Source organism: Chelon labrosus (genome assembly GCF_963514085.1).
Source record: "Chelon labrosus genome assembly, chromosome: 7".
Classification (NCBI taxonomy): Eukaryota; Metazoa; Chordata; class Actinopteri; order Mugiliformes; family Mugilidae; genus Chelon; species Chelon labrosus.
The window spans coordinates 15,390,297-15,534,475 of record NC_140343.1 but is presented as its reverse complement, the minus strand read 5'-3'; the positions used below and the strand labels follow the sequence as shown (position 1 = coordinate 15,534,475).

Sequence of the window (144,179 nt, the reverse complement as noted above, 5' to 3'; positions counted from 1 at the left end):
ATTCTTATACGGTCTTCTAGATATGAGAGAACAAGTGGACCTGACCTTGGCTTCACACCTTTAATGTGCAATAAGCTTGCAATATTCTTTTATAGTGCATTTGAATTTTGGGTATCATTGCACATTTATTACATCATCATCATGAGAGAGAAGAACCTACGCTGCGGCTCTATGATGTCCAGAAGAGGTTTGGACCCTGTGGTGGCAGCTGCACCCAGCGTCCGGACACCGCTCTCCGCTGCATCCATCACTCCTTTCAGCAAGGGCACGCTGTCTTTGGTGCTGCTGTAGGCACTGGAAACCGCCTCGCAGGCTGAACTGACCAGGGGCAAGTTGCTCACTCGTGAAACAACAGTCTAGGACAAAATTGCAACTACCACCGTCAGTGAAAAGGAATTAACGGGCAAAATCTATCACGTCATTTTTCTGAGTTGTGTTTACTTCATTCGTTTTATACAGTTGCTTTTCAAAAATGGGGAAATTCCAGGTGTCAAATGAGTTCATAATATGCTCAGGTTTTGTAATCGGTGGCATTTCGGGTCACAGTGCTCCCCACCTGCTGATCTCCATTAGCTGGTTCTGGTGCTGCAGCTCCAGTCTCATTAGTCTTCCCGCTGTCTGCCATTGTGACTCCTGGATTCAATCTCTGACATGGAATATAGAGTGTCAGAAATAGATTCGCCTCACTTTGCTTGGTATTCATGATGAAATACAGCTTCCTCTCTGATACTCTTTGAGTGGCTGATACACTTTATCTTGTACAAATCGCTGTCCTGTCTCATGGTTTAATGCACACAGAAAGGCAAGTCAGCCATGTTAAATTCATTTGTCAACACTATGATGCAACAAGGATGAAATGGCACTTAGAAAATTCAGCCAAGCAAACATTTCAAGTCTCATACATTAAGTCAGCGCTGCAAGTCAAAAAATGAATACAGATATACATTTTCTTTTCGACCTCCCACAGCTAAGTTTTTTAACTTTTAGTACTTACATTATATTGTTAAAACATAGATTCACGAGTATCCTAAAGTACTTATCCTACTTATTTCTACTTGTTTCTTTTGTTTAAAAAAACAACCCATCTGAAGTTCCCTTTTGTTCAAGAAAGCGAAACATAAAATCAGACCAGGCTACTGACTGTACTTGAAGTGGTTTAAAATGCAATTCCACTAACAGTTGCTAGGTGCTACCTCCAAAAAACCCATTCCACTTAAACGTGTCTCATAACATATTAAGTCAGTACATCTCTTTGCTGCATTCATTATCTCATTGGCTAAGTTTCCATCTTTGGTTCACTGTGTTGGTGGTCATTCTAAACAATACACTAATAAGTAGATAGTGGCTTGCCTGTCTTTACAGACGAGTGTGGTCTGAAGCACAGATTGTAAAGATGTTGAAATAAAGCCAGTTAAACTTATGCTACAAGGTTACAGTTTGCTACCAAAATTACTCTAACACTCTTAGATTACTCTAAGCTTTTTAAGTTTACATTTAGGATGCTAACTATTGGCAGTGAGCTTGGGCAGTGTAGCCAGGACCTAGATCGGCATAAGAGGGCGTCCTATGGTATATTTGGATGGGTAAGGGCTAGGGAGGAGTAAGAATACTCCTCCCTAGCCCTTACCCATCCAAATATAATCACTTCTGGCTCCACACCAACGGGTGTTGTCACTGTAGCTCCGTCCATCTCTGTAAACAGTCTAGGATCCAGACCCATTTCTTTCATTTAAATTCCACGCTCAAACTTTTAAATGTGAATACAAACCCTGAAATAATGGCGGATAGCCGTGGCTATGCCTTTCTTGTCCTCTTATTAAAAACTTCAACAAAAAATTAAAACAGAGATGATGAATCGTGTAAAAGAACACTGTAGCTACACATGTTGGTTTAATTTCAAATTATAACTTAGGGTCTGAGGGAAACCAGGAATAATGGTTGGAATCGAGCACCCGCAGGGCACTGCGGCTGGAGACTGATTTTCGCAAGCTCTCATGAAGGCGAGCAGGCAAACTGGACGTCTAACATTATTCATCTGAAGTGAAACATTGAGCAATACTGCACTTCCACTGATGTAAAATACTGCTTTAAATGAAAACCAGGCCCAAAGAATAACTCAAGTGAAATACGGCGGTAAATGAAATCTAGCCTGTTACATAAATGCAATAAAATACTCTCTTAAATGAAGATAAAATGTAATACTTAATGGGGCCACGGGAATAGGAAAAAGTCATACTTGTGATTTAATCAATCAGCTGTCCAATAACATATATACACAGTGAGAATATTTCTTGAAATGAGGAGGATAAACTGTATGGTATTTTCTAAGTGGCACAGGTTCTTCAAACCAGAGAAATCAGGTGAAAAAGTGTTCACCCCATGTCTGACTGTGACGTCTATGTGTGTGGATATATGAGTGGATATGGATAATATGGATAAAAGCCTCTATCATGCCTCCTTGTGCATAATACTCTTTGCTGGAGATCAAACCACAGTCGTCTGAGTTATACAGTACGCACCCTAACTAGGGGCATTGATGAAAAATGTACTTGACTTTGACTACCTCAGTGAATTACAAAAAAATATAAAACAGCATCACATGGCTGTGAATTGTGGGTGCAGTCAGAGGTTGCTAGCAGTCTGTGTCACCCACTCATCTCAGCTCCACTCGTGCTCCAGCTCTTTGCCTATTTTCGAGTCAGAAAATGCCAAGATGGCGACGACGAGAGACGACAAACTGGGGTTCAACACCACTCCTCAGGAAACCTATGGGTGACGTCACTGAGGGTCCCTCCATTTATATAACCTGATATGTAAAAGGGACGACTCCAACGCTGTGATAAATCTTTGACAGCAGGCCAATTTATCATAAGATACTGCGTATCTTCCCGTAACACGCTGCGGGTTTCCTCTAAATCATATTAGACTGAGTGAGTATATTAATCTAGTCTCTCTGCTCCACCTCTTTGTGTTGTAAGCGTAGAGCTAAGACACAGCGAAGAGATGCAAGTCAGGGAAAGAAAGAGGTGTGTTCACTCATTGGAAAAAAAACCTCCGCAGCAAGATCTCTCCGCTGGTGCTCACAACATGTGGACAACATCTGTTTCTATTCTTCCAGATGGTGCACGGAGACATGCATCAGCACCACCAGTCTTAACTGGAGCATTGTTACCAAGTGTCTGACAAGCTTGACCCTGTGTCTCCGCAGATGAGTCAAAGAAGGATATGACCCCTGTGATCATAGCGCGAGGAGTGCAGCCCACCTGCTGCAACCTGTTGCCAGCCTGAAGGAAAAGACAGATTAGGCTGCTCCCGACATACGAGCCTCATATCTAACGAATTATGTTGAAGCCAAGCACTTTGAGTAACATTTACACAGAGCTTCTTTTTAATCATGTCACGCATTTTAGCTGTCAAAGCGAGTAAAACACTTTCTCTGATGTTTCCCTGAGCTCTGGCGTTGCACATTATCTCTCTGGGCTCCGCGTGATTGCATTTTGTTGCAACAGCTTGGTTGAGCAACATGCTTTTTCTAAGTGGCAGTTGATGAGATCTTCACGGGCTTTATTACAAAGCAAAGTCTGACACTAAGCACCCTGATATCAACCGTGAGATGAACCTGTGATAATTTTCACAGGGACAGTACATGTCACGAAGAAGGCATTTGCGCAACACTATCTTGACTCTTTAACACTTTCAGAAATAGTCATCTAATTGACAACTGACTGTGATATCTAGCCCCTTCCTTTTATAAGAATATCTACGTCGTGCTCACAGTGTGTAACCACATCACACACTCTCGCGTAAGAGAAAGATACTGCGTTCTCTTTGGAGATAAAACTCTACGTGATCTTTAATGTTAACGCTGATATAGCTTCAGACGACTGTTAATAGACTTAGGAGGAGAAAGAAAAAGAAACAGCAGATAAAACCTGATAGTGTCTCTGGTTATTTGAATCCTTCTAAGTAGGGTATTTATCCAAATCAGTGACATTATTATGGAAATCATTTAGATAGACCCCTATGGTTCGAAGGTAATAATGAGGTTTCACAAGAAACTAAAACGATAGGACAAGAAATAAATGTACAATAAATTCCATACCCACTGAACTTGCCAGTTCATTAGGTACATAAATGAAAACATTACAGTCCTGCAGTAAATCTTCATGAAGCTTAAGGTATTTAGTATTAGTTTAAAATAGTTTGTTTTCATTTTAGAGGTTTGTAGTACTATTGAACTGCACTGTGTTGTACGAATGTGTGTTTCTTTTATTTTCATAATCCCATTTTAACCAGTGGCCCACGCAAAATAACAGAAACATCATACATTGTGGAGGATGTAGTTAAATCACCACCCTTCTTACACAGTCTCAACATAAACTAAACATTATAACAGCCATGATTTGCATTAAAATGCATTTGTTTTCACCGGTGTACCCAATGAACCGGCCAGCGAGTGCATCTAGATGTTTTTCTCTCCTAAAATACCGGTTTATTTTATTTACTCCACTGAAATCCCCCAAATAAATTAAACTGAGAGGTGGGAGAACACATCGTTGCTCAAGGCTCATCATGTCCACACTCTTGGGCCACAGCCTCAGATGAAAGGTCACAAGAAGAGATTGCTTCATTTTCAAAGAAAAAAAGGGAGAAAAGTTGAAAAGAAACACTGCCTGACACAATATTACTTTTAAGGGCACACGCTCAGTGTAATAATAATGATCTCCAGCCCTGTTCCTCGCACACACAGAGAGATGTCCTTCTAGCTAGGTTTCATTATGAAGCAGAGCTCAGTGACATTTCTTCCACTTCACTCTTGGGTGAACTTTACCCCAGATGAGCTACTCCATCAGACAACAGCCCTCCTGTAATCGCTTCCCTCTTATTAATCATATCTTCTGGTGAGACGTGGCTCTCTTCGGGCCGTGACAGGGAAAAGGTAAACACAGTTGTTTCCCTCAACTTAGAAAGAGGAAGCAACGGTTAAGTTGACTGGCTAGATGAAAGGCGCTAATGTTAGCTTAGCGACGCGTTCAGGAGCAGTTTCACTTCTGCTTCACAATCAAAAACCGAGCTGTCAAATCGGCCACTGACCTCTCAGGCAGCCTCTCCGGTCCTGTGTCCCGCTGTGACCTAACCGTGTTAATGCTGGTCAATGAACTGGTCCAGCCCAGAAGACAAGACGCTGGTGTCCTCAGAGGGCAGTGCAACACATGCCGGAAAGGCGGAGTGAGGGACTGTCTTATGAACTTTTAGCCAATTAAATCACAGCACGGAAGCGACGGTCCTCTGGAAGCTGCACTTGTTGGCTTCAGATGTGAATAAATATGTTTTACTGATGCACTCCTTCAGTGGACGTTGCTGCTGATTCACAGACTTTACATGAATGCCCCTTGTTTGTTAATGCGCATTTTTAATCTGTAGGCCTGCAGCTTACTATTTATATTGTTTGTGTACTTCTTGTATTGTTGTAATGTTTATTGTGCTAACCACCACAACAAATTCCTTGTATGTGTGAATGTACACAATCAGGCGGTTGTGACTCATCAGAGAATGGACATGGGCCTTCTGAGGGTGTCCTGTGTTGCCTTTGGGTCCTATGTTTTGAGGGGAGGGGTCTCTGTGGATCATCCCACAGATACTTGATCAGTTTGGGATCTTGTGAATCTTGGAGCCTTGTAGCCTACTGTTTTTCATGTTTTTTTTTAGATGCTCCTAAATCGTTTTTGTGTGTGTGTCTGTGTCAGGCTGCATCCTGCTGGAGATGACTGCTGCCATCCAGGAGTTTCATCGCTATGGGGCGGGGGTGCCTGGTCAGGTCTAGGTGGGTGGTACATGTCTAAGTAACATCCACATGAATGCCAGGTCCAGAAGTTTCCCAGAGCAACATTGGATTGTCACAAGGTGGTCAATGAAATTTACTTCTCCTGTCAGTGGTTTTAATGTTGTGGCTGATTGGTGGATATTCGTCACTTCAGAACCTTCCGTTACTGCATGTTGATAACTGACCAATTTCTATTCAGCTGTCACACACATGGCAATTAATCCCATTCTGATTCTGATTAGTCTCTGTTTTATTCACAGTTTATATTGTCTGATATACTCATGAAGAATGTAATGACTCTATAGACTGCACATAAATATGAATGATATGCCTTTCTACAGCCATTGTACAGTGTTTTCATATTTTTTTTTTCATATACAGACTGCATACGGTCATATTTATTGGGTACCCCCTTTTCTGCACATGTACATGTAGACTTATCCATGAATTTTACTTACTTGCATTATTTCCATCATAACTGATATTTTCTGATAAACACAGACTTCTTTTCTTATCTTCTGTTTTTCTTTTTAAAGCTACTGTGTCACCCTAATGGTAAACATGTTAAAGAATCTCAAGCAAGCCAAAATGACACTTCTGTGAGATGACGAGTCAATATGGCAATATCGATCTATGCACAGTTCATCTGTTTAAAGCTTTCGTCTCAGACCATGCTGCTAGGAACAATCATCTAAACTCATTTTGCCGCTCCTGCACCTAATTGATAAATAGTGGAATGGCCCTTGGATGCCTGTGTTAAAATGTGCACGTTAATGGTCGCATGCCATGTCTAACAATTACAGTCTTTTACAGAAAATGTGAGCGCTACTTCAAAAGCTTCAGCTCTTGTTTCTGGTGGTGGTCATTTTGATTTTTCAGGTTGTTTTTTTTGTATCATTCTGATGCAGAAGGCAGACTTTTTGCAGTTTAATTTGCTCAACACAACACATTTGCATTAGGATAATATTTAGTGGAATTGATTCTCTGTTTGTGCAGTGCTTCCTGTGTCAACGGCTGGCACATTATAAACCACGAAGCTGAATATTCCGACCTACATGCAAACAGTTCTTTTTTATCAGACACACCTGTGTTGCTTGTGGCCAAAGAGCTCAAGTTTCAAAATCCGTGTTTGTAAACTTGAATTGCTGACCTTTGTGGTGAAGTCTCGGGAAAGGTTTTCTTCTGATGGCTCCTCCGTGAGGATTCTGTTTGTGCATCAAAGTTGCGCAGTGAAACGTTGCTCCTCCATCAGCTAAACCCTCCTGCAGCTCATTTGCAGTCATATGCGGCGGTTTGGCTTTGCCTTTCTGCCCAGCGGACATGCAGCTTTTTATGGAGATTTTCTTGCTCTTCCAGATCTTTCCAATTCCTCCAGTAAAGTGACATTTCAGAGCCCTTCCCTGATTTGTTGCCCTCATTATCGTCACCCCAGTCACATTCCCTCCCTTGACGAAGGTCACAAGATGGGGCTTAAAGCTACTGAAATCTCACAGTAAGGTACTATTATAATAGTATAATGCTGCAGTTCATAACAAATGATGTCTCATGTTAATATAGAACACAAAGTGTTTATCAAATAAAATACATTATAGTCATCTATTGCATGTGTTAAAGATTTGAGAAGGAATCTAGAAAGTGGACTCTGAGTCTGAGACTTTTACTGATCTGATTTACAAAGACCTTTAAGGCCACATATGAATGATTCATACATGTTCAAGATTCAAGATTCCTTTTACTGTCACTGCACTGTTCATACAATGAAATTCAGGAGCACTACCTAAAATGGTGCTAAAGTACAAAAAGAATAAAAGAAAAGGCATGGCATGCACTTGTACCCAACGGAAGTGTCAAGAATAATTTTAATGAATAATATTACACAGGTTGAAATAATAAGGCAGTGGTAATGATATATAACCCAGCAGAGTCTATAAAGTGTGAATTGATAATAAATGTAATCTGATTTATTCATGTATGTAATAGTATATGATCTTTTTGATTTAAGCTGTATTAACTGTGTTATGGGTGTGTCACTGGAGAAGTTGATGATTACATCTGCATTTTCATGTGCACATGCTTATCAGTAATTAAATACATACCGGTGTGATATCTTAGGTCAATGTAGACCTTTATCTGCTGTATGTCGTGTCTACAGCCAATTGAGTGAGCCGTACTTAAAGTCAGGCAACCATGTTAACTGCAGTTGATGCTGTAAACCCTGAGAGGGCAGTCTTTATCCATTTAGGTCAACTTTTTTTTCTGGAGCCTCACCCATACAGAGCAAGATACGTTCACATTTGCATCCTCAAGATCTGTTTTTTTTTTTTTTTTTTTTTTTTCCTGCAGATGCACTGCAAAGCAGAGAGTGCATTTCACACAACATATTAAAGAATAAAATATTTAGTATCTGCTGGGAAAATTGGGTTATGGATGGTAAAGGAGGACATGTCGTAACAACACTTGCATTTGTGTAATGAGCTTACTGCATCGTCTGGGGTGTAATTTTCACGTAACTTGGCCCCTTAAATTGGAATTCACACAATGCACTTTGTCACTGTAAAGCTAGTACAGTGACTTCCTCCGCTGGATGCCGTGCATCATCATCACAAGAACTCTATTAACTTGCCCTTTTCATTTAGAGAGGATTTTCATTATTCAAGCCATTACAGTTTTCATTATGGGTCCCTTTGTATTTTGCCAAATGCCTCCACCAGGCTCCAGAGAAAGGGAACTGATTACCTCTAATGTCCCCATCACACATTCACTGAATGGGACCTGTTGTAACTTTGTTTTGGTCAGGTTCATTATTCAGGCTGCACTGGTGGCAGTTACAACATGAGTAGATATGTCAAAGTGACAGAAAACAGCAGGAAGTAGGAAACATGAATGTGTTATCTTGACCCCAGTTGTGTTACTGCTTTGTCTCTCATTGTTTGGTATGTTTTGTCAGTGACCATGCCATTTCAGACTCTGCATTGTGTGCCTTTAAAGAAGGCACATCCATACACACCAGTTCCGCCACGCTCCCCGTCGAGAGAGTGAGCAACATGTGCCTTGTAGGCTCTCATCTGTTCCCGCTTAACTCTCCACTCTGCTTCACTGGATCAGTTGATTGAGGCCAAAATGGTTCTGGATATTGCGTAATTGAAGATTAGAAGATAACGGGAAAAATCACTCATCCCTCAGAGTAAAATGATCACTCCCTTTTCGCTTTCTTTTTCCTGAAGCCATTCTATCAAGATTAAAGCAATAAATTGGCAAATTGACCAGATTTCCATGGATTTGAGAACAGAACCTGAAAATCTTATCTGTACAGATTTAATCTCAAGATAGGTCTTTGTTTTTTGCCGCGGTAAATAGAAATGCCAACTTTATCTTTTGTTTGGGCAGAGCTGTAATGCAACGCAGTATAAGCATACAGATTCGTGGCTCATTTATCGAATACCTACGGAAATGTTTTATACCCTGCAATTAACTGGAGAAAACATCAAACCTGCAACAAATTATGGCAAAAAAAGCGAAACCAAAAGCATTATGATGTTCAACTCCCAGGTGCGTTTGGGTCTTTGAAGCACTTTGAAAGGATGATTGTTTCAATACCAGATATCATCACCATCAAATCACACTCGAGTAGCTGTATGGTATGCAATGAAAGAAGCGGTACAATTATACTGTAATGAAATCCATTCGCTCCGGATCGTGTTTACTATCAAACCACATGTCTCAGGTGTACTGGGAAGAGATCAAAACACAAATATTTCTTCGGCTCAACATTAGTTTTCCCTCCTGTTTCACCCTCTGCTCCTCCTCGTCAGCGGCCCCAGAAACTGTAGAAATTATCCTCCATCCATTAATAGCTGACCGACTCTGCTCGCTTTCATCTGCACCACACCATTGATGGGAATCTTATTTCCAACATCCTGCAACAAATTTCCGGAGGCTTGAAACACAAGGTATCAGTAACATACAACACAGCGACAAATCATCTGCAGGTTGAAAGTTGATACGGACCTTTGCCCTTTCTACATTCTGCCCAATAGCATATTAATAAGGCCGGGGCCACGCGTCGGTTGTGTGTGAGAACTTCTCCATATTAAAGTGATAAAGAGATGAGAGGTTGACCTTGAGTCACTTTCTGGTAGGTACAGTATTTTTTTTTAGTCTATTAGCATTTTCTTTCAGGGTGTATTGATCAGAGTATCATTACCTGAAACTTTCAGTTCCCCTCAGTGAAGTTTCCTTCTTTCCAAGAGTTGGATGAGAAGATACAACGCTCATAAATGTGTAGCTTGAGCTGACAGTTACTGACAGCTACTTTGGCTACTGTATGTTAATCCATACAACCAAACTGCAATAAATACAATTTGCGGTTTTTTCAGGAGTTTTGTTTGGGCAGAAGAAGATGTTAGGAAGTATAAAAGAAACTCCCAAAAGTTAGCCATCGGTTTTAGCCAAGAAGTACTGGTAGGTTAATCATATAACCTCATAAGAAAAATAGTATTTTCACACTTCCAGATAAAATTAGATGTTATTTAGTGAGCTTTAAATAAATTGATTTTGTCACTTCAGGACAGAGCCATACTAGCTTCTTGCTTCCAGTCCTTATGCCAAGCTAAGCCAGCTAGCTCTCGGCCCCATTACCATGCATTTGTCAGTCTTCCCTACTCACTGTCTGTCCATGTGATGTTGAAATTATTAGAAGAAATTGCTCTCTTCTTGGAAAATTCACTGGCCGGTCCCCCAAGCTCGAACAACAACTCTGAAAAGTTTGCTACATGACTTGCCAAATTGTTGATGTCATATGCATAGAAATGGCAAATGTAAGTAACCGAAACCCAAACTTGGTGAATGTTTTTTTGGTTTTGTTTTTTCACTTGGAAACTGCATATCCATGTCTAATAAGCACATGATGCTATGCTTTTGAGTAGATACAGATGCTTTTATGATTAACATGCATAGGTTTGAAATTAATAATATGTCACGGTTCACATCAGGTTTACTTGCTGCGTGTTGTCACACAAATACTGGAAACAACTATCGCCCTGTTGCTTTAACTCTTGGAGCATAAAATGCATCTTATTTGTAGTGTCCATGTTTTTTTCATTCTGACTTTATAACACATAAACACATATTCAGAAAAATGACTTCCAAGCTCTACAAGTGATCCAGTGAGTATGCTATAACTTTCTAACGTAAGAGAGGAAATGAGGATTTCCCAACAAGTTAAACTATTCCTTTTAAGACAAAAACTTACTTTAGACACGTGTTATATTTACATAACAACACACATGGAGGTTTTCTTCTAATTGTCCTTCACATTTTTCCAATTAATAAATATCTATATCAGTTCGTTTAGTAATATTAGATAATACCTTTATAATTTGCTCTAATTAGTTCTAGCTTGAATTTTAGGTCTTATCTGGTCATGAAATATACTAACTTAATTAATTATATTGCACCAGAATGGACAACAACGTAGGTCCATCAAAGTAAAACCTCAAAACCAAACCTTTAATTTTGTGCATTAAACTTTTTTTCTTGCAAGAGTAACAGTCTTTAATCTTTAGAGTAAAATTGCCCTGCGAGAACACTTTAACTGGCTACAGACGTTTTATGACTGTTGTGCCTTCAGCTTAAAGGATATTGGACAAGTGATTTGTAGGGAACCTCTAGCAGACCTCAAAACACATAATCTAGAAGATTTGTAGCCGCAGTGAGACAACATGGGGAATGCCAGTTCACTGCATGCAACATATGAAATGAAAAGCAACAACAGAAAAAAATATATAAAAAAATCTTGCCATGTCCAACGGGTCGTCTCACAGACAATGCACAATTTCCTCATACTGTGTTTTTCTGACTGTTGCTTTGTGGATACAATTTTGTCTTTTTTATTTCACTGGGTTTCTCCTTGTTTATTTTGGAGGGCTGATTTCACCCCAGAGCCCCGGCAGCGGGTCAGCTACCACGGCGGACGTGGAAAAGAAACATCGAAAGAGCCACCTGGCCCTGAAATATTTATGGTTCCTTAGTGTTGAGATTGTATGAGTTTTGACAGTGATGGCACATTACTCTGACCCTTCCCCAAACGATGTGTTGCTATCTGTTTTGACTTGGAGAGGTGAGGCAAAGTGCATGATTCCACCATGCACCCACTCTCCAAGCTTCACTTTTTTCCCGATCAGAGAATAAAAGATATCTCAGTGCGCATTAGTATTGATCTCCTCTCACTCTCCTCATGTATTTTTCTGTCTTTTATCCTTTTCCACTTTTTTCTTCAACATTACTTTCTTCAAATAGCTTCACAGCAATACATGCTTGCCCTCACTCCTCTCTCTGGCTTCATATCCCCTCTCATTTCCTCTACCCTGTCATCTCTGCACTTCATTCATAGTTACAGATTGATGGCTGCCTCTGCAGTACCACGCTATAATAATAAAGTCATCTAGATTGGTCCCATCTAATTTACAACAAGATGATCAGGTTTGTTTACACAGTGTGCGTAAATTATCAAACTATTAAAAACGTATATGTAATCAGCACACAAGTTTTAGTTGCACTCATTATTACACTCAGTGCCGACCTCTGCACAGATGGAATGAGCTGGATAAACATGAATAAAATATAAAACTGAGGTTGCTTGTTTTGCCTAGATTCATAAGCTGAGCAAACATCCATCATTTATGAAAGAAGTCTTATTGTTGCTCTCAACAAAGGTTTGTTATTCAGACCTTTTTGCTTCGCTGTTTACGTGTCATTCTGAGTAGAAGAACAATTTAAAACCGAGCTCACAGCCTTGACGTTTTGTACGAATATAGCTGGAGCAGAGCTTCACACTGCGACTGTCACTATCAAGGTCATTTTCTGTATTTTCACACAATACTAAAACTCACATTAAATGAAATAATGTTATAAAAGTGGAAAAAGAAATCCAGTCTTTGTCATTTTTCTTAACAGCAATACCAGTGAGCTGTATTTAGCTTCAATTCTGAGTTAGATTGTGTCACATGAAACTTTTTCATTTCACACAGTAAATCAGCTATATTAGCTAAGTTTGGTGAACGTCAAGCTTGAGTTGTCAGCATCACACAAATTTGATTTCACGTTGTTTGAGCAGTCGTTTACAATTTATAATGCTCGGTTGTGCCGCCAATTAACATCTCAAACTTCCACCATTACTCAGACATGTCCAATATCCCAGTTGTTTTTATCTATTTCAAACAGATTTGTTCAGTGCTGTAAATGTTTCATGGCTTATCTTAATATTAATGACTTTGTCACAATCTTAAATCATGAAATGTGAAACCCCCTACGTTAGATGGCTGGGCTCCAGTTGAGTAGTCTGAATGATTACTGAGCCAGTGAAGTCTGATCACATGAGCTCTCCGTGCAGTCTGACTGTCTTTGTTCGCAGCTTGGTGAACCATGTGACCACTTTGGTGAGACTGAAAATGGTCGCATCGGAGACCGAGGAATCTTTATTTTTGCATTAATGCTTCTGTCGAAATAGAAGTTCGCAGACAAAAGCTCTTGCTGCAAAGAGTTTGTCTAACTCTGGCATCAGCGTGTGCTGCTGCCTAACACACACTAGCACACCCAAGGGGAGGACTTCCCCTTTACCCTATGCTGTTGAAAGATTAAAAAGGCCATTCTCCATCAAAGTTGTGTTTTTTTGTTTGTTTGTGTTTTTTTCTACTAAGCTTTCTTAGTTTTTTCATGGCAGCTTTCCTCCTTTTTATCATGCTCAGGTCTACTGCCTGCCTGCTCTGACACATTGAGTGGGATGAAAGAAAAAGGATGAACAAAAACGAATATTTCTTTATTTATTTATTGTCAGCACACAAACTTTGACAGGAGATAAAACCGTATAAATTCTTTTGTTGAACTCAAACTTTTGCTGTCCTGAATCATTTCTATGCAAAGTAGCTGGAACCAGAATAATGAAGCTAATCTAGGGATATTAAATAATAATAATAATAAAAATACTTTTGGGGAGCTTTTTAATATTAGAATAATACAACAGTGCTGTCAGCAGTAGCTACAGAACATACACTGAGAGTTGTTATGGATGTCTTTCCTTAGCCCCAGTATTTGTTAGTAACACTACAGGGTTTACTATAATATGTTTTGGCCATATGGCAGTTGTTTTGGGCCATATGGCAAATATGAGTCCAAATTTCACTGACCTTTTGACTCTGATTTTGGTCTCTTTTCAATAAAAGCTGTGTCTGAAAACAACATCACTACTGAAACAGAACCAAACCAATATTGACACAAGCAGGAAAACCAAAACAATTTGCTTAAAGTTACTAAAAAACTTCCTGGAGCTGCAAAGTCAGGTTCATCGATAAGATAAAATTACGGATGTTTGAACTGAATGTTATGTGAAGTGACTATATACCTGTAAAGTGATTATATAGAGAGTCTTTCCTTCTTAAACCTCAAGAAGCACGAAATGGAAATGGTCGGGAAAGTATACATACTAAAAAAATACACCTAAAGGTAAAGTATGCATCCTAACTTCTGAAAGAGGAAGAAAGACTTCTAAAATGTGTAATTCATAAGCAATTTAATGCATATTTGCCTAGTCTCCACCTAGCGAAGTCCTATTCGATTCTGGATATTTCCATATTTTCTGTAGAAAAAGAAGCAGGGGAAGCAGTCCCACCTCTGAAAAACCCAGTGTGCTCATAGCTGCTCAGCTCAAATGGCCTCAGCCAGCATGGCCTTGCATGTTTGAGCAGAAAGCTGCCTGCAAAGATGGACACGAAAATTTGAGAAGGAATTTAATTGGACAGACAAGATAGAACCCTTATACAGATAGATACACCCCTGAGTGCAGGATGAGTCATCACTAAATTGCCTAATAGGAAATTGAAGCCGCTAAGATACCATTAAAAACCTACAAAATTACTTTTTGTCAATGTTTGGCTGGATACTGCCGTGTGTGATGAATAATGGAAGACGCTACCATATTAAGACGCTTTAACATCACATTTTATTTCAAGGGAACTTTAATACTCTTATTCGTCTGGTGTGAAGAGTGCTTAATTTAGTTAGCGAATTTTAGATCAATATTGCTATGTTTATGGATGCTACTAGGCCGTGTTTTTGTAACTTTTCTCTGCCTGTGCGACTGTTCGATAAATGCACCATTATTACGTGACTGTCCCTTGTGACCTCCCAGTGGCCGCATGGTGCTTTAACAACAGTATTTGGCTTTCCAACACTAATTTGTTGCAGAAAAACAGAGCAATCCATCAGCAGAGACAAAACACATAAAAAGTGTGAGTTCTCATGCTTTAAATACACACACACGAGTCCGGCCACACACACACATACACACACACGCACAATGTGCTCTCTGAGGTGTGTGCGCAGGGAAACTCCTCCGGCATTTCATCTAAATCCTACTGAAAAAGGAGATTTTCCCCATGTTTCACGGTGTGAACTGATTGGCTCACTCATCGCAGGCACTCAAAGATGCTGTGCCCTGACTGCATGTTAGGAAAAAGACAGAACACCTTGATTTAGATTCTTATAGACACACGGTTCGCAAGTGGGAGCAACAGAGGGACAGAATTCAAGTGAGCGAGGAGAACTCATCATTATTCCACTGCTGGTGAAACTATGTCTGCCTGAATAATGATACTGCTGTCAGAGAGGTGCCCTCAGTTGTAACCACGGCCTTTCAGCAGGTCCCTTCTGGAAAAAGGAAGAAACTTTATTTTCTAAGTTTTAATTGTGAAAGCTACAAAGTCACAGGCAGCGTGGGATGATAAGGTAAGCGGGATGAATAATGTTAATAAGTATTACAGTGCTGGGGCAGGCAATTTTTTTTGCTGTGTAAATGAAAGATAAGACAAAAACAAAACAGTAAATAACAAGCAGAGCAGTGTCCTACAGTATTATGAATGTCAGACAAGACTAGGCCACATTAAGCTCCACAGAAAGTCAGTGTATTAAAAAAAGGAATTTGTTTAACAGTAATCATGTCACACCAAAATAAAGCCTTTCGGTGCATTGTGGCATTTCTTTCATAAACATCACAACACCCCAAATGACAGATGACGCTGAAAAGCTTTGCTCGTGTAATGAACCCGAAGCCATGGATCTTTTCCAGATTTAATAAAACGAATAAATCTTCTTGGGCTAAACTATATTCAGCTTTTCGGCACGCATCCCCCAAATCAGACGCTGAGCCATCTGATTTGCTGCAGCTGACTGGCAGCTTGCGTGAATGCTGTCGGCTGCTCAGGGTGGATTTATTAAGATGGTAACGAGAGTGAGCTACACTCACGAGCCTTGAAGCCTGTAGAAGTCATTATTTCAGCAATTAATTATTCATGAATCAAAGCTTAAAAGTGGCTTCGGCTCCTAGCTGTTTAATGGCAAGGTCCAGCAGGTTTAAACTCCTTTAACACACAGGACGCAGGCGCCAGCGTTGTCCTCTCACACTTGGCTTCTCCATGAAGTCCTCCCTGCCAGCATGAACCATGCTCATAGCAGTGTCACTGAAAACACAGCTGATTGCGCATTAATTTCAAACACAACCCCCAAATTGTAAGTGCAACAATTAGGTTTGAAAGGAGGCTTATTGAGGTTTAATGAGACCAAATTATTCCTCTGTTGTGTTAATTTAGGCTCAATGAGACGATGCAAATGCACCGGGACCTTAAACTAAGGCATGGAACGTGTGTTGTTGTTTTTGATTTTTTAAGTTTACTGAATCATTTGATGGAATTACAGCTAATAGGACTTTAAGGAATTGTAATTAAAGCTAACTGTTTCTACTTAAGTGTGTCCCATAAAGAAATATTCATGCTGAAGAATATGGCATCACTAGTGATGATTTACTTCCCCTTGGGCTGAGATGTGGTTAATGTTTTAATGGGGGCTTAATTAACTTTTGGATGAAAGGCTTTTTTAAAAACATGAATTAATTGTGTTATTGTCCGCGCTGAAGCTGAAAAGCTGTTGTGAATGGGCCCCATGAAAAAAAACAAAAACAAAACATGGGTTGAGTTTGATGAAAGTGCTTCGTCTTTTCGGCTCATTTGGATCCAGCGTCTGACCCCAGAACCCCATTAGTCATTAATCAATTCCATTCCAGTCGCTGCATAATTCTGCTTCAGGTTTTGGCACTGCCAGGCTTCAGGAGTCTCTGGTGGGTGACAGCGGCGCTGGAGATAGATGCTGTAGCTCCTACCACCGCTAGAAGACAAACGCCGTGGTCCTCCCACTTCACCAGAAGTGACTGAAGCTCAGGAACGGGAACTATCTTTTTATTTATTTTTTTAATAAACCGATGAATGGGACTTTGCCTCGCGCCGGACCCCGAGCCTGGCTCTGCGTGGAAGTGGGGCGCACAAGCACACAGAGGAACAGTCTTTTCTTTCATTGAGACCCGAGGTGGAAAAAGACGCAGCAATGACAGAGCAGCAGTCGTGCGCAGCGGCAAAATAGACCAAGTATTGTGAGGAGGGAAGACTGATAACACAACTGGGCGAGCAACGAGGGCGGCAGATGTAATTTTCCAAACGTTGCAGCTGTTTTTTTTTTTGTGCCAGTGGTGTCCTGGATGGGTCATTATTGCGTTCTCCTTTTCATCATTCACTACTGCCAGCGTTTCCAGATTACTTTGGATCTCGGACGGCTGTCTTTGAGGGAGTATTGCTGCAGAGACTAACAGGGGTATGCCATGTGTCGTTGCGCGACATAGGCGCTCTTTGTGGGCTGTTTTGCACCGGGGACAGGTGGTGCCGTGTGTGCGTGTATGTGTGCGTGTGTTGAGACTAGCGGGGGGTACGGACACACAACCCCTGAGACAGTTGTCTTAGGGATGTCAGGCCGGCGTACGGGATCAGTTTTTGCCAGAGACAGGTGCGACAGGGAGGAGTAGTTTACAAAGCCCCACACAGGATTTGGTAACGCACTAACGAGCCTGCTCTCTCCTCTGATCACTCTCGGATTTTTTTTTTCTCTTGCACCCAGCGGGACACACAATTGACTCGCACGTTTGTTATTTCGGCGGCACCTTTTCCAAGATTATCAGAGGTAAGTGACCCGAGTTGTCCGGTGTGGAGGTTGGGTGGTGGTGTGGTGCGCTCTGTGGCTCTGTCGCGCCTTGACGCGTTGGGTAAATTAATTACATGAAGGAATTTAGTTATCGGGAGTGGTTTACATGATCTAAACAAACCGTTCAGTGCCGTTCTCCTCGCCTCGTTGTGCCCTCGTAGCTCTACAATAGATTTCACAGTGTAATTCTCAATTTCATACTGCGTAGCTTCCAGCCACGCACAAAACAAGCGTGCTGTCCGGAGCCTAAAGAGGCGCTTCATCATCCATCTATTGATTCGATATTGGCACTTCTCACATAGATTTTGAGGCTGACACTGTCTGACAGTTATGCATTGACTAAGATCATTAGTTGCTTTTAGGATGTGGTGCCACTCATCCAGGCTTTCCTTAAGAAACGGGTTCATTGTAAAATTCTCTTTCCTTGCTGTGACAAAGGAGAATTATTTTTTCCCCTTTTCATGGTTTACATAGTTGCAAACCTCATTTTAAAATCCAGTGAATAGCAAAAACTGTGGAAGCAGGTTGGTCAAAACATGTCCTTGTCTTTCCTGCTGCAACAGTGTGTTTGTATACAGTGTGATTATATCTGCAAGGTTGTGTCTGTTCTAGACATGTACCCGCTGGGCTCCCAATGCCCACTATTCCTGCCTTCAGGCTCTGCCATCTCTCCCTCACTCTCCCTCTGCAGTAGCTGCTGTCTTTACAGTTGAGCTAGTTGGCTGGATAGTGTCAGAATCACATCTTTGCGTCTTCTCTTTTGTGCGAGGACCGCTAACTCTCAGTAGCTGGCTCCAAGTCTCCTAAAGCTTCCCCATTTGGGAGCTGCGTGCTTTTTGTTGTGGCCCCTGTTTCAAATTCAAATTGCTTTTCAGCTGCCTTTTGTCCGCTGCTGAGGTTTGTGGACTGGAAAGAGAGAGACAGAGAAGTAAGTGAAGTCCCAGAGGGTTGGGGCATTCCTGTAACGAGCCCTAGTGTGTGTGAGAGGAGAGAAGAGTAGGTGGGGAGACATCTAAAGAAAGTGAGACGGTGCTCGTTGTCCGGCATGGGGGGGAAGGCACAGCCAAGGGAATACCGGCACCTCCGCTAACCTTTCTGTCGCTCTAACTGTGTCAATCAGTCTTGGAGGACAAGGGCCTCTTTAATTCCTCTTCCTCCGGGCTGTCACCAACTCCGACAGCCAGGTCCCAGGGGTGCTGCCGCAGGTTACTCGTCAATCCTTCCTCCCTGCTACTCAGACATCCGGGGGTGATACTGCACCATACTCTTGCCTGAGACTTGAACAATGACGGAAGGGAGAGACGTGGAGGGGCTGAAAGTTAGGATGAAAGATGAGGCACATTAAGAGGAAATGATCATAAACTAGATATTATCTAATCATCGGTGTGTCGCTGCTTCTCGGACATGACCGGAGGAGGAGTTTTGCCCTTGATCTCTGATCGGCTGACATCCTTTTGCAGGCCAATCACACCTGCAGTAATTACAATTAAAATGCTATCACGGAGCGTGAATTAATGGGCAGCAGAGGAAATACCTGTTTTATGTGATCTCTGGTCTCGTGCTACCACGTCCAGTTTTCATTTGTTTTGAAGGCAAGGACAAAACACTTTGTGGGGAGTTGAGAATAGAAGCACGAGCATACGTGCTTCTAGTCATCCGTAGAAAGGTTTAAGGGAACACAAGGTTGTGAATAGGATCAGGGAACCAGAATGATCAAGAAAGAGATCTCGGAGCCGCTGACAGGTAATTTAATCAGAGCCTCTATTAAAATATGAGCCCTGTGTCAAGATATGGTTTTTCTAATAGTTTGAAGAATTTATTATAAGCTTCCTCAAAAGAGTTTAATTTCTGTCTGCAGGCATCGGAGCGGCGATGGATGTTTTCTCCTCGGCTGGCATATAAATAACCAGACTGTAGGAAGCATTACTCCTTCCAAAAGAAATGACTCAGTAGGGGGCAAGACTGCACAGAGAATTACGTAAGGCAAACATAAGGAAAGCAATATAAGAAAACAATGCACCTGATGTCAGAGCTGATGTCCTGAATAGTGATTACCGGAGAAACCCCCCAACGCAAACAAAAGCAATAGTTCCAAATGAAAGCCTAATGTAGGAGCTGTGTTTTGTGTCACTGGAGAACACAGATAACAAGGCTAAATGTGTGCGCAGGCAGAAACCGGGCAGGAGTTTATATCGTTCCAAGGTCCCTGTGCTGATGTCAGTTTTTGGCTGAGTTTTCTTCATCCCCTGTTCCTCCTCCTCGCAGCTTAACAGACTGCTCACTGGAGCTTGGCTAATCCTTGGCTAGCAGTGCCCAGTGATTTATTATAAAGTTAGCTAATTTGGGGAGATCGGCAACATCCAACCGCACACACATGCTCTTGACAGATCCCCGGCTGTCCTTACTGTCGAGTCTGAATTGCCAATTAGCTCGAGGAATCATTTGCGTGTGTGAGTTTGTCTCTCAGAGAGAAACATAAGGGGCAGTGTTTATCACATCATGTCTGTTTGCCTTCCTGTCTTGCATGGACCTTGTGTGTGTGTGTGTGTGTGCATGTGCGTGAGACAGTCTGTCTGTGCCCTATGCAAGTGTGACTCAACCCCGTCCAGCCTTGGTTGAATGCGTACCCTGTTTGTGCCCCACTTGTGACACCAACAGCCGCTCTGCAACCCTTGCTTCGGAGCAAGTGTCGCACCCTATGTGCTTAAGTAACAGGTGCCTGCTACACAGTGTTTTACTCCCATTTCCAGACCTCTCCACTGCACCCTGTAGGGGGGACGGGGTCACATCACCTGCGGGCCTTGGGCAGTTCCAGCACAGACATAAAAATCACAGACGGTGAATTAAACCTTATTCGCCAGATACCTTCTGGGCAATTTCAGGACATGAAGTCTTATCATTGCTATCTTTTTTTTTTTTTTTTCTCAGTTCACAAAATCTGAGACGCTGACTGCAGAACATAATAATAAAAGCCTATGTGTAAAAAGTGGAATTAACATCTGGAATTAGATTCTTTCTATCTGAACCTCTCCTGACGAGAAATAGGCAGCCAAGCACAACTACAGAACAAAGTTGTGTTATGTTTTCCGCGGCTCCGATGTGAGCGTTCCTTTTCTTTTTTTTGAAGAAGAAGAAATAACACTGATTTTGTCATCAGTGTCCAGGCTGTCATGTTTTTCGCTGGGTTTTAGAGAACTGGCAGATGCATTAAAAGTGTCCTCTGTGGGAGCAGAGCTGTCGTCACCTCCATCAGTCTAGTCTAGAGATTGACAGATGGGTACGAAATACTATTGAGCTGCAGAGTCTGGGGGTTCGTGTTAAATCCGGCACCTCAGCCTCCCTTTTCTCCGTCATTCTTCCCCCGACTTGTTTTCCTTCACACATTCTGCCTCCGAACCACCGCTCCCCGTAGTACCTCTCTTCTTCTGTTTCTCCCTCCCTCCTCCCTTTCCTCTCCCGTGCCCCTTCCTCCTCCCCGTCTAAGTCCCCTGGACCTTGATGTCAAGGCCTCTCAGGCGGTGTGGTCTCTGTCTGCGGGCTGTCAGGGCAGGGACACTGCCCACTGGGACCCTGAATGGGACAAATTGACCGTAACAATGTCCCCACTTAGCATGTGGAGCTGGGAGAAAGAGAAGGTGAAAAGGAGGGACTGATGATTGAGGGGCAGGCCAGCCGCACTGGGGGGGGAGACGGGAAGAGAGAGAGGGGGGGAGAGCAGGACAGCTCTTTGAAATGTATGAATTACACTGAAACTTGCCCTAAATCACGCAGCTCAGATTTTAAAATCCTTCACATACTCCATCTCTCCTGCGCACAGACGTGCACCCGCACACACACACCCATCCAGCTTTATGGCTTTGCTTGTTGTTATTTGCCCAAGGCTACTGCCAGGGTTGCCATAGCAGCAGCATAAACATGTTTCCTGTGACCCTGTGAGCCCTCACACACAGCACACCTCATTCTCAATGCCCAGATGCCTTTCACAGGGGGGGGGCTTGTGTAGGCTGGCAGTTTGATCTGCACTGAGGTGCTACCACGGCCTCACAAAGGGTCAAGGATCATCCTGCCCCCCATTAAAATGCAATAAGGGCTATAGCCCAATGGGACCACCTCCATCATTTAATCACACACCGCTGCTCCCTCATCAACTGCTCTCTCTCCCTTTTATCTTTTAATCACTTGTTTTCCCAGCTCTGTCTTCCTTTCGCTCTCATCTCTCCGTCTTCATGGCTCATATGTACAGCCAGCGCAAAGCCAAGGCGGCCAGAATAGATGGGAGTTCAAAGAAGCTAGACACTTGATATAGTCAATAATCTGCACTCTTTCATTTCTCTTTGAAAAGTCTCCCTCGCATAGTTGCTCTCATCAGCAGCCACGGGCCAGCCTCTCCTCAGAGTTGGTAAAGCTTACGATTTCAATATTTCGGTCTATGCCCTTTAACTGTGACAGAACGTCTGGGAGAAGCTGGAGCGGCATCATGTCGTGTGAGCCTGAGGTGGCGCAGTATGACAGGAACCAAGAATGCAGCTGCTATCACCAAAGGCCAAGTGGCTGTTGAATAAAGATGCTTCCCGTTGGTAAAACTGGCATTCCATGTAGACTTATTGTACCTCCACAGGGAGAGTGTGTTCCCCTATGTGTGTGTGTGTGTGTGTGTGTGTGTGTCTTTCCTATATCTGAATAAAGCACTAACAGGGGATTCTTCCATCCTCTGCAGCAGTGAGAGAAAGACATTTCCATGAGTATGAGCTGCTGGCAGAGGAGGGGTGTGTGAGACAGGACAGGATGAAAAGACAGGCAGGAATGATGGAGACGGACACCGACGTTTACTTCCTGGATACGAATAAACAATTTGTGTGCGTGAGCTGAATATTTTTCATGACCTGTTTGCTTTTCATTAAGCTGCGTTCACTTAGCCCCCCCACCCCTCCCTCTCCCGCCTCCCTTGTTTCTGTCACTCTCTCTCTTTAACGCTCACACACACATTTTGTCTGCATCGGGCTCACACTCTTATGAGGTGTCACCGGAGCCTCAGTTTGTTAACTGGAGAAGCGGCTAACGAGGGGCTCTGGTCAGGAAGGGAGGGAGAGGACAGGCTGGTTCCTTATACCGCCCGAAACACACAAATCCACATTTTCATATTAATGCACAAGCACTCTGCTAAATAACTGGCCACCGCAAGCCCAAAGTCTGGAGCTGCTTATTCAGCACCAGCAACCATGCTGCAATTATATTACTTTTCTTCCCTGACACAATATAAGTACAAATACTTAGGTCTATTATAGCTTTCACAGACACATTTTGTGCACCTCGGTTTTATTTCCCTAGTTAGGTTGCTATGATCACGAAGCACATAACTAATAAGGCGCAGTTTAACTACGGTATGGTGGGAGACATAGCCGAGAGGATGCTGGTCACACATGTCCTGAATCATTTCCCGCATCCGCACAGTGTGAATCTGAAGAAACTGTGCCCTGTGGGCCAGACTGGTATTATCCTGCTGCTGTTTTATGGCTGATTCATTTTGTAGGGGAACTTCCAGTCCAAATGGTTCTGTCTCATACTTTTATGGTTGCGGAAAAGCTGCAAAAATAAAATTTGAATGCTCTCATTGGCCTTGTCTGTTTCTGCTGTTGTCAGAATTGTTTACTGATGGTGTTGCTGCTTGTAGCTTTGGGCTCTGCTCGTCCCACAAGCTCTCCGGTTCAGGCTTGTGACTGTAAAAAAAAAAAAAGTAAATGTCTGGTTATTTTGCTGCCAAGCTGCCACTTGTTTTGTGCTTTGAGGTAATTAACAGCTTAATGCGTTTAGTGACCTGAGGGAATCAGTCATGCTGAAAAAACAAAAGGAAAACTCCGGCTTGCTGGCACAGGGTGCGGGGCAGTTGGCGGAGTGGAGGGACAGAGCAGAGACTGTGACCTACTGTCTCTCTTCGCTCCGCGATGGTGAAGTGAAGAGAGAATGGAGAAGCAGGAAGGGGCAGCGACGCATTGATGGTTTATGGATGAAGCTGAACTGTAAAGTAATTGGAAAAGTAGGGAGGCTACCGAGCAGAAAGGAGGCCACGAGTAGAGCGGAGTGAGGAGAGGTGGAAAATAGTGGAAGAGTCTTGAGAGGATGCTTGTTCAGCCTCTGTTGCTGTTGGAAAGTGGAGGGAAAGTGGGTCCTTGAACGTACTCGCCTAAATTAATGGCTCAGAAGCACCAATTAATGTACAGCCTCGCTGTGGGTCTGTGCTGTGCTGAATCAAAGTGGTCTTGCTGTGCAGTGCGTCTGCTCATCTCCCAAGCATCAAGCCTGCACTCGCATACACACTCACACAAACACACCCACACACACACATCACACACAGTGGGGATTTTAGCCAAGTAACTGGAGCCAATGAGTGAGAGATGAGATGAAAGTGTCACATGGAGCTAAAATCTGAAAGTCAAGGTTAAAGAACAAAAGGATGATTTGGACTTTGTTAATAAGTGGTGAAAAGATGAAGGGAAGGTCAAGTTTGATGTATTTATCGTGGGATGAAGAGAAGAGAAGAGAAGAGATGAAATAAGGAGTGGAGGAGGGAGAGGAGGAGGAGGACAGAGTGTGCTCTCTGAGGGCGGGAATCACAGAATCAGACCCAGGACCCATCTGGAGGCAACAGGTCTGATGACAGCAGGCGGGTTCTTGATCCAAATATCCCGGCCGCGTTTGACGGCCAGGAAGACAGCCAGGGTCTCCCCCCTGTCCAGAAGCCCTGGAGACCCAGCCAGTTCCCCAGAAATCTGTCCCGTGATGCTAACCATTTCAATATGACAGAGAGGCACGTTTGTTATGATGGGTTATGGATTGTAATTGTTCAAATTGAAAGTGGACGGTTGATTACATGGTATTAAGCTCTGCTGTCAGAGAAGAGTGGATTCTGTGAGGACGGTAGACGCGGCAAGTCTACTGAGGAGTTATGAGGCAGTGATGGAAAGGATTTAAGCTTCTTCACAGCAAATCTGTTAGTTCAGCAGATTATGTACTGGTCTGAATTTGTTAACATTAAATTCGCTTCATATGAGGAGTGGTAACAATAGCAGCCACAAACCAATAAGCCACAAAAGCAAACATAATTGATATCCTACACACATAACACCTACTTCTAAAGCCTGTGTGTTACAATAGAGCTGTTGATTGGCAAGAGCTCTGTGCCGGGTTTTCTATAGTTGCTGTGCATTCAGAATACCATAGCTAGAGTGCTCACAGTAGCTAGTGGGTCATTTGTATTTGCATGTAAATGTTTTTCACCCCTTGGCTTGACTGGTGGGGCAATCAGAATGAGTCTCTGTCTGCATCACTTAGAAGGAGGCTGCAGTGACTGACTGTGACATTCAGAGCTCAGGCCAGGCTTCACCCTCTACTTTCATTCGCTCGGTCACTTACACATTTGTTTCTGTGGGAAGGAGAAAGCAGAAGACAGGAAGGGGTGTCCTTTTGTGCGGATGTGATATCTAGTCGGTAGATCCTTCAGCGCGCATTCATGCTCCCAACTATTCACGGCTTGATTTTCTCTAAACATCCGAGTCAGACCACAACATCCCACATCCTCCTACCTCATCATCGAGCTCTGGAGCCCGAGCTTCGCCTCCTCCTTTGTCCTGCTTGGCGCCACTGAGGTAGACGCTTGCAAGGGTTTTTTCGTTCAGACCAGCGTGACACACACAGGCACGCACACACCTCCCACATGGTTATGATGGATACGAGTGCAAAACGCATATCTGCGCGACGGAGGAGTGTTTGTGCTTGACTCATGTTTGTCAGTGTGTCAGGCATCTATCAGCCTCTGTCATCGAATGATACATGGCCCTTTAGGTCTCCGAGCTTGACTAGTTTGATTTCTCTGCCGGCTGGGCGAGGCAGCCACAAGGGACATTACAGGACAGGAAAACTCAAGCGGGAACGACTGTTTGAGTAAATGAATTTTACTCGGAATTGGGGCTGAATGAGTGAGGGAACGAGCACATAAATAATCAAAACAATCACTTCCCCAGCTAGTGGAATGTGTATTTATTCCATGGACATGTCTGTAAAGGCAACCTGCAGTTCAATATTTCAGCCACGCTTGGTGTTCATATTTGCTGCAGCCTGGCTGGCGTATCGATTTTGTGTCTTTGTGCGAGAGTCTGTCTCTGCCCGTGTGGGAAATTTTCTGTGTGTACAGTACATTCTAAATAAACACAAAAAACCTATTTAAAAAGTTCCCCAGTGTTTGATGTGAGGCTTCAAACATTTCTCTAATCCTTCTGCTTGATATTTGAGCGCACATTTGTTTATGATGGAGGAGGCTGCTGTACGGTTTGTCTGCTGCCTGGTGACGGGAACTATTGGTTTATTACTGCTAGTAGCTATATGTCTTTTGCTGTTTATTTTTCTTCTAAATATAACTAAAGATGTTCTAATTTGGTTATATATATATATTTTTCTGCTATAATTTACTCATCAGTGTATAGACCGAACATCTCATCTGTGACTCTCCTAAAACCCTGACATCCTGTTGTGTGCATCAACACTTAGCTCACTTGTTACCTGCTGCGGCTGCTCTAACCTTTTCAACAATTATCTGCTTGCTTCTTATAAATAGCCTTGCTTGTTCTGTCTGTTTCATTTCAAAACCAGCCACGCACTCCCCTGGCTCTGTGCAGCGGCGGCGGCAGCAGCAGCAGTACAGGGAAACTCGATATCAGAATCTAAACTCAAGTAATAAACAAGACAGAAAATGTCTTAGCATCCGCTCTTACCGGCCTGAGATGTGTCATGTACCATGAAACATTAAGGGTGCCGTAACAAGGGAAAAGCATTGACTGAGTTTTTCCGCTTGCATGCGTGCAGGGGGAGAATATCCCTAAAAGGCATGTTGTTGCTGTAACAGCTAGAATACAGGGGAACCAAATCATTGTGAAACATGCAGCAAGTGGAATAACCTTCCAGATGAGCCTCCTGCCTTCCTGGAATGCTCCTGACTCGTAATGGAATTTTTTTTCCCCTCCCCCTCAATTTTTACGTTATTGATGACTCTGAATGAGCCCGTCTTTAATTGTGCTACCCTCAGGTGGCGAGCGGAGTACTTAGAGAAACACTGTCGAGCACTGTTCCTGCCATATCTTAACGATGGGTAGTTATTCTTGAGAGAGGTTTTTCATTTTCATCGCTCGCCTGTCGGACTCTCGTGTTTTCTTTTTTTAAATTTTTTTTTTTCTTTCACTGTGCTTTTCTCATTTTTTTGGCTCGTGCTCCTTCACCTGGCACAGGGATCCTCTCTGTTGTCATCAGAGCCATTAACGGCCACAACAAAGTAGCTTTGAAGCTCTGCAGGGCTTAGGCCATAATAAGAGGAGTAGCTCCAGGCTTACAGTATAATGGAGGGAAAGCTCTGGGGCTCCACTGTTTGCTCCAGAGTTCAGATTTGTGTCCCCTTTCATAAAATAAGGCTCAAAACGCATATGGACCGCTTTGTCTTTCTCTTTGTTTTCTTATGCTTTCTCATCTCTGTTTGATCGCAGTCTGACTTTAAAGGTGAAGCTGACAAATGCAGCAATATGGATCATAACTATATAAGAGGCACGATGGTGAAGCGGGGGATTCGTGACAGCACTGTTGAAGTTGACGCTCTCTGGAGCTATTTCCAAGAAGTAACAATTGCTTGGAGCTCGGTATTTATTGCCGTCTCTTGTCTTAATTGGATGCATTATGTTCATTTCCTTCGCCTCCTTTTCAAATCTTAATCAGACGGTTAATTTGCTGTCTTGCAGGCTTTAACCAGCTGGCTCCAAACATAGACACTTTCCCTCTTCCTTCGTCTCCATCTCTTCTCGTCTTCTCTGTGTTCGTCTCCATGGTTTCCTCAGCTTGTTTAGTAGTCAAGCAGGCAGGGCTTTGTGTGTCAAAGTGTGTGTGTGTGTGTGTGTGAATGTGTGTGTGTGAGCCCTTGCTTGTGTGTGAGGGTAGGTGGATAGGTTAATATGACAGTGTGCCCTGCCTAGTCTGGCAAATAAAACAATGAGGCAAGCAGAAATGTGATGGGAGTTATTTGTCTGGCAGGTCCGAGGCTGTCCACAAAAGAGAAGACCAAGCCACTGCTAGGAGCCTTCATTAATGTAATAACGCCCCTCTGCTCCGACAGCTAGCATGCTTTGAGACATGTGTGCACATACAGACGGACACCTAATGGCCATCTCGTGGCCACCGCGCCTCTTATTTATACATTTGTCACAACAGAGAAATTCACAAAAAGGAAAGAGGGGAAGCTGATTATACTCACTGCAGCCACTTCTGCTTGTGTTTTACAAGCCATCGGCTCAGCGTTTGCTCGCTATTGTCAAGTTGCTTCCCCGGCGCTGATAAGGAGTAATTGCAAGTGTGGCAGTTGACTTGCTCCTTCCTTGAGAGTCGCCATCCGGGCTGAAGCAGGCTTTGAGATGTTTTTTTTTTTTATTATTCCCATGAAAAGTCTACATCAGTATCAAAAGTCTGCATCAGTATCTTTGTCTGGAGGTGGGCAGATTTCGTTAGCATCTGATAATCCCTTTTCACTCCTGAAATTAGTTTCTCTCTCTTGAGGCTAGCACGCAGAAGAAAAATTATAAATGAGCGAGGATTACAAATGTAAAAGTGTGAAACAGAATAATAGGGAAATGAGTGTGTGTGTGTGTGTGTGTGTGTGCATTTGCATTTGTAGATGCATGTGTGTGTGTTTGTGGAGGAGTCCTCTCTGCCAGCAGTCAAGGACTCTAGCTGGGATACTCACCTGATTGAAATGAATAGATTCCTGCATGGTGGAAGCCGGGAGGAGGGGATTGGAGAATGTGGAGTGGCAGCCGGAGGACTCATCGCACACATGCAAAACACACATACTCGCAGTGAGGCTGGCTCAGCGGCTCATTAATGCACCTTAGCACCGCCGGCTCCACCAGGCAGCAAGCCAACCCAAAAACAGAAGCTGAGAGGTGACGCTCATCGTCGGCCACCCTGGGCAGGGTGGAGGGCTAAACCTGGGCCCCTGGCAAGTTTTAGGTATCACTCATTAGTCCCCATGCATAAATTAATGAAGGGCCTGGAGAGACAGAATGGGGGAGAGAAAAAGGGAACGAGGCACAAATCAAACAGAATAAAGAAACAAATACACACAAAAATGCACACAGGCACAACTGGCCTTAAAAAGCAGCTCCGCTAACAACCACTGATATATTCACTGAGGAGTTAATGTTTAGTCAGACTTAAGGTTAACTATGGAATTACCAGTGGTGCCAAAACACAATATTATGATAATACTCACATCACATTTTGAAGTTTAGTTCGTGATATTCTAAGTATTGCCATATTTTGTGATTTGTTACCTTTTTTTCAACTGCAGATTATGTCCCGTTCTCCCTGTGGCTGCGTGGGTTTTCTGTGGGCGCCCCAGCTTCCTCCCACAGTCCAAAGACATGCTCCTTAGGTTAATTGGTGATTCTAAATTGGCCGTAGCTGTGCATGTGGGCGTGAATGGTTGTCTGTCTCTCTGTGTTAGCCCCATAGACTGTATAAAGATGGATGGCAGAACAGCTCCTCAAAAATGAAGTCAAAGCTAGTAAAGCTCCCCCTGGTGGCGGGCTGGGGTATAGGTCATAAGCTCCACCCCCTCCATATGTTAGTGGAAGGGATTGGGCCAAATTAAAACACGAAAGTACGTGAAATACATTTTTTTCAAGAATGGTTTCAGCCATTTTAGGTAGTTAATATAATACTGATGCATACTCAAATGTCAGTTTTTTCTGAGAAGTTTCATTTTAGTTAGTTATTTGACGCGAAAGAAAAAGTGATGTGACATCATGATCACTACGAGTTGCCATGCCAATCGCTCTGTGATCCATAGGGCCGTGAGAGTAGGAAAAAATAAATTAATACAAAAGTATAGTCTATAATCCAACATTTCTGTGTAACTAGTGGAGGTAGAGTGCAGTAGTAATTAAGCAAAAACGTAAGTGGGTGAGTCTGGCGGAAGTGTGGCAGGTCATCAATATCGCGACTCCGCGTTGCTCCGCTCTCGGACCGTACTGTGCAGATTCTGACTCCAAAGTTGCAAGATGACGCTGCCCGTATCCCCGGGAAAATATGGTCAGTTTTGCTAATGCGAGGAAGTGGGGATGCATTGTCCATATTTATACAGTCTGTGGTTAGCCCTGTGATAGACTGGCGACCTGTCTTGGGTGTACCCTGCTTCTTGCCCAATGACAGCTGGGATAGACGCCATCCCTCCTTGCGACTACGGAAAATGAATGCATGAATGAATTAATTATGTCCCATAAGTGTGGGACAGTGTGTCCCCCTGTTATTTAGTACCACAATAACTTGGTGTAGACAGACTAAATTCTTAGCAGAATTTAGGAGCCCTTCTCCTCAGGCTGTCTTCCAGTGTAGATGCGTGAAGACATAAAAATTTGCAGTTTCGATAATAAAAGCTGGATACTTGGTGTTCTTATGTCAATCCAGTATTACCTCACATAATGTTGTGATACTATGCCGTATTGAAATGTTCCCCCGACCACTATTAAGGCTTAGGAGTGTCTGTGTAAGTGGATGTAGGGATAAAGCAGAGCACTTTCACTGAGCCGTGTATTTTTGTGAACTAGTTCTCTTTCCTCTGAGTACCAGGGGACACACACAATCATGGGGGAGGCTAGTTATAGAAATAGCCTGAGTTTTTGTTCATAAACACAACCCCTACCTAATGGAAACATACGTAGTATTTGTGTGTGTTTGTAGGTGAGCTCTTTTCACCTCCCACTGCAGTTTGCATCAGCATTATTCATATAAAAGCTATTTTTTTTTTTTCTCAACTTTCAGAGGTAACATGTTGTTACATAGCCTCTGTATTCGTCAGGAGATTTTGTTATTGCTGTCAGGCGTCTCCGTAGCCTTGTTCAGGGAATCTCGGCGTGCTTATTTTTTAAGGCTCTAAGAGTCTACGGCCAAGGCAACTAGCATCTCTTCTAAAACCTCCTGAGACTCAACCCTGAGGACCTGAACTAATTCTTGCGCATCACATTACCATTCTCATTAACGTGACTGATTATGTACTTGGAAAGAGTGGGCCACAGACATGAGCCGACCAGCCCGAGTGTTTCTTGGCACACAAGTGTGAAAAATCCGAATGCCCACTCGCGTTGAGTCATTTGCGTCTTAGATCATTCTGACGGTTGCAAAGAGCCCTTTGACATCTCATTCTCTGTCAGAAATGGATTTCCATCTTATTTAGATGGTGATTTAGTACATGAAGCGTGCGCGTGTGTTCGTATGAGCACTTGCTGACCCGTCGTGTTGGCCTTTCTGTGCTTTGGAGTTTTTGCTTCTGAGCTTGTGAAAGTGAAATTTGCTGATGCAAACTTTGTATTGTTGATGGCCTTCTTAATTAACCTTTCTTGACATGCAGTTGAAAAATGAAGGAGGGCAACTTCATGTAACCGAGTATATTTCTCAGACCACTCGAGTGTGCTCAAATAAAATATTTTCATATAATCTTTTAAGAAATACCCACAACTGTTTTTCGGAGGAAAATCAGTGGCGATCCCACAGGAAGTTTTTGTGTTTTATGAAAAGAAAACTAGGAAATATGTGTAAACTGGAAAACTACTTTCTCTGTCTTCTTTGTGTACAAAGAGGTATCCCTGATATGGTGAAAAAAAAAAAAAAAAATTAATACAGAAGTCATTTTTGTGATAATTACATTATGCTGAGACTGTTTAAAATGCAGCCATACTTCAGAGGAAAGGAAAACACAAACCCCTAGGGCCATCACATTGTCCCGGCTACAGGCATTATGTGTTTCATTACAACTGGAACACAACATAAATAGCTTGTTATTTTAGAAAAGTGTGTTTTCGTTAGCTGGCTAAGCTCAGAAGCGGAAAAATGGAAATCGCTCCGCTGTGTTGTGGTGTATTTTTCTTTTTTTTTATTGGCGTGCTCCTTAATATAAACTACTGCAGCCTCCCACCGTTAGATACTGTAGTCCTAATATAGAACAGAGATCCCATCTGCTCATTACTGTTCAAGTCAATCTTTATTTGTAATGTGGGGACACATTTAGGAACTGGAGTCAACTATAATTTAAATAGCAGTGACCCTTCTCAGGCTCACCCGAAAATGTTACAGCAAAGAAAAGGATTTTACCGGCATTAAAGGTGCATTGAAACATAAATAACAGTTTAATCATCTGCTGAAGGTTTTTTTTTTTCTGAAACTGCTGAAAGAACCAGGCTTCAAAAATCTGTTATTCCCAGAGAATTGAGCTAATGCGGCCAGGATCCCACTCTAATGTAATGGTGTGTGTCAGCGTGTGAAATTCAGCCTGGCACTTTAACTGGGCAATAATAGAGTTTCTGCTTTAAATGGCTGAGGCCTTTTGTGAGAGAGACCAAGATATTATCAGAGCAGGATTGACCACCATGAGGCCCCCTCCCTCTCAAGAGCAACCCATTGAAATCCGAGTCTGAGTGTAATTACATGGTCTGAGCAGCTAATCTCTGCACAGAACACAACGTCACACAAACCAGCGATTGTCCTAAAATCCTGAAACATTTTAATTATGTTTTTTTTTCTTCTTAATCTAAATTAACGGTTGTTAAGTTACTGTCTTTCACCAAATGAGGTAGCACAATGGTGGCTGAGCCTGTGACCCGCTGATGAAACTATATGGAAGTCCTTGTGTTTACACTATTTAGAGCTGGGTGTCTGTGGAGACTCCCCTGTGCAATATCACAAGCCTCGCACAGATAGTGACACGCGATCCAATATTCAGAAGTTATCTTTGTGCCAAAGACAATAGACAGAGCTTATGTTAAACAGAACAAGCATATTACACAGACACTGTTTAGATTGCTGGGTAGTGAGGTTAAAAAAAAAAGAAAGAAATGTAATTACCACACGCTGCCACAGGTGCCGCCAAAGGGAACAGAACTGAGATTTGTGAGACGGCGTTTCAACGTGTCTTGATTGAACTAAGACTGAGATTTTGACACTAGTGATGTAATGACTCGGACACAGGCGATGTCACAGTTGGTCTTCATTGTTGGTAGTTCTTTGATGCCAGTTTTCTGTGTCTGTACCTTTAGACTTTAGGCTGTGTTTTAGGCTAAAAATTCAACTAAACTGATCTTTGACTGCAAAACATGGCGGAAAATCAAGTCAGTTGTGAGGGGCTTGGTTCATGCAGATTGGGTCCAACACACTTGAGACCGTCTCTTATGTTGATTTATTACAGCCCCATCTTCCCAGCACTGACCTTACCTAAACCGCCGGCTATCAGAAACAAATATCGAGACAGCGTAAGTAGAGCTGGTCAGCGAAGCAGGTGACGGCATCACTATAACTGGCGTGAGTCTCAGGTCAGCGGTGCGAATGAGGGGAAATGGCTTTCATTTACTGCCGTGTGTGAGTCCAACTGGAAGCGCACCAGTTCAGTCCGAGAAGCGACTCTCCAGACGTTTCTCTCCACGGGACCTTTGCACCAAGCTGTGCAGACTGCTTTCATTGTCTTTGTGTGTATGCTGTACATGCCTTTGAGTGTCTGTATGTTTTTGTATAGTTTACTACCCCCACAGTCTAGTGGAGCAGGAGTTCCCTCTCCTCTCCTCTCCTCCTCTCCGCTCTGTTCTTTTTCCCTTTGTGGGCGTCAGCTGGGCTACAAAAAGGAGAAGAGCCTGGGTCATGTCCAGAATTATTTCCATTGCTGCATAAGTGCCTTTGGAAGAATGCAACTTGGTACAAGCCCAAGAAGGGAAAGAAATAAATGACTCTGGAGTGAGAGCTTGAAGTGGGCCAATCGAAGTTTGGTCAGAGAAAGACTGTGGCTGCCTCTTGCCAAGGCCCAGCAGAGCAAATTGAAGAATCTGAAGCAGTGGAAAAAACAGCATGACGTACAGAAGGAGAATAGGCTTGAGTAAATGAGAAAATTTGCTGGAGAAAGGTTCTTGCTTCTCTTTGGACTGTGCCCAGGGCGTAGTAGAGCTTTTAGAAGCAGGCCACAAGATTACACTAGGGGAGAAGAGGGGAGACAAGAGGAAGGCAGACACGTAGAAAAGCCTGAAAACTTCTGTTCAATTAGAATATTCTGCTGAGGAACTGAAAAGAGGCGAAACGAGTGGGTGTGATGGATGGAGAAATCACAAGCTAAGGGGAAAGCAGTGTTCCCCAATTGTGTGTCTGTAATTGTTTCAGCGTGCGCATGTTCTCTCTCCCCTGTTGCTTTTGCAATTATCATCCTGAGACCAGGGGCGATCTCCCTGAAGTTAGAGTGCTTGAGACACTTGGGTGGCTTGATGGAGTTTGGCACCTGGCGGCGCACAGACAGGGCCTAGAGACACCACTTAGTTAATTAACCAAAGAGACCAAAGCTGATTCTCCAGGCTGATAAACAGGAATTAGGTGAACGTCTTCTCTCCCCTTCCCCACGCCGGGGAAACTGCAGAGAGAGAAATCGCAGGTAGTTTCCGGCTGTTTGCTTTTTCTTTCAGCAACAAAGGCTTGGGAATCTTATCTTAGAGGAGAGGAGGGAGGGGATACACCAATTTCAGTTTCATTTGAAATTATTTTGTTGTGGAAAGATGAGAAACCCCATCATAAGCCACTGCATTGCTACACTGCCCTGCCCTCACTCTTTGATATATACGTTCAGTGTATTTTCCGTCATTTATGGGCAATTTTTTGCGGCGCCGCGCGTTCATAGAAGACTCCCCGCGGCCTCGGCCCGTTTTATTTGCACCTAGAAAATCTAATTCCAGAGAGAAATGCACTTGGGCGTGTGTGCGCGCGTTTCATTCCACGTGTGAGGCTGTTTTTCTGCAGCCGAGTAAGAATGTTGATGAGTGCGGGTAAATAAACGGTATGGGAGCGTTGGCAGACAAAGCATGCTGGGTTCTTGTAAACCAGTGGTGGAAATGATTAACATCCGCACCATCCCCACACAAACTTCGACCGAATCCTCGCCGCCTCATTTGTTCCCACTGTCGGTCTGGGTGCCTCATTTTCCCTCAGGAAGGAAGGTGCTGTATAATTGTTTTAACAGAATCACTTTGTCTCAGTCTTTTTTTTTTTTGTTGTTGTTGTTGCCATTTTTCTATCTTAATTACTATCTTCATTTTCCATCGTAATTTACTCAAATTCATGTCTTCTTCCCCTCCTGCCCGCAAATTAGGAGCATGATATGCCAGAAGTCGCCCATACCTGCTGTGATTTATTCGCCTCCCTGTCTGTCTCCTCCTCGTTGCTCCCAGCAGCAGTTTGCTGAGTAATTCCTAAACAGTGTCCTGTGGTTCAGGGAGACAGATAATGCCGTGGCCACTGTGTGAGGAGGCGACTGCTCTGTCACTGCTGACTCCAGCACACAACCTACCGACTGTGCAGACATCCTGTGACCCATTATCCTTACTTGGCTATACACAATTTGCCTTCCTGGCCCTGTATGTCGCCTGCTCCCTGCGCCCTGACATTTTAGCTTGCCCTCCTATTTGCCCTGTCCCTTCTCATTATGAAGCCACATCCATTGCTGTCAAAAAAAAAAAAGCTCTGTCAGATGCTATAGCTTGTACCGCTCTTCCAGGCTTCAGCTCCACTCTGCTTATTTTTAATCACTGCCTTTGCACTTTATAATATTTCCATTTTTCTCCCTATCCGGCATCTCTTTCGCATTCCCCCCACAACACTCCCCTGCTCCTCTTTTTGCCTTCATGCTGAGACGCTCTGCTCCTCCTGGCTGTGTGACTGTGGTGTGTGTCTGCCGATCTAAACATTTCCCTTCATTAGGCCCGGTGTTGTTGCGGCTTCCTCGCAAATTGGCGTCATAGAAAAGCAGGCTGGGTTGTTCATTGAGCTGCCATGTCAGTAATAGCTGCCTGGCACCGGCCTTTGTTCCCCTCAGAGGTAATTGCTACCAAGGAGATTAAGTAACGATATGACACGGGTGAGGGCATGGGCGTGCCATCCGTCATCCATCTCTGAGTATATCAATGCAGCTAAAGGATCCCCTATGAAGTGCAAAGTGAGCTGACATTTCTTAAGTTACGACTAGTGTTAATCACTGGCGAGGTGACACCATGCATAAAAAATTATTTTCAGATCCGATTCTCTACAGTAGTAGCGTTCGGTGCATTAGCCCTTTTTGTTTTTTTTTCCAGTCTGTTACAGGTGCGGTCCTTGCCGTCTTTTCGTTCACTCGCATCTTGCACGGCCGCTATTTTTGTTCTGCCACGTCTGTCTGATTCTAAATGTCAGCCGGTCGGACAGGAAAACTGTTTATCCCGCGCTTCAGCAAGGTTGAAAAAAAGCACAGCCGCGTTATTCTTGCTTTCACGACAAAGGCAGCTCTGAAGAAGAAAAAAAAAAAAAAAGAGTTTACATCTAAGAGTTTACATCTAAATATAAATGTACACAGAGACACAGCCGCCTCCCGTGGACAGCTAAACCCGTCTTTCCCCTCGATCAAAGTCGTGTTCTTTTTCTGTCTTCGGGTTTTCTTTGGTTTTCAGCTGAACATTAAAGCAGCATAAAACAGAGGACAAAGCAGGTCCTCAGTGTCTCGGCACTTGATAGCTTGATTTTCATTCTGGTGGAGACATAGTGTCCTGGCCTGCCAAGTGGTGCATAGACAGATCACAGCCTGGCCTCACCTCCATAAAGAGATTTACTGTACACAGTGTCCACTGATAATGAGATTTACTCGGCATCCAACAGATCCCAGATCTTTTCAGTAGGCTTCTGTCACTGAGGGCTGATTCAGTTCGGAGACCAGCTCTAAAACACTCATTTAAAAAGTGCCATCCCTCTTTCTCTCTTTCAGATAAACACGCATGCATCCGCGGTGGCATATATCTGCCGTCGGTAAATTATCACCACACACTGGGGCGACAAAGAAAGAGGCAGACACGGAAAGATGCAGTTTGACTATTCGACTCCGCTTCAAACTCGTTTAACTCCTCGTCCCTTGCAAACACAGCCCGAGCATCTGCTGATGGCATCTTGCCCTCTCAGCGGGAGATGAGAGAGGCTGTTGGAGGGTGCTCCACTATAGGACTCCTTTCTATTCACCACACACACACGCACGCCCTGCCACTTAAATCCCAGCGCAATTTACAGTGGAAATGAAAACACTTCAGTGGTCGAGAGTTTGACAGGGAGCGAGTGCTTTTAAAGGCGGCCCCGTTTCTTTATTAAACACTGCTCAGGTGAGACAAAGGCATAAACATCCCATCATAGCACTGGGACACGCTGAGCTTAGGGTGTTTATGTTATCTGAATATCCTCCTCCATTTTGGATTATTCATGGCTCAGTAACTCATACTTAACATACATCTTGGTTCCATTAGCCACCCAGCTAGTTACTGAAAGCAAACCGCTGTCAGGGAAACACTGCTAACAATACATCATTTGTTGCAGTGTGTGTTTACAGTCTACCTCTTTAATTGATTTTTATGTAGGCAGTTATGTAGACTCTTCCTGATTGAGTTATAGTAATTAGATTGGCATAAGTTCTGGCATTTATGCCACATTTAGCTCTGACAATTAGAAAGTCCCAATGCAGAAAACAGATTGAATTCAGTGAGGCTGTAACACGATGTCTAAAAATTAAAAGCTCCTGCATACTTCCTGATATATGGGCCTTTCCTGCAGGCCTCAGCCATTCTGAGGGACCTACCAAGCTGCACCTTGGGTCTAATTCTGCTCACTTTACGAGGTAAGTACCACTGTGCTTATGATGCACAGTTTTTACTCTAAATCTGATATTTGATTCGAAAGACATTATTTTCTGTGTGTGGATGCACGGTACCGTAGACGGTATAGGAAAGATGTAGGTTGCCCAACTGGTGACGTGAAGCTAATGCAAAAGTGGCTTGATGGTCTCTAAGTGCAGGCCCCAAACATCTCTAGTTCCAATAGACTTCCATCCATAAATCCTCCATTTCTCTCATAAAATACAAAGTCATTATGATTTTGCTATAAATTATTCTGACATTATTAGCTAAATTCATTTACTTATGGATCTGAGATTAAATCCTTAACTGTAGATTTTAGGCTTAGAGAGGTATGTTTAGGGTGTCTGGTCTGGATGGATTGACAAGACGTCCTCGGGTTCTCAGTTTGATCCACCCCTCGCTCCTCCCCAGCTCCTCCCTCTCATATGGCCACTTCTCGTTCCAAAAACCCAAAATGGTGATGATCAAATGCCAAACCAATGCGTGGCGTCACTCTGTTAGCTCAACTCAACACTTTCTGGTAGACGGCACATGCACCAATGCAGCTGGCAGAGTTTCTCCACCACATGCTGTCTCTGTTCGCAAAGGCCGTGACTACTTGTGGTAATACTGTCAAAATAATATCGTGGGATCACAGAGCTGGTACTTCCCAGGTCAGTTTCTGCTCTGTGTGTTTGTGGGTTTGAGGATGGGGATTGTGTTGTTTGGCCATCGTACAGGAATCAGAGGTGCGGGGACAGATGCCAAAGAAATACCAGAGAACCTTTAGAGAACTGCCAACGGACACGTGTTTTGTTTGGCCACACTGCCCAACAATACATATGACTCCCATTTGTCCTGTTAACTTAATCTCCCTCCTTCTCTCCCTCACCGGCCATTCCTTTCCCTCTCTATTGCACAAAGTTACTATGGCACCCTGAGGGCAGAGTAGTTTCTGATTAAGGTAACTAAATCAACTTCAAACTATCAGGGGTACAATAGATAGCAGACGATATTACCGGGCTACAGGACGACCCACCTTTTCCTGGCCTTCGTCTACAGCATCAGTTTTTTTTTAGTAGAGTAAGGTCGTGGCTCAAAATTTTCAGACGCCGGCAAAGCCTTTCCCTTCCTGTCCCCGCTGAATTAAAGCGCCCTTCCTTGAACATTTGCAAGCTTATGAGCATCCAGTCGTCCCTGAGGAACAGGCCCCAGCAGACGTCCCTTCGTCTCACAGCCGTCAGGAGCATTTTATTTAGTTGTTTGTCATGCTGGGAGGCATGGGAGACCTCAATCTCTCCCTTCTCCATCCTCCATGACCTGCCATGGCTCTAACTGGAGAAGCCCTAATGGAAACTCTTAGTGCTGGTGCAGGTTTCTTGGGGGAGGGGCTGCCAAACTGCCATTCTAATGGAATATTGGATAAACAGAGGTCAAAGGTTGTGTTTACACGGGCAAATCCTCCATTTCCTTCATGTCATGTCAGATGGGAGATATATGGCAGGCAGTGTAGGAGAAAGGGGAGTCTGACTTGACGTGACATCACATCGACTTTCACTCTTTTTCGCTGGCTGTCACTTAGTCCTCCCCTCTCCGTCTGTCTGTCTGCATCTCGCTAATGTTCCGCAAATGTGAGGAGACAGGTCAAACTTGCAGCGTGACATCCAGCCAGCTTGTCATCTACTAACTACTCGATCCGTCGAAAAACTCCAAATACACCTTAGCTAACTTCAGTATTAGCATTTAAATTGAGTAACTACTGGAGGGGGAGGAGAAATCACGATATTTTTCAGCAAACACTTTTACATTTTGTCTGTTCCAAAGGCTTTTCTTGGCCGTGGGAGAGGTACAATAACCAATAATGTCGTTCCCTCAAATGATAAAGAGCTGTCACGATTGATTTCCTCGCTGCCATGACTCTGAATTAATTAGGATCCGTCTACATCCTGCCGCTCTGTCACTCCTTCCCTTGTTCCCTTGTTTTCTTTCTCCCCCCCAAACATCGTCGTGCTCCCAGCTCATTTAAAATAACTCACTGCCGTTTGCAATTGTCCGTGGTCTGCTGGTGGTGTTTTGGTGCAAGCAGATGTGTGGATTTCGACTGCCTCTGAGATGAATGCTAAAAATGTGCAGGCGGTTCCAGGCAGATGCTAAGCAGTGGTTTTGAGGAGTCGAAGCAGAGGCAGAAACTTTAAGTAGGGAACTTTCAGCAAAGTACTCTGCAGTCTTCAACTCACTGAGCTCAGCACTGCGGATTATACAGAATATGTATGATTTTTCATTTACCCTCTAATGCCCCTTTCAGGTTAAGAAGGGGAAGAGCTTTATCTTTGCGTGCGTGCGTGCGAGTAAGAGAGGGAGGGGGAGAAAAAAGTGAAGTAATGATGGAGATGATTGGCCAAAGTGGCCTGTATGAGTCTCGCAGATCAAGGTCACATCGCTGGCTCCCCCAGGCTGTTCGGGTGAAAGCGGGCGACCTCTGCTTCATTAACTCCGTAATTTGCTCACGGTCCTCCCTCTGTGTGCACGAGAAGAGTGTTTGTTGATCTGTTTGGTTTGTGTTCATGTCGAGAGCCGGATTGAAGGCTGTTAATGAGAGAGATAGACAGCATCAGGATGGATGTAAGGGAAGAGCAAAGTGAGCAAGAAAAAGTAGTTTTTCCAGTCGGCTTCTTGATGCGGACCCCTCCTTCCTTCAACTATCCTATTCCCTCTTCCAGGCTGAAGAGGAGGGCTGCAGGCAGAACAGGCAGACAGGCCTTTGATCTCCCAGATGATGGTTACCAATCTCTCTCTTCCCCTCTCTCTTTCTCTATCGCTTCCTCGCTCCCTCGCTCTCTCTCTTCTCTTCACAGCCATACCACGTCCTCCACCGATATGCGTCTAATCATAGTCTAGCCAGGCAATGATACACCCAGCACCTGTCTTTCTTTATGTCCGTCTGTCCTTCTTGTCCCCATTTATGCTCCCCCCCCCCTTCCTCCGTCTCATCTCCCTCATGCAGCGAAAGTGAGTGGAGTAAACATGAGTTGTCACACACTTCATCACTTCATCCCCGGCTCGTCTAAGTGTAGCCGGAGAAATGATGCGTCCCGTCGACTTGCTCAGGAGCAAGCGTGGACCGCGAGGGAGGGCTGCCAAGGCAGGCAGAGTCTTGGGTAATAAACAAAGAAGATTTGGCTTCCCTGAAAACAAAAGTGTTTTGAAACTGCTCGGACTCAAATCACTTTAGGGTGTACATTTCTGCGTAATTTCCCTTTTTATTTGTTTCGGCGCTGCACATAATGTGAGATTGCCTTGCAAAGTCACGCATCGTTTTTGTCTCTAATTTGTAAAAATCATCACAGGCTTACATTACGATGCAAATTTTGTTTACTTGGATTAGGGTGAATTGGTTTTAAGTTTGGAGGCAAATAAAAACAGTCGAGAGTGCAACCTTGTTAACTGTCACTGAATTACACACTTTAATTCATCTTTCTGGACAGTCCCAGGAGGTCTGTTAGGAGATAATATATTTACTGTAGCAGTCAGATGTAAGTATTGTGATGGCTTTCTTCACAGTGAGCTTCATTTCATGAGTGTGTGCGTGACAGCTGAATAGAAATGGTCAGTTATCAACGTACAGTAACAGAAGGTTTTGAAGCGACTACTATCCACCGATCAGCCACAACATTAAAACCACTAAACCACTAAAACCACCAGCATTTTCTGATGAGTCGCAACTGTTTTGGAGGCACAAGGGAGACCTACTCAACATTAGGAAGGCAGTCATAATGTTATGCCTGATTGGTGTAAACAGAAATCACCAAATTCATGTTTAACATTACGTTGTAACCTCAGATATGTTGCAATGTGCATTGTTTCCACTGATGTCTTCCTTTGTGTCCAGTTGTTGCTGTCCTCGGTTTAAACAGGCGTTAACTATCTGGGTGTGTACTGACAAAGAAAATTAATTATTGATCGTGACACAGATTACCAGGCAGGATAATTTAATGACATTAGTGGAACCAAACTAAGAGCAGCCGCCCAGAGCAGAGAGCTGCAGCGGTGCCGTTAAGTGCCCTAAGTACACATAGGTGCATTTCCATTGGTATTCCTCCCATTCACAGCAATAAAAACAGGCCGGTGCTGTCGGGATTCGAGAGGGATAGCGAGGGATTACGAGGCAGGATGGTGTCTTTTCCTTTTAGGCCGCTCTCTTTCTGTCTGTGTGCAACTCTCTCCACCCCTGCTTCTCTCTGCCCCTGTTCTTCTGTATGCTGTGGGAGTGTTGTTCAGACCTTGCAAAGCCCCCGATTAAGGGGACTGAACTGTGGAACAGCAGATAGCTCTGTTTTTCTTATTTCTCCCCGGATGGATATGGACAGACAAAACACCGAAAGGAAGATAAAAAATAAGGTGTAGGAGAGGTGTAGGAGCAGCTGGAAGAGCAGTAGGGGAACCAGGGATTTTTGGCTCACCTGTCAAGAATTGGTAAACTTGGGCAGGTGACTGAAAAATTACACCAGTTTAAATGATTCTTTTGGTTTCCATCCATTTTTTCCTGACTGTTAATCCCACTCAGCTACACATGTAGCTCAAAACAATAGAATAGAAATATACCTCCATTTCATTGGGATTTCAGGTAAAGAATTGGGTATTACTGTACTGCTGTGAGTGTGTGTTGACAGAGTAATACAACATGACTCTGAACATAACTCTACCCACAACTGGGCCAGGCATCTTTGGTGGGAGAGAAGAGGTCGAGGAGCTGAAGGAGAGGAACACAGTTTGGGATTCAGAAGCAATATTTCACAGTCCTCTGACTATCTGGATTCAGAAAAGAATGAAATCGAGTCTCTCCGGCACCAGGCAGAATATTTGACCCTCAAGTACCACAGAGCTAAGAGCCACGTGAAGGAGCACACATATCTGTTCCACAGAGAGAGCCAAGCGTGTCCTGGAGGAAACAATGAGGATTAAACTTGGCCAACAGTTGGCTCCTGTGCAAAGAAAGTACTGCTGGTGAAAAAGAAAACAAAGAACGATCTTAAGACATTAACGGTTTCGTACCGGGAGATCCACAAGAGGTGTAAAACGCAGCTGTGGGCATAATAACAAAGGAATGACATCCTTCAGCAGCTACTTGAGAAAGAAATGCTGTTTCTTTCTGAAAGTGTATCAGAGCACCAGGAGCAGTTCCAGAGAGCGAGAGCTGACCGGAATGCCCTCCAGAAAAAAAGCAGAGCGTGATATTAAACCGCTGCAAGATACCTCTGAGTGGGAGAAGTCATTCTGCAAAGAGTTGGAGCACTTTTTGAAACTCGGAGACCTCCACAAATGCTAATGGAAAGGTCAGGCCTGCACACAGAAACTTGGGAACTCATGGACAAGCTGAAGGAAGGGATCTGGACATAGCAGGATGAGTCACCTTTTATCCCAGAGACACCTGAAGTCGCGAAGACGCCAATGTTTCAGAGGAGGAGAGGAGGCGCCAGAGAATGCAAATCACTGCTTTTTGCTTTTACTCCCTTGATCCGGGAAGCGGTGGACTTGTTCCCAGACAGAAACAAGTCTGCCACTTTCTGGTCCAAGGGAATAAAAACAAAAGGCAGTGATTTGCATTCTGTTTCTATGTACATTTTACACACAGTAACTTCTCACAGGACTTTTTTAAATAAGGGTTTTATTGATATTTTAAATGTAGGCTCTAACAGACCCCGCAACCCTTCACAGGAACAAGCGGTTACAGAAGATGAATGAATGAATGATATTTTAAACCTGGTTATAAATGCCTTCAAATAAAGATCAAATTAATAGAAGAAAATGTAAAAACAGCAATAAATTTAAAATGCAATAAAATTTACCTGAGGACACCTGATACTCAGATGTAGAAAACGGATTATTATTATTATTATTATTTAATGGGAATTTATTGTAATTAATTGGTTCAACTGTTTTTACTTTATATATTTAAGTTCAAGTTTAGGAAAATACATTTTAATAAAATGATGAAGACACAAAAGTCTTTGCAAACGAGAATCTGGCTCTAATAACAGTCTTAAAAAAAAAACAATACGACAAACCTATTGGGTATCGCATAATAAATGAGTATTGGGACCTGGTGAAAAATACAAGAGCATCTCAAAGTGTGGGCATGTTAAAGAGGCATTTAACAGCGTCTGACTTTTACGACTCACCTTTTTTCGCTCCAAAATCCGGAAAATAGAGAAACAGCGGGAAAGGTTCACAGAGGTTTAGTCTCTTTAATATAAGCATTGATTTGCTGCGATTCCATTTGCTCACAGTCAATGAGGAGTGCACCGCGGTCAGCAGGGATAAAGTTTGACAGCAGGAGCATAATTTAATGTTATTGTGTCGATCAGCCCGTATTGATTTGCCACATATGCCAAAGAGTGGGTTTGCTGGAACTTTGGCATGTTTAAGCTGAAACACTGAAGTAGCAAGAAAAGGTTAGTTATGTGGAGCACGGACTAGCTACCAGAGATGTATCGGACAAAGTGACGCGTTGATTGAGAGCTGAGATTATTATTAAAAGAACAGAGTGGTGTAGCACTTCATATCAAGTGTTCTGTCTCTAACACTAACAACTCATACACAAGAACACACACAACTTAAAGTTAAAGTAATGGAAAGAGCGTAGAGACGGGGTAGTGGAGGGGTGAAGGTGCTGATCTGGTTTCACTGTTCCACAGATTAAGCCCGTTCCTTCTCCTCTCTTGGTTTATTTGTTCCTTCGTCTCTCCCCTTTATGGGACCCATTCACAACCACTCTCTCCATCCCACAATCTAACTCGTGTTTTTTTTTTTTTTTTTTTTTGGCTTTCCTTGAAATTTCCATGCTCGGTCAAACTTCGGCGGAGGCCTTTTCCATTCTCTCAAAAACAGACGATCAGAACTCGTCCCCAGTCCCACAAACAGCTGCTATTGTACTTAAGAAGGGTTTGGTAATGGGACACTTCTGACTGGATTACAGCTGTGTTCATTTCCTTAAAGTAATATTTTGTGGTTGTGGATACATAAGACAGACAAAGCAGAGGATTGCTGTTTGTACGTGTACGTTTAAAGTGAACATGTATTACACCTTTAGAGACCCGTCAGGTTTTCTAATGATATACAGTGTTGACATTTGTATCAATATTAAAGGAAATAATGTGCCTAAACACAAATGAATGAAGTGTGCTCCTTTCATTCTGTTGTAAAATAAAATTAGATCTCATTTTACATTATTTCCTCAGAGAAAGAACAGGCACATTTCTCCTGTTTCTTATTTACGTCCCTCGGTCACCAGGAACATTCTTGTCTGGCTAAAGAGTGTGTTTATCTCGAGGTTACCATACCTCCATTTGACAGGTTTACCCTGCAGATGAAACATTCAGGTAGTGTGCAGATGACTTTTTCGGACCATGAGAAGCGGTGGTCATTCGGTCATCTCAGATTTTGACGTATCGGTTTCTCTTCGAAGAAGCAGAAACAGCAGGAGTAGGAAAACTGTAATAGCAAAACCATGAGTTGTTCAAGAGAAAAATGATCGGAACTGATTTGAGCAGCGGTGCGTCTTGGCCCGGCTTGGTCATCTTTTTTTATTGAATGAATTCAGTGTTGTCAATAAAGTTGGGGTAAGAATAAAAACCTTCTTTGTATGATATATTTCCAGCAGATCCAGTGCTCCACAGTGACCACATCGTTAAAAATGAGAATGATTTCACTTGGGTTGAGGAAATATTATCCATTTAAATATAACGGGTAACAGTTGTCATTCTTAAAGTATTTGCAAATGCAAACATGTGCTCTCCTTTCTTGTTTTAAAATTAATATAGCCAAGTTCTGCGAATCACAGTCTGTACAGCGTACAGTACATGGGGAAAAACTGAAGACTGCTCTGGAAAATCTTCCCTTGGTAGTATACCTGCAATAGTACCATGGGACAGAAAAGCAATATTGCAGTGTGATCACTGAGGAATGTAGGGTAATGTGCAAGTACTTGAAAACATTTGTAATACATAACAGTCGTCACATCTTTGAGTGGGGCATTGATGCGCTTTGACAGTCTTTTTTTTTTTTACAATAGTTTTTCTACCTACGCTGTTTGTGATCTGGCTCACAAAAGACAAGTTGGAGTCGGGTTTTTATGAAAAATGTCTCAAAGCACCAGGTCTGAAGAGCCAGACGGTGGGTGTGTTTAAAGCCTGAGGACTGACTCGCTTGTATTTCCATTGTGCAACTTGCAGTTGATCACACAAAAGCACTGAAATGGATTTGGAAGAGTAATTTGACCCCTGTCAGATATTATAGCCCTGGGCTGCGGTGCTTTACTAGCTAGTGTAGTTTATCTCAGAACAAAGTAAGCCGGGCCTAAGCCAGCTTGTAACGTGATACGCCCTGCAATGATTCCCAGGCATCTGGGGGTCACACACACAAACATGTTTCTCAGGGGCGATGTCACATCGGAGAAGGACCATGCCCTCACCGTCGGCTCAAGAAGAGAAACCTGATCCCGCTCACGCACAAACACACATCTCACACCCCTGCTGACAGGCAAAGAGTGTAAAAAGGGACAAGGCTGAGTTAAATGTAAGACCCCAACGAGAAAGCGTGTGTGTTTTCAGTATTGATTATTATTTGATCCCTGCCATTCGCTCCTATCGTGTGTCTCCCCACAGGCTCCACACTGACCTTCTCTGACTGTCTGTCTCGGCACACACACACACAGAGCATGAGCATTGCCTCTTGCCACGAGCGTGATATCTTACCCTTGATGGAGTTGGTTCGGGGGCGTTAGGGGCAGAAAAAAACAAAAGATAAAAGAAAGGAGGAAAGAATAACGGATTTGGCTTTAGGCGTGTGATTGAAGACAAATGGAGTGACTCAATAGATCCATTATGACTTGGGGATCGGTGGCGGTTGAGAGATGGATGGCCAAGACGAGGCTTTGATGGGATGTTGAATAGATGTAGGGAGGCATAGCTAGATCAGGCAATCTGCTTAACCAGCTTACTGCTCCTGGCTCTTTCCCTCCCTCTCCATCTTCTCACACTTTCCGTGTGCAATCAGATGCGCTTCGATAGCAGTTATTATCATAGCTGTACCAAGCGCGCATTAGCCCTCTCCTCTGTAATGTTATTGAACAAATTCCTCAGTCGCCTTTTATTTCTGTGTACCTCTATCTGTGACTCAGGGTCAGAGGATTGGAAGTAATCTTCAATATTCTCAGCTAGTGTCTATATTCCTGCACGTTCCCTCCACTTCTGAGCTTCCTTTTATCTCCGCCAACCCTGCTGTGCCCTTCTCCTTTTAATCTATGCTCGTATCTTGCTCTTGTTTCCCCCCGTGTCCCCCATCCTTCTCATTTTCTCCCATACGTTTTCTCAGTCCTCTCCATCCTCGCCTCCACTCGGTCTCTGTAACTGTTAAGTCATGTTTTATAGTTCTATCTGCTTGCTGGCCCAGCTGCAGTAATAGAATTGCTCCTTCCTACATGGACAACAGTTTCCAGGGTAACAGAGACGGGGGAGAGAAGGCCATGGAGTGCATTGAAGTGTAGTCAATTTTATCACCAGAATGTTTTGGCCCATTTCTGATACGCACTGCCTGCCTCACTGGCAACCTGAGGTTTGGGAATGAAGATGTAGGACGGTAATGTTTCTATCAGCCAACACATCATTGGTGTTTTCCACGTATGTGATTGCATTTACTCTTTCAGAATGAGATAAGTGTTTGTGTTAGCTGCTGGTGTGTTTTGTAGCAGTTCGGCAGGTGATGCATTCCCCTTTGTCAGAAGTAACCCTGACTGGCATTTGCAGGGAGAATGAGTGAGCTGGAATGCCTCGCAGCCATTCACTGGCATTTCCCTAATCACTTCATCGCATCTTTTATTACCTCAGAAAGTCGTTTTCCTCCGGGGTGCTGGCACTGCAGATGTTTCTGCTGCCTGCAGTATTGGACATTTTGTCAGCGGCAGAGTAGTGGAGAGGAGACAGACCATAATATGACTGTCAGTAATATTCTCTCTTTGCTCCCGGGATTAATATTTGCACACAGAGTCGTAACAAACTTGCAGGTCGGAAAAACGGCATTAAGGAAATATTCCTTGGTCAAATCTTTGTGCCACTTCTGGGATTGACGAGAGAATCACACAGCAAAGATGATTGGTTTTCCTGTAATCCACATTACTTTGTGCTCCCAGAACAACCTCGGAGATACTTGGGTATACAAACATCAATCAGAGGAGGATTGTGTGTTTTTCACCCACTTACATCAGCTGAAATTGTTTCTATAATCAGATTTTCAGCGGCTGCTGCACATTGAAAGATAAGTTTACTTTAAAACAATACTCACTTTCACACAATTTAAAATTTTTTTTTTTGCGGAATCTAATCAATTCTCCTGTTCACAGCAGCTGTTAAAACCTTTCTTCGCTTCAAAACATATGAAGTTAGTCAGATCACTTGGATATCTTTAAAATTAGCTGTCCTTCTGTACTTGATGTGGAAGTGTATGACTTTTGAAGCTTCATAGTGACTGCAGATTCGGTGTATATATATATATATATATATATATATATATATATATTTAAAATTGGCTATATCATTTTGTACAGAGCAATGATGATATTGTTCTCAATGACCATTGGAAGTGCACTGAGGCAGCCAGTCTGAAGGGAGTGCCTCTATCTATGTGTACCTTACATTACCAAGTTCAAAAAAAACAATAATTTTAAAGGAGCATACCCGTTCAAACTGAAACCTAAAGTTCACCAAAAGTTCCAGAAGTTTTTGTGTTTTTTTCTGCTGACAGTCTTCTTGCACTGAGCTCAGTTTTTACTGTGGTTTATGTTGCAGGAAATTGAAGAGAAAGCATAGGGAAAATGTTGCAGCAAAATCCCCGAAGGTATTTTGAAACACGACTAAACTGCAGCGTTTGCATGCACGCCGTGTCCAAGGTGTGAAAAGTAAAAACTACGGCGCTCAAATCGTTCCTCCAAATATAGACTCGTGCAAACAGACAACGCCAAAACCCGAGTGGATAATGTTTGATGGCCACCTCTCTGGTGCCAATAGATCCCTGTTTGTTATTCCTGCCCGCTGTAATGTCATCGTGTTTCTATAAAAGGGGATGAGATGAGAGCATGTGTAACTCTGTAGGCAGGGCCGGCCACCGTGCCGAGTTTGCTCCAAATGAGAGGTTTAACAGAGGGGGTGGTGGGGGCGCCGTGCAGAGTGGTGCAGCGTGGGGCAACAGAGACACACAGAGAGGGAGAGCACGGCTATATTTAGTCTGACCTGAGTGCCCGTGTGTGGAGTAGGCCGGGCAGAGAGACAGGTGCAGTGGCTGGTCATTATGGAAGAACACAAGCGCCTCACAGTCAGAGGCTGATAATGGGGCCTCATCTGACAACTACCTATAGCCCTACCTCACCACCTATATTTAGCTTCAATCTGAGACTGGTGGTTGGAGCTTAGAGCTGTGTGTGTCTTCGTGTGAGTGCTCGTGTGCAAATGTCTCCTGGGACTCCAAGAAAAACAGTGGATGTGTGGGTGGGGATTGGACACTAGCAGAGCTGTCTCTAGGGAGACTGGCATCTGTTTGAAGATGGCACAGTGTGTTAGCAGTGTTTGCTCAGGCGATGCAGACAATCATAGAGGTGTTTCTGACCTGCAGGGTAATGCGGCTCAGCATTACACAAATATGAGCTGCCTTGCAGTTTGTCATATGTCTGTAACAGCTCCTCTGTGCAAGCATGAACTCCATGCGTCTTCTTTGTATTTGCAGCATGCCTCCACGTTGCCACTGGTGTTTCACTCTAGTGATAACAGCTTTACGGTCAGACCAATATAGAACACGTACCTTGGCAAAACAATTTAACAGATGTGTTTCAGTGTGGTATACTGAAATAAAAAAACAATGTAGATAGAAATCAGCGAGAGATCAGGGACTGAGGAGAACTCTGTGTTTTTCTTTCTTGTTTTATCCTGTATTTTTTGGACCTGCACATCTTGTCTCTCAACTCAAAACAAATATCAACTGCATGTATCAAGTGGAGTCCATCATATCGCTGCATCCTCTGCCTGTCTGTCTGAGAAGACTCAATACCCCAAGGGAGAGGCAGAAAAACAGAAACTAGTTAGAGTTTCAGGACTCTTCAACCTTGGACTGCTGTCTGGGACAAAAAATGCTGTGTCACCATACTGAGCCTACTAAAAATGACATTGCTTTAACTTTTCAAAGTAAAAGTAGTCCATCGCAAACTTTGTCTTTTACTTGTGGCTTGGATACAGCAAAAACATTTACAGTGTCATACAGGCACTCCACTTTAATGCCTGTACAGCTGACATAACTCTACGGCCAGAAACCAGTTAAATTAGCTTTTTATTAAATCTAGAAAAAGGGGGAAACAGACAGTTTGACTCAGCGCAAAGATGGCAAAGCCTGACTACTAGCACCTCAAGAATTCACTAAGAACTGCATCATGTTTGATAAATCAAAGAATGTACAGTGGAACTGAGCCAGGTCAAGAAACACAAAACGAACAGGGTCTCTCTGTTAACTTAACGATAAGGTAAGGGTGGTTGTCACACTAAGTCGATGGTGGGCCAGAGGTCGTAGTTTTTTTTGGCGCATCCTGCATGATTGGTTGCTTTTTGGACAGTTTTGAGCATTTTGAATCTGTGGCCGAACCCAGAAAGATCAAGCTGATTGGCTCTTCATCAACCCTAACCCTATTTTCACAACATGGTCATCTAGAATGAATGAACTGAGGACTAGCTCATTGGCGTGATTCAGGAAAGGCCAGCTTTGATCAATGTATGTCCACAGTCCTAGCTGCTCCATTTTTCCTTTTTGAGTGACAAATATAGGTGGTTTTGCCACAATTACACTTTGTACCCGCTGTTACGAAGAGTTATTTCCCAACCTGAAGGTGCAGAACGTACATGCTAGTCAGCTGTAGTCTTTGTGGGGTGTTCAAGTGGACACACGTGGCCTTGGCAAATGCACATATTCCACAGTATACTGAACTATTCTTTCTTTCAATTCTACAGTTTAAAGTGCCGTTGTCTGTCTCAGCCACATGCATTTACATATTAGGCTACTCAACCATCTGAAAATGAAATAGACTGTTATAACCCAGCCACTCATTTGCACTTCACCGTCCTTAAAGTGAAATGAATAATACAGTAAAATCCAGCTGAAAGGTACTTTAGCTGTTCATCTAAGGATTACTACTTCAGCTGTACTTTTAGGAACAGTGTGAATGGGAGTTAGTGAGGTTACAGGTTGGCATCAGAGTGTGAAAACTATATGAGAGCACTGCTCGCTATGGAAAACCAAGACATGAAGGCAGATATCCCCTGATGACTCTAACATATTGGCTCTGTTATAATGTAATAATATCACCTGCTCTAGTCATAACCCCCCAAAAGCAGAAGTAGAGGGTAAACTTTGTCCCTGTGTGATTTCATTGAGGAATAGCCCTGTTTTTACAGCCGGCATTAGATTTAGCATTTTTTTCATGCCCTCATTTTTCTTTTTTTTCTTTTTTTTTGCATTTTTCTGTTTTGCTGCCAAACAGAGAATGAGTCTATTGGGAATACAGGCCCTCTATATCTGGCCCTGCCTTTTGGTTTCAGATTGAAACAGACAAATAAGTTTCCCTATATGATGTAAGTGGTCGTGCTCCAAAAAATATGTCTTCACGCTTGTGAGGGAGGAATTGAGTTGGAATGGGTTTTATCAAAACCGCTGCTGCTCAGGTCCTGTTGTGTTTACTGTTGCTAAGCGAAGCTTCATAATTGAGGTGCAGGGTTTACCACTGACCTTTAGTTGACTCATAAATTGTCAGCTGGACCCTTCACCCTGGCCCCTGTCCACCCTAGATCTCTTGGGGAATGCACCATTTTAACCATTAAAGTGTAATCTGAGACGAAGGGGCGGGCTGTGAGGGCGGGTGGGTGTCTGCGATCTGTCTTCTGTTTCACTTGAGAGAGCCAAGGTCACCGTCACTTGAAGGTTTAAGTGAAGACACTTATAATTCTGGCTAAAGAGAAGCAGGGCCGGAATGAGGGGGGGGGCGGTCAGTGAGACGGCTCGCGTTGTGGAGAGGGGGAAGTTCGGGGGGGGGCATCATCTGGCGGTGAAAGGATACAGAAAGAGTGTGTGGTAGGAGGCTGCGGGGGAGTTTGGGGATACAGAGGCGTGCAACCTGCTCGAGGCAAAGAAAACCATGGAACAGAGCCAAGATGGAAGGGGGAGGTAGAGGGGCGTTCACGAGGGTTTGTAATTTAATCTCTGGTCGCTGAATTAAAAGTGGGAGGGTTTGGCAGTCAGGGCTGAGTGAGCAAAAGAAAAATCCGGGAAGTCTATTAAAACTGCTGTTAAAAATGAATAAAAGTGAACTAGTTGGGGCCAATCACATTTGTGCCACTTCCCAACAGACTTTTTTGTCTTCAGTAACAGAGCTCGTGTGTGATTCGGGCTGAAGATGAATGAATATGCATGAGCATTTTTTTTTTTCTTTCTCAGCTCATTCCTCTCCCCACGTATTTATTTATTTATTTATTTATTTTGACTAAAGGGAGTGAGGAGCAAAAAAGGATACAGTAGACGCAGTAAATGCTGCAGGCAAGAGTGAATATAAAGGGAGAAGGATGCGACAAAAGGCTGGTGTGAATGGTGGAAGGAGTATAAAAGTTGATGCTAAAAGCAAATTCCCCACGCATCTCAAAACCTCATTCAGTAATAATGTCTTTTAGCTCATTAAAATAATCCTAAACTTGAGTTTTGCATTATAGAAAATACTCTTATGGGCAGAAGGAGAACTAGTAAATCCTATAATTTGTTTGTGGGCAGCCAAAGTACACTATTGGAATTGCCTTAAATTAGATAAATAGATACATCTGTTGGTTTAACAGACATAAGAGACCCATTAATAGACTGGGGCGCTGGAGTTTATTCAGCCTGTGCGTGTGAGCATATGTTTTTCTTTCTGTTTACGCGATTGATTTAAAGCCCCCACAGACCAGGCAATCAAGACTTTAAGCTCGCCATGGATTTTTCATGTAAATCTTTTCACACACTCACGGAAACGTACACGCACATAAACCAAACTCCCACCTCTTCCCCCTGCTTCTTCACGAATGCAGCCCAAGCGGCAGTGACCGTTCCCGAGCGCGACGTGCCGTCCCGGTCTCCTTGCCTGCAGCCCGTAGTCAACGTCTGCCAGCGCCTCAGCTCCCATTTATCAACTTGCATTAGGCTGTGGTGGGTTAGGCAGACAGGTCAATCCACCTCCAGATGGACCCATATTAGAGATGGCCGCTCCATCCATCTGAGCCCGGAGCTATCCGCCTTTACACCGCGAGTTCACTCACTTGAATTTCAGAAGTTAATAGTGAAGAGGAGAAGTTTGCCATCGTGATACATGTAAGGATAAATAAATATATAAGAATCTAATACATTATTCCTTCTCAAATCAATCATATTTTCTTTGCACACACCTCTCTCTCTTCCTCTCTCTCGCTCTCTGTTTTTCCCCGAGCCCATAAAAGTTGGAGCACTTTAATAAGAAGATGAAAAGGGGGAGAGGAAGTGTGTGATGTGAAGGAGATGAGAGAGATGATGAAATGGAGATAGATTGGAGGCGGATGGGAGCCACAGGTGACAGGTCTCATCTTCTCCTCCCTCTCGCCCAAAAATCTTATTTTTCTTACCACCTCTTTTGCAACTCCCACTCTGCCTCTCGCTCCAGCCCGTTTTCCCCCTCCTCACAGTCACTCCCTCTCTCCTCCCTGCTGCCGACTCTTCCTCCCCTCTCTTCTTCCCCTCATATATAGGCCGTGCATGGCGTGGAGCGGCGCTAGGATAATTAGCAGTGGTTTATTAATTATGAATGAGAGCTGGTTCTGTGGGAGCCAGTGAGTGGGCCTCTCGCAGAGGCTCATCAATTAAACAACAGAGTTTCCCAGCCTTTTGATTAAAGATAAAGAGGAAATAGGATGATCAATAGAGACCTGTTAGAGACTGGCAGGACAGAAGAGCAAAATGCAAGGATGGAAAGTATAGAAGGAAAAACAGATGAGAGGTAGAAGGATAAACAGTACCAGTAACGCGCAGCGGCTCCCCCAGCTTTGAGGTTCGTGCGACAGCATTTGAAAGTGGGTTGAAAATGTGGGATGTGTGTGTTCATGGGACGCCTGTGCGTGCGTGTCAGCGTGTGAACATTTCACGTGACATCGGCAGCACAGTGGGAAAGCCTTGCGATCAGCCTGCATCAATCGTTACTCTGCCCACACAGACCAACGCTTGGACCGGCGCCAAGGTGCCAGCGCGCCGGAGTGCCAGCCCTGCTGTCTGTTCTCCTTTTTTCCCTCTACCTTCCTCTCCCCTCACCGCCCTCGCTTAACTCTGCCTCCTCTCTTTTGTTCTCTCTCTTTCCCTTTACGCTTCTCTCCTCTCCCTTGCCCGTCTGTTACTCCTCATCCTTTTCTCACCTCCTGCCTCCCACCGCTCCGACTCTGCCTCTCGCTGCACTCAGTTGTTCAACATGTCTTCCCTGTCAGCAGGGCCCTGTGTCTCATTTTTGTCTTCCTGAAGAGATTTAGAGGTCTAACCTTCTTTCAAGTATGTTTAAAAAAAATTAAATTATACAAGAGTGAAGCTTGAAGTGAAAAAAGGGTCAGATTTGTCAACACAGCAGGAACCGCTTTTGAGCCAGAATGCTGTTGTTTGAGATGATGCCGGCGCGTTCGCCAGCAGGCGCAACTACCAGGACGACCCCGTACAACCGAGGGGATTACACACACAAAACCGCACACACACACACCTACTGTCTCTGTCTCTGAACATATGGGCCTCTCGCGCGGCCTCCCACATGTTCCCCCCTCTCATCAGCCTTGAAGTTCAGGCCAAGTGAAAGATGCACTGTCTGTGCTGGTGCTGTTAATTGACGCCATGTCTGATTACACTTCTACACCGTACACAGGAGGCGTCGTTGCTAGGCTCCTGTCCAATAAGTGACTGTAAAAGTGGGCGGACAGTGCTGTCACGCTCAGCGCAAACACACACGTTCACACACTCTCGCATTATGAACTCAGGTGGAGCCTGAAAGGAAATTAACTTTCACACGTATTTCCAGTTCAGTTTCTTTTACTAGCTTTTGAAATTGATTTTCAAGCACATGTCAATGGAGGCAGGTCGTAAAGCGGGCCAGTAGTTTTACTTTTAGGCTACAAGTCTAATGTGAAATCAACAAGATTAATAAATCATTTCAAGCCTGAAGCCCCCCCATGTTTCCAGACCGTCTCCTGTTTAAAAGCTGTGGCTATGAATAACACCTGCTGTGATGACTGACAAAAAATACTCTGGAGCAAAGCTACAAAAAAAAAAAAAAAAAAAATCAAGTATATCTGAAAATAGAGAAAAAGAGTTAATATATTTAATAACATGTCATTTTCTCTCTAAAGTGTCCTTGTAACAGTGATAATATTGGTAAAGCTAAGCACCCGATGGCCATTTTGTAAAATGTTTTTTATATTCTAATCTGTATTTTGTAGGGCTGTTGTCTCCCAGTCCACGAGTCGATTGATTGGTCAATATACTCTTGACACAGGCTGTTGGTCGTATAATCGTCTGTGTTACTTTCCACAGAAAAGTGCTACATCAATATTACCACCCAGTGAACAATTGCCTCAGCCGTGGTAGTGACAGAAGGCTTTCCACTTAACTAACCTTATGGAGACTGGAACGGAACTTATTCAACGTTTAGTCAGAGCCACCAAACTAACTGACAGCGTGGCAAAGAAGTTGTTGGTGTGGGTGTATTTTGTCAAAGAATGAGTGAAATCCAAACGTCACTCTTGTCATTATTCACATTTTTTCATTACTTAAGGCTGATGAGGCTGCCAGGTAGAGTGCAATGTGGCTGATTTAGCTGATCTGGAATCAATTTGGAGGTTGCTTTGTTTTTTTTTTTTAATGTCACAAGCAATCAGTTGGTTGAGCTGTGTTCTCACAGCTGTTCAATATGTGACGACTTATTAATCAGGAGGAGCGGAGCCTATAGAGCCGTCACACCAAGCTGAATTTACTTTGTATTTGCACAGAAAACTCTTCCTGTCCACCCATCAGTGTCATTTGCTTCGCGTTTAAAGCTTTGATACTGATTGGAATCAAAGAAAGTTAGAGCTTGAAAGGAAAATCTGTGCCTCTCTTTGCGCCCGACCTGTCTCCTCATCTTGTTTCTTTTTTTCCTCATCTTTGATCACTTTAAACTGCATCTGGTGATTTGGGACTAACCAGACCCCCCCTCCGCCCACTTTCAGAAAGACCAGCTAATAGAAAATGCATCCCAACATCTGGTCTCCTACGCTTTCAGCTGCAAACGCACATTAACACCACTGGAAGCTAAAACCAGACATATTTTTTGTATCACATGAGCACATATTTTGTGCACGCCGAGGTTCCAAGTGCATCCTCTGCCCTTGCTATTTCTGCCCCCAAGGCATTGGTTTCTTTCTCTTGGCATCCTCTTGTGTAGCAACTTGCCAGGTTACACGGCATTACCCTCATTACTCAAACCTTCTTCAAAGCAGTTCACTCGTCATGGCTTCAGGATGAAGGAGGCGGCCTCCCTGGCCTCTTTGGGGAGCTGAAGCTCAGCTAGACGAGTCAACCAGCCGCTGCGGCAAAACGCAACTTCAGTTGGAGCCTTACTTCCTGGTTTACTTGTGATTGGTTATAGATTTTGGCCCTCAGTGTTTTGCTGTCTTCACAGGCGCACAGCTTTTGCTCACTTCACTGAACTCCACTGCTTTTTTAGACAGCAGAAACCATAAATGTAAAAAAAAAAAATCAAAGCACCCTGACTCTTGGCTTTTTTTTCCTGTGCCTGAAGAGAAAGGCAGCGTTTGTTTTCACATCCTCTAAGATAAGTTTTAATGTATAATGAGAGCGTGCAACTTTTTTTGTGTGTGTGGGAAGTTTGCTATCATTAGCTGCTACAATACATTATGACTGGATGCTTTCAAAGAGAAACACGGCCCGAGGCTGACAGCAGCTCTGGCCAGACGATGCTTAGTAGCAGGAAAAGAAATAATTAAAAAGAAAAAAATGACGAAATCTGAATACACAAAGGTTTAACTTATTCTGTTTTGTCCACGTTTTAGTTTTCTACTGCTACACAGAATAAGAAGATTTCATAAAATCATCAATGCAAGTTTAAAATTCAGCTACACGTTTACTTATTGTGCTGTCTTGATAGTGCCAGCCATTCAGAGACAAATAGCTGGAGCCTCCAAAATCAGTAAAAATCCTGCATGAAAAAATCCTACATAAGTACAAACAAGTATTAGCAAGTAATAGCGGGCCTAATCAAGTAAAAGTATTGCTTTATTTCCTCTAAATATGAATATGTATCCAAGTCAGTTTTATTTATATCTACAGTATAACGAAAGTAATGGAAACTGTCTCAAGACAATTTACAGAACCCGTAGCCAAACCCCCAGAGCAAGCACTAAGGCAACCGCGGCAAAGGCAAAAAAAAAACTCCTACAACAACCTGTGACAGCGTATTATTAATCCTGAGGCATCAGTGTGTAAGCACCGTGTTACTGTTGTAGCTGCTGCAGGTGGAGCTACTTTAAACGTGTAGTTTTACATCAGAGGAGAGCAGATACATTTCAGGGTTTGGGAATTCAGCTTTTGGATTCTTCCTCTCATCTTTTCGGTGGGGTGTTGAAGCTTTTAAATGTTTATTCAAATTGCAACCACGTGAGAAGTTTACGGGGGGGGAGCTATTTGTTGGAGTCGTTAACAACTCACGGAGATCTGAAATGTGACCCCGACTTAAGACACCAATAAAGTTGGAAACCACTGGTTAACCTTGTAAACCATGTTAGATTAGCCATTGTATAAACGCTTCATCTCAAAGGCTGTAAGTAAATAATGTGGTGGAGTAGAAAGTACAATATTTCCCTCTGAAATGTAGTGGACTGGAAATCTAAAGTAGCATAACATGGAAATACTGAAGTACAAGTACCTCAAAACTGTTCATAGTTGCTTTCCACCAATTAGAGTTAATAGTTTTGCATCATCCAGGTTTACGTGCTCTATGCTGGAGTAGATTTTACTATACTTTATTAAATAAAATGATGTACACCAGCACTGCTGTGTTCCTTGGTTTCTGTGGTTACCTCAGCAGGGAAATGGTTTATGAAATAATACCTCACCAAGCCCCAAGAGGAGATGTAATATCATACATATGCACATAGTCAAAGAGACTTTTGATTCCCATATTCACTGACTCTCTGCAGGAGTCGGTGCCTTGTTGCCATAGCGCCCGTTGGCATTGAGGGACACAGCAAGGCTCGGCTGTATGGACATAAAGGGGAGGAAATGCACAGGAAAGCAACGAGTGAGAGAAAACAGCAAGACGTGGATGTTGAGGTTAATGAAGAACCGTATAGCTGAACGTTTGGCCATTCAAACCTCGGCTGTTGCTTCCCTCGAGCCTGTCCCTCCCTGCCTTCACTCTTTTTATCTCCCTGACAAATTTCCCACAGCATGACTCATTCCGAGCAGCCATTTCAAACGCTCACAGAGTCTGTGACATATAGTCTTAAACAGCCCCCTCCTCTTTGGTCAGAAGACTGCAATATAAGAAGTGAGAGGGCTGAAGGGAGAAATGGACCAGCCATTACGGCCACAGACTCATAAAGGCCGTGGTCTAATTCAGAGGCACACAGATTGATGAACTGTGTCTGTCCTTTTGCAGTGGTCCTTAAATCCCATTTAATGCCGGTGTAACAGCTAATCGCCTGTGTCGTTCTCTCGTGTTTGTGTCCGAGTGTGATTTTAAACAACAGCGGCTGCTGATAAGAGACGAGGGAGAAGGAGTTTGGAGGGCGTTGTTCGGCCACCACTTGGGATGACTAAAAATGGAGGCTCAGGTTGTGATGGCTGTCCTTATCTCGTCATGAGGCAAAACTGTTCCAGCGAGAGAGCACGGCACTAGGACACTGCTGGCCACGCCGCCTTCCCACTATCTTTCCATTTGTCTCCGGTGACTCCAATCTAACCCCCGATTTTCGTTTTTATCTCCCCGTGTCATCTCGCTGGGACTCTAAAATTCATTTATGCGCTATTTCTCTCTCTTACTCTGAGCTTACCTCTCCCTCCCTCTTTCTCCTCTCTGCTGGCTTTCTCTCTTTCCTGGTAGCGAACACTAGACGAACATCAGTTCTTTCTCTTGTTTTTTTCTTTGTTTCCTTTCGATAAGGATTTTCCAGGCCTGACAGCTGTCCTTCAGCAGTACGTGGTGTTTCCATGGCCATGGTGGCTGCAGATGGACAATGTTTGGCTGAATGGGGCTTGAATTGTGTGTAAACAGAGCTACTATATATATGTCTTTGTCACAGCTTCATCAGAACTGATTAAAACAGATGCTGGATACACCACGGATGCACATATGCTATCAGTAGTAGAAAGTAGGGCAGGATATTGGTTAATGATTCGTGAATCAATTCAGTTCTGACTCACAAGGTCTCAGTGCCATTCAATATAGTTTCACTTAGAAACTATTTCACATAAAACTAATATTTTACCTCTACCCGGAACCTCTTGCATCTGGCTTTGCTATTGTGCAGCTCTTCTCCGGCTTCATACAATCTGTTTCAGGCCTGATGGTGCGGTTATGGGTTGTAGCTTCTCTCATATTTTGGATCTGACTCACATGTGGACTGATCTGTTTGTGAGGTCTTGTGAGATTTGAGCCCAGACTCGTGACACAAGATGATGCAGGAAATGGTTTGTGTTTAAAAAAAATAAAAGCGATCCGAAGAGTTTATGAATCAACAGTGGAACTTTAAATCAAAATTGATTTGAATCGGAATATCGCCCTAAATTAAAGCGTAAATTGCTTAATGCAGCAGTCTCGCTCAGAAGTCTGGGTGGGCAGTGACCATACTGTGTTTTTATCAAACCACATTCAAACTTATTTGGAAGAGAAAAACAAAGGCAAATGGAAAAAAAATAACTTACTTCATATGCAGGCTTCTTGTGCAATGAAGGATTATTACTGACATTTGGGCTACAGAGTTTGCAGCAAGCAGCTCAATGAGGCTCTAGTCAGATGCAGCGGTGCTTTGACCTAAATACTTCCACGGGCATGCACACATATCCACAGTGACAATGCTGACATTTACCAGGTTAGTTTTGCAAGTGTTGGACAAATTAAGAATTTGACCTGTCGCTGGCGGGAAAGAATTCAGCGAAACACCAAGGTTGTTGGAATTCACCCTTTGTTATTTAGGTACACCACCTGGGAATCATCACATTTATGCCAAACCATCTGGTACACGCTGAATTGTTATTCTGGTGTCGCTAGAAAAAAAAATCTGGATCACCAAGGTCGAAGTAAGATTGCTTTGCACCAAAGTGCTGGACTGTCTGACCCACTAATATTGCTATGTCCATGCAACTCCGTAAACAATAATTATAATGATGGTTCAAGCTATGAAATCATAAAGCAGAATGATATTTTTCGTGTCAGTCTATGTTTAGAACACTTTGAATATTGCGTTGTGTTTGTGTATATCATATTTGCACGATAAGTTTTCGTATTGAATTACCGTCCAGCAACCAAATCCATAGTTCCAGAGGCAAGGAAGGTCTTTATCAGACTGTTATGGCAGTGACAGAATTAAATAATAACAGCTTTCATGTTCTGAGGCTGGATATCTTTGTTGATAGGAAAACTGAGCCTGACGTTGGTGAGGCAATATTGAATGGCGGCGTTTCTCTCACACAAAGAGAAACTGTGAGCACAGGAGAGAGATGGAGAGAAAGCTGGGGCTCAGCAAAGTGGCCTCTGGGCAGCTGTGCAGCAGTGAAACCCCAGAGATCTGTCAATAACAGGCAGGTTGTTGTTGTTGGATCAATCCAGGCCTTGAGCATTGCTTCACTCCTAATTGCCATGTGCGCTGACAATACAGCACATGCTCTCTGCTTTCATGGGTGCCAGAATCTTTACTCGTGTTCAGTGTTTTCCGCTGCACGGGACGTGTTATGGTTTCATTTCCATGAGGGGTAGTTAAATGCTACATAATACAATATGACTGTGCCTTTTTTTTTTTTTTTTTTCTCGTTTTTTTTTTAATCCTGAAGGGGCCGTGTTTTATTTCCTTATTAGCGTGCGTAATTCTCCACAGGTGCAAGTAACATCAGGGAATCTGCAGCACAGTAAAATATTTTGCGACAGCAGGTAATTTATAAACCAGCAAAAACATAAAGATTAAATGTCACCTTATGGAGTTTACACACATTATGTTCAGAAAAAACATGAACATGCACAGATCAGCTGATCATCAGCTGCTGTTACCCGCTGTTCATCGACCTCTTAAAAAGGAATTTGGTATTTTTATATGTAACTTGCATCCAAGTTGCATCAGGCATTTCTGCATCCTATATTTTGTTTTCAAGTGCACAGTTACCACTGAACGGCTATGTGAAGCCTTGGCTCCGTTCTCTCATTTCCCACTGGGTGGTTTTGTTTTTGCCCAGCATGACATGGCTGTCTGAGTGGGCAGGGAAGCTCTTAAATAGAGCCGTTAAAATCAAATTCCGTCGTGTTTTTTTTTCCTCGGCAATAAAATATAACAAGGACACCTCTGCCTGAATTTGTGTCAGTCAAAATCAGTTTCTACGTTTACATGAACACAACGCTTATAACTGGATTAATGCAACTACCGCAATAGGATCTGACTGGACCGAAGGTATTTTAAATCAGACAGAGAGGGGTGTTGTAACCAGTTGCATATATTATTAGTGCCTACTAACAATGCATATTCTTGATCAAATTGTTACTCAGTCTTTCCTGCTTGTCCCACATGGGGTAAACATTAGGTGAGGGACAGAAACACGGCGGTGGCAAAACAGCAATCAAGCTTGTTTAAATTTAGTGAGCTGAGCCGGAATTGAAGCGGGCATGGTATGCGATTTAGTTTGGTCATCTTCTTCTATTTTCTTTCTTTTTTTTTTTTATATCTGGCAGATTCAATGCTCCACCACTTGTGAATGTCAAAAGAAATGTGTGTTCTTATATATGTAAACGCCTATAACTCAAATATACTTAAGTGGCCATACAGTACCCTGTCGAAATGATTTCAGTCAGATTCAAAAAATACTGTGTATGTAAGCACAGCAAAAGATACATTTCTATGAAACTCTAAGATATAGAGAAGCCTCGTGAATAGAGGCACTTGTCCACTGACAATAGTCTGCCTCTTCAGTTCAGACCATTGGGTTCAGACAGTATTGCAGCCTGAGGCCATGTTGCATTTTTGAGAAGTTGGTTACTATACAATCTTACAATGCTACAATCCTAGACAAAAAAACTTCAGCTGACTACTCGAACAAACTGGTCTTAAGGAAGCTGGGCACTTGGAACTGCTCCATCTCAAAGCAGCTTGTGGAGCTCAGTGAAGACGACAGATTGAGGATGTATAACTCTGCAAGAATATCCAATAGAGGGTTTTTCCTTTCATGCAAAATTGGACAACAATTCTTAAACGTTCCCTTTTTTTTATCTTTTTTATTGGCAAACCTCTCTGTTAGGATATTAGAGCAGGACAATGTGTCGAACTAAACTATTCTGGTGAAACCAATCTGGGCAATTTGCTTCAACACCTCGTTGTTTGTCCTCTTCTCAGCGTTTTTAAATGGAAGCCTCTGTCAACAGCTGCAGCAGGGGGTCAGTCTCCTGTTTGTTTGGCTGCGTAGCGTTCCACCCTGTTGTTCAAAAACCCAGAGAAAGACCAATCAGTGAACGAGCCACTTAGCCTGTTATTCAGAGAACAAAATAATGTCTGTAGCTACCAATCTGCCCGAGTGGCAGGAGCACAAAGAATCTGTGTAGCAGACTATTGCTTTAATGGGGAGATGAGAGAGAGGGCTGATGGAGCTGTGCGTCGGAGTCTTGTTTTTTTGTTATGTGGGATTTAAACGGCCCGGATGAGCCGCTTCATTCCTCTCCACTGACTGCATGACAGGTAACACAGAGAGAATAGCTCCACCGTACAGCCTTTCAACCTCGCATATCCTTGAGCGTAGCGTTCGCGATCAATACTGTGAATGTCCTACATGCCTTACCTCAGCTGATCCGGTGCAAATGCTTCACTTGTGTTTGTCCTGTGTCATATAATTGAGAGTTCAACAATCTGTTTTTCTGCTTGTTTTTCCCCTGCTTGTTTTATTGAATTACTTGACGACTAAAGCAGGGGCCACTGACTTCCAAAGGAAATGGCCTTTATGGATTATATCCGCTCCATAAGACGCCGGGTGGTAAAATAGTAGAACATCCCCGCAGTCCGGCGAGGAGACTCGAGCTCGGGTCTGTTTTATGCAAATGGTAATGGATGTTTCTGGGTGACTGAGCAGAGAAGACCCCGTTGAGATGTTATCCGTGAAGTGTGTCATGTTCTGTGTGTATTTTCGACTGCGACACCGTGAATGGAGGCCGAGCCCGAGGGTCTTATGGGGCGTAATAAAGAAAAGAGGCTGTCAACCATAACACATCTTCTTTGACCGCCTGCCTGGGTCATTCAGGTCGAGGAGGCAACATCTCTTTTAATTTGTGTCTCCACACCATGGTTTAATAAAGCTAAAGGGCTTCTTTTGTGCTCTCCACATGAGGACCCATTGAATACCCATGCTCTCCTCTCTAAATTGACTGCACTTACAATACTGCTTCATGTTCTCCTTCTTTTTTAATTTCCCCCTTTCTGTCCCTCCTTTGCTGTACTCCCCCATCATCTGTCTTGCCATTGTTATCAGTGTCTGCACTGAGACGACCACCTCCCCTCACTCCCTCGCCTCATGACTTATGTCTGAGTGCTTGAAATCTCCTTAGGAACCGCCTCTGTAAAAACATAACCGCTTTATCTCTCTCTGCACAACTCTCTCTCCTCTAACCATCTTCCCCTTCCTCTCTGCCCTTCGGGTTTCAAAGCTCGCTCTTTTAAACTCCTGTGAAACTCATCCAGCATCCCTTAGCCACCCATCCCGATCCAGTCACCATAACCAAATCCACTTTAGCACAGCCACAAACTGATCCCAAACTCTGAGAGCGGTGGCGCGGGAGAGGAGTGGAGGGCGACCGAAGGAGGAGGAGTGGGGAAAGAAGAGGGCAATGAAATGTCATGCTTGTGGGTACGAGTGAGCCATCTTCACCGAGCCCTCCTAAATAAACCATCCGTCCTTTAATGTCTCAAATCTCCTTTCCCGTCTAACCCAGGAGGGAGATGCATTAAAATGTAGGAGCAAGAAGACAAGACGTGATTTGTTGTGATGGGATGAGAGCTCGAGCAAGAACAGGAGGAGAACAGGAATGCGAGATAAACGCAATGAGGTAAAGCTTTGACGCGAGCGAAGGCAGATTGGAGAGAATAGATGCAGATAGAGGCGGAGAGACGAAGACACAAGGAGTGAGAGAAGGAAAGATAGAGACGTATATGGCTGAGCTGGCAGCCTCCTTCTCTGATTAACATGCTTCTCAGACACGGTGAGAGGGATCAAACTTGCACACAGCCAGGCCTGGGAGTTATGCTTGCAATGCAATGAAAGTGTGTGTGTGTGTGTGTGTATGTGTGTGTATGTTTATTCCTGTTTGCTTTTTTTGAGTTTGCATCCTTCTCTCAGCACTCATACAGGAACATGTCTTTGTTCGCAGCTGGCTTGTGTGCACAGTTGTCAACTGGCGACGTCTGTTGATTGACACCGCAGTGTGTGTGCGTGTGTGTGTGTCTTTACACCGCATGAGATGTGACATTCACACAGCAGGAAAGGGAACCCGGAGTTACCGTAGTGCACGGACCCATATTGAAATTTATTCAAGTGGAATTTATCAGACTGAACTGGATGAGCAGGTGGCTGATTTGTGGCGAGAGAAGATGGGAAGGGGAAATGAGACATGGCGGGCAGGAGAACGATGCATGTGTGAGTCCAGACCGAGAGGCTGATGATATCCCGAGGTTGAGCTTGCACATGCACCGCTGCTGCGAAGGGCGCATGTGCACCTGAGCGCCAGTGTGAAATCAAAGGCTGGGGACTTGGAGGTACACTTTTCTATCTTTACCGGGGTAAAGCTCTGCTCTGTCAGCCTTCTGCTGGAAGAAGATACTGTGCCGCGTGTCCCTGTCTCTGTAAGGAAAGAGAAAATTGCTTTTAGATACTGTATTTGATGGGGGCGTTCACAGCGGAGACCTTGACAAGGTGATTTTCCTGCTAAATATAGCATTCTAAATAAAAAAAATCTGGACACAGCCGAAGGAATATTACTTCTAAATGTTAGCGCTTGTGGCTTATATAGCTATTCTGCGCAGTTGATTATTTCATCATTAACTGGATTATCTTGAAACCAAGCAGTGGCTTTTTTCTGGTAGACGTTCATGCACTATGTTTAGAGAGAAGCTAGAGGGGCCCAAGGTAAACACCATTAGCATACAGAGATGTTGTTTAGCCACAAATGTGCATAGACCTCCATATTCCTTCTCCTATATATTTCTTTCCTAACAGCTCAGTGATAAAACATGCTGTCCCTTCTCCCTTTACTACACTGTATTTTACACAAGTATCTGTGTAACATACAGTCTGATTTATTGAAGGAAAACTTTATTCATTTATCCACTTTCTCAGAGAACTAAATCAATACTCCTTTCTGTTAAATGGCAGACAGCAGCTGGTTTGTTTTAAGGGGCTTTTGTTTGACTGGTCAGTCACTTTCTTGTGTCTCCGCTGGTTGGACAACAAGACTCCACTCCGCTACTGCTCACAGCCAAGTAATAGTCTTATTTTGTTTTAATTTACTCCATATTCAGGATGTAATTCGTGTCCTCAGATTGTTTTTCTCTATACCAAAAGTGTACATTAGAACTGAGTAGCACAGTTCATTTTTCAGTGCCCTCCACTTTTCCTCCACATGTTCTATATTTGCCCGCCACCCAACCCCGTGCCCCCCTCTGACAGTCACTTGTTGCTATTACAGTAAATCCCCATCTCCCTCTGATTCAAAAGCAAAAAGGCCAAACAGACTCTGGATGGGAACATATCACCCTATTGAGTTACCTCTGAGTGTTTATACAGGATAATACACGTCCTTTGGGGCATTTTAACCAAATAATCACATCAAAAGGGGTGCTGTCATGCTGCAGAACCTCTTATTGCCATTAGCAAGGTTTCTGTATTATTTATAACCATGCTGGAGATTATCGTCCTGTGTGTTTTCCTTTACTGACTTTATGGAACCTCCAGCCAGTGATGGATGGAGTTGCTTTTAGCCTCCCGTCAGTCTCAGAGTGTGTTTTCTTTTCCGTTTTTTACTGCGTCTAGCTGGGATCCTCCTACACGGATGGTTTGAGTGTGATTTATGGCCTCGGCCCCTGATCCCTGCCCTGCTAATGATGGTTGTAAACTAGTGGGGAGCCAAAGGTCAGGCCTATCTCTGCTGTTGTGATGTGACACGATGTTTCTCCTTGTTTTATGCCTCACTGTTTTGATAACCAACACAGTCAGGAATGTTGAGAGAGGGATGTTGAAACATAGAAGATGAAACAAGTAACACGGAGGGTAGAAAAAAAGGAAGATTTATCTTCATCCTTCTTGTTGGAGAGTCTTCCTGAAATATATACCTATAATTAACCTGCAGTCTCATGTAGACAATGCCAGACAGTGCTGGAAATTCTTTGTTCTCCTCCTTCTAGATTGCAACTACAACTATTCCTTCTCCGCAGCTGTAATTTACAGGACTGTGAAGGTTAATGACAGTCACACAACTCCGGGGAGAGCTCCAGTAATGCTCAAAGATATCCATTCATCAACAATAAGTATTACATTACTGCTCCATCATCCAGCGCTCTTTCATCGGTCTACTTCTCACCTATTAATGGGAGCACGTCCACATCTGAGAGAATGAGTCAAAGATTATCTTATTCCAGCGCCAGCCTTTAAATCCCCTGAAATTATATATCCATTAGACACATGGTGTAAGAAAGATACTGTACCAACCGAAGCAGTAGTCAGGTATCACAGACACATCCTTATGGTTTGACTCAGACTAAAAGAGGAGTGCTATAGAAATGTTTTGTCCTACTGCACATACTGTGCATATTTCTCAGCTCATAAATCTGTGCCGCTTCTTGGTGCATGGGAAAATCAGGGTTCTGTGCTAAAAGGTCACTCTTCATCTTTCATTTACTGTTCACCCCCCTCCCTCCCCACCACCACCACCACCGCCACCACCTCTTTTCTCTCTGGTCTTTTCCCTTTCGGCCGCCTCTCTCTCTTTAAATATGTGTGATGTTGTTGAGGCTCCGGGATTTCATGGTGATGCAAATTTCTTGTAAACAGACCCCGGGTCACTCGAGTCCCAAGCAAAGGGATGAAATCGTGTGGGTGTGTGTGCCTTTTGCTGTGGCGGAGGGAATTCCTGCAGTCTTTCTACATTAGGCCAGAGAGGGAAGAGATAGAGAGAGGGAAGACTGTGGTTTTGCTTAAGTGCAGGCACAATGCCCAGAGAAAATGTGTGTCTTTTCTGCTCTGTTGTGTACGAGTGCGCGCGCGTGTGACTTGTTAAGTATATAATGCATGTGCCTATTTGCATTCGCTGTATGTGTGTGAGTTAAGTGGGAGGATAACTGCCTGGGTTCTGCAGAGTGGATTTAACGTGGTTTTCAGGACAGCACAAACAAAAAAATTGATATAGATCCCAGTGCACGAACAATCCAATGCAACTTAAAGTTAAAATATCGCTACGGAAAACAACATTGTTAATGTCAGAGCACATTAATGTAATCTGTTATTTCCACTTTTGTTAATAATAATTAGAAATATTTAATTTAACATTTTCAATCTAAGCCTTTTAACAAGAGCTGGCGCCAGACTATGTGGTACATAGGTTTATATGAGTTAGGCATGCCGGAGGGGCATTGTGTTTATCGACAAGCTTCAATCAAGTCTGATATTAACCAAAAAAAAAAGAAGATCTGACGACTTCTCAAATTTGCAGTGCCATTTGAAACTGTGAATCCATTCTAATGATTTCCGTTAGACTTGAAAGGAGGGATACCCCCAGATTCTGTGCATAATGGATGATTTACATCCTGTGCCAATATTCAGTGTGAAAGTAAGAAGTGGCTTGCCTTTTCTGTAGAAAAGCTGGAAGGAAGGATATAGAGATCCGGGTGGTAGCTGGGCACGGAGCATGTTTGACTTTTATGGAGCAACTATAAAGTTACGCACCTACTGTATGTGTGCCACGTCTGGCGGTAGGTTGGATCCATACATTTATAAGACCCAAGATCTTGTTTTATTGGTGATGTGGCTTCAGGACATGCGGTTATAATCAGCAACAGCACTGGGGTTCATGACCTCTGTGGTACTGTACTTCCACGGACAAAGACACTAATGAGAACGTGTTTCCTGTGGCAGCGTCTATAAGTTTATAACAATAGTTGTGATTGTGATTTTGTTGAGTTGCGGGAAGTTATGGCTCATTCACTTAATTGTGCTTTTAATGCACTCAGCTGTTGACTTTATAAGGTTGAGCTTCCCAGGCTACAGAGATCGGTATAACAGTGTGTCATCAGCATAGTATTTATACTAAGTCCCCTGTGTTTCTGGATTGTGTTACTTACAGTCAACATGTGCTGTCTGAACTTCAATGGTCAAAGCAGTAACCCCTCCAGCCAGTTTCCCACATATAAACAGACACAGAAAAATATCATCAGTTTAGATAAGTTGAAAATCAGACAAGTGCGGAGCCAGGAGGTTCTTCCCACTAGTCTAATCTTGGCTCAGGGCGAAGATAAATTTGGCAATGCTTCTCCTCTCTTCTGTGTCTTTGTCTTTCAGTCTTTCTCATTCCGGGCATTCTTTGGCTTCACTGTCTATATTTCCGGTGCAGCTCCCCCTCTCCATTTGAATGCCTCACTTGTCTCTCTTTCACCTCTGTTTCTCTTCATCACTCCCTTTGGTCCATTATTTTTGTCATTTTCATTGTCCTGCCTTGTCCTCCCCCTGTTCTCCCACCTCAATTTTTTTTATAGCGCCCGTGTGCATTTCCACCTTTGCATTAAACCCTCCTCCCTCCCGGCCTTCGTTCTTTACTCCCTTTCCTCCTCTTGTCCCTGCCTCACACAGCATCTTATGCTATTGCTCACTGAAGGAGATCCAAATATCATCAGGCCATCACCTGTTATTGATTCTACACACTCCATAAAGCAGCCTCTCCTCTCTCACTAATATGACAATTAGGCCACTCTGTCGGAAATCTATGATGTGTCTTTAAATCCACATAAAGAAAATAGAACGATCATAAAATCTTCTACGGTTTACTTAATATCTTTTCCAGCTCCTGAAGGTCATCTCATCGGAGATCACCCTTGTGCCTGCGGCAAAGTGGTATTTCGCTGAACGTTAATTCTCTCCTTAAAAGTTATCAAGTGTTTTAAGGATCGGGCTCAGCCTTTTGGTAGCCGAGTGTGTCTCCCTTACAATAACAAAGGTTATTTAACTGTGAAAGCCTTCAGGTTATTGCTGTCCGGTTTTCTGCAGAGCTTTATTTCCACAGAGATTTATTGGAAACTGCAAATTGAATTGAATCAAAACAAGGCTCTGGTAATACTTTATCATCCACTACTGCCACTCGAGCTTCTACTACTTATACAACTTTCGAAACAAAGGTCAAACAATGCGTTAGAGAGGATTTCAAACAGGCTTAGCTCTCTTTTGGAGAATGTCCCTGCCAGGATCTTGTATGTAATAATGCACTGACCAACAAACAGCCAAGAGCAACTGCACTTTTAACCTGATTCAAACTATTCAATCAACCACTTGGGAGCATAAGGAGCTGTAAATCCAAGATGGAAATGTGTTTGTATTGCATTAGTATTCCATTATTATTCCAAAAATGACAGAAATCCAAACTTGATATGCTTCAAACAGCTTTTTGGAGCACTCTGTTTTTATACAGCGTATTCAGAACATTGTGTTTTTCAATTGCAGTTTTCGACACACTGCAGAGTCCTAGTGCACAACTTTGTGCAACAGCCAACCACCCAACACTTTGCAAGACTGTGGTAGAGAGAGATGGCATAAAAAAAGTCCATATTTCTAGTTGGAAGGAGAAGCTGTTTTTACTGTCACTATGAAAGACTTTGGATATCAAGAGGTTCTTGGGTATGTGCAAATATCTCAGTTCCAGAAGGTGGTTGGCTGTGTTTGCACGTTCAAACACATCCACCACCGGTGAAAAACTTGCTGCATGTGCAAGGGGAATATTAGTGGAATATTTATTTTTGATTAGCCGTGAACGCAGCCTAGTAAGAATAAAACCGACGAAACCCGGGAGACTTGCATGTAAACATAGCGGTGGTTATTTACCCACCCCGCAGGTACAGAACAATGTTAACATTCGATTAGGGCTGTGTCCGTCATGATCTTTCCGTTTAAAACAGCCGCCTGCTGCAGTTTGAGACACGGCTCACGAGAGCAACGAAGGCGTTTAAGGCTGCAGTACAATGAGTTTTAAGATGCTAAATGACTCCGCCGAGGGGAGTTATCACACAGTGCATCACATGACGCAAGTATGAGATACATGAGATGCATGCAGGATCTGCAAATGAAAGAGCAAACATTACATTATTTGGTGAACACAAAAGTAGAATGTGCTTTATGAAAAAGATTTAAGTAGAAGTAGATTATGTTTAAATTCATTCTTCCTTTGCTTTTTGAAGCTGACTGAGTGGTGTGAAAAGGGATTATGTTCTATTCTGTTCTATTCTATTCTCTACATCCACCCTGTTAAATATTTCAATCACAAATAACCCAACCACCAGCACCACCGCCACCGCTGTGTCCCTATTAATGATGCACAATTTCATTACCATTTTCTCTGCATCTGGGACATGCATAATCTTGGCTTCCTTTCAACCCTTAGTCCAATTTTTAAGTAAGTATACCTCCAGGCTGGGTAACGGAACCACATAGAGTGTGTACACATCATCAGGACTGGGTTTAAGGCACAGCTAAGTGTGAAAACAACTGCATAACGAGACGGTGAACGGGAGAAGGTAGAAAGGCGGAGGTGAGGAAAAGACGAGAGCCATGGCAACCGTAATAAGTGACAAAAGCATTTCAGAGCATATTAGCATTTTCATTTGATGATGAGGCGATCTATTTGCATGCAAAGTACCCAGACCCCAGCAATAAAGTGTCACTGTCTATAACCAACATCCAGTTCAACATTGCAGACATTCCTCACGTGTATTTATTTATTTATGCCATCAAACCACCTTTAAGTCTCTGTTCTTAAGGCCCATTTAGGGTACTGCGGGACATAGACGCCATAACCTACGCACGTAACCTACGCCCGTCAGGTTAATTTTTGTTGCTACTTCCTATTTCACTTTCAACTGAAACAATCGAGTCATACAAATGTTTGTATCTCCAAACCTCCTCAGCTAACCTTCCCTCGATGTGTTCCATCTTTATTGATCCAAAACAAAAAAATTCTAAATTTGCTGAGATGGAGAAGCAGCTGGAAATACTAAAGCGGAAATACGCTACTACCAAGCAGACCAATCACAGCTCTTGTGGTCTGTGTCGCCATGGCACGTAGTTACATTTCTGGGGAGGTGCACGTCAGCTATGGTTGGGTCTGCTTAGCGTCTGGGTATGCTCTGCGCTGTCGCTGAGGCTGAGCAAGTCCAGACTGGCCTCAGATCATTATATTATCAGTCTTCATTAGGGCTTCGCTTAAGACACTAGACATCATTGATTGCCTCTTGATTTGTTATCTAAGCTGGCAACAGTGGTGCTCAGTCTGAGATCATCGACGAGGTGCAGGAAGCTATTACGACCTCAACCCCACCCACCTCATTGTCACCTTTTTTGGCTGCTAAATGATGTCTTAATGACTTTGATTTAGAAATTACCTGCTCACCTTAAATCTGATTTATCTGAGACGAAGCGTGCCGTTGGTTTCAGGCGCCGTGTCTTAGTAACAAAACATTGTAGGAGTGGATGGGATGTTAAAGCTCAGACTGACAGTAAGTTATTCTTGACCAGTCATCGTCTGCATTTTTCCTCCACTGTCATCGCTCGCCATCTGTATTAACTTGGCATCCAAACAGGGCTTTTGGGATAGCTTCCAAAATTGAGCTCAGTCCTTGAATATGTTTGTCACCCCCCCGGTGAAAGAACTGACAATTTGCTACTTGCAGTATCGCTTTAAACATTTTTTATTTTTTTTTGTGAGTCCGTGGAGCCCACGCAGTGTGCCAACTTCAATATGACTTCACTGACATCTATTGCCATTTCAATTTCGAACACGGAGTGCTATAGCACCCTGGGGTTGAATATTTTGCATTAGTGTCTCCTCCAAATGGCAAAATGTATATGTGACTTGCAGTTTGCCTCGTCCAATGATAACGGCATTCTACTGTACAGCTTGTACCATGCAGCGATGCCTCTGAATGGACTCGGCTGTAGCCATTTGTCATAATTACAGAGATGCTTTGGCTCAGAACCATTTGCGCGTCCACACACATGCGTACAGTGCATTCACAATGCTCAACACACACACACGACTGGCATATCTACTTATTCTGGTGTCCCGTGAAACTGTATAGCCCAGGGTGTCTAATTATACTAATCGAATGCGTACCGCCTGACATTTATTCATACATTATTAATAGCAGAAACAATAGGATCTCTGATTGGATATCCTGACTTCTCATCTTCTCTCTCTTCTTTCTTACATATCTCTCACTCCATCTCCCCCCCTCCCTCTCTCGCCTTACCCTATGACCTCCTTTCTTCTCTGTGTGACGCGTCCACCCTTCACCTCCTGTAATGTTGCTTGTGGGTGAGTAATTAGCTTGCCTCCCACTTTTATTCTGATGCCAGAGCTGGGAATTTGAGAAATGTCCCATAAAGATGATGTGTCCTGATAAGGTTATGTCTGGGACTCCATTAAAGAGATGGGCTGCACAATGGCTATTTGTTCTTTGGGGAAGGGAGGCAGCGCGTGAGGGAGAGAGACTGAAAATGACCGCAGGAAGGGCGCTCATTCCAGATTACAGACATATACGACGTTGTGTGTAGCCTCTCTCTATGGCCGCATTTTCTATATTACTAGCATCGGTACATTGCTGGTGTTCCCATACATTTTTATTTGTCTCAACAGTTTATTTATTACAATAACCTGAAAAACGGGACAAAACAAATAAAGTGTCGCAGTTGAAGGTCTCAAACCCATCTTGTTGATTTGTCCCAAACTGAAGAGGAGACGGAGAGACACAAACTAACGACTGACACAGAAAGGGCAAATGATACAGTCAGTGTTTCAGTTTGCGTTGTTGCACACATCTGTGACCACAGTAAAATGCTCAGACATTTTGCATCCAACCATAGCAAATATTCAAATTTGAGATGTTGCAATTGTGCTTGACTGTAAGAAATGTCTTTGCGCTTGTTGTTGTGGGGATGGAACGCCCTCTCCACTGGATTTTAAAAGCAAACCACTCATTGGGACAAGATAAGTGTGTGTGTGGCGTTATGGAGTTTTATAAATTACAGTGTGTTAGCGCAGTTTCTATGAAAACACAATCTCATGCCAGGCTAGCGCGGAGAGGGACAACATGATAGAAAATTACAGATGAGTCAGAGCTTATAAGACAATAACAACTTTCTAAAAGTGCCTGATGGAAGCAGACTGACTCACACGTCAGCACGGTTGGTGGCGAGATTGCAGTAACAGCACGCAGAGGTTGGGGCCGGCCCCTGGTGCATTCTGAGGTTTGTGGCTCAAGTCGATAGCGATCCGGAGAGCTTTTCCCCCGCGAAGCTGAGTGCTGGACTCGTTTCCCAGATGGATTGTGTGGGGTAACTTCATTTGGGTATCATTTGTATTTCCACTCTAGTCCTGCATGTGCCTCAGTACTTCCCAATGAAAAATACCGTCAGTTTAGCTCAGCCGGCAGAGAGGTGATTTGAGTCGCTGGAAAGCATTTAATTTAAGTAAACCACTTCTCTCCTTCTCTCTTTCATATCCTGGATAACACTTGATGTCTGGAGCGTTATTGAATCTTTCACTCACTCCGTGCCTAGAGAGAAAGAGAGAAAGAGATTGTGTTCCTCTCATGTATAGCACATATCTTGCCCTGTGCCTTGCCCGAGATGTCACCCCCTCTGCTCCTCCGGTGTCTCTTCCTCGTAGCTTTTAGATGTGTCATAATGGTGTGGCGTTTGATGTGGCGATGCCAAAGTGATCTGGCCGCATTCAGAGATGACCAGACACTTCTCCCCCAGCGAATGACTTAATCCCTCACTCCGAGCGGCTATTTATCTCCCCTCAGATCAGGGCAAAGAGGCAGAGATGCTGTGGGAATGCAAAGATAGAGAGCTCCAGTCAAGAAAACCAGCCTGCCACTTAGTCAGTAGGTGATTGACTGAGTGAATGTGTCTCATTATTCTCTCCTTTCTTTTTTTTTATTTTTCCACAGACTCCACAGTTGTGTTGCTATGGCAGCCGTGGTCCCTCCCTCCTTCTTCCTGCTGTGCTGGCTGCTCCGAACGGCGAGCCCAGCATTCCCAGAGGAACCAGGGCCCCTCAACTTCATCCCCACTGAAGGTAATGACCTCCTGGCTTTCTCACCCTATAGACTCCAACTCCCTCGCGTGCTTTTCACCGAGGCCCTGACGTGTGAAGTGCTGGGTCGCAGCCAAACACGCATGGTGATGAATTGCGGGGAAGGGTATAGAGGAGGCCTAGGGTCATGGTGTGGGCTGTGGAGGTCAGACAAGCTCTCACACGAAGGGTGTTGACTGGTGTCCAGGCCAGGAGGTGCGGGGGTCGCACTCAGGAATGAGACCAGAGCGTAGGAAGGGGCTCTCGCCTTCATGACTTTCCCACACAAGAGCGCAAGACCCTCAAGAGACGCAGCTCGTCGAACACTCAGACCTAGCGTCTCCACATCAGCTCAGTCTCCAGCTCAGACTCGACCTTGATTGATTGCTGTTCAATGATATCGACTGATGGTTTCCCAGCTAAGTCCAGACCCCTCTCCACCTATCAATACCAAACAGTGGAGTGTAGAGGGTGTCAGACTGCTGAGGGCAACGCCAGATTGGCAGCATCAGTCTCGTCCGCTGTGGTTTACAGCAGGTATGAGTTACAGCAGAATTTCATCTGGGTGACAAGACAAAGATAGGGAAAAATATGCAGGTGGAGGACAGAAAACATTTCAGATGGTCTCAGTGCGGCCAGGGAATGCAAATACTATAGTGAGATATCACAGAATACAGGATTGGAATAAAGAAGAAGCAGACAACTAAGGTGCAAAACGAATAGAAAAAAGTTGACTCTAGGGTGGAATATAAAGAAGTAGAGATAGCAGAGAACTGATATCAGATGAAAACACTCACTTCAGGTCAATGTCAGAGACATATCTGTACAGCCATACTTGTTTTCCACAGCAGTCCATCTTATTGATAAATAGCTGTTATTTCTGCTTCCATCTTCATTCTCATTATTCTCTGTATTTTTGCACATCTGTGACACAACAAGGTCAAAAGTCATGGAAGATTTTCTCTGCCTTAATGTTTTGTCTTCCTCAATATACAGAACAGCTTGTCCTCTGAAACACCGAACATCCTGCTAACCCTTTTTTGATGTTTCTGTCTGCCCCTTTGAATTATTGGAGCCAGCGGGCTGAATTGCCAGACTTGTCAACCTAAAGCAGCATATGAAAGAACAATTCATCAAAAAATGTTTCTCTCTTTCAAATTCGAATGCGTCTCCACTTCGCCTTGAACACGTTTCACTGCCGCTGAACTGTCAAAGCAAACTCAACGTAAAAAACTGCTTTTATGCCTGTATGTATTTCATCATATATGGCTCTCAGTTTGAGATCAGCAATTGTGTCTCTTTGTCTCTCGCTCACCGACAGTGGTGAGAAGATACCCGGTGTTTCTGGGCCGGCCGCACAGAACATGGATGAGACAAGAGCCTCTGCACATCCAGAGGATCCTCCAAGTCAATCGGACGCTCTACATCGGAGCCAGGTACAACATGTGCCAACACACACGCACACACACATACAGCACATACTTACTAAGTACATATCCACAATTCAATTAAAGCCATGAGCTTAGAGAAATCTGGGACACATGTCTTTGATTGCTCGCACTGCGTATACATACAGCTTTAATATCTGCTGGAAGGTCTGTTGTTGCTTCATTTGTTGCCAAGCTGCATTACTCACTTTCATTGGACATTATTTTAGGAATTGCAGCGTCTGAGCGAATGCTAATGTTAGCATCCATCTCAGAGGAACTGTGTGCGAGTGCAGCTGAAGCTAAAGTACACCCAGATGTAGCATTAACACAAAAACAAGGCCAATAGTTTTTCTCCCATGAAAAACTGCGCCAGGTTTTGCAGCTTGTGGGACCTGCTTGGACCATAAGCCCATCCTTAATATAATGCGTCTCTTAAGTTTTGAGAGCCCGTTGGGCTGCTGCAATCGGTGACTTGACTGAGACAGTCAAAGGCGTCAGGAGGATGCTTTTTATAGGATTTGTCACGTCAGAAAAAAATGTAAACAGCAAAGAAGCGCATGAGACCTTATTTCCCACTCGACCTGCTGCTTCAATCTTCAGCACTGTAGAGGTATAGGAACTTGTGATTAGAACAAAACTTTTTTAATACTGTATGTGGATCTATGGCCTCCATCAAGGCATCTATCAGCGCTTTCCAGAGCTTCACTGCCAGTGCTCCTTTCTTCTAAAATGTGTCTGTTGTATAATTCTCAACAACTCACAGCCTTTGTGGGTTAGATATCGCACAGTTTGCACCGTCAAAACGAATTTAGCTGGGAGCAAAAACACGAGCAAGATTAGCTTACAAGTGGTCATCCTGTTGACACTTGGTTACATGACTCCCAGTCAGGTTTTAGCACTTTATTATTATTTTTTTTTATTATTTTAATCACTTTCACAAATTATTACTCTTTGAAAAACAACCTTGAATTATTAGAAATTGGATAATTTATTCTAAAATCTTAAAATATACTTCAAAAATACTTTAATAAGAACACCATTGCCCTAACAGAAACAACAAAACTCAGCAGAATTAATGGAAATGTCAGTCAAGCGCAGTATGTACAGTATATATCTTTGAAACAACCTACGTGTACATTGGTGAACCATCAGTGTGCAGCATTAAATGTCAAACCTTACAGGTTGAGACAGGGTTATAAATGTTTTATTTGCTGGCCACATGTTTTGTAAAGGGTCAGGGAGCGAGTTTTTGTAACAAATCTGGGAGATCCATCAGTCGGCTGATATGTCAAGTCGGTGAGTTCTAAGGTGGTCTGTATGTGATGCTGGTCCCCATATGTCTGTCACTCCGGTGAATGCGCTGATCCTGGACAGACAGTAGCCCTGGTGGTCAGGACGGCCAGACAAGAACTGTCTACTCAGCTACACTGCCTCGCATTGTAAAGCTGCGTCTGCTGCTCCCCCGAGTCGCTCAGGAGCCGACCTGAAACAGACTGAGTTAACAAAAAACATGCCCCCTCAAGATTTACTGCCCGTGTTGTCCAAAAATTAATTTAGCTTGAAACATGCTAAAAAAAGAGGGACACAGTTAGTCTCCACATATGGTGCTGGTTATTTGCTGCAGTGGAAGCCTGGAAGAAGATTGAAGTGGTTTCCAATAAGAGACGCCACTGTGGTCCAGGAAATGACCCAGTCCCTGGCCTCCAGCTGGTCTAACCGTACCACTGAGACCTGGTAGTAAATATATCAAAACATGTAACATGGTTCTAGCCATTCTGTCTGCACTGAGAGAGTCTATAACATGCACAAGCCTGATAATAAAACAGCTTACAGACAACTAGAGCTACTGTAGTACTATAGGCTGGCTTTAAAATATAACCAGAGTCATGAAACCCTTTAAAAAACTTCAATTTACCGCTGCAGAAATGTTTTATCGAATAGGGGAAGTAATCTGATATGAATGTCTCAGCCAGCCAGATGATAATGAAATAGTAGAGAGACAGGCAGGACAGTACGAGACACGAGATACAAAGAAAGAGAGTATATTTCTATATTTCTTGTAAGTGGCTAATAGTGTTTGTGGCTTCCTGACAGAAAATGATCAGTATAGAAATACGAAGATCCATGTGTAAATGTATGCATGAGCCAGTGACAAGGCAGCAGGGAGACAGAGTTTTAAAATGTACAATGTAAGTACCTGTGGTGGCAGGTACGTCTGCCAAAAGCTCCTACAGAGTGCGCGGCCTGATAAGGCGCCTCACTCATCCCCAAATCCTGTCACCATTAGCATAGCTGCTCCTCAGACAGCAAGCACAGCTAAATCCCTGCCCTGAGCACCTGCTGAGAGCAGCTACCTCTCTCTCTGTCCTCTTCCCATCTTTGCTAAATGAAAGTAAACTCTGTATTTGGCTGGTGCCAGGTGGAGTAAGCGCCTTGCTGTGTTAAGCCCCATTTCATTGCTGTTAAGATGAGCAGCTGTGGATCCTGGGATCTTCAGCCCTCAGTCACATCCAAGGGGCTAATCCACCCAAATATAAACCAATTGGAGAGTGTTTACCGATTGACAATATGATGGAGGGAGTGAGGTCCGCCATCTAATAACTATTCCAACTGTAAGAGGGTTTTTAGCCCTAACTCTGTGTGCTCTGTAATGTTTGGTATTAACCAGAGATGGAAGGTGTGCTGACGTGCTGCCAGGTTGGCGGGTATTCAGTTTATTAGCCCACAGACGCTAACCTCGGAGGTCAACAGGGGTCAGGCTGCAGCCACGGTCAGGTCAGATGCCTCATGGCAGACAGACAGCGAGAGGTCTACCGGGGCTGGCAGGGAAAGTTTAGCATGCAGACGACAAGTGTGTGCGAGGAGGGACACAGACACACGTGAGGACACCCGCATGGACACGCACCACAAGCTCCGGTCCCACACTGCAAGATAAAGTGTACATTTTAAAACATCTAGGTTTGTAGCTCACCCTGGACAAGTCGCCAGTCTATCGCAGGGCTAACACAAAGAGGCAGTCAACCATGCACGCTCACATGCACACCTACGCCCCAATTTAGAATCGGCAATTAACCTAATGAGCATGTCTTTTGAGTGTGGGAGGAAGCCCACGCAGACACAGGGAGAACATGAAAACTCCACACAGAAAGGCCCCAGCTGGCCAATGGGTTCAGACCCTGAACCTTCTTGCTGTGAGGCATCATTGCTAACTACCACACCGCCGTGCCTCCAAAGAATCAAAGCTAATCGTTTTTTCTTATCAACTATCGCCTCATCATTTCAGCTCTGTACTTACAAAACCTAAAAATTATTCCTGTTTTGTTTTTTGTCTTTCTAGCAGCTACTTTCTGTTAAATTCTGTTGCATTGTACAAAAAACAGTGCAGTATGTTTATGTTAAAATGTGTAGCTTATAAGCATTAAATCAGTAAATACAGCTATGTAGATAGCTGTATTTACTGATTTAATGCTGTGGTCCTAGCATTAATTTATTTTTCTACTTTTTCTTTAAATTTTTTTGACATTATTTGTTGTTAAAGTTGCAGACTCAAGCATACAGGCGTAGTTTTCAAATGTCCCGTAAGTCTTAATGCCTGAAGAGTGTCTTCGACCAAACGTTGCTCTCTCTATGATCTCAGTGATATTCCAACCAATCTTCTCAACCGCACAGACTGACTTGTAGGTTTATTCTGTGATCTCTGCAGACATCCAGGAACATGCAAACTCTCTCTCACACACTGAGCCACTCTCCCTCACTCAGCAGCGGAGTCAGGGCGACTACGTGGTCAGTTCAAATCTTCCATTTTAGTTTCATCCACTTCTCCTGGATTTGCAGGCTCAGAAAGGCTCAGCGCCGCTCACACTAAACCACAATGCAGCAGCTTTCGGGAAGCAGAGTTGGACAACTGAAAAGAAATATGGGAAAACTTGGAGGCTTAAGAGGTCTTGACCTTGATTCTGCTGTTGCATGGCAGGCCGAAAGGAGAGGGTTCATGAGCTGGTCAAGTAAGAAATTCAGGAAACATTGACAGTTACTCTTCAGCCTGTGTTGACTTTGCATTAACCAGGTCGAAGGGGTCGGAGGCATTTATGAAATATGAACTCAGGCACGCGCTTATTATACACACAAGGTCAGAAAAAGAAAACAGCACACAACACTCGATGTGTAGCTTTAGGATAAAATATGAGCCGGTGAGTTCAAGGCTTCATAAATAACCTGAGACATAAGGAATGATGAAATCTTTATGTAGTATGCATGTTGGTCATGTTTTAAAATTTTCAACTCACCCTCAATCCTAAACTTATGTGATGTACGCCCTAAAATACACATTTAAACAAACGAAAACATACAAGCCACAGGATTTGCATTGTTCAAATAGAGAAAGAAAGAGAAGCAGCAGCGTGAATAATTCCCCCTCCTCTGCACCATCAGAGGCAACAAGGCTGGCTGTCAGCCGCTCTGACTAGGAGGCCTGTTGCTGTATATTCATTATGTTAATGCAGAGACAACGCCGAAGCAGCCTGGATGAGATTACGCTTCACACTCTGGCCCACTCCACTGTTTTGAGGATGCTTAAACTTTGACCCGCTAAGCAGAGGTGCGCCGAGCCAGTGTTTGGTGATTCTGCACTTCTTCGCCACTCAGCCGTTCCCCTGCTCTGCGAGGCCGAGTAAGGGCAGGCGTCTTCTAACACAGCAACAGGAAGTGAAGATAAATTATTCAGGAGAAGACTAACCTGATGGCCCACCTGCGTTCTCATCAGGCGCACATTCTCACAGCTCTCTCTCTCTGAGTAAAAATGCGAAGACACACATAGATTCACACGTTCAGGCGGTGTGAACGCTCACTTGACGCGCACAGGATAACCCCTCCATCTGTCAAGGATAGAGGTGAAACCAAGAGAGAATTTGCAGCACAGATGGGAGGCAGGGCTGGATCAGAGATGGGATCGATACTGCAGCACTAACACGGCTGTGGCAGATTTGCAGATTAGCCCGTTCAGAGTGTGATTCTTCTGCTTAGACGAAGCCCACTTTCCGGATCCATCCCAGCAGATACCAAGGCCTTGATCAATATGCAAGCGTCAGCTGTTAGCTTCCTAGTCCAACTCTCATTACGAGGCACTTTTCACAGGAACGTCCAAGGTTACTGCAGAATCATCAGCAGATTAGGAGCACCAGAAAGCAATGTTTGGAATATCATGAATACATGCATGGTGTTTTTTAGGGTTTGGACCACATGTAGGCAGCATGTGGGGGCGCTCAAAGCATCGGTGGAACGACTTGATTAAATCATCCATTAATTCAATTTCAGGCTTTTGAATAAGAATGACAAGCCAAATTCGAGCCATTGCTGAAAATTCCATGCAGCAAGTCAAGTTTAATGAGCGGAGGCAAAAGGCGAACGGGAAATATGAGACCTCATTATGCAGTCGGGTTCCATTTCTCATGTATATTGGGAGAAATGGAAGACATTGTAAAGCTGTTACCTAATCTCTGCCGGTCTGATCAACTTTAAATGAATAAATGTCTCTAATATGTATGCATTAGCTGCAGTGTCCTGTGGGGAGATTATACAGAAGGTAAAGAATTATTTAGTAGCAAAGCCACAAAGATCCAGTAGACAGGATATATTCAGTTTGTGGCCTGGATTTCTTCCAAAAGCTTTGAATCACCGTCCTGAGGTAGCAATAAAATCCAAGTTGTACTCATGCATAGGAACTGATATTCATAGTTTTGCTTACTGCTCTGTCTTGTCTCAACTCAAGCTTTGGATTGTGCTGTGTTGGCACTCTCTCTCTCTCTCTCTCCCTCTCTCCAGGGATGACCTTTTCCGTGTGGAGCTGGACATCGTTGCAGGAGATGAGATGTTTTACAACAAGGTAAGAGCCATCCGGACAGACACCCATAGCTGTTACAACCTTTATGGGGAGGTGTTTGAAAGTGACATTTTCTCCTATGTATAGTTGCACATGTAGCTAATCTGCAGCATTTATTGGTGTGTTATTTAACATGTAGAAAAGAACCTGGGAGTCGAACAAGAATGACATCAGGATCTGCAGGATGAAGGGCAAGCATGAGGTGAGGCTGTCTGTTTCGCAAACATGTGTCTTTCTCTCTCCTAAATCAAAATACAAAGCAACATTAGCACTCGGTTAAACTTTGTACCCACCTGATTAAATCCATTATTCATTCTCCTTTGAGCTCCGTTTTTGCTTCCACCGACTCTCCAGCCAAATATCTGGCTCTTAAGCCGCTAAGTGCTCCACTATGTTCACCAGCTTGTCAGTAACTCCGTCTGTCTGCTCTTTGGTGCTGAGTACAGTGGAGTTGTTTTTTAGAGCTTTTTTTTTGCCGAAAACAGCTGCCTGCTGTGTCTGAAAACAACACTGAAGTGAGCAGTGACACTGAATCACAACAGTGAAGAAAACCGATACTGCCTACTGAAAGACATAATAAAGCTCAACAGAGCTACAGAGTCAGGTGATCACGGTGTACAGGTCGGTCATTTGAGAGGCCCTTTTCTCGTACAGTAGGCCTAGATGCACTGATCAAGCATAACATTACAACCACCTTCCTAATATTGTGTAGGTCTCCCTTGTGCCTCCAAAACAGTTGTGACTCATCAGAGAATGGTCATGGGCCTTCTGAGGGTGTCCTGTGGTGTCTGGCAACAGGATGTTGTTAGTGGGGGACTTTGGGTCCTATGGGTTGAGGGGAGGGGCCTCTGTGGATCATCCCACAGATACTTGATCAGTGTGGGATCTAGTGAATTTGGAGGCCAGGTCAACACCTTGTGTTGTTTTTCTTGTTTTTTTCTTTCACTGTTTTTGTGTGTGTGCATGTGTCAGGCTGCATCCTGCTGGGGATGGCTGCTGTCATCAAGGAGTATCAGTGCCTGGTCTGGTCTAGGTGGGTGGTACAGGTCTAAGTAACATCCACATGAATGTCAGGTCCAAAAGTTTCCCAGCAGAACACTGAATTGTCACAAGATGGTCAGTGTTATTTACTTGTCCTGTCAGTGGTCACAATGTTGTGGCTGATCAGTGTATAAAACAATTGAACTATAGAAGCTGTATGGGCCAGTAACTTGAACCTAAGACAAGTTTTATGATATAAAATAGGATTTTATTGGTCAGTGTGGATACTAATGCCTAATAAAAAGAAGACTTTGGCAGCATCACTTGCAGAATACGAGCACTAGCATTGACGCTGAGTCAACTGAAAAGTCATTTATTTCTTTATGTGTTGTTATTCCTTTAACTACAATTGTTTATCATCTCATTTCAATATTCACATTTGCCGTGAACTTGAGTGAACTGTATCTTTTGCAGCAGGCGAGTGAGTGTGGATAAATACGTTTCTTGTGTCTCTCTCTGTCTCACACACACACACACACACACACACACTTCTGTCTGGAGCCTTGGTTTCACTGTGCCAGGCATCAAACTATAGGGCCTGCCGGCACAGCCATAAGGAGGGCTTTGACCGCGTATTATTGTCCCTACTCATCCAAGCCATCACTCACGGACACAGGCGCATCGATCAGAACGCCACGGCCACTCCTACCAATAATAAAACTTGTTCCACCTTCTTGAGTTCAGACCGCGGTGTGTGCCCTCAGAAAATGCAGGTGAGCGTCAGGAAACCGAGGCAGTGAGGAAGGGAAGGGGTGAAATGTCCCAGCAGCCACCAGCAGCCCACGCATGAATACCTCTTATATCTCCAACGCACACATCCCTGACTGCTGTCTGCCACACATAAATAGCACGGATTCAATGTGTGTGTGTGTGTGTGTGTGTGTGTGCAGGCAGCGGTGATGGTTGTGGTTGACGGTGGAAACATGGGCTCTGTCCCCTGCAGGCACAGAAAAAAATGACTTATTTAACACAGTGAGAGAACACCTGACATTAAATCTGTGTGAGACAGTGCCAGACAGAAATACAATGGAGAATAGAGGGACAGAGACAAAAAGCCGGGCAAAGACGAGGGAGGAGGGGGAGCGTGGGGGTCCCTGTTGGCCGGCCCTGAGGAGAGCTGTGGGGCTGACTGAGATATGAAAGGTCTTCTCGCCCCTAATGACTGTGCTGCCTGGTAATGCTGTGAGTCACACGGCAATGAGAGGAAGATAAGGACACCGCCAGGTCCTTTCAGTCAGCTCTCTGGGCTCGGACGCCTTTTGAATGACTGTACTCGTGTGTGTATATGCACATTCAGTCACACATGCTCCCACTCACCAGAGTATCACTGATACAGTTCTATGCTAATATTCACGGTCACAGTAGGATCATTTTAATCTTAAATTTGACTTACTAAAAAAGAATGAAGAAGTTAAAACTACACACGTCTTACTAGAATATAATAGAAATAGAAAAAAAATAACACAATTGTAACATAGTAGCCCTGCGATAGACTGGCGACCTGTCCAGGGTGTACCCCGCCTCTCGCACGATGACAGCTGGGATAGCAGACCCCCGTGACCCTTCACAGGACAAGGGGTTACAGAAGATGAATGAGTAAATAAATTGTAACAGACTGGCAACAGCAAATGCAACATTTTAGAGGAAACGTGGCTTGTTTATATCTGGATTTTGTCACCTTGAAAAAAACGGTTTCATGCATTTAAAATTTTCTCCCATGTTGAAGCTGCACCACCACTTGTGGATGTGTGGATTAGTGTGAGACCATTGGCAGGAAAGTGTGTGGCATCGCTGCATGATACAAGAAAGTAAGGACCTGCTAATAAAATCATTTCGCCACAGCACTGCTAGTGTTCAAAAAGAGCATCATAAAGAAAATCGCAACAGAAATATTCTGGTTTATTACTATTATTATTATTATTATTATAAAACTCAATTGAGAATTTATGAAACCACTTCAGTTCTGAATTTCTTGAAACACCAGATGCCTTTGTTTTAGCTTGTTTTTTTTTTCACCTGGAAGACAAAGCAGCTTCACAGCCTCAGCTGAGAAACCATTTAAAGATAAGGTAATTGCATTTAATACTGGCAGTGAATATCATGATAATGATAAAAAATGTCTTTTTAACAAAACTTTGAAATGTCATTATTCGCGGAGACCACATGGATGCCACAAACAAGATGCCGCTTTGTTTGAAAGCTTTTTCCAGCAATTACGTGACAACAGAGAGTAATGGAAACGGTTCAGGGATGACTTGTGATTTATTTCATGCATATCAACGTAAATCGTAAATCTGTGTTTGCTCAAAAGTACGACGTTATGCACCTCTGAGAGATGGGCATGCAGCTTGCAAGTGAAAAAGCTCCTGGTTTGGTTGGGGTCACCACAATCTTGGAGTCTCTGCAACTCCTCTACTAAAGTTTTTGCAGAAATTCCGGGTTTATATACTGACTTATCAATTTCACAAGTTGGGAACAAATATTTTTCTGATATTTGATTTGATTATTAGGCCTTACTGCAGTCTTTAAGACCTGCATAATTAAATAAAAGATATTTTTAAAGTTATGCTAAGCAAACAACATGAATTTCTCGTCACATTGTTTGACTGCTGAGTTTACTGAAGTTCTTTTGCACTGGATTGCATCAGACTGTTACAGGGGTTGTTTTGCTAACCTTTGCTGCTAATTTGATCACCATGTTAGAGGTCAACAGAACTTATCAGTTCACACACATAAACTCACTGTAACGCGGTTTTATTTTAATCGTTACATACATGTATGTGGGATCACCAACCCTCATGTACGTTATATAAGCTGTATATTCATACATATTCAAGTGCAGTCCTTTGCAGTCATCTGTCTCTTTGTCTCTCTCCTACACATACATGAACATGATTAAAAAAGAAAATCTCCACAAACACATCTGTCAGGCAGTCATTTTCCGAGCGCCTCCCACTTCCTCTCCTCCACTTCACCTCCTGAAAATGTCCTGTTCTGCTTGGGGGATGGTTGTGTCAGATGTGATACATTCACCACCTCATAATTGGTTTTGTAATTAAATGTTTCTGCCTGGTTGATCACAAAGGACATAGAATTCCCCTTAATTAGGCTGAAAATTCAATATCCCAATTCTTTTTGTTCTTTCTTTCTTCTCCCACGTTGACCAAACGATCGTTGACGAATGCAACAGTCGGCCCTGTTGTCACTCACTTTGCATATTACCATCATATTTTCCTTTGTCCTTTGCTTTTCGCTGCCTCCTTATCTCTCCCGTGTTTGCCCTTTTGATTGTCTCTTGCTGTCATTCCCGCCCCTCGTTTCACTTTTTCCTTTCTCCCCTTCTGAAAGCAAGAGACAGCGAGAGATGGTAGGTGAGATCTTCCCCAGAGAGGTGGCTTTGCGCCAGCACATCAGACTATGGCAGCGTGGCGTGTACATTCAAACAAAGGCAATTCCGTATAGAGCGCTTTTAAAAGAGCGGTTGGGCATCGTTATATGCAGCACTTAGCGAGATTGTTTGATCAATATTTTGATGATAGTTTCCTCGGCGAAGCGCTAGGGTTTCAGTCGTCCAAACCAAATGCCTTTTTCTGGGTTGGACCGATGGAAGATTCAGTTTCATGGCTTTTTTACGGCTGCTAAATTAATCAATTTTTTTAAAGAAAAACACATGTGGAGGCACTTCTGTTCCTTGCGGTTGTGGTCTTTTTTTTAATCACACAAACGCTTCATGTGTGTAAAATATCTAGTTACTGTGCCTTTTGATTCTACACCAATCTTTATGTGAAGCTCCACATATGGGACAGGTTTCATTTAAATCCAACTCTTATTGTGTCTTTCAAACCACAGCAGCTCATTTTCGTTGAAAAGTAGTACTTTTAGGGGGTGTGAATCATCGTATTCACAACCCCGCTGATGACCTAATTTTTCAGTTTCTTCAAAGGAAATGTTGCAGAACACAAATACATCTGCATTATTTTGTTTTCCCAGTAGCTCTCTGTACTGATTTATCTTCCGTTTTTGTAGTGTGCATTGCATTTCCCATACATAGTTGCATAACAAAGCACATATTTGATGTCTTTATCAGTGCGAAGAAATGCGCCCTGAGGAACGTAACATCTGCCTTTATTGCACTGAACATTGGCCCCCTTATAGACACGGATGCAGCTATACAGACTTATACAAAATGTTTAAAAAATGAAACACTTTATAAATGATTTGAGAATGCCGTTTGTTGTACTGTGCGTGCTGTTTTTGTGTCTATTTCTAGCTACTTTATTGCCCCTTGGGGACAAATATAGTAATCTGAATTGAATTGAATTGAATATATTTCCATAAAACCAGCCTTCTTACATTCAAGCATACATTTATTAATCCCGATCTAGTTTAAGTGACAACCAGCCATCGTTTGCTCAGCAGGTTATCAGGTGGAAAGCTATCCAGGGGTGATGCAGGTTAAGTGTTGCGGTCAAGGATTGAATGGAGTGTGTGTGTGTGTGTGTTTCCATCAGGGAGGGGGTCTCAGCTGACCTCATGATCTGGAGGGCCTTCTGCCGAGGCTGCTGCCTGGCTGACTGGCCGGGAAAATTCCCCAAATTTCTCTCTTTCCTTATTCCTCATTCCCTGGCTATTCTCTCTCTCTCTCTCTCTCTCTCTCTCTCTCGCTCTCTCTCTCTCTCTCTCTCTCTCTCTCTCTGTCCCTTCATTTATCACGGTGGCTCTATTATCTCACCCTTCTAGTGTCTGTTGTTTGTTTGTGGCCTGTGGTGTGTTCAGTCAGAATTACCATCAAACATTGAGGAAGCGTTGCAGAGGGACACGGATTAGCTTTAACATGCTGAGTAAGACCGCAGCACTCAGAACGGCACATTGCTGCTAATTCGGTACTGCTGTTAATTTATCCTCCGCCCACATGCACACAAGCACACACACACACACACACGCATGCACACCCCAGCTCTTCCTACCATGGAGAGTCACTCTGTTTTCAGTCAAAATTGTGCATTGGGGAGTTTTTCTGGAAATGACAGACCTGTTGTTAATGAGTGGAGCAGAGGATTCGCCAAGGCTTTATGTGTGTGTTGTGTATACAGTGGGTGTGTGCGTGAGAGTTTGTGTGTGTGGGGGAGTTCTGGCTCAATGGCGGCTCTTGGCACAGCGGCGCTCTCTTCTCCCTGGTTGCGAACATCAGGGGACCAGCCAGGCATGTAATGGAAACGTTGGAGATTTAGAGGAGCCTGCTAAATACGACCCCCTGATGTACTACCTTAGATGGCTCCTATTGTACGCATTACTAAAGCATTGCTAAAGCAGGTCATCATGATAACTTATTATATTTTACGAGACTACGAGAAGTGCTGCGGTTGCTCCTAAAGCAAGAAAATGAGCGCAAGATTTTTACGACCTTAACCTGTTTTGTAATTCAGTTAGACCAAACACGGAACGCTGATTGTAGCCGGAGGTAAAACATCATGGTCGTTACCTTTATTCATCGTTAGAGCAAACATTTAGGCCAGGATTTGGCCAAATGAAAAGGTTGTTTATCATTTAAGATTAAAGGTTGAGTTGTGGACAATAGATGGAAAGCAGATGCTGAAGGTTGAGCCTCCTCAGTTTTAATGGTGTCTGACTGCTGCAGGTTGTTTGGAACAGATGTGTTGTAGCAACCGAGAACTTGTTGTCTATCCTCCTGGCTGTGTGTGTGATCACTTGCATTTATGTTGTCTGTGAAAGCTTTTGGATGTGCACGTGCCTTTGTGTGTGTAAGGGAGATGATGTCTGTGCTAGTGCTGAGGCTTCCAAAGGCGAGGAATGCACTTGCTCGGTGAACATCTGCAGAGATGAACTAGCCTGGCAAACATCTGCCTCGAGAGCAAGGGACTCATTAAGACCTGCTGCCTGCGCAGTGCCTAGTTTATATAAATGCAGATTTGCTTGTGCAAGCATGCTTACAATTGGACACCATCTCTCCTTATTTACTTTTGTGAAGCCCCCGTTTCGTTCTCAGCTACGTCTGTGTTTGCGTAGTGAGACGTGCGCTCCTGTGTAACTCATCTGTGCTGAAGATTAATTTTTCAGAGCCCAGGCAGCTCTGCCAGTGTCAGTAAGAGGAGCAGGAGGAGAAGGAGGAGAAGGAGCAAGAAGAGGAGGAGGGTTGCAGTCGTCTGGGTCTAGGGGAGGCTTGCCAGCCAGCACAGGTGGCGTTTTGTCTGGATGCTGCCCAGGGAGTGAGGGTTCAGAGAGCGGAGAGGAGGCATCGGGACATACAGAATTTGGATTTATAATAGTTTAATTCAGTGATTCACTGCCTGATCCTTTGTAATTGGTTTGTGTGTTTTTTTTTAATGTGGAAAAACAGTAAAACGTTAATCCTGATGACTGAATTGTGCTTTGAATAATAATAAAAAAATAAGGCTCCTACCTGGAAGTGCTAAATTACTTCCGGGAATAGTTGAATAAGGTCTGATGAAATGCGTGCATGCACCAGGGGATGAATTCTGTAAAGTGCAACTAGCAATCAGAACACAATAGCTGAAATGTTACAAAACCACTAAACCACTTTTTATTCTGCAGACCAAAATGTTTCATTTTATGTGTACAGCCACTGCCAAATGCACACATTTGTGCAGCGGCTTGGCTCTTCTTAATATTTACTCCCGTCTCCGAGACACTGGCAGTGGGACTGGGTTGTTATTAAGAGTGCTTCATCTGGCTTTGTGATTACAGCTCTGACCAAGCTGACAGTCTGCAACCCTACCGACAAACAGCATGCAAATGATTCTCACACACGAGCACGCATCTGTGCTGAGATACGCAGACACACTCATAAATGTCCGTACACTCTTATGCATGTAGAGTACTTGGTTATTTGCACGCACGAACGAAAGCCGCATGTGCGAGAGTGTGCCATGTACTCTTTCAGTCACACCTCAGTTCGTCACATAGTGTTACACCACTAGAAATTTACGCCTCACTCTTGACACACCTCATGCACACACACACACACACTGTACACTTGCCCGTAAAAACACGTCCGTCTTTCCTGTTTCTTTTTTGTCCCCCGTTGAAAAACGAGAACCCTGCGGGGATCGAAGCGGGAAGGTGGGGATGAGGGGCGTAGGGGTGGAGCATCTGGAATAACACTCACCCATCTCCCATATCACTGCTTTCCCTCTGATCTCTTGCACACACACACACATACATACTGTCATTTGACATGCCAGCTATCACCACCGCCACCGCTCCCGCTTCGGCCCCGGCTTTTCTTTCCGATGACATCAGTGCGGCTGGTGGTCTTGAAGTAGACCCCAGCTGATGGGTGTGTGATATGTGTGTGCGTGTGTCGGAGCTGGTGCCTTCCTGGCTGGGACACTAGTAGTTTGGGGGGGGGGGGGGTTGCTGGCTCCTGTCTAACAGGGATCTACTGTACATCAGCACTCAGTCTACACACACAGGTGGCCGGTTTGGCTCTGAAATTGCCAACAGCTGTGAGTACCTTCGGGTTTATAAAGTCAAAGGTCGCGACTGGAATGTATGCTTAATACCCATCGGAAAAATGCAGATTAATGCACACACACGTCCACTGCTCTGTTATCGTGGTTGCTTAGACTTAAAGATAGTGGATTGTAAGTGGAGGTCAGGACACACAATACAGTAAATCTGATAGCTGAAACCTTTACTTCTTGAGGCTGTAAAATGCTGTAAAATCCCCCAAAGTTTGAGATGATCCAAGAAGGAAAAATCAATTTTTTACTGGTCTCAACTCCGTCCACAATAAGGACAGAACATCAGCGGCGATAAGGGAAATAACGCTTCATTTTAAAGTGGTTACGAGGCAAAGTGTGTGAGAACAACAGCCTAAAAATCTAACTATAGTACTGTTTCTTTTCTTTTTTCTTTTTACATGAACCGAGGGAAAATCTCATAAAAGTTTGGCCGATACATTATGTCTGCAGAACGACTGTAAAATGGCTCGACCAATTTGTTTTAAAGGAGCCACTACATGTTGCAGTTAAGGGTGTGGGACAACCAGTTGCAAATGAACAATGAAGTCTAAACTTTTGGATGGATACAAATACAGACTTTAATCTCAAAATCCCTGAGTTTTTTCTTGGAATTCTGGCTTTTATGTTAATTATTTGTATTTATTTATTTTTACGGCGGCCCTAATCCTTTTAGCAGTAGGCTAGCTAAACAGTTAGCAAAGAGGTAGATGGCTATAAATGAGCTGAAATGTGAAATGAAACTGTTATATAAGTTACTGGATACATTATTACACAATGGAGTGACTTGTGTTAATGCTACATAGGAGGCCACATGTGTGAACACTAACAGTGTACCCCTGTTGAGGCAGGAAATTAACGTCGTAGTCATTTTACCCCGTTTGACTGCACCAACATTTATTACCATTTGGGACTGTGGGCCAGAGCATTTATTATGCAGCGCTCACACGAGTCATGACTCCTCAGTTCAAAGCATGCACATGGAAGAGCGAGGCTGCAACTCAACGTTATTTAGTCATGAGGCGGGCTTCATGCAGTTTGACGCCTCGCGGTGAAGAAATTAGCCTTAAATCTGGTGCTTGTTTTAAAATCCTGGGGCCGGTTTGGATTACCGTCTGTCAGTCAGCAGCGACTGCGTACGTGTATATGTGCTTGCACGTGTGAAGTGGGTAGACACTTAAAGTCTCTGCAGGCTACGCTCAGACGGTACCAGTGTGATTGACAGCGTTAATGGCGTGATAATTCCACACATCAGGCAACTGAAAAGCTTCATTTCACAGAGCGGTTTTGATAATCAGTCTCTGAAAAATAAACCCGGTTTTTCCCGTTTGCTCCTTCGTTTTGACTTTTTTTTTCTCTTTGGTTTTACCACCTCCTGCATATTAATCTCTTTCCCTGCTTTTCATTCCTGCAGGATGAATGCCGCAACTTCATGAAGGTGCTCCTCAGCAGACAAGGAGGTCTGTTTTTGTGTGGCTCCAACGCCTTCAACCCGCTGTGCGCCAACTACACTGTGAGTAAACACACCGACAGGTCTACAGCACCTGACCCGGGCCACAGTATGAGTGCTCCAAGCATCTTTTACTTCTTGGTTTGACAAAATGGATTTAATAGCTTATCTCTTTTCTCAGTTCCACAGAGCAATTAGTGCGTCTGTTCAGGTGAACATTTACAACTTGATTAGAGATGTTTGTTCAGCTCTTGAGGCGGTGTTGACTTCCTCCCCTGGAGTTATTTATCCTTGTTGTCTGGCGGTTCCAGCGCCTTGTTCTCCCGAGACACAACAGTTGTTATTTCCCGGTGGTTAAACTCTGTGGTCTGCCGATTTTGTTATCATTGTGAGTCAGAGACGGAAAATCAAGACGAACGCAAAGAAGGGGAAAGAGGAAGAGGAGCGTGTTCAGGGACGTGACTTGTTTGCCTGGTTGATTTTTTTCTCCCCCCCCCTCCACTTTGTAGCGGAGAGAGAAAAGCTATTCCCGGGGTGGAGGCATAATTTAAAAGACGGCGGAGTTTGAGCTACAAGTGTTGAATTTGCCCTACTCTGTACCAAAAGACGTCAGAATCCAAAGGTTCGTATCCATCAGGCAGCAACTCACCTGAATCCTCCACCATGTGGCTCAGAGTGTGCTCCACTTCCCGGGCCAATCCCTGTCTCGCTCAATTACAGTAACAATTCCAAACTTGTGGAAGAAAAACTGCACATAAATATTAATCATGGGCTCGGCTGATTTCACATCATCCGGGAGTGATATTAAAGGAGGAATGAAGGCACTGGAGTTTGAGAGAAAAAGAGTGAGAGAGAGGAAGGAGAGAGAGAAAAAAATCCTTTCATTATCAAAGGCTTTTTCAGATAAGTGTTATTTTCAGTCTCTCACATTTCAAACATGGAGCAACAGTGAAACACTGAGACATACCTGGCCCATTATCTGTCAGCCACTAATGACACTCTACAGCGCTGTATAACACACCTGTCTCTGCCTGATAGGCTGTCGGTCCTCCGGGGACTAGTTAGCGATGCTAGCTACTGTTTTATTTATAGCCGGGTTTTAATGAAATGACACTTATAAATTATTTCTTTTTCAGCAGCGGGTGAGAACGAGACTGTTCAAATCTGTTGTTCCCTCGAAACAGTCGCTCGTGTGTTTACCTTATGTGTAATTGACACAGAGCGAGAGACACAGAGATTTCGGCGTAGATTATTAACATGGCTTCACGTGGGCGTACGGATGCCTGCGTGTGTGTGTGAGAGTTTGTGTGTTTGTCTCTCTTATTTATGCATGAGAATGTGACTCTCTTGTTGTTACTGCTGTGGTTAATTGCCGCCAGTGAATCATTAGTTTGCACTTACGGTAACACTCCCTAATTGCCATTCTCTCGTGGCTTGTTTTCATGATGCACGCTGCAGATGCATTTATATTGTTTGGGGACCGCTGATTGATGCATGCATTTGTGTGTGTTTGTTTGTGTGTGTTTGACTTAACAGGGGGACACTCTGGAGATGGTCGGAGACCCGGTCAGCGGGATGGCGAGGTGCCCTTACGACCCTAAACATGCCAACGTTGCTGTGTTTGCAGGTAAAGGCTCATTTGGGGGACTGCGGGACATAGACGCTGCAACCTACGCACGTAGCCTTTCTGTGGCGTTAGGGTCTGCGTAGGGTCTGCACTGTCACCGTAGCTACGGCGTCAAATTGACACAGAAGTCTAAACCGCCTATAAGCTTCGTCTTTTCTCTTCACTTTCACCACCTGCACATGGAGCTGTGACACCATGTGCTGTAATGACAGCCATGAATGAGGAAGTGAGGAATATCATCGCTCCCTTAAGAAATATTTTTCATCCTTGTGTGTGCTGTAGCAGCTCGACAAAAATGAGCTACTGTGACTCTTCGGTTTAATTCAACTCCCCTGTTTACTTCATCGAATTTAAACACTTAAACGACAATCAAATCAGTGATCTGTGGCTGAAACTGTAGGGAGCCATTACTGTTCAGCCAATGGCCCTTTTATCTGTTACCAGCTAGCAGAGGACAGAAAAAAATGTGTGCGAGGCTTATAAAGTCGCAATTATATTCCTCCAATTATGTTGCTGACTGGTCACTCATATCTGGTTTATGATGCAGGACTTTCAGATAACGGTTACGCTAACTCGAGCATTGCTGTTATGTTGTCGCTTTGGGAGGCTCCCCGACTCACTGGTGTTTCTGTGTTTCTGTGTGTGTGTGTGTGTTTCAGAGGGAAATCTGTTTACGGCCACAGTGACAGACTTCCTGGCCATTGATGCGGTGATCTATCGCAGCCTCGGGGACAGTCCAGCTCTGCGCACCGTCAAGCACGACTCCAAGTGGTTCAGAGGTATATGTGTGCGCTATATGCGTGTGAGCTTGTAAAGGTTTGTCGCCGTTTCCTCAAGTGCTCTTCTGCTGTCGTCTGACGGTTTGAGTGTCCATCCGCGTTACTTAAGGAGAATCCCGGATCGATCCCCGTGTGTCAGTAACGGGGTCTGAGTCAGCAGGCTGGCAGCTCCGTGTTCAGGTCCCTGGACACAAGGCTGTCAAGCGTACTGCTCTCTGATGGAGTCTGGACCGTCCACACCAGGGTCAAGCTCAATGCTGACACAGGTTATAGAGGGTCCTGGGTGTAATGGCGCCAAAATGCGTAGCGTGAAACTCATTTCTCAGAAACGCCAGGGAGTCATAATGCGCTTATTGTTTGCTGTGAAATCCCCTTTCACCATGTAATGAAATTAAGCGAGGCTTGTGCCGCTTTCTCGCTGCCCTCATGCCACTTCTCTGTTGTGGGAATTAATGATGCATTCACAAATGGGAGATGCTGTTTGCTCTGTGCTGTCTCACTGTCCATCTATATTTCATTAAACCTCTCCTCCATTACCTCCACTTCGTCTATCTAACTTTTTCTCTCTCTCTCTCTCGCAATATAGAGCCATATTTTGTCAGCGCTGTTGAATGGGGGCCTCACATCTACTTCTTCTTCAGAGAGATAGCCATGGAGTTCAATTACCTGGAGAAGGTACAGAAGTCATTCTGAAATGATATCATCCTTTCCTTCTGAACTCTTACCGCTCACACAGAAAAGCAGCTGGTACATTCGGGGCGTCTTTTAAAAGGACTGCAAGAGAATGCATGAACGTGTCCTTAAAATACAACCATGACGCTCTAATATCTCTCTGTTGCTATTATTTGAATGCCAATATCGAACCTTTTCCCACAGCTACACTGACCTTTCATCCTTGTATTTGTTTGTATGCATATCTAATCCAACAAAGCGTATCTCTTGTCTGCATTACGGTGAGAAAAGTTATTTTTTAAATCAACTCTGCATATTCTCTTCTTCACCACAGCCGGGGTTAAGACTAATTTAAAACAAATCTGCATCAAGAAACCTGTTTCCCTAATCAGCGAGCAATTCCCATTTGGGGGAAAGTGTTTGCACAAGGTCTCTGGCTTTGACATGTTTACAGAGATCAGAGTAAATGGACACCTGAGCAGCATCGCTACTGCGGGTTCAAAGTAGCAATTTTCAGAAGCACTGACATTTCCATGAATAATTGATATTATATTTACCATTATAAAACAATGATCTGTCAAAACAAGGTTTTCCACATCGCAAATAGAATGCAAATGACTCTTTAGAGATCGCGCTGGAGTTGAAAAGCTTTTAAATGTGCCTTTTTTGAAGATCAAACCCAAAGCACAGGAAATATTACCTAACTCCCCAACCTATCATCAGTCATATGTGAGCTTACACAGTAAGTGTACCGTCAATCACTGCATTTGCACTGACAAAATATTACTTATTTTGAAAAAAAAGACAGTATTCCTATCTAGTTTACATTAATAATGCACATATATGTTCCACTAATATGCCCGTTAACATGAAGCAGGATCGTTTTTAGCTATGTTTCTCCTTCAAACTAGAAACATAGGACTTTAATTTCCACATTTCTCTTTGCAGCCAACTGTTGACTAGCTGGTTTGTGAACACACAGAGCCAACTGTGCGTTTGTGTCTCTAAAGAATGCTCCTAAAACGTGAAGGATATCAGCATATCTGATCTGTCTTTCATCAGAATATGCTACATTTGCAAAAGGACCTTTTTTTTTTTTGACTATCCAAACTGTTGTGAATATGACGATTACATGATCTGGAGTACTATATCATTCTCCATGCCTGCACCTGCGTCTGTGTCTAACTATTCACAGGTGGTGGTGTCGCGTGTGGCCCGGGTATGTAAACGCGACCAAGGCGGCTCGCAGCGCGTCCTGGAGAAGCAGTGGACGTCGTTCCTGAAGGCCCGCCTCAACTGCTCCGTGCCCGGCGACTCCCACTTCTACTTCAACCTGCTCCACTCCACCAGCCCCGTCATCAGGATGCACGGCAGGGACATCATCCTGGGGGTGTTCTCCACACCGGCCAACAGGTGCGGCGTAAACACACAAATATGACTTACACTCTCACAAATGTGCACACAAGGACACTCAAGATCAAATCCTTTTTTTTTTTGGCAGTTGTACCCCACAGCCCTGTTATACGACATGCTCACATAACCCTGCAACATCTGTTATCTCTTTCAACCATTTATTAGCCTCATCTATCTGTTTTAACTGTGAATGTCTCTTGGTTCTATTTTGGAATTTCTCCATCACAAAATACATTATCTCATCTTTAACGATCCATAAACCTTAGCAAACAGTTTGAGATTCTTGGCACACTTGTCGACGTCCAGGTGTTCTAGTTGACTCAGTACAAAGACATTTTTTAATCAAGTTGCAATTTTATTGTTTTCAAATTAGTAATCCGTATTTCCATATCCCCCAAGCAATTGGCCTGATTGGGAATCACCTCCCTAGATCACTCAACAACTCTTCATTTGTGTGTGCACATGTGTAACTTTGAGGGCTGCAGAGGAGGGATTTTAGTCCTGTCCTGTGTGTCCTGGGAAAAAAGAGTATTCATTCATACTTAAAAACACATTTGGACATCCTCCCCACTGAGACTGAGATAGACCCGCGGTTTCTAGCAGCACCGGCACGGCTCACCCTGAGAGTTTAGTGGACCACCACAGTTTGTTCCTTCACCTGTGAAGTGGAAAAGAGCAAGGCTTCCTACGGGCCAAGCAGAGCTCCAGAGAAATGAAAGTGGCCGCGTGGCGGTGCAGAGGTCGAGATTGTGAGGCACAGAGTAATTGAAGACACATGGAATGCTTTCATTGAGGACAAAAGGGTGATTTGTTGAAAGACAAGATTAAATTGAAAAAAGGTGAGAGGAGAGGAGCGATGCGGCCTGGTAAATGGGGGATTATTGGAGACTCGGGGTATTTGTGGAGGAAGAAAAGACAAGACAAACAGTAAACCGGAGAAATTGGATGAAAGAGAAAAGAAGGGACTGTGACAAAAATACTTATTTACACCACACATACAATATACATCCAATACTTCAGAGTCGGTGAATATAGAATTACGTCTTCATTAACATGGCGCTATAGTACACAGTGGATGAAATGCTTTACGATTTTTCTTAATCCTTCTTCTCTTTCATCGTGTAGAAATCTGCTTATCACGGTTTGTTTGAAGATACTTGCACAAAGCAGTTTAGATGCCAGTTTTCTCAGCGTAAGATGTAAAGCTACTTGAAGCCCTCTGTTTGTGCAAAAATCCTCCCAAGTTGCAAATGGATGAACATTGTGCATATGCTTCAAAATAACATTTTGCTACAAACTAGCCTACTGCAAAGTGGCTCAAATGGAAAATAGACAAGAATTCAGTTCAATCTTTCTGTGAAGCCCTCTCATGTTGTACTGCCTGAATAGCCTGGGTACCATTAACCTTGTGCATTATAGCAAACACTTTAAACTGCCTGCTATCTGTATCAGTTGCAGTATCACTACACTCTATCTTAAATGCAGCCGGCAGCTTGTCACCAGTCAGCGGTGCCTGTATATCATATAAAAATGAGGCTTTATACTGGTTGCAGGATAGCAATGAGGAAGATGGTGAGCTAGAAGGGAAGAGATGGATGAGAAACTCAAGGGCGAGGAAGTCAATAATGGACAACACGTGTGCCCCCCCCCCCCCACTCTCTGAGATCTAAAATTGTTTCATCAGCTGCATCTTATCTGCGTTGTTTGGAAGTGCTGCGCTCCGAGAGAGGAGGCCTGCCTGCAGAGACAGATGGATGCTTCACACACACAAGGCGCGGACACACAGTTGCACACAAACGCGCAAATTCCAAAACACTTACAATGGTTCCCAGATAACAGCATTTACAGCTCACCGCTGAATAGAACCAGCTGAACACACACCCCCGCCTGGCTAACCTGCTACAGGGTCCTATTTTAAATAACTGGCAGCCCGGACAGATAGGAAGGGAGGTTTAGATGGACGGATAAGGAGATGTGAGATGGAGGAAAATGAGCACAAATAGAGGGAGAGAACGTGTGAGGTGAGCTGCAAAACTCCCACTGGCCCTGCGTGGCCCTCTGCGCCGCACTGGCTAAGTGCTTGCCAGACAAATTGCTTTGGCTGGCGGCGTGCAGTGAACACAGTGTGAAGCAGGTCCTGGGAGTAGAGGAATAGCTATTCTCTCCTGCCATTTGGCCCTGTGCGGCATATATTGGACTACAGCATGGGAACGGGGATTAAGTCAAGGTTTTATCAGAAGTTACTCATCTCCTGTTGTGGCCACATACTCCAGGGGTAATTTCACAGGCGCATACCAGCTTCTCAGCTATTATGCAGTTGCATTTTTGGAATCCTTCAGTATCTGTTTCTGAAGTATAACAACGTCCCCAGTTGCCGTTTCCTTTGTGCATGTACCTCTGAAGCCCGGGGTCATTTCTCTCAAAGAGGGATGAAAGACAAGCTCAGATTGCCCACGGAGCACCTCCTGCACTCACACTCCATGCTCAAGAGGTCAAGGAGATACAGGGAGCGACAACAAACGAATGTGCGTCCGCTGGGGTGGAGAAGTATTTTCTGTTTTTTGAGCAATTCAGTTAAGTGGGTATATGTTGAAAGAAGAGACTTGCCATCATCATTGTCCTGCAGTTGACTTGTATCGAAGACAAACAATTCAATTTTCTTAGTTACTGTTTAGGCAGCTGAAAATGTTACTTGTGGAGTCGACTGACAGGGCCTCATTAGGTTTAATGGAGCTGCGCAGGAATGCAAAGAAAACATCCCATGCAAAGTAAAGTAAACCTGGTGTATCCTGAGAGCGGGAGGCTCTGTTCAGTTTTGGCTGTAAAGAATCCCATGTGACAGAGTCAGACAGCAGGATGCCCCTCCAGGAAAACACAGCAGAGGGGGGGAAATGAGGAGGACAAGGAGCAAAAGGAGAACAGGTTTACAATGCCAGGAAAAGTGTGGCACAAGGGAAGGATGCACAGATGTGCAGCTAGACCCCCTGGCTCTGCAAGGAGAGGAGGCAAAGGAGTACATAATGAGGTAGCTAGCTTGTACCTGGGAAAATGGTAAAGGAACACGCCATGGAGCTGACAGCAGGGCCACGTTACACGAAGAATACCGTCGTTCCAGAGATGCTAGCCGGTCCACACGGGCTCGGCTAGTTAGGTTAGACGGAGAAGAAAAAACCCACAGGGACATGATGTGAAAAGGTCAACAAAAGAATGAAAAACTAGGTTGCTTGAATAGAAAATGGGAGACCAGAGAACAAAGTGAAGTAAAAAGCTGATGGAATAAGGATAGAAGTTCAGGGGTTGCACAGGGTCTGGGAATTCAGGCTCAATTAGAAAGTGGTTTTAAATTATACAGTTGTAATGACAGGTCGAATATCAGTACCAGGTTTTGTAAAAAAAAAAAAATGAGAAAGGCTCAACAAGTTCACAGTTTTGGGATCTGTGCAACTTCTCAAATGTCAAATAGATGTGAACTGTACATTCTTTGGTCTAACCAGAGGACTGGTTAAAAATATCTCCACAGTTAATCATGCTTCTCTTTTTCATATTGGCAAAATTCTTAAATTAGAACTTCCATCCCCTGTAAAACTGCAAATAGTTGTACAGGTTTCCACAAGCATTGGCAGTTTTCCCTATGTTTCCGCGTACTTACGATAAAAGCGCCCTGGTTAAGACGTCATGTTTACGTCAATGATGTGAAATCATATATGTAGTCTCTTTTCCCAGAATGTCAAACCTGTCCTTTAAATTGCTGCCTGAAGCCTTGTTGTGTTGAACAAACTAAATAGATTCAGAGTCAACTGGACTTAAGGTCATTATTGTAAAGCATGCCATTGAGACTCCATATTTTATTGCATTGTGGTGCTTAAACAGTTTGAATGATTATCCTGTAAAACCAAGTGTATCTAAAAACCTTTTGGCTCCATAAAAGTTGGGTGTAAATAAAAAAAAAAAACCCTCCTCAACTTATGAAACTTATGTAAGTAAATATACTGTTACATTTACTTTGCGAGTTAAATAAACATATGACTTGTAGCCGTAATGTGTTTACTCGATTCGAGAGATCTCTATTTCTAATAATCCGGATGGATGCGAAAACTTCCAAGTCTCCATAATTTATAAGATAGAGTTCAGCTGAGTTGAACAACCATTAAAGGCAGTGTAACTTCCCTTACTCCTCCCGCCCCCTCCTGATTCTTGTTTTTTTCCTACGAAACATCATGTGTACCCGGGAGGCGTGTTATTTCAAGCTGTCAGTGGGTTTGTTAAACAGTGAGGAAGCACTTTAGACTCCGCAGCGGCCTTCTCAAACTACCAGTATATGGATCTAGCCCGGACAGCCTGTCACTCAACCCTGGTCGAAGAGAAAGCAAGGACAAATTCCCTTAGACAGACAGGCATGGACAGAACTTAGACAAAGGAAAATTGTCTGAAGTGTGGAGGGGCAGTATTATTGAAAACTGCACTTGTGTAAATCCACACGAGCTGAGAAACACAAGCGGGAGAGGCTACTTCAGAGTGAAAATGAGAATAATTAAGAGAATTCAGAGAAAAACAGCCCGGGGCCTTTTGGCTCGCCTCCGCTATACGCAGGGCAAATCCAGTGACCTGCGGAGAGACAGAGAAAGCCAGAGCTGGGGGGGTGAAGGTAGAGAAAGGAAGCCAAGCTGGCACTGGTGCAGAGCTGGCAGATATGTCACACGTAACATCTGGTGCCTGCAGCCCTGAGAGAGACGGCATATCGTCCACAGATATGCCTGCAACCCCGCCACGCTGGCCAGGGCTGAGTCACATCCCTGCCTATGAATGATAAGTACTGAGGGAGGTGGCGTGACCTGATCAAATGGCACATCAGGATACCACTGCTCCGTGCTGCCACCAGAGTCCAGCCCTCAGGCGCTATCCTCCTGAACAAACACTTCTGTGGCTTTTCAAAAAGGAACTCCACAGAAACACCTCTCAGCTCGATACCGACTCATGGGGGCAGGCTACGCACACCCTCAAATCACCAGCTGGACCTTTAGTTTTTAAGGAAGAAAGAGTGGAAGAAGTGAATGAACAGCTAGATATGGCCTGTGTGGGGATTTGCGTAGCAGCAGGTTGCAGGTGACTCAGTGACTCAGGTTGTTTTAATGTGTGTGTACCTCTAAGTATTAATACTTAGTCACTAGCTCTCACACCATGTCCGCCATTAGTCACTGATGAGGACACATCCAGAGCACAGAGCTGAGTCTAGGAGCAGGAAGCCGGGGATGTTTTTTTTAAAAAACTCATTTCTTATCTCATCCTGACACTGCTCTCTTTATTCCTCTGTCTCTGTTGTGCCTCGTTTCTCCAGCCAGAACACGACGACGTAGAATCAGGCCCAGAGCAGATAGCCTGAATTTGTGTGACTGTGCCTGTATTTGTTGCTCGTGTCTGAGTGTGTTTAATTGTGTATGTGTGGGGGGGGGCTCTGGACACTTCTCAGAGCAGATGCTCTGCTCCCTGTTGCTGAGTTCACGAGTAGTCAAACCGCCTCCGAGGTACACCTGGCTTTTTACGGGAATGCTTTGTTAGGTTCATTTCCTTTACGAGAATCTTCCCACCCCATTGTGACAGAATATTCAGTGACTCATTTCCTGTTTAGTTTTTTATTCCAAGAATTCCAGACAAGATATTTTCGTCGGCCTAATCCAGCTACTGCATCCGCCACGCATCCATTCTTTGGCCACTGAGTTGAAAACGTCTATCTTATTCCATTTTTCTTTCCGTCTCAGTAACAGTTTCCTTTGTGTTCCAGCAATGGATGTCAAAATATGAACAGCCCAAATCTAATTTGTCCTCTTCGCTGGGTGCCTGTCCCTTTCTCACACTTACAGTTTCTGTATTTTAACTTCTGTCATCGTTCACAGACTATTTTTCAGCCTCTGTATAATCTGCCTTACCTTTTCTCGTTCCGTCACTTATTCTTTCTGCACCCTTGTTGGAAAGTAAAGCCTGCTTGACACAGGGCTGACAATCATTTTACATCGGCTCTAAGTGTTATATCCAATAACAGTCTGTGTCTCACCACCGTGTCCCTGTCTCCCTTCAGTATCCCCGGTTCGGCGGTGTGCGCCTTTGACATGGAGCAGCTGGCTGCGGTGTTCGATGGAAGGTTCAAAGAGCAGAAATCACCAGAGTCTATTTGGACGCCTGTGCCGGATGAAGTCATCCCGAAGCCAAGGTGCAAATGGCAGTCATCAGTTTATGCTCTAGTGTTCAGGCTGTCAAGGAACTAAGAGAAGACAGCAGTATTATCAATTATTATTCGATTTAGTTCTAATATTTCTCTAGAAAGTGTGTTTGGCAGGTTCCAGTTCAGATGATTTTATACCAAGTATAGAAATATAGACATGCTGTACTAAGTAAAAGGTCGTGTGACTTGTTGAGACCAAACTGATTATCCCCACGTGTAATGGAGAGTTCAGGCCGATACTATTGCAGCCCATAGGAATTTGTTCAGCAAACTGAAAGTCATGTCTTGACTTCATGCAGCTCTCTGGCTCTTTCTGAATACTTCAGATGCGAGATACTTTTGACTACATCAAAGCTCACAGAGAAAAAAAAATGTCTGTCTGACAAAGAAAGTAGATAGCTGTCTGAATATGGCTTTCAGACCACAGTCTAGACTGCTTTTTGTATAATTATATCTTTACTGAGGTCTGAAGAATTGAATGAAGAATGAAGTATTCTCTGTTTTTTTTGCTTAACTTCTTCATTTTTCCTGTCTGCAGACCTGGTGGATGTGCTGTTCAAGGATCGAGGTTCAATTCCTCCAATTCTTTCCCTGATGAGATGCTGAATTTTGTCAAGACCCACCCTCTGATGGATGAAGCTGTGCCATCACTCGGACAAAGACCCTGGATAGTCAGAACCATGGTCAGGTGAGTCTGAACTCAGATTAGAAGTCACAACCCTGAATATACGCTCAGGTTTGTATATGTTTGGACACTGACACATTTCTTGTTATTTCAGCTCTTCATCAGAACATATAAAAGTGACAGTTCTATAATGAATAAAGTGCAGACTTGATCAGTCAGTATTTTTTTAATGAATAATGCAGTCCGGTCATTTTAGAGCCTCTGAAAATAGATCTCATTGTATAAAAAATGGTTGTAATTCCTATACTTTTGCTCCAGTTTGATTACCCTCCAATTAAAGCTCAGAGTCTGCCTTTTAAAGGGGAACTACTGTTTTTTACAACCTGGACCTTATTTCTGGCATAAAATACGATCGTTTACTGACCCATATAGCTTTTGTGTAATTTGTATTGAGATATTTAGATCTGCATTTATCCATATAGTGGGAGTGACTGGGGCACCGAAACGCAGCCTCTAAATAACATATTATCTGCCGCGAAACTTCACCAATATTTTGTTATGATACGCTAATGCTATTCCCCGTTGAGTCCGGAGTTACCTGTTATCATCGTCCGGGGTCTGTAGATATCTTCTGACCTGGATGATGTCATCTCTGAGTGCCGCACGCACCTGCAACAGTCGGCTTGTTTACCTGTAATTTGCTACTGCTAGTTTTTTGGGGGTTTTTTTTCGTTTCGGTGCCCCAGTCACTCCCACTATATGGATATACGCTGATCTAATTATCTCCCGAACAAATACAAATTACACAAAAGTTATATGGGTGAGTAAACGATCGTATTGTATGCCAGAAATAAGGTCCAGGTTGTAAAAAACACTAGTTCCCATTTTAAGTCCACATTTGTTATGGACAGTCACAAGATGTTCATATAGAAAGTAGTTTATGTTGTATTTAATGCACATTAAAGGTCTTCTATGGTTTTCCTTATGCTGTGTTTACATCAGTGGCAAAAAAGCAACAAGCTTTTTCAATAGACGCTGACCATATGAAGCAACGAACATAAAGTGGAGCTGCATTTAACTTTTTTTCACGCTCCAGTTGTGCAGTAATCCGTCAACCAATCACCAATTTTCAATCCCCAGTAACCTCAATGAGCGCTTGGGCAACACTTGCCCACAGTGTAACTGGCCACACTTGGCTGTTTTGTAACTTTTGCTGCTCGTAGTGTGAACACAACCCTATTGTTGGTCTGTTTTGCAACCTTAATTTGGATTTAATGAACACTCAGTAAGTACATTAATAAATTTCAAGTCACATCACTCAGAATTAGAAGAGCTCATGTTAATGAGATCTGTCTGTAAACCTTATACGGCTACATAAGTTGATTCCATTAAATTACTACATGATGTTTTGTAACAGGAGACAGTGGTGCAGACAGATACAGATGTACTGTATGTGCAAACACATGCGCTGCTTGTGTTTTGAGGCTGTGGACTCCCCCCGATTCGATGCTGAAGCTTCTGGTAGCAGGCGAGCAGCTGTAGTGCAAGTCAAGTCCCACATAAATACATGCTTGCCTCTCTCTTTGGCTGTGTGTCTGTCTCTCTCCACTATCTACCGTATGGAGTACCCTTGCGACCGGCCACCGCGGGATTTTGGAGGCTGGCTATATGAGGAATATTAAACACCCGGCACAACATGGCTTCTATTCTCGTCTGTTGACTCACATAGAGGACTGTGTGTAGCTCAGCAGCACACTGCTATTGTTCCAGGCCTAGTCCATTTACTTGACTGATATTATTAATGACTGAAACGTCGGCTGTAATTAGTTTATTATGTAAATTTGATGAGCAGACTCTTCTCTGTGGAATTAATTTCATTTCAGCAGTGACTCAAGAGAAAATGGCATGTTATGATTTAAATTCACAAGAGTCTGTATTTTACACCTAAACCAATCAGTTGTAATGCACTCGAATCATAAACTCGCCTCCAGGAGTTACTTGACTATGCTTTTAGCTTTCACTGAGGGAAATCCCAGGATTGGCCGCACAGCACTGTGACATTAATGCAGCACTCTGTCTCTCTCTACATTTCAGGTACCAGCTGAATAAGATTGTGGTGGACACAGAGGCTGGGCCTCACAGAAACCGCACTGTCCTGTTCCTCGGGTCGAGCAGAGGGACCATCCTCAAGTTTCTCATTATGCCCAACCAGGACAATACTGTCACCAACAGCAACGTCTTCCTGGAGGAACTGGAAGGATTCAACCCTGATAAGTAAGACAAGAGCGCAATGCGACAAAGAAATGAGCTGTTAAAAGAGAAGTTTTGGCATTTTTCATATTATTTTTCATGTTATCCTGAGATTTATGATGAGAGTAAAATCACATTGGTTCAATGTGAAGCTACAGCCAAGAGACGGTTCACTGAGGTTGGACAAAAGGTCAAAAGAAACACTTACTAACGCCCCCCCAAAGCTCATTAGCTAACACATTATATTCCATTTTTGTAAAAATTGCACAATTTTGTCATTAATTATGAGGTTTGTATGTGATTAATGACACTTGAGAGCTTTAGAAGAGCTAGTCAGGGTAGCTCATTGTTTCCACCGTATGTGTTAAGCTAACCTAAGCTGTACAAAGTGGCTTCACATCCACTGTTTACATACGAGAGTGGCATCTGTCTTGTCATCTATCGTCTGGCAAAAAAAAGTCAATCTGCACTTCTTTATTATTTCTTAAAGGCACAAATCTGTATAGTGAGAAAGTTTGATGGGAAACAGCTCACAGAGACATAGGCCAGGAAGAGGTTAAGTGACATTTCAGTTTGACATGCTATATATACGCAGCGAGGGGAGCTGGTGGTGTGATGGGCTCAGAAGAAATGTTGCAGGATATGAAAAAAAAAACAAGCATGAGAATATGTCCTGGAGTCATGACGTGTTCTGAATTATGAAAGAAAGCATCACCTATTCTTTGTATGAGACATATAACTGTGCGGGATCTCAGCCCATACAGAAAACAGAAATGGGCAAATGAATAGGATTACACACTAATAGCCATTATCAAGCAATCTGAGCATCTTCTAATGAGTCTGAGACATGCTGTGGAAGAGCATTAAGTGTAAAACATCAGAATGTAATGAAATCATGATAAAATCACATTAATCTTGACCAAAGTTGCACACTGCCAGAAAAATTGACCCCGTTATCTTCAGTCTGAATCATGTTTAATAACTGGATCTTGACAAAAGATTGGAGAGGACTGGGCTCCTCGTCCCTTCATAATCAGCATTTTGCACGATGCTCAAAGCTCCGAGGCTTCACTGATGCCCATCATTATGTAATGAACACTGGGTAGCGTGCATTTGCACTTGTTCTTTGTCGAGATCCACGCGGCGCATGACTGCAGGGTAGGGAGTAGAAAATTGTCACACAGATGCTGGCAGATTTGGCTGGTGATTATCTTTCACCGAGGCTAATTAGAGGCATTTTAAGAAAGAAAGTACATGTTTCTAAATGCTAGCTTTCTGTTTTGGTAATTGCACACACTGACATATATACGGTATATTCCATTCTTCTCTGCAATAAATGGAAACAGTGGGTTATTTCTTCAACCAGATGGTTGATAAAAACACATTGACCACTGCTTCTTATTCCTAAACTTCCTTCTCTTTCCATCTTCTCAAAAAATAGGCACAAAAATGCCTGTCTCCTGTATGAGAAAACGAGAGATAGTGAAGGTGAATAAGCTGGTGCAGGCAGGGAGGAGTAGGTGAGGGGTCATTTGGATGTGCATGACGAGCTCACCAGGAGGTCAGTGACAGTCCAGCTATCACAGCAGGCCCCCAGCTAATCAGGAGACAGAGCACAGCCACATCATTTTTTTTCCCAGGTCCGGCCTTCAACCTCACCTTACATTCACAGACAAAGAAATAAACTCCAGGTTACGCAGAAACAGACCCACTAACATCTTTTAAGAAGTCAGGGCAGATAGAAATCACTGATCTGTGATGGGCCCGGTCGCCATAATGAACAAGGAAATGGCCTGAAAGAGATGTAGTGCTAACAGAGCTTGTATCTCCTCACCTTGCCTGATCTCGGTTCTGTGTCATTAATTTCTTCTCACCGGTCTCTCTTTGCTTCTTTACCTTTTTCCTGCATTTGTTAGCCGTTCTATTTTTTTCTCGCTCTCTACTCCTCTCCCGCTCTTTCTCCCCTGCCTTTAGTGATATTGCCTGTGAAAAATGACTCACAGCTTGGCCTTAGCAGAATGATAGATTCTTCTTAATGACTGTGGGCCCGCCGCAGTGTTATTACCATAAACCATCCAGATACAACTGATGCATGAGTGCACACGTGCATAAAAAGGTATAAATCTGCCGCATGAGAGCGGGGTTGGTGCCAGCTATCGTAGCTCTAAGTGCCAATTAGAGGCGATTCAGCTCCTGGCTGCTGTTTTTGATGGCCAGCCGACCCCTCAAACTTCTACAATCAGCACAGTGCATATTTTGGTTGACACTGTAACATCTGGCTAGACGGATGGCCTCTCGTTGCTTTTATTACGGCTTTCATATATGGCGCTGTTTTGGTTGTGTTTCGCATTAACTCATGAGGAATGCTTTTTTCCTGAGACTGAGGTCAAAGGTGTAATGTGTGGACTCGGTCTGATAATTGATGTTGCCTAATGGATTTTTTTTTTTGTTTTATGTGTGCCTGTGTGTGTGTTCATTTGTTTGCGTGTGTGTGTTGCAGGTGTGCTGAGGACTCTCCGCAGGCCAGGCAGCTGTTGTCCCTCACTCTGGACCGGGTGAGCCATACGCTGCTCCTCGCCTTCCCCTCCTGCGTGGTCAGAGTACCGGTGGCACGATGCCAGCTCTACTCCAGGTGCATGAAGTAAGTCCGCACCAAACAGCGTACATATAGTAAGATAAAAGGACAGCAGGGCGGAATAAGAAGTTAGGTAACCAGCGACGAGCCTTCCAGCGTAGCAAGTTTCCTTGAGCTTTGGGATTATTTGTTAACTGCTTCATATTACTGACATGAATCAAACATCAATAAAATAGTCAATAAAACAGTTAATTGGCAGAATATCTAATAAAAGCTGCAACACATTATCAGTAAAAGTAATCCTGTATTATTATCCTTTAGCTTATAGGTTCAGTAGATGGTAGTATTAGTTACAGACTAATCGGTATAATGTTCAAAATAAATTATCATAATGAAGCATAGAAAACTATAATCCTGCACTAGTTGGAGGATTTTATTACACCATCAAGTGCAATGAGTTTTTAATGAAGTAGAGGCAGCAGTTGATGTCTGTTGTGTTCTCAGTTCATCCAGTGCTTGTTATATTGTCAGAAGGTACGGCGAGACAAATGCTTAGTTGGCTATTATGCTGCTTTTTTTGTTAGCTGGAAGGACCAAACTGCTAAACCCCTTATAGTTAATAGTTAATAGTTAAACTATTAAATAAATTCTTACTGAGTTAACATTTTATAGTATCAACGTTCCAGTGTATGCAGAGCACACAGTTTGACTTTTTAACCTCATTTAAACTCACGTCATTAAGAACTCATGTTAACCGCGGAGAAAGCCCACAGCATGTCATTAAAAGACCATTTCAGGAGTTTTGCATATTGAATTATTAGTCAGTAATGACTAATCCCTTGTAGGACATTTAACACGCGTGTCAAATGTTTTTCCCTAATATGCCACAGGTATTTAGATTGATGCACTTCCTTCCAAGCGCTTTTTTTTTTTTTTTATTCTTGGCGCACGTGGAGTATCATATTTCACTTACAGAGACTTTAATTTGCTAAAAACTGTCAAGGGAGCTGGCCAATTTTGTGGGGCTTTGTGGTTTTGTCAGCATTACACCTATAATGCACAGCAGTGCAGCAGGATTTGATGCTGCATTCAAGGACATTCAACTTGTATTTAGAAGTTGAGTTAAAAAAAAAAATACAGTGTAAAAGATTAATGTAAGTGTTGATGTATTTTTATTTATGATACATGTTTCTGAAACTCAAACCGAGAAGCCAAACCCCAGGCAATTCTGCTGTTGAGAAACTGTTTCTGTAAAGAAAAGCTATAGTGAATGGCTGAAGGCTGCTATTGGACAGCTACGTTGCAGCTACTTCTAAATCTCAAAGTGTAGGAACGTTCTGCAACTAGTTTCAGGAAAAGTAATAAATCAAGTTCCACTTACCAACTTTCAGGTGCCTGCTCCTAAAAAAGTGAATAACATTTTGTAGGAAAAAAGTAGTTAAGGCTGTTTCTTCCAAGTAACGACTATTTGAAAGCTTTCAAATTGCATTTGTAATTCACTTGCGAATTTCCTGTTACTGCAGTTTCGGCAAAGTAACCCCTTTGACAACTAGTCAGTTTAATGTAGGTTGTAAAACCTAAACTTGTATTCAGTAATACTTTTTGATTATCGGCATTTGCAATTTTTAGATAAACAGGGAAATGTCATCAGTAGATACTAGTAGATCAATAGAGCTTGTCCAACGCCAGCTGGGATGGGACAGGGCGCCTGTGACCCTCTAAGCAGCCACAGATAATGGATCGTTAGACTGAAGGATCATTTTACTAATTGTAGCCCTCATGTGCGAAACTTGTGCTGCACACCTGTCAGTTGGAATCACAATCAAGGAAATCAGAATCTAAATTTAAGTGGAACTTTTGGAGAGTTAATTGATGTTTCTCTGTCTCTCTGTAGAAACTGCATCGCCTCCAGGGATCCGTACTGCGGCTGGACCAGAGGCAGCACCTGTTCTTTCCTCAGACCTGGGACCAGGTATGACACCTTTCCATTTCTATTTACATCACCACAACACACACACACACCCACACACACACACACACACACACACACACACACACCCACACACCTCTATCCTCTTTATACGGTATCCTGCTCTGTGTCACAATATTGACGCGCAGATTGTCTGTTCTTTTCTTCGTACTGGCTTTACGGCCACACAGAATTGCAGGTGTTGTTTTATCACCTTTGTGTCTTCTCTCGCTTCGATCCCACAGTTTTTTTTTTATTATTATCTTGTTTTGACTTATTTCTTCCTTTGTCATTCTTCTCAAGGATATTTTTCTGACAGCAGACCTAGCAGACCACCCGCACAGACACCCTATATATTATTTATCTGGTCTGGAAGTCCTTGGTTCTGTCTGAGGCTATTTGAGCTTCTAAGTAACATCTGTGCCCTCTAAGTAGCCTGTATATTTATTGATTCAAGATGCCTGATTTTGAAGAATACTATGCTCTTTCACTTTACTTGTAATCAAGCGCACAAAACATTGCGTGGGTGTGTGAGAGTTTTTGCATCTCTCTTGTGTAACGCCAGCCCTGTTGCTCAAATACCCAGACAGTGTTGTCTCAGTGTGTACGTATGCACATCCGTCTGCATGTGTGTGTGTGTACTGTATGTATGTACTGCGTGTGTCTGTGTGACCTCTCTCTCTCCTCCTGCTGTTGAAACGCAGCTCTCCCCCAGTCATGGCTGTCTCCTTCAAGTGAAATCAGATTTCTCTTTAGTCAAGCTGCTTATTGAGTTAGGCCTTGAAACACAGGTGTAGTGCCTGCCGAACAGACAACACAGACCTTAAAGACCACCTCAGGCTGCCTGCTTACACTATTAAAGGCCTCTATGTTGCACTTGATTTGATTTACCAAGGGCGGTCAACTTGACAATCGATTGTGCATTGAGTTACTGTGGATTTCCTCCTTGTGGAATAATGCAACCTCCCTTTGCAAACTGAGGCCAGAGGAGTGCTCAGCAGTTGGCCTTATATAACATTAGTCTGTAATGTGGTCAGTTTCTGAGGAAGAAGAAGAGTTTTGAAGTTTAAGGAAAGTGTATCTCATGGGCATTTTACTGCAAGGAAACATAGTTGTTTACAGTACCCACCCTGGCACTAAAAACAAACGCAGCTTAGTAACTTTTTGGTTCATTTTCAATTTCCAAGAGGTGTTATCAACAAGCACAGGCCAAAATGCAGTTGAGACAGACCTAGCACCAATCAGAACAACGAAACATGGGACGTTCACCTCAGCAGCATGCTCTGTACAGTCATCGTATCAAACCCGTATCATGCTAGGTAAATGGTTGTGATCGGCGCGCCATTGAAGCCCAGGTGGAAGTCATTTGAACTTGGGGCAGCCAGGCGTATTCTGCCAGAGCAAATGAAATACAGGCTCCTCAGATTCATGCGGTTCCCACTCCAGGCTACTTACCATAGCTACTGCCAGTGAGAATAACGTGACACCGTTATGTAGCAAACACCTCTTTAGATCCAGTAAACCGACAGTTTCCAGCAGCACTGCCAGAGGAACTCAAGTACCCATTCATCAACATTATGTTTGAAATGTGTTTATTTGAATTGATTCTAAAGTGGGTGGTATTGGACTAATGAAAAGAGCGGTCCCAACAGGGGATGTTGCAATGCTTTTTTATGTTTAGGTTGATTTTTAATGCTTGGTGGCAGCAACATTTGAGTCATTTATACATGCTCTGCTCTCTTGTTAGCTGTTCATTCATTCTCAATTGCCACATGAGGAGTTTAGGTGCTGTATCAGTATTAAATTATTTGAATTACATAACCTTTCCAATGCATTTTCTTCCTGCCGATTGTAGCAGTACTCTGTGGAGTACACTTCACTGGGTTAGGGTAAACCCCCCTAACCCCATACCCTAATCATTGCTGTGTCACTGTCCACAGCCTTCATCACCCCCTTCACATATGTTCTCGATCGCTTGCTCTTTTATTATGAAGAAAAAAATAAAACATGCATGCACACAGACCCAGAGGCGAAGCTAAAATATACAAAGTAAATGACCCACAGTGTGTGAGATGCAGCCGGCTGAACACAAAACATTATTCTTGATTAAGATGACAACCTCTGAATGTTCGTGGCGCTCTTGCACTCATTTGTCACGGTGTCTTTCGGGCATTAAGAGCACGAATGTTGGCTGCGCTGCTGTTTTAGCCTTTAGCTAATTGCAGAATACAAACTGGAGTTCATTTCAGCGTCTAGATCTTTAGAGGTCCTTGGAAGGGCAGATACAGCTTCAGTGTAGAATAAAAAAAACGACGACATATATTTATGGCTTTAGTCCACCATTACATCCACCCAAGTCTGAACTTTTTTGTTTTCAAAAAGATATTCTTTTGTACGTTAGGAGATGTTACAAGTGTGAGTCATTTGTTTAAAATATGGATGTTGATTAAAGAAATAGTTGGACATTTTAAGAAATACGCCTGGTTCTTCTCGTGTTGTGAGTTAGATAAGGTGAAGCCAAAAAACTGACTGCAATGGTATCTTTGGACAAAACCAGAAGAGCTGCGCACCGCCACACAGAAAAGAGAGAAAACATCTGAATAGATGGTGTTATGAAGCAGAAAGGGGGAGAATTTTCTGTCCCTGTCCGGCATCTGAGAGATCCGAACGAAGACGAGGAAATGCAATTTGGACCAATCACAGTTGTTGCGGTCTGCATCGCTGTCAGATTTAGTTACACGACTGGGAAGTTGCACATCAGGCTACAGCCTCGGATTCATAGCTACGGCCAGGGCTTTAAGTGTAAATGTGTGTCTCCTCTTATTCACCTGTTGGTGTATGCATAGGTCGGTTGGCATCAGCAAATAATTACATATCACATTATGATTTGCCACAGTTAATACAATATACTAAAAAATAATGCTGATTTTGACAACAGAAGTTTATTCAACAAAGTAAGCATGTCACACCAATTAAGAACTTAACGTTCAGTTTCCCCTTATAAACAATATAAACTATTTAAACTGACTTTGTTGTGCGGTGCTGTGAAGGCATCAGCCCTGCAGAGGAGTGGGCGCGTGGCGGTACACTTTGATGAGAACAAACAAGTGAGCGTTGCGCAATGCCAACAAGAGCAGAAAGAGGCAAGTGACACATAGTACATCTCTGGGTAATGTAGTTTAAGTGCCATTATAAATCAACAGGAGAGGGGACCAACTACTTGTGAGGACCCCTGGTATAATGGGAACGGTCCCTGTGCAGTAAAGTGGCAGTACTACGTACTGGAGCACATCACCCTACTAAAAAGCATAGATATGACTCATATACACCGATCAGGCATAACATTATGATCACCTTTCTAATATTGTATAGGTCTCCCTTGTCCCTCTAAAAAAGTTGTGACTCATCAGAGAATGGACATGGGCCTTCTGAGGGTGTCTTGTGGTATCTGGCAACACAATGTTGTTAGTGGGGGGCCTTTGGGTCATATGGGTTGAGGGGAGGGGTCTCTGTGGATCATCCCACAGATACTTGATCAGTTTGGGATCTAGGGTATTTGAAGGCCATGTCCAGGTCTAGGTCTGTTTTTGTGTGTTTGCATATGTCAGGCTGCATCCTGCTGGGGATGGCTGCTGCCATCAAGGAGTGTCATTGCTATGGGGTAGGGGTGCCTGGTCTGGTCTAGGAGGGGGGTACATGTCTAAGTAACATCCACACGAATGCCAGGTCCAAACGTTTCCCAGCAGAACATTGAATTGTTACAAGATGGTCACTGTTGTTTACTTCTCCTGTCAGTATTGTGGCTGATTGGTGTATCGAGGTTCACTGTTCATCCCTGTTTCCAGTCCTCATGGTCAGATAAGCTCATGGTCCGCTGGCTGTAGCGTCACATTTGGCGCCTGTAAGAGAGTGCTATCAATCTTCTCATCCTCTTATGTGTTGGTGTAAATCTGGATATTGGATGGAAGGGAGTCAAGGCACCAAAATTACCACCGTATGTCAGTCATTGTCAACACTGGCGTGGTGTGTTTTCTGTTTTTCTCTTCTCAGTATTTCAGTGCAGCCTTTTAAATGTTCTCCTCAACAGGGGCGTATCTGTTGCACTACTAAAAAAAGTTCAGCACAGGAATTTCTCATATGTTTAAATTAACAAACTTAAGTCTCTCCGTTCGCATGGACTTCATTATAAAGGTGGTCTGTAATGAATGGAGCCTGCGGGCGAACACGTGCGCTCACACACACCTACGCAGATTTCCCCAGCCTGTCCGTTACTACTTGGTGCTGTTTCCCCAGACATGAGCCATAACTAAAAGCAGTTGTGTTTGTCTTTGTGAGCACCTGGCCTGTGTGCTGTTCTCATTTCCTCTCTGCTTCCTCTCTTCATCATATGTTATTGTCTGCTGAGTTTTCTATGCTCCCTTGTTGCCCAAATGGGAAATGAGTTGTAGGAATATGTCATCATTTCTCAGGAATTGAGTTTTTTTCATAAAGATGAGATGGTGACCTTATATGCAGCGCTTTAACGAGTAAAACTGATTTTTCTTGAAACTCCTTATGATTGTAATTCATTAGTTATTACTCAATTATTGATGCTGCAGGCATCAGTGGTTATCTTTAAATATAATGGTGATTACTGTGGCAGCTCAAGGGCCACTTGAGTTCTCTTTCTTACTTTTTTAATAATTTCTTTCTTGCTTTCACAAAATACACGCAGAGAATTTCTTCAGTCCAGTCTCCTAAAGCGGTGAAGAAGCTTGTAAAGATATCCACTCCATTGTAACTTGTCCTAAGCTGTAACACCGAGATAGTTTTCCTCTATCAGAGTGGATCAGTGCTGTATGTCAGTGGCCGAGTTGCTGCGCCTCTGTGTCTTCTGATTAATGACCGTGTCTCCTCTCCTCCGCAGACTGCCGTTCGAGCAAGATGTTGAACAGGGAAACGTGGCCCACTTGGGCGACTGTGACGGTAAGAGGAGCACTTCTCAGCGTGTGTGTGTGTGTGTGTGCTTCTGCGTGTTTGTCGACAAGTGTTAAAGCAAATAGCTCTCTTGCCTTTGCCCAGATCCTTACATAACTTGTGTATATTCAGGGTAAACAACAATACAGGAAAAGAGAGGAAGATCCCGGTAGTTTCAGTTTATACACAGGAAATCCACAAATAAACACAGAGACAGAGTCCCAATCCACCTCGGTGCTCTGTAGTATCTCACTTCTCCCAAGAGTAACCACCGAGATCCAGCACAGAGACGATCTGCTAGTCTCATCTTGTCTTTGAGCTGGCAGGAAAATCACCGTGTATGTTTTAGCTAACTTTGTTCATTCTTTGTGTTTACTCTGCCTCTACTTGTATGCTAGCTTTGCTTTGGTCTGCTAGGTTTTGTTCCATATACATGTGGTTAATTATATTCCGCTCCAGCTTGAATTCTCCTTGATGTCTTCCTTTTTCACTCTCTCTCTCTACATATCATTATGAAAATAGAAGGGGTAACCAGCAAAGCAAAATCTTTATTCCAGATACACAGAGGTTTTGGAAACTCCCATGACGGCCCCCCCCTCGCGCTTTGATGTATGCGCTAATTCCGACGCGTGCAAATTAATCCTTTGCTTGTGAAAGTTCCCCGGGTTCATGCGCCGTGCTCCCCGTGAAGAGAACGGATGAATATTGCGTAATCTGAACCCGCGCACGACCGTAATCCTGTTTCAGATGGACGCTCTGTTTGATGCTGCTCTCTCACTTCAGGTCCTCTGACCACCAGACCATAGGGTATGGGCCCCGTAATTAATGGCTGATGCTCGCTCTGTGCATGGCGATGTTAAGCTAGTTATTTGTCTTCATGAAGCCCAAGTGTAGCTCCTTAATCAAACTGCTGCTCTTACTCTTAAACAGACTCCCATGAGTCACATGGTGTGTTCATTTTTGTTTAATATCATGAACTAGATTCAAAATATGATGCTTTTTTTTTTCACTCTGGCATGCAAGGAGCTTGTAATTAAAAAGTGCATCTTCTCTGATCATTACTCTACTTCTGTACTACACCAGTGGGTGAGAGATGAACATAATTACTCCTGCTGAGTTAGCTAATGGAGTATTTACAAGCTCCATTCTTTGATCCTCTTCTGTATGTTTTATGTGGAGATCTGGCGCGGGGTCTCGGGGTCGGATGCAGTAATGATGACCACTGATAATGAAAGCGGACGCACGGCGCTTTTCCATGAGAGATGAATTGTACTAGATCATTACTGCAGTTTTCCTGGAAGCATTGTTGGGGCTTTTCCTTGAAGTGGCACTCCAGCGTTTTAATATTTCACTTACATAATGCAGCAGATGTCCTAACTTTTGTCCCCAGTCAGTTTCTATGTACGTCTCTAACTCATTTTTTTCTGCCTTAACGTTTTTCCTGCACACCTGCAACCTGGAACTTGTGTCATGTGGAATATAAAACTGAGAATCGCACTACTTGTTCTCGATGACATTATTAATATGGTGCCTCTTTTGTGCACTGCATCAGGCAAAAACAAAATGAATTTATGTGAATGTTAAGAATGACTAAAGAGAATTAACGTCTTGTGACGTTAAGGCACACTGACAAAAAAAAAAAAGAACGTTTGAAAAGGGCGATTGGGCTTGTAGAGTTTTTTGAGAAGACGTTTCAGCACTCATTGGAGTAGCTTCTTCAGTTCTAAGGGACTGGTGGGAAGTCTGAGGTTTAAGTAGGAAACTTCTACTGAAAATTGCTTGTTTGTGTAAACGACCAGAAACCGGTCCTTTACTCCTCTTTCAAACCATCGGTCTTCTGTGGCTAAGATTTGGACGTTGTTATGTTAGAAGTGTCCTTTGTCCTTTGTCCCTCAGGTGTAGGTGGACCACTGAATACATGGGATATCCACATGTCTTGAGTGCCTTCTCCTTACCATCCAACTGTAAACAGGAAAAAGATTCAAATTTGTCTCAAATCAAGGGATCATTTGAAAAGGATTGCCAGTTTGCTTCTTCAGCGACTCTTCAGTCATACCCTGGGACACTTTACTGAATTTTTCCTATTGAAAACATTTTTGTTGGTGAAAGTTTGTCTGGAGTCGCTCCGATAGGAGCTAATTATGCCCTGGCAAAGATCTGCTGGGCCAGTTTAAATCATTTAGACGCCAGCATATCATTATTTACATATTTAAATCGTCTGAGGGCAGTTGAGTTGAATTTGTTTACAACATAATGGCTCTGATCGGTTGCAGGACTAACCAGTTTTCTCCATATCGGTTGAAAAACGCCCCGTAATGAAATCCAAATGGTGTGTTACCGTACTCATACTCTGATCATAATTGAGCCTGACTCCACCAGGCTGGTGCGGTCACTAAATACCTTTCCAATTTTAATGGTCTCATGTTTAAACAGCCATTCGCTAATTGGGACTCATATCAATGACATAACTTCAGTTAAAGATGAGCCTTAACTCCCAGAGTGACAGTCCAGATCCCAGAGCAACAAAAGGCAACAGAGATCTGTTTCACAAGCTTTAAATGTTTAGTAAATTGACTTTGACATCTTAAATTAGAGGGGAGCTCCTTTAAATAGGTCACGGGCATGAAGGAGAGTATTAACTTTCAGATTTGTACACCCCAAACTGTTCACTGAGACAACATTGTGCAGTGCTTTGGTATCTGTTGGTCTTGGAGCGGTGTCACATAAAGATGTACTGTCCGGCTTGTTGGCCCTGCCATTGAGGAATTTCTGAGCTCTGAGGCATGTTTGGTCCAGCGTCTGATCCCGTCGCAAAATATGCCGGAGCTGAGCTCTGTTGACAGAGCTGAGCTGTGTTGTCGCTGGATGAACAAGAGGTGCCGGGCTGGCTCGGCAGGAACGTGAGCCAGCATCTATCTGACGGCTGCCACCAACACTCAGACAGCACTTTGTCTCAGATATCGTGATGAACTCAGTGTCACGGCCTATCGTTTCATCATGTGCTTTTTCTATTTTTTTCATTTGACACTTCCATTGTCTCTGATATGGAAGCTTTCCTCGGTGTTTCCCATTCCTGTTTAATGCTGGGTCCATCTTTCTTTGTCTCTCTGTGAGACAAAGATTCTTTCAGCCATCTGCAAACGCAATATTCATTCAGACGAAGACAGTGAGGCGCAGCTTCAATAGGCTTGTTATGACAAACTGTCACTGACACCGGTAAGGCTCTGAAAACTGACTGCACACTCACTCCATATGTGTCCATCAGCATTTTCCTCCAGGCCTCTCTTCACGTGCCTTAGTCTTCGTGCATATACTGTACATCTGTGTACTTACAAACACACACAGATGCTTGCACGCGCGTACACCAACCCCCTCAGGGACTTGGATCGGTGGAAATGACAGGAGGCTTTCGCTTGCTGAATATTTCATATCTCTATATTGGACTTATCCCACCTGTCTGGATCTTGATCCAGCAGATGAGAGGTGTGATACGGTCAGGCCTATCTTTCTCTCTTTGGGGAAATTCAGCAAACTCATTTTCTCTCCCCCCCTTTGCTTACTTCTTTGCTCGAGGAGGAGGAGTCGGTTTCTGTTGCTGCATATCAAACTGAATTTTCCCTGTTTGGCCTCTAGTCACAGTTAAAATCAGCAGCATCTTCAACGGTTAGTCATCAGAAAACTGTGGTTAAAGGGGAATTACTGTTTTTTACAACCTGGACCTTATTTCTGGCATAAAATACGATCGTTTACTCATCCATATAACTTTGGTGTCATTTGGAGTCGTTCCGGCGATGTTTATATCCGCGTATATCCATATAGTGGGTGTGATGATGGGGCACCGCAATGCAGCCTCTAAATAACGGATTATCTGTCGCGAAACTCATTCATTTCGCTAATATTTTGTCACGATACGCTAGTGCTACTCCCTGTTGAGTCCAGAGTTATCTGTTGTCTATTCGCGGACGTGCAGCGGTTTGTTGTTCTTTGGCCAGCTGTTCCTCTCTCTGCCTCCACATCCTCCTTTCAGTGAGCTCCTCATCCATATACTCTGGCTCAAAACGGTAAGGACGTCCATCATAAACAAAGTCGTCGTCCACAACCTCAGAATTGGAAAAATATTCAGCCATGTTGCAAAAAACTAGCAGTAGCAAATTACAGGTAAACAAGCCGACCATCGGAGGTGCGCACGGCGCTCAGAGATGACATCATCCAGGTCAGAAGTTAGTAGGTCAATCAACAGAGCCCGGAAGATGATAATATTTGAGGCAACACGGAAGAACTGAAGGGTAACCTAAATCTGTCCCAAGATTTTAAATGCAATAGAAAACAACTATGTAATATCCAGAAGTAAAGCTAAAACACACATGTTCTCCTGGGTAATCTGCCCATTAGATTCAGTAGCTTTTAGCTGTACAGTATTTGCCCTGTGTGAGCTGCTATTTCTTTGTTTGGGGGACAAAGACACTAAATAAACACTAATTGTGTGTTTTTTTTATTTTGCTAATTAGTTTTTTTTCTTTTAACTGCCGTGAGCGTTTCACACAAAAAAATCGCTATACACCGCCAGAGGTACTGTGAGTGAGAAAATATGTTTGTGTTTGTTTTTGTAAATTGGTCCTTAAGGCTAGGTTGGGCTTGGTTGGGTTTATTCAGGGGAAATTATGCTTATGCTTGTTTAGTTTTTGCAAGTAATTCATTGCCGCCATAGCCTCCGCTCCTCTGCCGCTTCAGTGCCTCTCCTCTAACTCATCTCCCTCCAATCTCAGCCAGTGCTGCACCGATTCCAGAGCAGGCTTGTCATCAGAGGGAGATAGATGGACGGCCTTACTTAGAGTCCGGCTAACTGCCTCCCCTTTCTCCTTAACCAGAGAGAAGCAGTTGCTGGAAGGAGAATCGATTTTCATCTCTTCTCTGGCTGATGGCGGTCGAATAGATATCAAGGGTGATTCTGCAAGGGGAAAGGGAATGTGGCTGAGGAAAGCGGGAACGGGGAGGGGAGGCTGGGCAAATCAGATCAAGGAGCAGAGAGGAGACCAAAAAGAATGAGTGAGGGATTGAGAGATGATAGGAAGAAGGCAAACCTCGAGGATGAAACGGGTGAAACGGTTCAGGGGCTCAGAAGTATTGAGTCATAAGGGTGACTATAGAAAAAAAAAAATCAGAGTGATGGGAAGAGAGGACGGGAGGGTCACAGGAGGAGAGAATGGCAAGGTGGTGCTGAGGTAATCACGTAGGAAATGAAAAAAAGACGAGAGTGGACGAAAGCTGTGGGAATGGAGAACGGTGTGGGGAAGGAAAAGGAGCTTCTGCTGTCATGGGAGCTCGGCCGGGGCCGGTGTGACAAATAGACTGAGTGTGCCTCCGACGTCTCCTGTGTCACTGGCCTCCTCAGCAGGCTCGTGGCCAAGCTGTAACTCTGTCAAAGTGTTGTAAACCACCTGACTCATATCCTCCTAATCTTTTCTCTTCATATATCACAGAGCTGCCGTCCTTCTCCTTACCTCACACAAGTATCCACGTCTTTAGTTTAGTGACATTCTCCTCATCTGTTTAAAGTCAGACGGATGAAGAAAGACAGATCAGCCACAACATTATGACCACTGACAGGAGAAGTGAATAACATTGACCATCTTGTTACAGTTCAATGTTCTGCTGGGAAACTTTGATCCTTGATGTGCAGCAGCCATCCCCAGCAGGATGCAGCCTGACACAGGCACACACACAAAAACAGTTGAGGAACAACTCAAAAAACATGACAGCACATGGTGTTGACCTGGCCTCCAAATTCGCTAGATCCCAAACTGATCAAGTATCTGTGGGATGATCCACAGAGGCCCCTCCCCTCAACCCGTAGGACCCGAAGGCCCCCACTAACACCACCACAGGACACCCTCAGAAGGCCCATGTCCATTCTCTGATGAGCCACAACTGTTTTGGAGGAACAAGGGAGACCTACACAATATTAGGCAGGTGATCATAATGTTATGCCTGATCGGTGTAATTCTCCCACTAAAGGAATGTCTTTGTGCAGTGTCTGAAGACCGCAGCACGAGCTCGGTTTCATAATGGGAAACTCTGAGGAAGTTGAGTGTAGCTAAGGGTATTGACTTGTGGTTATGGATGGCTCCCTGTGCATGTATTAGAAACAAAAAAACACCCCTGCGCACACACAAACACACACGCACACACCAAACATTTGCATGTAGAGACATGCCTGTCCTCTAAACCCGCTCTGATCAAAGCGCAGTTTGGAAGCCGAGCGTCTAACTGAGACGATGTGTTGTGGGAGGGACCCTTTGATGAAAGAGATGAGGTCAGACGAATATCTGGATTCGATTAAGTGCATGTATGTGCACATACCTGTGTGTGAGTCTAGCACAAGTCCATTAGTCTATTGGCTCCACATTCTCTTAAGCAGGCAATTCATTGTTGTTGGTAATCTCTGACCCAAACCAATACACATGTACAACACATGCACAGCTATGAAGCTGAATTTATAAACAAGTTAATCAAGTACCCATTTTTAAATATGCTTTAATAAACCCCAGTTTTAATTTGATTGAGGCAGAACAAATAGCTTTAGTCATCCGAAATACTTTTAATAGTATAGATGCTCCCATCATATCCCAGCAATAATGACTTGTTTGTTCCATCTGGTTGTCTGTGATTTGAGCAATGTGTGATTGCCTTATTTATTTATTTATTTATCTCAGTGTGGGTGCGTTCATTAATTTTTCAGTAAATTCTGACAAAACTAAATGACTTAACAAACCTTAAAAAACAGAGTACTTGCTTAGAACAATATAAATCATTATTAAAAGAGTAGAAAAGCTGCTCCTGAGGTTTGTCAAGGATTCAGATACATTTTCAGTTGTAATTTAAAATAGCCCTGCAATAGACTGGCAACCTGTTCAGGGTGTACCCTGCCTCTCGTCCGATAGCAGCTGGGATAGGCTCCAGCCCCGCCGCGACCATTCACAGGACAAGCAGTTACAGAAGATGAATGAATGAATGAATGAATGAATGTGTAAAAATCTCAGATTCTTTAACCTGATTTGTCGTCGAAGGTGTTTCCTGGCCGAACAGGAACCTGGTGTTACTGGCCATTACTGAAGCCTGCCCTAACTCCCACCTGCTGCTACTATATCCCACCTCTATATAAGTATTTAATTTGTACTCCAGCCTCTTTTCCAGTTAGATTTGTGCTTCGCCAGAGCTGCTCTTGTGCGTATAGTTTATAAAATTACCCAAATCAGTCGGTCACACCCGTTCGTGCGCAGAGTTTGCGCAGACAATTCCGCCGGCGTGAAAATAGAGCCATTAATATCTGTGAGTGAGCAGTTGTGTGCCTTCCAAATTAGTACTCTCTTCACAGTGGACACCTCAGCCAGCGTGGCAAACTGCAGCTGGATTTATGCTGGATTTAGTTTTAATGATGTTTGAGCAGAACACATTCCGCTGACAGAAACCACCAGACTCAGCTATGAACTGCTGGAGTGTTTGGGCACGTACCTGAGTGTGTGTGTGTGTGTGAGACGAGTATGTGTGAACATGCAAGTGACAGGTAATATAAACCATTTCTGTAAACGGTGTAATGAGTCAGATTTGGTTCAAGCGTTGATAGGCGTATTGGATGCCAGATCCACTTGCGGCAGGTTAGCGCGACGTGTTGATTGGCTGGCTTTGGCTTCTCTGGGTCGTGACCTTTGCTGACAGGCCAATCAGTTACAGCGTAAACATTGGCTAAATAGTCTGTCAAAACACCAGCTTCACTCGTTTTTTAATTTGCCACGATGGTCTCTTACTTCAGGGGGAATGAGTTTTGCATTCAGATCATTTCGTCGGGATCCTCATCCTCAGAGATGCCGAGCACCTGAATCTTCCAGCGCCAATGAACTAAACGCTGCCTCATTTTATTTCATTCAAGCCTTTTGGGGGATTGAGTCAAATTGTGTTTGCACAGGCAGATCATCACCTAAAGTCAACTCTGTTAAATTAGCCATCAAATGGAAGCGTGAGGCGGTGTGTGTGTGTGTGGTGTTTTAGCTGCACGGGCGTCCTGTTTCATCACATTCCCCCGCCGCTCCAACTCGCCGCTTCTCTCTAATCTCCGTTTCCTCTGTGTTGATAAAAACGGAGTCAACTTTCCGGCAAGTGTGCGCATCCAAACCGACACACAAACGCACACTCATTCGCCACCCGTTTTTCTGTGAACTCACTCCGCCGTAATGGCGTAGCTAGTGTTGCCACAGTGTAGCTACAGATGGAAGCAATTATGGTGCTGTGAAAATATTTCCTGAAGAAAGGCAGTGTTTTGACTGTTGGAACAGCGGGGTGCAGTCACTCAGTGATTGAGGTCCGCTAAAGCGTCAGTGAGGTGAAGGCAGATTGGAGATTCCTTGTTGTGGCGTCACGTTAGAGTGGATGACGATCAGCGCAGACCTAGACCTGACTTTCTGTCTGCCCGATGTAATGTCGTTAGGAGCTTTGTGCAGGAAGGATAATTTGTTGCCGAATTTACGGCCGCGGTCTCATCTAATTCCATTCTAATTGCTGTGGTTTGGAAAGGGGCCTGAGTTGAGGCTTAGGAGGGGGAACCAATAAAGCCGACACAGTTCTTTATATTTACATGGCAGCTAGTTAAAACACAGGGTCCTAAGTCTGCGGATGATAAATGTGTTTCCCTGAAGCCTTAACCCAACGTAGAGACAGAGACGGGAAATGAGGAAGAAGGAGAGGGTGCACTCGCCGCAGTGGCTTTCCGTTTGATGCGGTTTCTTCTTTCAGGAGGAGGAGAGGGCCCTGTAACCTTGACGCCACCTTCCTCCACTCCTAACTCCCTCTGCTGTCACTCCTGCAAGTCACACAGCAAAGACAGGGAGAGAGAGATGGAGGCAGGGAATAGACGACAGAGATAGAGGAAGCGTGGTGTGTAGCTGTGCGTCTTCAGACAGCAGACGCTGGCGCACACATCCCCACCGCCCCGAGGAGGTTTTAAGAGGCATGAAGAACCGAGCTGATGCCCTCTGTGAATACTGAGGTGCGGCTGATGAAATAGGAGGACCTCCTGCCTCATAGCAATTGACGTGGGTATATGTCTGTGCTTGGGCATGACAGAGGAAAAAGGACAGTGAAATAGAGTATGATGTGCGCAGTTTTCAGTGTAGAGATGTTATTTTTTTGTGGGGGGGGGGGGGATCTCTAAGAAGATACAAATAGTAGCTTTAGCCTTGGCAAAGCTTGGTGAGGTGCAAGGATTCCTGAAGGGCCTCGGTTCTTTTATCTGACTGCTTCCTCTGAGTCCTCCCTCCGCTCCTCACATCTCCGTCTCCACAGCGGAGAGAGCCTTGAAAAATACAGGGGCCCTGCTGACCCTTCGGCAAACCACGAGCCCTGGCTGATAGATGTTTTTTTGAGTGTGTGTGTGCGCGCGTGTGTGTGTGCGTGCGCGTACAGGCTTTCCGTCTTTCAAGGACTGTTTGAAAGTAGTTTTGAAGTTTTGGGTTGTACACATACTGCCTACGGTGAAGGCTTGTGACCCTTATCTACAGTATCTTGCGTTTAGGAGAAAAGAAAATCCACCACATATTGCAACATCCGCGCTGTCTGTCGACCTTTTTACCTTTTCTGAAATAATTAGATATCACGCCACGTCAATTGCATAATATTTCTGTTCTGTTTCAATGCTTAAAGGCCCTGAGAAGTTGATTTCTCAATCAGCTTCTTTGTCTGAGTGTTGGGAGCCTGCACACAACATCTCAGTTATATTAAATGTCTTTGTCTTTTACTGTATGCGTTTCTTGTTGGTTTGAACTGGGCAAAACGCAAATGGAAAGCACATACTGTATTATTTCGTCAGTCGTGTGGGTTGCTTTTATGCTGTTGTTAGGTCATTGTCCATCTAATCTGACCAATAACTGGCCTCCTTTCTCACGAAGCAGATCCGATGTGTTTTGGAGAGTTAAATTCTTCATTAATAATATCCGCAGTAAGTTTTCTATGTATTTCTTAATGCATTTTAAAGACCCCCAACAAATCTGTTCTGATCACTAGAAAACAATTTGCTTTGTGTAACAACTTTTGTCTGATCTTTTCTTTTTTTTTAAATCTATCTACAATCTATGAATAATCCAATATTTTCTCCTAAATCTCAAAAAAATCCCAAAAAGTTCTAGTTACTGGCGCTCAGTGTGCTTCAGTATGCGCAGATGTTGTTTTAATAAAGAAGTCAGGCAATGCTTGATCTCTTTTTTTTCAAAATTCCTTGAGCAACTGTGATCTGATTCTGTGCCGCACACGACACGAGTCTGTGAACAGCAGGGCACAGTGAAAGGAGGCGGCTAGCTTGCTGAGAAGATGGAGGTGTGCCGCCTGTTGCCTGCAGCTCAATGACGCTGCTCTCGTTCCGTTACGACCTGCGGTATTTCGGAAAATGCCAAAAAATGACTGCCCTCTAGTTTTATGCTTGTATCTTTGATAAGCAACGTGGTGCGAGGTGCTAACTGAACTCACTGACAAAACACGGCGCATTGCATTTCCTGTGACTACTTCGAAATGAAAGTTATTGTGTCAGTTAAATGCTTAAACTACAATGTTAGTTGGAGATGTTTGGTTTGTATTAGCAGCCATTTATTCTCAGCTATCGACACTGCACTCAAATCCAAATATGTATTTGTAGAGATTGCATTAGCAGCAAATCAATATAGCATTTTGTGGCACAGTCCACAGTAATACAAATATATATACTGCAATACTTCCAAAGGCTCAGTCACCATTGTCATTCTGCGCGGTGAAGCTCACCTTTTCATCTCATTTTATAGAGGAATATTTTTATAGATCAAGTTTCCAGCACTAATGCTGCTGCATTTTTTCATTCACCAGTTATCTGAGACCACAACCTTGACAAACTATAACTGTATCGCACAAATGAAACAGACTGCAAAGATTCAAGATGCACACACAATGGAGGTTCTTTAAAATGTTTCACAGATTATATAACACTGAAATAGGCTGCACTTTGGACTAAACTGTACCGTAGTCAGGGTTCTGCGTGGCAATTGTGCATGCTTGCACTTTATTATTTGCACTTGTTTACAGCGCAAGAAATATTATGATTTCAAGGAGTGTGTGAACATACCTGTTTGTGTACAGTGATATGTTGTTGTCTTGTGTGAAACAGACGGCAGCTTCACACAAAAGTGTCACATATGCTCCATGTCAAAAGATGGAAAAAGAAAACACAATTAACACATACTGAGGTTACAGTTGTATAATGAAAACGGGTAATCACATTGAGGGAAGGTGTAGCTATTCAAACCATTTTCATGCACAGTCCCAGAGCTCAAAAGACATTAGACACTCAGGAGTTTTTTCACAGACAGATGTGGGATGTTCCTCCTTGCCATCTCCTTTAGGACCGGCCAAATCAACAGTTTGGTGAGCATAAGTGATGGATGATCACGTGCATTCTTCTCGGTGAAGAAAAAACCAAAGGTGGGCCGACGCACTAACGACAAGCTGCAGTAAAGACCTGGTAAAGCATCACAAAGGGGAAAAAATCCATCCTTTGTTGATGCTCAAGTGTTAAAAATGAACATTTCCTCTATGATTAGGTTTATTTGTCCAATTAAATATACAGTAAGGCAATGAAAACATAGCAGAGTGTATAAAAATAGGATCTACATCTCTCATGTGCTGTATAAACCTTCAGATTAGCCCTTTAAGGCCACGTATTCATTATGTAACTGGAACTTCGGTATGTTTTGGTAAGCAAAATGACAAAAGTGTGTCCATGTCCGAACATATATTACATACATACATATAAAAAGAAAAATGAGGTCGATCTTGCCTTAAAGACTGTGGCCGTGTTGAGCAATAGTTGCCCAATTAAGGGTCTGTCTGTCCTGGAAATGCTTTGTAAGACCTCAGCAGTGACGTCCAGAGCCCTGCTGTACTCTCCACTCACAGCCCTGGGAATGGTTTATGTGTCATTCAGACAAAAATCAACTGCGGTGAGTTCCCCAACTCCCTTCGTCAAACAACACTTTTCCTCCTTCTGCAACACATCAATAACACTACGGCACTTTTTTCACACATGCTCTCTCTCTCACAGTCTCTCTCCGGTCTCATTTGCCTTCTCTTCATTTATGTTCCCTGTTGCACTCTCCCTGTGCTCTTTCGTTCAGCAGGTCCATTGCGGCACCTTGTTATTGATCACTTTAAGCTCGGGGCAGGGTCCGGATGGGTGCTGTGAGTGTGAGCCATCATTCAGCTCAGGATGTGTCGTCACAGCATGTCCACTTGCGAGGCCTTGGGTCGTGTCGCAGTGGAGACATTTCATTACAGGCGACCTGTAAATTAACAGAACAGGCGGGTGGCTGAATGAACGGGGTGAGAGCAGTTTAATCAACCACCCAGATGGCATGCCACACCGGCATGAGGCCTGATGGTTTAATCATTCTGTTAAACCTTCGGAAATTTGTATTAGGAATGAGTCCAACACTTCAGCTCTGGGGGTGTTAACATAAAAACAAATTGGCATGTGTTTTCAGCTGGTGGGAGTATAGCATAGCACCGTGCATGGCTCTGGCGTGATATATGGATGTAGCATGTGAGAAAGATTAAGTTGAAATTGCCTGGTTCCTGATTTGGGAATGAGAGATATGAACCCTCCGGGCAGATCGTTAGACTAATTCTATGCGGACCTGCTCTCCAATTTATTGCCTGTGACATGTTTGTGAATATTTATTCTTGCTCTCTGCAGTGTATTGGCTTTGCACCTAAAACGAGAATATCAATTACCGAAGGAAAGCACAGACGCAACTATAGCTCGTAAGTCATACTATATAGAGGAAAGGAATAAAAACTATATCCTAATGCGAGATCCGCACATGTTCGTTTGCACGCATGCACTCTCGTGCACTCAGAATTCTCTGCAAAGCAATTTATTTCACCACGGCGTCGGCCACAGCCCAGTTGCTTTGTTTGGATTGGATGCAGCTGAAGCTGCGAACAGATTCGCCCTTGTTAAGCTGCCTTTCACTAAAGGTTGACCACATTTGGAAAACAAGGTCTCCAGATATAATTGAATTCACAAATGCGCCGAGGAACATTGCTGATAGCAACATGTGTGCATGGACTGTGAAAAAAACATTTATGAGAAACACACACACACAAAAAAAAATCCTGTAGCTTTTTATTACACGGCAGCAGGAGGGAGTCAGCCCCCCTCTGATGATTTTAACACACAGCAGCGCTCCCCAAAGCAACTGTAGATTTACCACTAGCAGAGATTGTTCTATACATACAAAAGAGGGAGAAACAAAACAAAATGAGGGTGAGCGTTAAAAGAGAGAGAGGGGGGGAATAAGATAGGGTTATAGGCAGCAGGAGAATCATGCAGGTATGTAATTATGCAGTCATCATCTCAAACCTTGACTCTGAGCCAGCCAAAAGCCTGATCTGCTCTTCCTAATAAACCCAGCTGAAGACCTAAAACTATCAACAGCGTGGTTTTTTACTGAGATTTTATGGAATTTTAATTACAAACACATGGCTAGTGTGCATAAAAGATTTAACGTATCGATCAGCGGAGTGCAAGACTTTCATGTCTGACTGGCCCCTCAGCAGCCAAGGTTTTTTTTTTTTTTTCACTTTTTCATTTCTGCATTTTTATTTTATTATTTTTTTTAGACCATGGAGTCGTGCAGAATCCTCCTGCAGCTTTCCTATGCCACGCTCTGGAAATGCTGTCAGGGAGGGACTGTAAATGGTTTAACAGTCATCCCCGAGAAGTAAACACGGTTTACGAGGAAGCGAGTTTTAGTCCGAATAAGGAGCTGTACTTCTTTTTCGAGCACTTTTATTCTTTCTCAGTTTGCTGCCATCCTTGAACACACACTGGTGTTAGTTTCACAGCTCACAACATGAGGTGCACTATGTGTTTGTGTGTGAACGAGAGATAGATGCGGTAGTGCAACTAGGGGGTGACATATAGGGTATCCGCTGAAAGAAAACTAATGCGGATGTTAAAAAAGGAGTTAGACAGCGGGGAAGAGGAGGACGTGCTAAAAACGAGAAACAAAATAGTGCTTGGAGTCTTTCAACGGGGGAAAAAAGGAAAGGAGGATAATGAGCAAAAGCACTGAGCCATGGGTGCAGGCAGTGCACGTAGTTGCTTATTAACACACATACACACACACACACACACACACATATTCATACATCTATACACACTTACTCACGGTACAGCGCACATGCCACGCCACGTGCATCCCCGTCGTCACATCAACACATGAACATTATGCGGAGAAATGGTGGATCCTGGAGATGAAAGGCCTTCAGATCACTGGCTGTACGCTGACACAGTCGTAACCTATCAAGCTCAGAAGTGTGTGCTCGTGGCATCGACAGGTCCACTGGGATGCTGTGAAGTCTCTTTGTTCTGTTTTGATGTGCCGTATTTCTAATACATGTATTCCAGTTCTCAAACTGCATAAAAGTTTCCCTTCCTGGCTTTTGATTAAGGAACTTATCAAACTGTTGGCAGCCTCAAATAGTTCGTTCCCACATTAATTAGTCAACATCTAAAACGGCTAACGCATCCAGACAGTCATCAAATGCATTGAAACCAGCCACGAGACGCATGCACCTTCATGTCACCTAGTGGTTTTGATGATAAATGCATGGCTTTCTTTTTTTCTTTTTTTTTTCAAAAGAATAATTCCACTATATCATTATATTATTATTAATTCCGCTATAATATTATTGACCTTGCTAGTTTTGGTCACCATGCCAATCAGTAATCACAAGACTGCATACTGCATGTACTACAAAGTCATCACAGTACTCACAGAGAGACGATTAAGAGGATTTCAGGAAGTATACGCTGGTTTTCATCTTTTTTAAATAACCAGGCTGAACCGTCTAAAAGTTTGGATGCTTGTTTTACTAGAGGTCAATTATAGAAAAAGCCGCAGTGTTCCCATATTTCAGCCTTGACCTTGATCATCGCGGCCAAAGCGAGGGAAGTCAGACCCAAGTTGTCATAAACGGATTACGTTTTGGATGCGTGTCTGTAATCAAGACCATCGCCGACGGTGGATTGAAAATTGTCTGTCGTCCCTTTATCAAACTGTCCGTCTTTATCTCGTTCGCACACGTTCAGAAGGACGTTGCCCGAAAGCCAAACTGCGAGCATGGCTGAGCAGATAGACGGAGTCTTCTGCCAGGGCTCTAATCAAAGGAAATGTTTAGCGACTGGCATGGAGCTCGCAGGGCTTTTCAATAATTTCGCTTGGCAGAAAGGAGGGCGCAAGAACCGAGAGCAGATGACAAGTGGAAAATTTATAGGTAGCCACATAAATCACCGACCTGACCACATCTGTCACATTCAGCCGGCAACGGACGCTTTGTCACTTTCATATTACATTTATTTTATTTTTTTCAGGAGGAACCTTTGATTTGAAAGTCTGTGAGGAAAGGTTTCTTTACTTTTAAGCTAAACTAAGCATAACTCTGATTATGCCGCCACCCCTGCTGATCAAAGGAGAGGTGGGTAAGCGAGAGAGATATGAAGAGAGAGAGGATTAATGGCTAACAAGAGGATTGGAGAGAGGGGAGGACGATACCGGATATGAAGGAACAGATGAATACCAAAGTAAAATTGAAACTACGTGCGGGCTCCTTTGTACTTTGGACAGTTAGCTAGTTCAAAAGTACACAAATTTGCTATCAATGCTGCTTTTAGGCCTCTTTTCTCCAACATACCCTCCTCCTCTTCTTTCTTCTTTGTCCATCTCCTCCACTCATCTTCACCCCTCTTTTGTCTCGCGTCTTCGCTTCTCCTCCCATGTCCTTTCTTTTCTCCAACGTGCATACTGCGAAATCTCTCTCCTCTCCTCTTCTTTTCTCTCCTCCTCTCTCCTCTCATTGTTACGCTGTAATTGGAGCTGGAAGCCTCAAGACAAGCGGCTCAGTGTTCGTCAGGCTGACAGGCAGGCCTGTTGGCTTCTATTAAGCTTTAATAAGTGAGCAGGATTGGAGAAGAGAAGGAGTTGAAGGGAGGAGAGAGTGCACAAGCTGCTGCTTTCTACCGTCACCTTCAGTGGGACGCAGGGAAACCTGTCTGCTGTCACAAACCGAATCTCTATCCATCCATGCTTTTCGTTTTCATCATAATCCCTTTTCACCGCGTTCCCACTTGCTAGAGTTTTTTCTAAATCTTGCGCATCCAAGAAAGACATATGAGAGGGATAAAAGAAACTGGCAAAATAATTACCATATCTGAGTGCTCCACGTCAAAGAAAAAGAGGCACATTTGATGTGCGGGAAGCCTGTTTGTCTGCAGCTACGTCTGTGCTCGCACAGCCGTACAGTAATATTACACACTCGTCAGGGCCTCTCCTCCTGCATGAATATGACAGCAGTATTATTGCACCATGCAGAATTTAATCTAAAGTGCCACACAGCAACCCTGGACCACAGCTGAGGTAAACGTTAGAGGACCCTCTGAAACCTGCAGCTGAGCGCAGAAAGAACAATTCCAGATGTGTGTGTGAGAGAGACGAGATTTGCGGTTATTGCCTCGTTCTCAATTTTTTCTGTGCTTGCTGCACTTTATTTTTGTTTACAAAGTCATCAGGGCTGTGGGTTATTAAACAAATAAATCCAGGCCATGAAGCAGTTCGTAACCCGACTTTTTAAAGCTCCTCGCAACATGTGTGTGTGTGTTGGTAACCTCCAAACGTCTTTGTCAGTGTCGCATCTGCGGCCGCAGGAACGCCAGCTCCTCTGAGGAGAGGAGCAATAATGTGATTGAAACTGGCAGTGGTTCCAAACCGAATATTGGCCAGAAACTTGAAAATAAATACAGCAAGAATCAAGCCTATGTTTAGGCTGCTGCAACAAAGATGCCAACAATATGTTCCCCGAGAAGAGAACTCCCAGTGAACCAACGCCAAATTCAGTATAAACATAGTAGAACATGGGTGCTTAAATCTATACAGAGACTGAAGGGACGTCTGTGCTGGTTAGCCTGCGTAACCATGAGCTGGCCGCGTGACAACACGAAGGAATGAAGTGAAGAAAGATACGCTGGGAGATTAAAGTTATGAGCTGCCATCTGTGTTCGGAGCAATTTTGAGGTATTGAGCAATCAGGATTTTGGGCGAAACGACCCTCCTAAATAATCTTTAACACCCGGTTAAATAAACACTTCAAAAATGCATAACTCAAGTCACATGTAAGGACCTGCATGAGAAGAAATAGCTCCGTTTTTTGAATCAGGATTATATATTTATATGCAAGAGCAGCGATGAACTCATGGAAAAGAAGGAAGTGAAAAGGAAACGAGGGAAGAAAAGGTCATGACATCCAGAAACAAATACAAATCATATTTCGCTTAAAGTCCGACACAGCCCGGCTGATGAAATTTTCTCTCCGGTTATTTATGAAGAAAATGCTCAGCTGAAGTGAAGTATACATGGCACACAATTAGCAGTCTTTGACTAAGGCCCGTGTCCATTTGTATCACTGAGCTCACTGGATTGGTGATAAAGGACTAATTAGTGCTGAAAAGGACATTGATTGAGCAACAAGGCCGGTTGATTAACGGCAGCCTTCAATCTATAGAAACCGCAAACTTGTCTAGAGTATGGACTCGCCCTGATAGTGCTGATGATGATCTCTTGTCTAAGCTGTAAGATGTAATTGGAAGTGACAAGGGATGAATGAGCGGTTTAATAAAATTCTCCCTCTAATGGCCCCTCCAGGATGAAGAGTAATAACATTGTTGATCCCGTCACCACAGCGTCATTAGTAAATCTCCAAGCAGCGACTTGTGATGCTAAAAAATGATAAATGTAAATGTAATGTAAAACTCACCTGCTTAAATTGTATTTAGGCTTAAAGTTATGTGCTAGTAAGAGCCTGGTCGCTTTGAGTGGCAGGTGGGCGCCATCACAGCTTGCTGCTGCCACCGTCTGCCGAGATGTCACCCGCCCACCTCAGCTCCTCTCACCCCTTTCCCCGTTATTGCGCTAGTCTGGAGTTACGGCAGGCAGAGTCAGGCACCGTCAAAATGGCGGCCACCTGAGCCACCTTGCTGATCCTCAAAAGTGGCTTTCTTTTTTAAATGGCTGTTGGCAAACGACAGCATTGTGTTAATTTAGGATGGAGTGTTTAGTCACAAACACAGTAAACACAACGTCACTCGAAGGCAGCATTTATGAGAAAACATCTGTTTTTTTTTTAGTAGCTGTGTTTGATGGAGGTGTCGTGGTTGAGATTTACAAATCTTTTGTATTTCTTTGTGGCTGTAAGGTACAGCCACACATCAGGGAATTGTCTGAGAGCAGTACAGTTGTAAAATGTGGTAATGGGTTAAGCATTCAGAAAAACTGAGAGGAAGGGCAAAGTGAGTCTTCTGCATTGTTGTGGAACAAGTCACAGTTGTGACTGGCACAGCTACAGCAGATTCAAGTTTAGTCTAAACTTGAACTAACATTCGTTTCAAGCCACCCGATTATTATTATTATTTTTAGATATTAAAAGATTTATAGTAAATGAAAACACTAAATTAAATGTAGCAATAAAAGTAAAAGGATTAGATAGATGATAGATGATTCCTGTGACTAAGGCTGTCTTAAGATGACATTTTAAAAAGCATGAATTAACATGGTCCGTGGTCTTGGAGGCAAGTCCTTCTGCTTAAAAAAATGTAATAAGTAGTGCCTTAAAATGATGCCTGTATTTGAAAATAACCCAAATTACATCACGTTTACATTACATTTACTGTTATATTTTCCATTATTACTCATATGCCCCTCACCTCAACACACTAGCGCTCAAGTAAAATCTCCCAGGGTGAAGTTTTAACAGCCACAGATTTTTTTCAGCCATCTGGTGACGAGATCTTGCTCTTTGTAGCTATTGTTTGTGCAGCTTTGGAGTTTTTGGATTTGACGCTGATTACGTGTTGAGAGAGCTCTTGGGCTTCTTGTTATCTGTTCTTCTTGCATCAAGACAAACTGGTGAGCCTGTTCTGGTTTATTTTTTCACTTATTTTTCTTTGTCTGAGGTTTATCAGCAGTGAGAGGTTTAAGGCATCCCACAGCTGTGTTGTGCTGCTGTGTATCTTTGGACTGCCGCGGTATTTATAGTGAATTATCAGAGGGAAAAGTTTACTTTTTTTTGAAGCGGTTTCTTTCGACCGTGGTCAGTTCTGGGTGTTGTTACAGCTGCGTAGTTATCACAGAAAATAAAACATTATCGTAGTTAAGTCGTAGCTTCCTGTTCACTCGTGAGTGCTAGCAGAGAGGGTCATTCAAGATTTGCTGTATAGATTAGAATTTCTGTTTACCTGGAAGTTCACCTCTGTATGTGCTAGACACAGGTTTGTAATGCTAGAGTGTGAGGGGGGGATACTTCAAAATTGCATAATATAAATTGTAATGTTTGGGTATAGGGATGTTGGGATCTGAACCTGGTGGTGCATAATCAGGTAACCACATGGCTGCTTTTGTCTTGGGAACAAAGGAGCCCTGGAAAAACTCTATTACCCACAATCCTCCAGGTGTGAAAAACTGACCAAGCAGTTCACTGGCTGACAGTGGCATGTGACCTATGAGGTCATCAGGTCATATAAAATGCACCGTTTGGCCTTTGTTCTCTCTCTTATTCTCTACTCTTCCACCTCTTCAACTCCACACCTCCACGTGGAGACCCCGAGCGGCTCAGCTGCAGCTGGCTGCCAGGTAGTCTGCTAACAAAGAGCAACTACTTGCAGGCCTGTTCTCCATACAGCAGCGAAGCGAGTTCCTGCTGAGGAATCTACACCAGCTCTTTAGCCAACAAACCAAAGGTTTTGCAGGCTAAACTCTCAAAGGACAGGAGCCACACGGCTAGTTAGCACCGAGCTGCTAACAAGCCACTTCAAAGGACTTCAAGGAGCGGCCAGTTTCCCTCTAACGTCTGCCATCAGGAAAACACAGCAAGGACTTCAACTTTTCCCAGCTCGGCCCTTCCATCAGCCAGCTTAAGGAGCAACACACCAGAATGGACTTTCCACCAACTGGTAGTATGACCTGGGCCTAGTCAAGCTAAGCTAAGCTACGCATAGAACTTTGATTGAATGTGATATTTGTGTTTATTGAGTTGTTTATAGTATAGTGGTTTGATGTTAGTTTAAAATGTGCAACACATAGACTCAGGGTCTTGCATGCTTAACTAACCTCTCTTCCTCTAACCTGGCACCTCATAAAACCCTTATCACATTCCACATATCTACTGGCCAGCACATGGTCTGAGTGTCCCCACTCAGCAGCCATTGTCTGTGTTCAAGACCTCAAGGCCCAGCGGCCATCTTGACACACCCACAACCGGCGGCCATCTTGACACGCCCACAACCGGCGGCCATCTTGACACGCCCACAACCGGCGGCCATTTTGGCTCACACACAACCAGCGGCCATTTTGGCTCACACACACACACACACACACACACACACACACACCTGTATTGAGTACACTGTAGTTAGCTTGTATGTTTACTTTTATTCTTGTTAATAAATGTCTTTTAAACATACCTGTCTGTTTAATATTGCACAAGAGTGAATATTGCCAACCTCTACACTGTCAAGAACTCCAAATTCCTTCACTTTAACAAGTTGTTAATGTGGTAATTTTGGTTATAGTTATTAAGTTAATTATTAATCAGAAATCTATATTGACAATTTAGCATAATTTATGAGACTGTTTTGATTAATTGGCTATCTTTTCCCTTCCTAGAAGGGTGGTGCCCCGAGGTGATCTAGTAATTCAGATCCAATTATTTAATAATAAATAATTATTTTTGATAATTATTAATTATTCATGATAGCCAAACCCCAATACTGAGTGCCTTAGTACCAGGCCCAACAGGGATGATAATAATCATGTGACTCCAAGTCCTCACATGGCCTGCACACTTTCAGACAATCATGGTGTATTTGAATATGCACTTGTGTGACGAATGAAGATGAAAGCACACCGCCCTCATGCACACGCACTTAGTTTGAATCATACAGGCGCAGGAACTGTTCAAACTGTTTTAGCTATGTTTTTTTTTGTTTTGTTTTTTGACATACATAGAGGAGCACCTCTGGCGTAGCGGTTCAGCAGTCTCTCTCAGGGTTTCAGCTGCCATTCCACTGCTTAATGTCAACGTGTATAGAGTAGCACTTTACTACACAAGGCCGCAGGCCACATTAATTATCCACCAGACTGTCTCATACTGCAGTATTTGCACCACAACCAGCTCCATTTGTCCCCATTAAAAAGGAATTTGTCACGTAATAAAAGTATGTTTGTTTAGAGAAACACTGCTGTTCTCTCCATGTTCACTCCGTCTCCCATTCTTCGCCCTGCTTCTCTTCTGTGCACTGTGTAAGTGAGTAAGTGGCTCCCAGTGTCTATTAATGACATCCATTTATTATCTGTGAGAAAGGATTTATTTTGCTGTCCTTGTGGAGACAGTCCTCGCTCTGCCACTATCGGTGTTGTAATTTAACAACTATTACTACTGTTTGTCTAAGGCCCCAAATGTTGGAGTTAGCTTTAGGCATCTCTTTCTCTCTCTCTCGCTCTCTCTTTTCCTCTCTTGGTGTTTTCTCTCACTTTGTAACACCGTCCTCTTTTCTCCAGTCTGCTTCCCTTGGCACAGTTTCATTGTATTTGTTGGTGCTGGTCCCAGGAGCTCAGGCAGCAAAGGACAACTTTTCTTTTGGCCTTTTTCTAATTGATCCATGGCAGCCAGCCCTGTGGTCTTGCTGTATTCATAACTTCAGTAATTCATAACCAGTTCTCTCTGTGGGAGTTCATCTCACGTACTTAATGCAGAAATACACAGAATCATGGGTTTGTCTGCAGATATGTTACCTATTTATTTGTAAGCAAAAACTTGACGCAACAAAGATAGTGTCTGCATATTTGTGTGACCCAAACCAAGTACAAGTTTGAAAAATTCGTAGCGATGAAAATAAAGTCAGGTGTTGTTGCAAACAGAATCACGTTTCTATTATTTATTCAGGATCCAGCTTCTGAGGTCAGGTCAAGTGGTACATAACACATACAGATGGGATGAATAACAGATTTTTATGGTTTCAAATATATAACGTATTACTCACCGTTAATGCCAGACTTGAAATCTCTCCCTATAAAGCTAATGTTGTGAAACATGTTCGGGTTGAGAGCTATTCTCAATCAGGAAGACAGTTATTACAGCTATTAAAATCACCATCCACTTTACGTAATGAAGGCAATTAGCCGCAGCTACCTTGGCTGGAAAGCAGACAACCATTCCCACCCACAGAGGAGAGAGAGAAAATAGGTCATTTTGTCTGGCCGTTTGTTAACTCCCACATGCTTAATACAGGAAACACTCATACCATTTAGATGGTTTCACCAGTTAACTGTTCCTCTTCTTTTTGTGTATGATTTTATCTCCGTGTGTAGGGATGCTGCTCCAGGAGACTTTCATCGAGGAGCCTGACGGCTTGGTGTCTGTGAACCTGCTGGTGGTGTCTGCTGTTTCAGCCTTCGCTACGGGAGCCGTCCTCTCCGGCCTGACAGTCTGCTGGATCATGAGCCACCGCCACCGCCACTCCCGTAGCTCTGGAGCCAATGGCGCCCGCCGGAAAAATGACAAAGAGCAGAGCATGCTGGGGCAGGGCCGCAGTGGGTCAGTAATGAGCGTAACGAGAACCAGTGGTGGTGAGAGACGCCGTTCGCAGGCGGACAACCCCTTTGTCATGCCCAACGGCTGGCCTAAAGGAGAGATGGACCCAGGCTTGCTGCCCACCCCGGAGCAGACCCCACTGCAGCAGAAAAGGTCCATGCGTCTCCCAGATTCCGACTGGGACCAAAGCCAGACCTTCCTCACCGCTGTAGGGACTCCCTGCCCCAACAACTCTGTCATCTACTTGAGCTCCAAGTTCCTGCATGGAGGCGGAGGGGGAGGAGGTATGGTCCGGATAGAGGACCCGGGGGAGGTGGTGCTGCCTCCTCACACAGAACGCCACCGCTACCTGATCCTAGCCACCCAGAGAGGGGAGCATGGTGGCAGTCGCCCCACTGGCACCCTGAGGAACTCAGCGGGAGAATACATCTACCCCGCCACGCCACAGGATTCCCCCGACCGAAGGAGGGTGGTTTCCGCTCCCACTCCCCACATGGACTATGGGGAGCCTCGCTGGAGTCACGAGGCGCTCAACTACAACAGCAACAATGGAGCGCCCTATCACGCTCAACGTCAGGGCCTCATCAGGCCAGACATGCATGGGCCCCGAGGGCTGGGAGAACTGGCTGACTTCAGCCACCTCCTAGGAAAGAACATGGGAGAGCGCACACCCAGTGGTCAGTGAGGTGAAGTGGGTGAGCCCTGACACCAAGCTCTCTCTGAAAACCCATTCCCTCCAACAAACTGGAATAAATCAACCCCTCAGACTGACTGTCCAACCTTAACCCCTGTCTGTCCTCTCTCACTGTCATTCAATGTTCTGACGTCATTCAGCTGACTGAAGAGAGAGACAGAGAGAAAAGAAACAAAGAGAGAGTTGAAAAAGGAGAGGAAACTCTCCATACGTCTCGGTTCCTCTGCTCGCAATCTGAGGTGCTCTGATCCTCTGATCTGTCAGTGGTGCCACCCATAGAGCGTGACTTTAACACCACAGGACAAACAGCAAGGTTAAAAAAAAGGGGGGTGCAAAGGAAGAGGAATCCTCTTAAAAGGACAGTGTGGAGGTTTAAAAAAAAAAAGAAAAAAAAAAGACAATTTCGCTTGCAGCGCCAAATGTGAATGGTCTCCCTCCACCATTTTGTTCACTGTTTTGACACCATGGATCTTCTTTGAGTGTGAAATTTTGTTTCTGCTTTAGTTGTTTTCGTGCCAGTGGCATCCAGCAGACAACAATGTGCTTTACTGGATTTCAGATGAGACTAAATCTGTTGTAGCTGTGCCAGAGGGCAGAGACTCTCAATGAATCATGCAGTGTGTATGTGATCATGTGTGTGTGTGTCAGTGTGAATGTGTGGCCACAACAACCCCAACCAGCGTCCTGTCTTAACTGTGAAGTATAACTATATAATGAAGTCGGTGATAACATTGTTTTCCTTTTTATAATCAATCACAGAGAGACAAAAGGATTTTATTATGTGTCTACTTGAAGCTCTGTGTTTTTGGATGGTTGACCAGCGGCTAGCGGTGGGTTCAGTGTAATTTCTGTCACTCCCAGCATTGGTCAGAGCCACGATGGAGTGAAAGAGAGCAATAATACACAAGAAACACATAAGAGTCAAGATAAAGTCAATTTAATTTGATATTTTTATATCACTATCTCCTCAACAAAGCAAACTGAAGCTTTGAGATGTCAGAAAAGGTAGGGCTCTGGGAAAAGGAACATTATCTCCCCTCCCTCACTGCCTCTCAGTAAGCCTGGGTCTGTCTGACCTGACCCGAGGCCTCCCTGGGCTCCGTAGTCCATTTGAAGGAGGGAATGTGAGCCCTGGCTGTCTGGCTATCTGACTGAGACTGTGAGGCCCGGCCGCTTGGGAGCTCCATTCAGCCTCCTCTGCCCGACACTGAGCCTCTTTGTGCCCCAGAAGCAGGAGGAGACTGCAGCAACAAATAGCTGTTAAGAGTCAAAGACCTAGCCGGCCACCACAGCCTAGCAGAATATCAATGAAGAGGACAGCAGCGCCATCCGTCATGTGAGATACACCATCCAGGCCCGGGCATCTCTCGCGGTTCACCCCGCGCGGGCATTTTCGCTGGTTTGCCAGGACAGGGAGGGGCCGAGGGCTGGAGCTGGGGCCGAGGCCAGGGTTGGGGCACTGCTAACTGTCACTGTAGTCATCCCTTGTGGCTTCACCCCCTTTCTTTAATTCAGTGTGTTTCCCCACAAAAGCAGGATAAAGAAAACAGATGGGCAAGACTCGGGTGTGGAGTTACTCTTTCACTCTGTCGTCTGATCTTTTTATGTTTTTGTCAACCCTCAGCCGTTAGCGATTCAAATGTAGATGCACAGATAGCTTTGGTCCATCTGGGTCACGGCGGTGGTGTTTTTGTGTGTGTCAATTCTCTTAGGTCTCGTATACATGGACGTGTTGCTCATGTTGAGTGCAAAAAAAAACAAAGAAGACAATAACAAAAAAAAAACACTTTGATCAATTTTACTGTCGTTCTCACCCTTCCTCTTTTTTTTCTGCTCTGTTCTTTTCTCCGTTGAAGCATTAACGGATCACTAGCATCCGCAAATGCATGCCGACAGTGTCAGAGCCTTGCGTGGGAGCGGCCGATTCTAAACAATATATTTAAACCATTATACTGCACACAAAAGAGGGGCATTTAAAGTGAAGAAGCTGGGTGCTGCATTTGATGATAGATAATATCATATGCACGCAAGACACACGGCGTTCGGTTCTGATAGAAAACAATAGAGTTTCCGTTGATGTGGCTAAAATATAAACATAAATCTGTTTTCCGTTTGAAGCAGCTAATCTTTTTTCTTTTATCACTTGACTCTAAAGTTCCCCTTAGCTCCGAGAAGAGCTTTATAGCATCTTTTGACTAACTGTTTTGATTTTCTTGTGTAAAACAACAGCTTTGACGGACCCTCACTCCCAAAATTAGTTTCTGCTGATCAGTTAGCCATTGTTTCTACATAATATTTATTTTAAACTTCAGTTTGATGAATTGAGACTTTTTTTTCCCCCCCATTTAGCAAAATAAGCCAAAATCCATTAAAGTTAGGCAGCGCAATCTGAACACAGCTTTGGCTGAATAAAAGTTGTCCGGATTTAGATGTAAATCAACTGTTTCACCAGAGAGGTGTAAACAAGAGCATAAATCTGACCAGATATTTGGCGCTAGCTGACAGTTTTTGATACGAACACATTTCTGTTGAGGTTTAATACCCATCCCTAACAAATGTACAGCCAGCGCTGGAGGTAATATATGAGACAAGCCAGTGAAAGAGATTTATAAAACCAAGGACAGAGGAGGAGGTCAGGCAGGCGAACGTGATGTTACTGCATTACCGCCTCGCCACATTAGTACAGTGTATTCTTTACACATTCCACCCTGAAACAGGTCATTAGTATTGAGGATATGGAGCTCTCCACCAGCCCCTCATTTCTCCCCCTGTCTCCATCTCTGCCACGGCCTGAGTGCTGCATGTCTGTGTGTGTGTATATGTGTGTGTGAATGAGGCCCTCTCTGTCTCGGCCGGCGTGCGCAGCCAGCCGTGTCCTTGCTCCGCATCTCCTCCGGTGTTTCACTAAACATGCTTGATTAGGCAAAGTACATTCCCAGCTCCCTAATGGCCTGATGAGCCCCTGAGAAGATTACTACAGACACATCAGCCCTGAGAGGGAGGTACACGTTCAACCAGCTCTTTTTACCCCTCCGCTCACCGCCAACCACACACACACACACACACAAACAGGCCCTTTAACCAAATTTGGGATGCAATTGAATTAAGATCAGAAACAGAGCTCAGGCCTGAAATAGGCTGTCTGCGTCTAGGAAATGTATTGTGCATGATGTTATCGTACTGAGTGCAAAATTTGATTACCTTAGTTCGGCATTACAAGGCAGCTAAAGAATTCAGGTGTAACCTCATCCTTGTTTATTAAAGCCATCATCCTCCCTCTTCTTTACATACTTCATGTCATACCTCCCCTTTTAACAGCTGCACTTCTTCTTCTTCTTCTTCTTCTTCCTTCAAACCCCTTTTATCATCAAACTATCTGTAGCAAACGTAGGCCAGAACCACACTTCCATTGTGTTTGTTGCTATAAAAGGTTGGCTGGTTAATTTAATGAGTCAGTCACAGAAACAGAGATCAAACTAACCTTCACTTTATGTCACATTAAACCCTTAAATAACAGACTTTTTGGGACATTTTGGAAGCCTCTCAAGCGGTAAATTGCTTTCCTTTGCTCAGGATTTTCTTTTTTATGTTAAATGTAGCCCATATTGCCTCCAGCCCTGCTTACATACAATTCCTCTTTATCTCTGCCCTGCATGTATCGACACGCACGCACAAAATTCCCACCCGGCCTTTTCGGACCCTGTCTGTCCATCTGTGTTTTTACTCATCATGTTGTTTCTGTGAGCTTGCCGGAGAGGCCACGGCTTCGTGTGTTGGGGTTGTTCGTGCCGCGTGGCCCAGTGATGATGCCCCCCCCCAGCCAATAACTGCCACTTTGCCCTACCGTGCTCCGACTGTATGCGCTGTATGCGCCCTGAGCCCTACCAAGCGTCCAGGAAAGGAGACACACTTGTATCAAATCCACCAACCCACTGGGAAGCCATGACATGAAGCAACTCCCTTCCAAGCCAACATGTGAGAGCAAAAAGCACAACAACAAGGCGAAAACAGAATCAACGTTTGGATTTTTGTAAAATTGTACATGTGTTAAGTCAGCACTGATCATCTTTGTCATGTTTGTTTTTTCTATCGTTTGTTTCCGTGGTAGATATTCGGTTTAAAATTTATATGGAATATTATTGTATATGATTTTAAATTCTCTGGTGTGCTGGATTTGATGACGACAATGAAGACGAACCTGATGACTATCATGATTCCTGTTGTAATGGAGCAGTACTGTGAGCAGCACCGAGGTGTTGCGTCCTGTTTTGGATGCTGAGTTTGAAAGGAGTGAGAGAGGAAGAGGAGTGAATTAACCCTTAAAGACTGAATTGGAAAGGACACGTTTCTCCTGCAGAGTGGAGTTTCCTGCTACTGTGAAGGACCCTGTCGTCCTGTGGCTCTCACCAGAGGCTGGCCCCCAATCACCCCGGGGGCCTCTGGGGCAGGCTGTCATCCGATGACAACACATGCCCCTACTACGTGTACATAACCTTGATGCTTACATGTAATTTAAGTGCAGTAGCTGCATGACGACACAGCCTCTGTGTGTGTACAGAAGTAGCGATGTGTGAATTTGTACAGTACATGCAAGTGTGTGTGCTTGTGTCCGCGAAGAAATCTGTCGTCACGCAAAAAGCAACACATGCATGCACCCGCCAACGACTGCACAGTACACACATACACTAAAACCCACGCATACACAAACACACTCCAGCAGTTGTTCACCATTCTCCACATTGTCCCGAGCTCTGCCTGTCACTCCGCATGGAGACTTTGCTCTATGTCAACTTTCTTATTCTAATAAATCACTCAGACATTGACTTTCCAAGTTGTGATCATTGACCACGGTGTCTCGGAAGTAGTTCAGCTAATTAACATTAAAATAAACAGTTTTGTTAGTTTGTTATATCATTAAAGTTGCTGCAAGGAGCAGGAGAAATAAGTATTAATTATGCAAAATGGACACTTTCTGTCAGTTCAGGGCCTTAAAGGGCGTTTTTTTACAACCTGGACCTTATTTCTGGCATAAAATACTATCGTTTACTCACCCATATAACTTTGGTGTCATGTGGAGTCGTTCGTCAGATATTTAGATCCGCGTATATCCATATAGTGGGAGTGACTGGGGCACTGAAACGCAGCCTCTAAATAACACATTATCTGTGGCGAAACTCGTTCATTTCACCAATATTTTGTTATGATATGCTAGTGCTATTCCCCGTTGAGTTCGGAGTTACCTGTTATCATCATCAGGGGTCTGTAGATTGACCTACTAACCTCTGACCTGGATGATGTCATCTCTGAGCGCCGCACGACTTGTTTACCTGTAATTTGCTACTGCTATTTTTTGCAACATGGCAGAATATTTTTCCGATTCTGAGGTTGTGTACGACGACTTTATTTATGATGGACGTCCTTACCGTTTTGAGCCAGAGTATACGGATGAGGAGCTCGTTGAAAGGAGGATGCGGAGGCAGAGAGAGGAACAGCTGGCCAAAGAACAACAAACCACTGCCTGTCCACGAATAGATAACAGATAACTCCAGACTCAACGGGGAATAGCACTAGCGTATCATAACAAAATATTGGTGAAATTAACGAGTTTCGTGGCAGATAATGTGTTATTTAGAGGCTGCGTTTCAGTGCCCCAGTCACTCCCACTATATGGATATACGTGGATCTAAATATATACCGAACGACTCCAAATGACAGTAAACGATCGTATTTTATGCCAGATACAAGGTCCAGGTAGTAAAAAACTGTAATTCCCCTTCAAATTGATAATAATGCATCATAGTAGTGGCATATCATATGTTTTGTATTTAAATTAAAGTAACCAGAAGTTACAGCTGGCAAAATAATGAAGTGGACTATAAGTATAAAGTACAACATTAGAGTAGACATACTTTTTTACATTCTATAACTAAATTTATTACTGTTCTGTGCATTATTATTACAGTTTTTTGAATATATATTTTAAAAAACATTGAATTCCTGAAGAATGGCGGCAATTTAATAGCTAAACCATGTTTTGACATGACATGCTATTGTAATAAAATCAGTGCAGACGATGTGAGAGT

At 43.6% G+C, this 144,179-nt stretch overlaps 2 protein-coding genes across 4 annotated transcripts in view; one reads left to right on the top strand and one right to left on the bottom strand.

Moving 5' to 3' along the window:
- The window catches only part of plin3 (perilipin 3), an 8,962-nt gene extending 3,744 nt beyond the window's left edge, over window positions 1-5,218 (bottom strand). For 2 of the 3 annotated variants that reach the window (XM_084548785.1, XM_084548784.1), the window contains exons 1-2: window positions 557-886; window positions 161-356 (exon numbers count right to left, since the gene is read on the bottom strand). In XM_084548785.1, the coding sequence (XP_084404911.1) occupies window positions 161-356; window positions 557-703 (343 nt within the window). In that variant the 5' untranslated portion in view covers window positions 704-886. Of the gene's footprint in view, window positions 1-160; window positions 357-556; window positions 887-5,094 lie in introns of those variants that run through there. The other variant, XM_084548786.1, reaches the window with a different exon arrangement.
- A 32,379-nt stretch (window positions 5,219-37,597) lies between these two features.
- On the top strand, window positions 37,598-142,992 carry sema6bb (sema domain, transmembrane domain (TM), and cytoplasmic domain, (semaphorin) 6Bb). Its single transcript, XM_084548675.1, has 17 exons — window positions 37,598-37,631; window positions 74,181-74,308; window positions 75,627-75,741; window positions 81,556-81,616; window positions 81,753-81,815; window positions 91,571-91,669; window positions 93,143-93,233; window positions 93,893-94,012; window positions 94,599-94,687; window positions 95,880-96,097; window positions 102,171-102,302; window positions 102,853-103,002; window positions 105,034-105,213; window positions 107,690-107,830; window positions 109,659-109,736; window positions 114,640-114,698; window positions 137,180-142,992. Exons 2-17 carry the CDS (start codon window positions 74,200-74,202, stop codon window positions 138,085-138,087), a joined length of 2,613 nt encoding a protein of 870 aa, XP_084404801.1. The 5' UTR covers window positions 37,598-37,631; window positions 74,181-74,199; the 3' UTR covers window positions 138,088-142,992.
- Window positions 142,993-144,179: the final 1,187 nt, after the last annotated feature.

What these genes read in the sequence shown, in the direction of transcription:
- sema6bb (XM_084548675.1), top strand. Translation starts at nt 74,200, where the DNA reads ATGGCAGCCGTGGTCCCTCCCTCCTTCTTCCTGCTGTGCTGGCTGCTC. An exon ending in AGTTCAATTACCTGGAGAAG is followed by an intron (nt 94,688 to 95,879) that starts GTACAGAAGTCA and finishes AACTATTCACAG; the next exon opens with GTGGTGGTGTCGCGTGTGGC. An exon ending in ATAGTCAGAACCATGGTCAG is followed by an intron (nt 103,003 to 105,033) that starts GTGAGTCTGAAC and finishes TCTACATTTCAG; the next exon opens with GTACCAGCTGAATAAGATTG.